Source organism: Psittacula echo (genome assembly GCF_963264785.1).
Source record: "Psittacula echo genome assembly, chromosome: 5".
Taxonomy (NCBI): domain Eukaryota; kingdom Metazoa; phylum Chordata; class Aves; order Psittaciformes; family Psittacidae; genus Psittacula; species Psittacula echo.
This window is the reverse complement of record NC_137739.1, coordinates 72,665,361-72,806,861: the sequence shown is the minus strand read 5'-3', so window position 1 is coordinate 72,806,861 and position 141,501 is coordinate 72,665,361. Positions and strand designations below refer to the sequence as shown.

The 141,501-nt window shown below is 48.0% G+C and overlaps 4 protein-coding genes across 4 annotated transcripts; 2 read left to right on the top strand and 2 right to left on the bottom strand.

Moving 5' to 3' along the window:
• The first annotated feature begins 25,874 nt into the window (after positions 1 to 25,874).
• On the top strand, positions 25,875 to 110,009 carry DAAM1 (dishevelled associated activator of morphogenesis 1). Its single transcript, XM_080618521.1, has 26 exons — positions 25,875 to 25,975; positions 50,361 to 50,584; positions 64,762 to 64,851; positions 74,879 to 74,950; positions 76,767 to 76,861; positions 78,687 to 79,020; positions 79,368 to 79,478; positions 79,597 to 79,700; positions 80,121 to 80,187; positions 80,521 to 80,638; positions 80,749 to 80,887; positions 81,360 to 81,418; positions 81,735 to 81,922; positions 82,244 to 82,552; positions 82,668 to 82,775; positions 86,828 to 86,857; positions 88,251 to 88,354; positions 93,673 to 93,757; positions 94,765 to 94,871; positions 100,034 to 100,122; positions 100,361 to 100,529; positions 101,117 to 101,224; positions 103,344 to 103,404; positions 104,043 to 104,174; positions 106,867 to 107,037; positions 107,483 to 110,009. The coding sequence occupies exons 2-26, from the start codon at positions 50,402 to 50,404 to the stop codon at positions 107,690 to 107,692; spliced, it is 3,243 nt and encodes a 1,080-aa protein (XP_080474647.1). The 5' UTR covers positions 25,875 to 25,975; positions 50,361 to 50,401; the 3' UTR covers positions 107,693 to 110,009.
• Positions 110,010 to 120,957: 10,948 nt separating this feature from the next.
• On the bottom strand, positions 120,958 to 122,223 carry GPR135 (G protein-coupled receptor 135; the record flags this gene model as incomplete). Its single annotated transcript, XM_080618811.1, has 1 exon — positions 120,958 to 122,223. The coding sequence occupies one exon, from the start codon at positions 122,221 to 122,223 to the stop codon at positions 120,958 to 120,960; it is 1,266 nt and encodes a 421-aa protein (XP_080474937.1).
• Positions 122,224 to 124,389: 2,166 nt separating this feature from the next.
• On the bottom strand, positions 124,390 to 127,722 carry L3HYPDH (trans-L-3-hydroxyproline dehydratase; the record flags this gene model as incomplete). Its single annotated transcript, XM_080618235.1, has 5 exons — positions 124,390 to 124,515; positions 125,264 to 125,401; positions 126,245 to 126,367; positions 126,693 to 126,862; positions 127,125 to 127,722. 5 exons carry the CDS (start codon positions 127,720 to 127,722, stop codon positions 124,390 to 124,392), a joined length of 1,155 nt encoding a protein of 384 aa, XP_080474361.1.
• Positions 127,723 to 127,827: 105 nt separating this feature from the next.
• JKAMP (JNK1/MAPK8 associated membrane protein) lies at positions 127,828 to 135,290 on the top strand. The gene is made up of 7 exons (XM_080619509.1): positions 127,828 to 127,925; positions 128,096 to 128,187; positions 128,924 to 129,078; positions 130,077 to 130,283; positions 130,737 to 130,918; positions 131,602 to 131,678; positions 131,991 to 135,290. The coding sequence occupies exons 1-7, from the start codon at positions 127,913 to 127,915 to the stop codon at positions 132,207 to 132,209; spliced, it is 945 nt and encodes a 314-aa protein (XP_080475635.1). The 5' UTR covers positions 127,828 to 127,912; the 3' UTR covers positions 132,210 to 135,290.
• The last annotated feature ends 6,211 nt before the right edge of the window (positions 135,291 to 141,501 follow it).

Sequence of the window (141,501 nt, the reverse complement as noted above, 5' to 3'; positions counted from 1 at the left end):
GCTGACCGTAACGTCATTGTTCAAGTCTTGTACCAGATCTGTCTCAAATTCTGTTTATTAGAAATGAATGCAGTGCCAGGACCTGCAAAAGCCACACGGATGCTTTAAAAGATACCAGCAGCATGTCTGTCCAGTTACATAGCCATCTGGGATGGGAAAAACTTTCCTCCCTTTGCTGGTCGCTGAGCCTTCACATTCCAGCCCTTTTACTGGGAGGAACAAAACCCCTTAGCTCTGCACTTACTGGAGACAGGAAGCACAAACTTGAAGTTATCTGGAGTCAGGAGCTGTAAAAATTTAATGATGCAGGACGAATCAGGGTGATCAAAATAGTGAGCAAGACAGAGACGGTCTTGTGATTTACTGTGCTTAGCCAGGACTTGGGGTGTCTGGGAGCTGTTCCCAGGTTGACCACAGGCTCCACGTGTGACCTTGGCTGAGTCACTAGGGACAAACACTGCCAATAAGGGACTTACGCATCTTGCAAATATAAGATAGGTACTTAGAAGACCGAACTGTATAAAAAAGAAAATTAAGCTATTTCAGGTGCTACTAGGCCCTTGATGAGGGTTCCTAATTCCCATCAGATAAGCTCCACTCCCTAATGGATGGCAGAGTTGGGCTGGGACCCAACTGGTGACCTGGGGGTTAACAGTTCTATGCTCCATTAAGAGGATGTAGGCTCAGCATGAACCTAAGGTGACTTGGCATTTCCTCACTATGTCTCTGCTACAGTTCTGGAGCAAAGGATGCTCTGCTGATAATGCAACAGCCTCACTTGGCTCTCTGGCCACCATGGTGAGACAGGCTTGTAGCTCACTCCTCCAAGCAATAGAACCAGAATCTTCCACCTCCCCATTTGTACCTCCTGCAAAGCCTTAATCTGGGGTTTTAAATGGCATTTAAGTGATGCCCCATTTTTTTGCTGGCCCCTCTGCAAAGGCAATAAATTCAGCCCCTGCTAGATGTGAAGAAACAAAAGCAGCTCTCCCTGTAGGCTGTGTATGCACACATCCCTGTTAAACCCTTCTCTGACAGCCCAAGCAACAGCTGGTGTAAATCTGCAGCAGTCTCTGGGCTTGAGAGGGAGGCACTGATTTACACTCCTCTCCCATCCCTTCTATCCTCTTCCTCCTGCTTCACTTCTTCCCTGGCCACTAACCCTCACTTTACCTTTTTCCCTGCTCTTGGGAGATGAATAACCATGGATGTGAAGAAGATAGTAATGGGACACTAAACTTTCATCCCTTTGAGAATTTGCTCCATCTGCTTTGAAATGGGTGGGAGGGGAAGGTGTTTGTCTGGTACCTTTGATAGCAATTCAGTGCAAGAAAAGTCATCTCCAGGAATAGTGGGAGAAAAAAGACATGGGCAAAGTTAGAGATCCCTAATCAGGAATGCTTTGGTTTCTAGCAGGCAGAAAGAGATAGTGCCCTGGGCCCTATCTGAGCTGCACAGTTTCCCCTTCCCGACCCACTCACCCACCCTGATGCTGGCAGTAAGTTGTGAGTGAAGCCTGGCACCATCAGGAGGATCTGGGAAGGAGGATTCCGCCTTGGCTTCACAAGCAGTCAGGAGCTGTGAGGCAGCAGTCTGCTGAAGACAGGCCAGCCACAAGTAAGATGATCCAAGGCACGGCCACATGCGCAGCATCTTGCAGGAGGCAGCCCGGAGGATGGATGGTGAGGGAAGCATGAGGTTCTTCTGGCAGCTGCAGAAAGCAGGCAAGAGAAGGAAGGCAACCACAGAACCTGCAGAGAGGCATGGGGTGACAGACCCTGGCCAAGGCACTAAGATTATTAATGGCTTTCTACACTCCCAGCATGCCTGCAAGTGCTTGATATCTTGCTGCCACTCACCAGAGTAATCTGTTTGTCACAGAGCATGGTGGTTTGCTCAGGGCAAGAGGCCAGCAGAGACTGCACTCTCCTAGCATCTCCCAGCAGCGAGTGGGCTTGGACAGGACAGGTCTGGAGGAAGATCTCAAGAGCCAGCAGCTGTTTGCAGGCAGTCTCAAAATGTGCTTTCTCATTATTTCTTACATTTTACTCTTCTCTGAACATGTTGGAAAAGAAGTTGGTTGCTTGGGCAAAATACCCCCACCAAAGTACAACTTCCTTGTGAAACATAGAGCATTTATGTGCATGTGATTAAATACCAATGAAGCGAACGGGAATCTGCTTACAAGCAAACTACAAATTCCTTACAAGCTTAAGGACTTTGCAGAACCAGGGCCTAAATCCACCAAGTCTCTGCTAACACTCCCAGCCAACACAGGCACTGCTGAGTCCTGCCTTGGGAATGCATTTATTTTCCCTTTTGAGGCTATGAAACACTACATAGAAGCTTCACCTCCCCCTGCCAGCTGCCAGGAGCTGATGTGAATCCCCAGGCGAGATTGGGCTCAGGGCTGTTGGAGATAAAACCAGCTTAGGGTGTGGTTTGTTTTGGAGCAGAACCTCCCAGATCACTTGCAGAGCTGCAAAAGGTCCTTCATATACTCTAAAAGCCTCATATCAAAGAAAGAGCAAAAAAGCAAAATGCTGTCTCCTGCCTTTGAGCTAAAGCCAACCCTGACTGCAGTTGATGGAAATCTTCCTGTAAGCTTCAGCAGAGCAGGATGGTAGTAGCAGCTTAGAGTGTGGTTTTGCTTGTTTAGTGCAAGTCTTTGGCTTAGACCAAAACAACAGTTAACTAAAAGCTTAGTCCATTTTTCTGCTGAGCAGATCATCTGTGCTACATGAAAGATTGTAACCTCATGAAGAGAGGGCTTTCTTCTTCCAAAATCAATTTTATTTAATTTTTGTAAGGGGATAGGTTCCATATTCCATTACTTTTCTCTGAATCAGGAGTGTCCTTTTAAGTTTCACTGGAGCAGACACAGAAAAACTCTCCCCCAGGGATAAGACAGTATTGATCTCACTCAGATTGAGCTCAGAGAACATTTAGGTCTAGTAAGCAGCTAATGATGAACAATACCCAGTATATTCTTACACATTTAGAACAAGAAACCCATTTTTTACCTCAGCTAAGAGAGAGTCCTGGTTTAGTTTTGCATCCAATGAACAAACCCTATCAAATCTCTCCTGTTACAAGGCATTATAGGGATTATTCTCCAGGCAGGCTTGGTACCCATGTTCTCCCCTTCTCAGGGCTTGATGCTCATCTGCTATAGAGAATGACTATTGCATGTGTCCTACTTAGCCAGAGAGGCTCTGGGCAGCTGGTTATTGGGCTTTCCTGTCTGAATGCAGGAGCTTAATTTAATAAGCAGCTGTTGGAAAAACAAGCAGGAAAGCAGCACAATGGGACTTGATAAGCAGCTTCCAAACAAACTCCAAGGAGGCAATTACAAGAAAATAGCTGAGCCGTTTCGATGAGGAAGATGCACTTCCAGGTGCCAACCGTAATGCAGCTGCTTGCCCAGGCTGGGAGCTTCTAGATCAAAACATCACCACCTGACGTCCTTGCTGAAGGAAGTGGGAAGGGGAATCCTGGGAAGACATTCTGTGGAATAAAAAAGATGAATGCAGGCATGTAAGTAAACTGTGCTAGGTTGGACACAGGGACCATCCCACCCAGCATCCTCTCTCTCTCACAGCTAATGGTGTGTGATAAGCCAAGGGTATGAGAAGTGTACAGGGATATTTTCCCGTAAGCTTTCCAAGCCTGCAGCTCCATGACTCCATGAGCTTGAGACCTGTATAGAAATACTGTATTAAACAGCCTAGGTGAAAAATGTTCCATATCTTTGATCATTAGTGTTTTGGTGAGAAGAGAGACCAGAACTGCTCACAGTATTAAAGAGGAGAGCAAACCACAAACTTGTACAGTAGTTTTTCCTTTTTCCTCATTAACTCTTATCCACCTATTTGCTTTCTTTACTGCTGCTCAGCAATGACTTGATGCTTTCATCAAATTTCTTGTTATACCCAGATCCTTTTCCTGTGGGTTGACAGTCAGTTCAGAGCCCATCACTGTGTGCATGACATTGGAAGTGCTTCCTCTGAGGCTCATCACTGACATTTATCTCCACTGAATTTCATCTGTCATTTTATCACTGAGCGTCCTGAGGTCCTTTTGCGGTTTGCTGCCATCGGCTTTTCCAAGCAGCTCAGTGTCACTAGCAACCAGCATCGCCTTCCCACCAGGCCCCGCTTCCACATCACTGATGAAGATGCTGAGCAACATAGCCCCCTCCACAAATTTCCACCATACTCCCCTGAGCACCCTTCTGCTGCAGAGACTGACTATCTCTATCTGGCCTTTGTGGTTTCTGTCCTCAAACCACTTAATTTTCACGTCTCTTCATTCTCCTCAGGAGCCTTTGATGAAGGATTTTGTCAGAGCCTTTAGGAAATCCGTATCTGTTATATCCATTAGGTCTCTGTTGTCCACCAAATCTTTGGCTCTGTCCAAGGACTGCAGTAGATTTTGTGAGTTACAGTTTCTCTCACCAAAAGCTGTGCTGGCACTTCCCCAGTACAGACATGCTTATCCTTGTTTCACTGGTTTCACAGCACCATCATTTGGCTTACTGCTCCTAACAACCTGCCCTTGCCACCTTTACCCCAAAACTGCCTCCATGATTGCCACCTCCAATTGCTCCAACACCAAGGAAACGTTAAGAGAGCACCTGTACACTGCAGTGAGTATGTTGCCATTTGCATCTTGGGTTCCTACAATACTCCTATGCAAAAAACAGCTGATTGTGGCAATTTGCAATTATTCCTTTTGCCACTATGATCCATGAGCCGTTTTCCTAGTACTTCATCTTGAGATGCAGCCTCCGTTGTGTTCCTTTGCAAAGAAGATATCCCAGCATGAGGAGCCTCCCAAGCTGCACCATGACCCAGAAGGAACACCTCATGAAACACATCATATTAGAACATGAATTACAGTGATGTATCTGTTGCTGTGGGCTGGCACAGACACAGAGACAGGTTCTGGGAACCTCAGGCAGTTTGCAACTTCTCATGCTTCTGGGGAACAGCAAGTCCTTGGCAAGACAAGTGACTACAGAAAGGTGTCAGTGGTTTCAGGGGGGGTTATTTCAGTTGTCAGACCATTGACTTGCTTCTAGGAAGGTGCAGGTTGGATTCCTTGCTGAAAGATTCATTCTCAGGATGACAGCTCAAGGGCTGGTGGTTGGTTGCCAAAGGCTAGGCTGTGAAGAGTGATTTATAAAAGTTTAGATATGAAGCTAGCCTGGTAACAGAGAATTGGGATGACTTTAAAATTCACAACCAATGAAGTGAAATAGGTTTATTCTCTGGCAAGTCACACTTATCCTGTGGAGTTTATTGCTGCAGGAGACCAGAAGAGGCTAGGAAAAGAACTGGACACAGTGAGAAGGGTGAGAAGGAGGAAATTCACTTTATGAAATTGTGGCTTTGTTGAGATAAAGCATACTTTCTTGCCTTAAAATCAAAAAAGTTCAGATTATGTTTTAATAGATTCCTCTAATGAACATATGATTCCTGAGACTCTTTTACATTTTCCTCCAGGGATGGCACAGACTGCTTGTTTGGAACCTGGATTTTGGTATGAAGCTGGAGGGTTGGGACTGAAACCATACAGAATGGGTTACAACTCTGTGGGCCCAATCCAGGTTTTATTTTGCAGATCAGAGCCTGTGGTGGAGCTTAAGTGGGCAGAAAAAGGCAGTGTCAGGCCTGTAAGTGTTTAACCTGTCTTATACTTGCATGGATTCTCTGCAAACATACATTTCTGTCTCCCTCATACAGAAGGCCACCCAGGAGTCTGGAATGCTGTGTATAACCTGTCCTAGTTCTCATGTTACGTTTTGTTCCATGCTTTGGTTATCAACTCCATTAAGGATGTTCTTTCTTTACTTTCCCATCATTGGCGCTTCGTTTTTCTCTGTATCAATTTGTACAGGCTCCGTATGAAAAACAATCCCTGTAAATCCTTTCCAGCCTTTCAGACCTTCCCATACAGTTGTTGCTGAGAAAAAAAAAATCATACAAGATGTGAATAGCTTGACCTCCCATCCAGAAAAAAAAAAAAAAAAAAAAGCTAAAATGTTACACACTATTAATTTTATCTGGAGCTTTGATTTGCACCAAAAGCAGTAACTGCTCCTTCTGCGTGAAGCCCACTGCCTTATCTTGTGCAACGAGGTTATTCCAGTGCACAGGGAAATTCAACCATGTATCAGGTTGCTGCTCTGATTTACATGAAAAGGGAACCCCTGGAAAATTGATTTCTTAAATCCGAGCTGACAAGCGGAGAATGTTGTCATTTGGTAGAACTCTGTCAGCCGGCTGGGACGCTGCGTGCCCGAGATCGCCCATGTCTCCAGTCGGATGAAACTCGATCTTCACTGCTCGCCGGGGTGGGAGCTGGACCCTCCCAGCCCGGCTCCCGTCCCCCTGCAGGAGCTGGCCTGCGGCTCCTCCGCGGCCCCGCGCCCTGCCTCCCCCTGTGCGCCCGCACCGCTCCTCCCGCACACTGGCGCAGCGGGCGCTACCCGCGCGTCACTACGGCTCCCGGCGGCGGCGGGAAGGGGCGTGGCGATGATGGTGACGTCAGCGCGCGGGGCTGGGCCGCGCGGGGCTGGGCGGGGCGGCCGCGGCCCATTGTGGGCAGGGGCCGGGCGGGCTCCGGGCCGCGCAGTGTAGCGCCGTCAGGTACGGCTGGTCCGCGGGTGAGTGCGCTGCGCCCGGGCGGCGGTTCTGCCGCCGCTTGCCCCTTCTTCCTTCCTCGGGCTGGGTGGGGTTTGGCGGGGGGGGGTTTTGGAGCTTTGCCCTTCTTCCGTGCCTTGCTGACGCTGGCCGTTGCCGGGGGGGTAGGGCGCGCCGGCAGCGGGGCGGGGGTCCGGGGCTTCTCCGCACTCGGGATTGCGTTTCCCCCGCCGTGGAGGAGGTGGGGAGGCCGGGAGCCGAGCCCACGCTCCACCCCGGGGCGCAGCGTGGGGTGGGGACGGGAGCGCCGGGGCCCCGCGATGTGGCCCCCCCACCTTGCCTTGTATTCTCCCTCCCGGCATCCCGGTCCGCGTCCTGGGGGGCCTGGCGTGCTCTGCGGCCCCGGTGTGGCTTGGCCGACGGGAGCCGGCCCGGGGCCCCGCCGTGCCCGGGCGGTGCCCGCCCTGTGGACGCCGGGCAGGGGGCGCCCACGCGCGGGCGTGGATGCGGGATGCTGCTGCTCCGCGTTCTCCATGGCAACGCCGCCCAGGGCGGCTTCGTCCCCGGCTCCTGCTGGCACGGCGGGTCCCTCCCCTGCGGCAGCTCCAAACGGGGCTTAGGCATGTGACCCCGTGCTTATCCCCAGAGCTCCAGGGATGGCGTTCCCTCCTCTGAGCAAAGCGGGTCTGGGGGAGTCTCTACCCCCTGCCCATGTCTCCTCATCAGGTACAGCCATTTGGGGCTGCCTGATGGTCTGTATGTGTGGAACCACCGGTGCTGGTGTAAAACACCTTGCTGTGGACACACCATGGTCCAGCCTGGTGCTCTGATGTGGGAGTAGATTTCAGAACATCTCGCTGGTGGGCTATGGCTATGCCAGTGGTGGAGGACGTTTGTGGAAAAGACACCTGCCAGTAAACTGCCAGATGGAGTGATCCAGTCTGTCACTGGCTGCACCAGGCTGGAAATTTCGGGAGATTCCGGTTAGGGGGCCTGCATGGAGTAAAGACTGTATGCAGGCTTTGGGGGTTGGCACCCATTGCCATTGGCATGCAGTGGCTGTGATCAGATCCTGCCTGATACTGACTTGCTTGGCACCTGTGATCAAAGTCATCAGTAGGACTTCATCCTTGGGGTCCTCCCCACTTGCTGATGGCCATCCTGGGTCTTGCGTTGGTGCACGTGTGAAACAGATTTTCTGCATCTTTAAGTGATCAAGGTTAATTTAAGGCAAAAATGGATGATAATTCTCCCCTGATAAAAGCCGTTGAGCCAAGGGGGGTGTACGCTGCCAAACCGGGGGCAAGGAGCTCCCTGCAGAAGTTGGAGGTGGGGGTAGATCAGAGGACACTGCTAAGCCCCTTTTGCCAGGTGCTGGTTTGAGGGGTGCCCATGGGCGCGAACTGCCCCGGTGGTTTTGGACAGGCCTGAGCGCTGCAGACCCTCGGCATTATACAACCAACCGCTTCTCCTGGCTGCAGTAAGGGATGGCACAACAAGGCTTCTTTAATGTATTTTTTTTTCCCTCTTCTTTAGAGGTTGATTCTAACACTATACAAAATCAAGTGGTGGTGTATATTCAGACCACCATGGTGAACAGCAGTGTAACCTCATTATCTTCCCTTGCTGAAAACAGCGTATGCCAAAGCCATAGGTGTTCTCTGCTTGCCCCTCTTTCGGTCCCCCCCTGAATAAATGGGTCCTGCAGCGTCCAGACATTTTTCTGTGGATGCTGGAGTTCGTTTTGGTGTGCACTGCCCCCCAGGCCCTATGGCCCCTATGGCTTGGGTATCCACCTTGCTGTTCCTTCATTAATGAGTGACTCGCCTTGCTTTTCCCGTGGCTGTGCACTGGGACCTGCCCCTGCTCCATTGAGAGCAGGAAGCACAAGACAAAGTCCACGATTTCCAACTGCCTGACAACGTGTGACACCAGGACAGCAGGAAGCACTGACGTTTCCTGGCTCCAGCCAGCTCGCCACTCGTGTGTGGCTCTGCGGTGGTGCCCCTGCCACGGCCCTTGAGCTTTTGGCTTCAGCCAGCCAGGCATGTGCACCAGTCTGCATCCTGGCCTCCACCCCGGGCAGGCAAACAGGATGGGTGAGGTGTAAAATCAGCACCGAATCTGCTCCCCTGGGCTTGAAACAGAGTCAAACCGGTCTTGACCTGAGCTTGCTCCTTATCTGACCCTTTGTTTGTGGGAGGGAGCAGGAAAGGGACAGCCACACCGGGCTGGCTCCTCCAGTCCCAGATGAGCCCTCCTGCTGAGGATGGGCAGGAGCTGGGGACAGCCGGTCTAACTGGGTCATGTTTATATCCCTTTGCTTCTGTGCTTTGTTTTGGTTTCTTCCTTCTGGTCTCCTGCACTGTCATTGTCACAGCTGAGGATCCCAGAACAGAGGAGTCATGGCGCTGTTGGGTGGCCGGGCTCCTTGCAAATATTGTCTAGCTGGACAGGAGCTTGGCTCCTCTTGCCTTCATCCTCTTGCTTTGCTGTTTGCATGTATTGACCACTGGCACAGATTCACTGCCTGAAGGTCTTTGGCTGATGCGCTTATACCAGCCCACCACATGCACATTTATAACCTGAACTGGTTAAAACCTGACTGGGGATGCCGGTAGATGTGCTGCCCAGAGCTGGTGGTCTTCCACTCCTCCTGCTGTACGGATAATGCACTGAGCAGCTCCTACATGGCCACTTTTATCTCTGAAGTATTAATAAATGAAGCTTGTCTATTTATGTGAGCCTTTTTAAGAGGCTGGCGGGGCTGCCTTGAAGGCTTGTAAGGCACTACAAGCATTCAGAGCTTTCCTGTGTGTGTGTTCTAGCAGTTGATAAGCCAGGGCATCCAGCTGTCAGCTTTGGAGATTGCCAAAGCCTGCTCAGCGACATTTCTGCAGGCTTTGCTCACGAAAGAGGATTTTGTTGGACGCTTTGGTTTCTGACTTGATGCTGGTAATTAAATTTCTTAACTTGGCTTTGGAAAGCTGTCACTGCCATGGAGTGACTGGTGAGGCCATGTGGAGCAGGATGCGCTTGTTCTGCTGGAATTGAGTGTGACCTAACTATGGTTCTGCAGCATGAGTCGTTGCTTTTTCTTAATACTTTAATTTTTTTAAAAAAATATATATAAGTAAAACTTTTTTAAAAGGGAAGAAAAATCTTGTGTTTTACTGCTGCGCTGTTAAGCTTGCATGGACCTGCTGGGACAGCTGTTTTATTTGCAACTTGTGGCAGTTGAATGCTGTAAAATTCAAATCATGTCCATATTGATTTTTTTTTCTTCCCCCTTTTAAGATGATTGTATGTCTACTTTTTGCTCTTGCTCCACAGCAGACATCATTGCTGTACTGAAAAAAGAGGTGATCTGAACAAAGGGCTGTAAATTGGGAAAGAAATATTGAATGTCTGATCCTAACTTCCGTGTTGGTTGATCTAGGGTTTAAGCTGTATAGATTTACTTACCCTAAGTGCTTACCATACTAGGGGATGAGAGAAATAACTAGTAAAGGGTTGGAAAGTAGGTAAATATGCCAGCAGAAGCTTTTCTGCATATTGCATTAGTTCCCTCACCCTTAATGAAAATCTTTAACTTTCTATGTAATGAATGAAGAAAAAGTAAAGGGTCCTCAGCCCCTGCCTTGCAAGATGCTGGTTGTGATCTGCTGTTTGCCTTTGATACTACTTTTTCCCCAGTGCTTCCTCAACCTGGGCTGGGTTGGGAGAAGAGCTGTGCTGGTGCCTTTTTACCCTCCTGCCCTTTCGGGAGATCATTTGCACTTGGTATCTCCTGTCCTAATGGTATGTGGTAACATTTTGGAATACACTGAAGCACCAGCAGTTCTGGGGTAGTGTGAAAAATCTCAGCTCAGTGAGTCATAAAGCTTTCAAATCTTTGTGGCTACTGAGGAGAAAACCAAGGAGGTGGAGATGGGAGAAGCAGCCTGGCGCACCATGAAGACGTGGTTAGTTGATTAGAGAGTTTCATGATCTGAGCCAACAGCTCTTTGTTTCATAAATGGTTAATTTGCTAGAATTCAGGTGCTTGGGCCACACCAAATTAACATGTGAAGTTGTCTGAACATCTGGTCCCTGTTTTCCTTGTGGTGAAGTTGGGTGGGGTCATTCCCAAGGGCATCCTGGCACATCCTGCACCCAGGTCTGAAGCAACCTCTGTGCACTCCATGTGAATCTCTCATCACCCCATCCTCTTTGTGCTGCCTCCTGCATTCACCCCCACTGGGGGCTTTTGTTGTGAATTTGCTAACTGGAAGAGGTTTGTGCTGCGTACAGCACCTGGGTGAGAAGGTTGCTCCTGGCCTCTTCCTAAATCAGCCAAATGAATGGTCTGGCCCAACCTGGTGACAGTCATTGATGAGTCAGTATTATCATGACTCACTAAACTCATGGGCTGAGTTGCCTTGAGAATATTTGTGTTCAAAACATTGTCCTGACCCACTGGAGGAGCTATGCTGCTGGATGGGCATGTTCTCACCCACCGCAGCACATGCCAGCTGGCTATCTTGGCAGTGCTGACTGGCACTGACATGTCAAGCCACCCAAATAGAGTTGTTCTTGCCTTGTCTCTTCCCAGAGGACATGCCAGTTGCTTTGCTTCTGATTGTATTTTTCTCGTATGTCGCTTTGGAGCTCTCTCGCTGACCTCTTCTGGACTTAGCAGTGAGGAAATACAGCAGCATGTCCACAGTGTGGTTCGTAAGAGATGGTGTGTTGCTGTTTGGAGGCATCCTTGTCTTTCACAACCCAAAGAACTGAGTTCACCGGTGCTTGCTGAGCCTGGCGCATGATTGAAGAGTTATTCGCCTTGCCAGACAAGTGGCTTCATGTTTCGCCCTCTGCATTCCTCCGGGTGAGCATTGCATAGAGATGCGCTTTCAGCTACGTGCTGCTTACCTGAATCATGTCTTCTCTATGCACGCAGCTTAAGCGCCTGGAAGTCAGGGCTGGCCCTCTCCAGGCTGCTCCACTGATGTGTGAGTGTTTTTACAAGAGGGTGAATGAAGTATGTGTGGAGGGTGTGGTGGAGGAGCAGCAGGAGTGTCCGGCTCTGGCTCTGGTGGTGAAGGCGACTGTTGCTGCTTTTACCACCACTCCTGAAGGAACAGTTTTCAGAAGCTGAACCCAGTGACCCACTTCCCAAGCTCTGGATTTGGGCTGTTGCCAGGAGTTTTGCCCTGAGGCTCTTCATCGCTTCTTGCACAGGCCCTGGGTGGAAAGCTAAAAGCAATGCAGCAGCAGCCAAACACCAGGAAGATAAAGAGAGAAGAAGGACTCAATTAATTCATCTAACCTGTGCCCATCCGCAGGAGAGTAGAGGAAAACACAGTGTGATCGCCAGGTGTTAGTTGTTCCCTGCTGCTTTGTTTTTCACATGGGGCTTTCATGCTGGTCTCCCCGTGGCAGTGAGGTAGGCTGCTGGTATATCCTGCTTCAGGGCACTGTGACAGGAGTGAGGCAATTCAAAACTGTCAAAATTGTGCCATTTGGAGGCTGATTCAGGTGGGAGAGAGTGCTGCAATGAAACACCAGCAGCTGGACTCTATAGCAATATGCAAAACTTAGCTAGGGAGCTTGGCAGCTTTTTGGGAAGGCTCTGTGGGGCGTTGGTTCCTTTGATGCTTTGTAGGAGTGAGGATCAGCATGGTCTTCCTGATGGAGGTCCTTCTAGCAAGCAGGGCATCCTCAGAGATGTTAAGGTTGAGCATTTGAGGGTAGAATGTCAACAAGCAGGAAAATGCATGTACCATTTTTGGACAGGAACAAACCCATACCCTGAGGCTGCAGAGCTGGGGCTGTGCTCTGTACCCAGGAAGCAGCTCTGCACTACTTGGGTGGGGAGAGAGGACAGTGCTTGTCCTGAGAATCAAAGAAAAACTGGAATATGAGAATGGGATACAGAAGGGCACTGTTCTGGGGAGGGACCTGCAGTTGTTTAGGTCTGGGTTGTGAGAGGGAAACTGCAATGGGGCAGGGTGGTGAAAAGAACCGTGGCATTTTATGCTGCTCAGGTGATGTCTTAGAAGCTTTGTGCCTGTTACAGGCAATATCTGCTAGCAGCAGATCTTGCTCCCAGCTCCAGCAGGGAGGAGAAGGATGGGGGAACAATCTGGAGACCATTTACTCTACCCCAAACAAGCAAGATGAATTGCTTGCTATGGCACGGCCATGAAGGCAGTGCAGCTGGGATGTTCTCTGGCTCAGCTGTGTTGCATGACATTTAGCTTAGGCTGTAATGGGTCTGCCCTGCTACTGTTCCTGAGTGTTTCCGTGGAGCCACATGTCCATCACCTGGTTCATGAGTTTTGTTTAGTTTTTTTTTTTTTTTTTCTGGGGTGCTTCTTCCTTGCTTGTCCTCAGCATCTTCTAAATGAGTGGTGCTAGAGGAGCTGTGGACTCTGGTGTGCCATCCTGGACAATCTGTGACAGCTGAATCCAGTGCAGCTGTTCTCTTCAAGGATGCTTGTGTGGATGTAAACAACTGTAAATCTGTGTGAAGCTTTCTGTCCTGTGGCTGCCAGGCACCCTTTGCACTCCCATTGCTTCATGGTGCTGCTCCTGGAAACCACAGCACCTTCTCGCCTGGGCCAAATCTGAAGATGAGGGAAATAGAGCTGGGAAGGTGTATACCCTCGCTGTGCCTGGCTTTCACAGAAATTGCATGCAAAGGACGCTTCATTTACTGTGGTTTTTCTTCCCTCCGCCCCCAAGGCACTAGGAGTGTCTGGGCTGCGGCTGCATGCCCAGCGCAGGGAAGAGAGGCTGCTCTCTGCCTTAATATCAGGTTAAGCTTTTCGGATGCATGATGATTTTCAGCTGCCCTATTTTGCTTGGCACTGTTCTCCTTGCATATCCCATGCATGACTTTCAGCTGTTGTGCCTCTGCCGAGGGACACTTGCTCAGCTTGCTCCTGGGCAGGCTGGTGTTGGATGTACCCCAGCTACAAGGGAGAAGAAGCCTCATGGTGCTGCTGCCTTGAGTTTTCCCTGCCAAGTATGGGGCTTCTCCCATCCCCATCCCAGTTTCTTAGCCTCCATGTGTGGGAGTCAGCAGGGGGTTAAGGGTGTTGGGAGTCTGGTGGTGCCAGGCGAGCATCAGCCAAAAGAAGAGCTGAACTTGCAGATCTGTAAGTCAGGCCAAGGACTGTTTGAACTGCACTAATCCCTGGTGCCTCCAAAGCAACCTTGTTTACAAGAGCGGGTGCTTCAAACAGGTATTCTGACAGATATTTTACATAAGCCATTCGCTTACCAAAGCTCTCTGGGTAAGAGAGGTTGTTTTTGAGACCTCAGCCCATGCGCTGCCTCCCTACTGCAGCATTTTGGAGGCATCCTGCAAAGAGGCTAGAGGCTTTCTGGGGACAGCTCAGATCCATTTATAAACTCCAGCTCCTTTTATCCTCTGTGGAGAGTGCCACTTGGCAAATTGCATGTGAAATAGCTGGTGGCTCTGGAGCTATGAGAAATCTCTACTCATCGCACAGAGCAAAAAGATGTCAAGGAAAATTTTTGGAGCGTGCTAAATATTGTAATCCCTACAGTCAGTTTGGTTTTGAGTATGGAGCTGGAAATGAGTCTTTATGCTCATCGTTTTCTCACATGTACTGTTGTATTAAAAGCTGCTGCTGCTCTTCCGCTCACCACATTCAACAAAATTTGCCATCTCAAGTGGTGCAGCAGTGGTCATAGTTATGTTCAAACCACAGGGATGTACAGGGGGGTGTGACTTGGGTTACGTAGTCATGAAATTGTGCCGTTCCTTTAGCTGGCATTCCTTTAGCTGGCATTCCTTTAGCCACCCTATAGCGTGACAGCTTTCAGCATGAGAAAGAGAGTAAAGAGGAACTTTAACCTCAAAATACTCAGCAGGTAGATTTCCAAAGTATCGCTCATGGTTGCATCAGAGGAAGTTCTGTTGACTTTGCACTGGGGATGAGGCTGAACTGGGTGAGAGATGTATGAGGCACTGGGTAAGGGATGTGTGGTGATGTGTCTCACAGCTGTAGCTCAGTTGCCTCATGTCCATATTTTTTCCTTAGCCTTGTGTTTTGGACTATGTGTTTCATTTTGATGGGAGTTAGGGTGAGACTGTGTCTTTGGGGTCTGGCATCCCCAGTATGCCATGAGGTGTTGGAGGAATTAAGGGGGGACCCATCCCTGAGGATGCCAAAGGCTGAGCTCCAGCTATGGCAACGGGCTGTTACCGTGTGTCCCGAGATGCATGTGGTGGGGGGGAAGCCAAACAAAACACCTCTTAACAGTCACCTTATCAGATAATGTCACTGGGATGTCCTTACCCAGCCCCTGGGCTGTGTTTGGTGCTGCTAATTACAACTTCCCTTGCTGCTGAAAGTGGGAGTTTCAATTTGCTCACTCTGGGGTTCCAGCTGCAGCTTTCTGGGACAGCACCAGCCCTACATATCCAAGCCTAGCAAGCCTTGGATTTGTGAGCACTAATTGTGGTTGAGGAAGGTCTTGGAAAAACACCTCTCTGGCCCTCTGCCATATAGTGAACCCTCCTGCTGCAAGAGGCTTTTGCAAAGATGCTCTGGAGCTTGAGGGATATTCCTCTAAAGGTCCAAAACACGACTGCTGCCATCCTTTCTGGTTATGGCCTTGCTCTGTCCTGCTGGAGTATCCACAGCTCTGCTCTCCCTTGGGTGCAGTGCTTCCTGCTGAGCCGAATTGGCTCAGGTTTGGGAAAATAAACAGACCTCCTATGCCAGAGCTGGGAGTCCCAGGCTGTTGCACAAGGAGGGAAGGTTGTAACCAAACAACCCTTTCATCGCCTCTTCTACCTAGCTCTGCAGCGCTGTAATTGCATTGCTGTTGGATTTATAATATGCTGCATTTGGAGGACAGCTTTTATGTTCTTGTTTCTAAGTTCTTGTGTAACTCCAAGAGGGGAAACTATCACTAACCTTTCCATTTTGTGCGTGGTTTTGTTTCTGTTTGGAGTTCTATATTCTGAAAGCTTGTGGGATACTGCTGTTGGGGATGTGGTGTTGCTGAGCTTGTGCCACACATCTGGGCAGAGGAGCAGGATGGTCTCTTACCTGAGATTGTGGGATGCGCAGTGATTTCCCAGCACAAGCTCCAGCTCATGCAGCACCCAGTGCAGGTGGATATTCACAGTTTGCCAGTGCTGATCTAACCCTAAGCCTATTAAAAGCCCATAGGATTGAGTCTTCCCCTTCCTCCTCCTGCTTCCTCCCCTCCCTTGCTTTTCAACACTGGGTTTGTGCATAAATCATCTAGGATGTGATCACACAGGAAATTTGCGACTTTTATTGTTTATTTATTTATTTATTACATCTAAGTTAGGAAGTGAATTCAGCTCTCTGGGGTTTCAGTCTTGTGCTCTTTAATCATGAGATTCTGCGTTTTTTCTACTCTGTTGCTTGTGACATGACGTCTCCTCGGCTGCATAAGCTTTTCCTCTGCTGCCTGCCCACAGAAACAATAGATTCTGGAAATGCTTTTGAGGGACCTGAAATGTATGGGGATTGCCTGTGGAAAATGCAGATTGGATCTATGTTAGGTCTTTTTGTTGTTCCTTTATTTACCACTTGGTTATCCTTTTCCTTTAAAGAAAAGCAAAGCCCTTGTTCTTGCAGAATTCATTGCTTCTGATGTGTTACTTGGTGGAAGTAACATGCTCAGAATACTGCATTCCTTTGTGCATCTTTTCTTTATTTTCATTTTCTTTGTTGATAGGAGCTTAAGGAGTATAATGGACAGATTAACAACTGTATTTGTGGAGCAACCCATCTTTGTGCAGGTCTGGCTAGAAACCAATTAAGCTTGTCTTGATCTCTAAATGAGATTTCTGTCCAACGCCTTACCCAACAGCCTTTTGCATCCATTAATAGCAGGGTGGGATGAAAATAGCTGAATGTGTAAAGATCGCATGTTGGATAGAGAGGTGTTGGTTGTGGGGAGGTTCCCCAGGATCCATGCAAACTGGTGCTTCTTTGTGTGGTTGTTTTATAGCTCTGGTACTTAAAACATGGGATTAGGTATATTTGGCTGCTAGCATGCAATCCCCTGCAACAGCAGCCGTGGGGTCCCAGGCAGAGCTGCTGTATAAAGAGGGAACATCCTGTGGACTTCATTGATGTGTCAGTCTCCATCCGTGGGGTGAGACCGGGCTGTGTTCCGGAGCTCCTTGAGACTCTCAGCTCTGGGTCTCCCAGAGCGGCTTGTCCTGGGTGTATTCCCCCTGGCCTCGGGTTGCTTTTTAGGCTGGGAAAGCCCTGTGTCTTTGTGGCACATTGCATCGCCAGGCTGGGGGACCCTGCCTGTGTGGTGGTTGCTGCTGCAATGGTGAAAACCAGTCCAGGAACGGCACTTCAGTGTGGCGGTTTTGAAGAGAACTGACTAAATAAAGATGACTTTAATAAACCGTGCCTCCAGGGAACCCTTATATCTCTGTCCCGGGCTGTTTCTGCGTCAAGATAAGGTTGCAGAGCAGCTGGATTTGTGCTCTGCTTTGGGAGGGGTTGGTGGGGGAAGGGCAGCGGTGCTGCTTTAAGGGTGCACACATTCATTATGATCACCTTCATTTGTAAAGTAACTACAGACAAGCCGTGCACAATGTAATAATACTTTCTTCCCTGAATGCCTGGCTTCTCTGTCACGACCGAACAGTGGGGAGAGTGATCTCAGGGGAAGAGGGGGAAGAAAACACCGGGTGAACTGTGCTCCCTTTGTTGGAAAGGATCCTGTTTTCCTCGTCCCAGCCCTCCCGGCTCCCACCCACTGCTGCCGCCCCGCGCCATGCCAGGAGTGTGGGCTTTGCCGGCGGTGGGTTACAGGACGTTGGTAGTGTGATCGCGTTGTTGTGCTCATGCAAGGGTGTAGCTGCTGCAGGTGCGCCGTAGCATACAGGAGACCTTGATCCTCTGCTGTGGGTGTACAAACCAGCCTCACCCTGCACGCCCCATGCTTTGCTCTCCATCGCTCTGCTTTTTAAAGTTCAAAAGCTCTTAGATTACTTGTGGAAGTGCTGCTTTTCTTAATTCTTCCAGTGTAAAAGTGCCCAGTGTAAGAGATGCTGGTCTAAAGAAATTCTGTGTCATGTTGAAGCCCATGTGCCACATCAGGGAGGATGGTCATCTTGTGGTCTTCAACATCTTGGCACAGTGAAACCCAGTGCCTCCTTTTAGAGGGGAAATTTGATTCAGTTTGGAAGTCCTGGGTCCACAGAGACTGGATCCAGATGAGGCAAGTGCCTTGTGGGGTGCCATGACAAAGGCAAAAACCTCAGAAAAACATTCAAAACTCATACGACTGGAAGAGGGTTTTGGTGCTTGGAAAGGGTGCTATTGAGAGAGGGGGTGGGATGACACATTTCTGCCTTTAAGGCTGGAGCTGTTTGCTTTGTGGGATAGCCTTGACTGAAAAGCCAGAGAGTTTTAATGCCACTGAGACAGAAAATGGGACTCCCTCAGGCTTCATCTTGTTGTGGGGCTGAACTGGCATGGTACAGTGATCTGATGTGGCGTGGTAGTAATGCTTCATGGAGATACCATCTCCTAGGAGGAAAATGTAAAAATAACCATGTTTTTGGCAATGTCTTTGATTTGCGTGAGACTGCAGCAAATGAGATGGGGGAAGAAGTGTTATTGATGGAAATCAGGCAGGAAAAATGAGTGCTTTCCTAGAAGGCAGATGTGAAGCGAAGGTCCTGAAGGTCATGAAGGAAACGTCGTCACCCTCCTCCCATACTATACGGGGCTGCAGGGGACACAATGGAGCTGGGTTCTGGAGCAGTTAGAGGGGAGACCCCGTTGTCCCCCATCCTCCTTTTCTTCACTTTAGGCTGAAGAGGTGCAGCACCATTCAGGCTACTGCACCTCATTCCTTGCCATAGCTCTTAGGGTTTAGATGGCTGATGTAAACCCTTGTGAGACTGTATCCTGGCTAAGGCTTTAGGAATGTATTGTATCTGCTCCGCTGCCTCTTTCTGTGTATTTTCACTTTCAGGTCTTTGATGGAGCAGGTCTGTCCTTCCTTGGTGGAACACTAAATTGTGGAGCTAGGAAGAATAAATCTGTGGGAGGTGTGCTTGTTGGCAAACAAGAGCTCCTGGTGCAAGTAGGCTTAGCTAATTTAATCTGCAGTGGACCCAGTCTCCTTTGTCTTCCAGTTGAGTTAAATATACCCTTTGAATTGGGGCTAGGGAGGCTAACTACCATTTTGATTATGCCAAACATGCTAGCACAAGACACAGCTAGCTTCCTTCAAACAGAGCTGTGAGGAGACTGATATAGGGCATCCCTTGTCCAAGACCCACATTGTTCTCTCCTGCTAGCATGTATCTGGACCACAGCCGAGGTGCAGGATGCTCAACAGGCAGCTTCGTGGAGGTCTCTAGCTCTGGGGTTTCAGGCAGTGCAGATTTTGGAAGCACTAGATCTTGCATCATAGTCATAAGTTTTCCATTGTCTGACAGGTTTTAAAGTTTAGTGGCCATGCTGAAGCTACCTGGGTATAGCTGATGGCTTCAGGATAAGGAAAAGGGCTCTTGTCATCTTCGCAGAATTCCCAGAGGCAGCACTTCAGTATATCTGGATGCAAAGGGATAAAAATCTGTTGGTCAGCTGCAGCAGCAATTGGAAGAAGTTTTAGTCTTGGAAGGCAAAAGGGAAATTAAATGCTAATGGGAAAATTCAATGAGGAAAGGCTGAGAGAGTTGGGGTTGTTTAGCCTGGAGAAGAGAAGGGTCTGCGGAGGCCTTTCAGTACTTAAAAGAAACATGGGGAGAGGCTTTTTAGCAGGGTTTATTGTGACAGGATGAGGGGTGATGGTTTTAAACAAAGAGGGGAGATTCAGGCTGGATGTGAGATAAAATTCCTTTACAATGAGGCTGGTAAAATACTGGCACAGGTTGCCCAGAGAGATTATGGATGCACCATCCCTGGAGATGTACAAGGCCAGGCTGGATGTGGTTCTAGGCAACCTGATCTAGTTGAGGATGTCAGTGCTCATCGCAAGAGTTTGGACTAGATGATCTTTGGAGGTCTCTTCCTACCCAAACTATTCTGTGGTCCTATGTATTAGTCCAGAGGTGCCACCTGGGAGCTTATGTACCAGGCATTAAGATCAGCAAGTTGTGGCTCTGTGTGTTGGGAGCCCCCAATCTCTGTGTTGGTGCTCTGCAGGAGCTGTTGGGTGGATCTCTGGGTGCTTTATCTCCTGAGGTTTGTCTTGGGTGGCAGCATCTCAGAGTCTTCTGTGTCTGACCCCGTGAGAGTCCTCAAGAGTCACAACAACAGCTAAGAAGCACTGCTGCATCTGCTCTGGGGTGCCACCCTCAAAGCCAAGAGTTGCTTTATCTTTTCAGCCTTCTCTATTGCAGGCTTCAAAATAGCCAAGAAAGCAGTTCGTTAGGAGAGCTGTAAGGAAATGTGGCTTTAGGCTCTCCAATATCAGCAACTTCCGAGTTAAATAACCAGTGAGAGTCATGCAGGTGACTTGTGCTGTTATTTGCTGTAAGCTGGTAAACCACTATATGCTGTTTGCTGATCTGCAGTATGTGACCAGCTTATCCCTGAGCTGCTGGATTTAACTCTCTTATCCACCTGCGTGCTGGCAGCCCTCCCTCTGATGATTGATTGCTTCTATTATTTTAAAAAATTTTAAAAAACCAACCAGAACTCTTGGAGAAGGGTAATTAAGCTGACCGAAGTGTTTAAGGGAATGAGTTTCTTGTTACTTTAAATAAATAAATAGATAAAAATCATGGTACCTGAAAGAATAAGCTGCTGACCTGCTTTATCCCGGGTTCAGTACACAGATGGAATGGGGAGGCAAATTTTAAATAAAGCTAAAGATAACTCCTCAGCTTTTGTGGCGATGCCTGAGTTCGTGACTTCAGAAAGGCAGAAAGTTGCTTTCCAGGCTGGTCTGTGCTTTCCTGGCATCTCAAGAGCAGAGCAGCATTCTACCATGGTGCCAGTTTTCAGCCCTGAGAGGTGTGGCATTGGTGAGATCTCATCTCCATGTCCTTACATGGGCTGTTCTGAAAGCAGAGATGTTTCCGCAAGTACAGTCAGAAGAAGGTCCCCTGGTAAAGATGAAAGCCACAGTGCGTCATGGCGTGTCCTCAGCCTTCTGCCCCTTCAGTGTTTGCTGGGCTTGGCTCCAGCCCCACACTCTGCCTTTCCTCTCTGCCATTTCCAGTGAGTGTGGAAGTAGGTATTTGCTGGCTTCATATTCCTGTATGACACCTTTGTGGTTCACTCTGGCATGACACTGACTTTAAGGGTGTAACTGTGCATGTGCTGTATTGCTTTGAGTGTACACAGGCAGCAGCTGAAGGGAAGTGTGTGATGCTCAGGGATAGTCAAGGGCTCATCCGCCTTGTCTGGGTACCTGCTGTGCCACAGTGAGAGCTTACAGGTTGTTTTAGGACTGCAGCAGGGAGTGATATTCTCTCAATGCTGCTGTGCCTGGCTTTAACGAGAGTCATGATAAGGGTGATTTCTGAGACTGAAACCAAAAAGTGCTTAGCCGCGGCAGCCAAGGGTGTAAGGACCTGCACAAAGCACATGCGCCAGCTCACTCTTCCTCTTGCCTGCACTGGGAAGGGCTGACAGGGCTTGCAGCCTTCCCAGCTCTGGGCTCCACAGTGTTATTTACTGTGCCCCCAAGAGCTGTGAGTGGTGGCTGGCATCCTCTGTTTCAATCTCCTGTGCCCTTGTGCCACACACAGCTCCTCTGCTGCAAGGGGACATTTGCGAACACTGCAGTGACACAAGTCCACTTATTGTTTTAGTTCTCACCATGTAGAGGAGCCATTTTCCCCCCTGCTACCTCCAAATAGTAGGGTGGATGCAGGTGGTCTGTCCAGAGTAGCACTTCCTCGTCCACGAGGCAGAAGGATGCTTTGGAGCTTGGAGCTGTGCCCTGGGGTTGGGAGGAGGCGAAGGACGGTGTCATACTGGGGATGTGAAACCCGTTAACGTTTTATTCTGCAAGGCCAATGCACGTGGGAATGGCAACCCCTCAACAGCGAGTTAAGTGGGTGGATGTGACGAGACATGCTTGTTCATCAAAATACTAATTGGCACAGGGGCATGGGTTGTGCTTTGGGGAGCAGGTGAGGCAGTGTGGTGTGGGTGACTGCCAGTGATGGGGACTGCAAACGCAGCTGTGTGTGCCTGCGTGCCCTCTTAACTTGAACTCATTGCTGCTGGGAGTCCCTGCCTCAGACTGCTGCCAGAGATGTGGTACCCTTTATGAATCGGCAGAGATAATTGTAGTTTTCATGTTAACAGTGGGGGAGTTCACATAAAGCGGGGGTGTTCCCAGAAGACCTCCGCAGGTACCTCCCAGGGGCATCCAACAATGTGACTCACTGTCTTCACTGGTGTTTTTTTAAGTAGTTCTCAAATTAGCACCGATTTTAAAAGGTAGGAGATGATCTGAAGATAGGGATGCTGGGAAGTGATCCCAGGAGGTGATTTGGAGCTGTGAAAGGTGGTTTGAGCCATGATCAGCTGCACCCGCTCCTACAAAAGGCAGTTTGCTGCTGAGCCTGCGGTGGAAGGGCAGTACCTGCCCCTGCCCTCAGTGTTGAAAGGGCTGATGGGACTGATGAGGGTGTGGGGAAGTGTCACGTGTGCATAAAAGCTGGGGAAATGCTTTGTGATGGGGAATGCCGGTGCTTCTCTTACCTTTTTGTCGAGAAACTACAAAATGCAAGAGTATATTGCTTTGTCAGGAGGGCGGTGGTGGGCATCCAGCCGTTCTTCAGTCCAGGAAGCAGTTTGTGTCTGGAAGCCAACACCAGATGTATGCTGTCCAGAATAAGGCACAGGTACATCGGGATATTTCTGAGCTGCATTTAACCACTGGAACAAAGCACTTGTAGTAAACAGCCTTAGCCTTGCCTCAGGGTGCTAGGTCCCAGGGTGGCCCTGGGAAGGAGTTTGAGCTTGATAAAAGCATGTTAAGCTATCAGTATCAAAAGAAGTGGATAAGATTAATGAGCTGCAATGCTTGGGAGTTTCATATTCCAGGAGAAATCACTCTTTCGAAACAGACACTTCTAATACGGCTTCACAAGGCTGGAGGAGGATGATGCAGAAGAGCATGGATCTGTGCCAGGTCTCACCAGGCAGTCAGCCTCACCTCCCTGCCCCATGGCAACTAGACCCTGGAAGGGTGGCCGGGGCAGCGCACAGGATGCTGTTGGTGGCAGCAGCCTCCGCGTGCCACCCTGCCTGGCAGCTGTAGCCCGACACAAGCCAACAAACAGGTGTGGATAGAGCTTCTGTGGATGTGAAGCTGATGCCAAGCAGCATTTTTTTACATGCTTGCTTGTGCCTCTGTATTGTCCTTCACCATCCCCACAAAGCCTGGTTAGAAGCGTCTGCTCTGAAAGAGTGATTTCTTCTGGAGTATGAGACTGAAATGATAGCGCTGCAACCTCCCACTGCCAAGGATAGTCCTCATTTTGTCTCGTCCTGTTGATCTGAATGAAGTAATTCATAAGGACGTTTTCCATGAATCAGTAAATCCATGCTTGCTGCTGTGCCTGGGAGGTTTAATTTGCTCTAGATACTGTACTGAGTAACTCTGTCCTGAACTGCACTGCAAAGACCTGCACTTTGGGTGAGGATGGGGATATGGCTGGATCCTGTGGGAGCATACTGCAGGTGCTTGATGGTACCTGGTCCCTCTTAATTGTGGGCTTCCACCTCCCAAAGTGGACTAAAGAGACCAGGGAGGGTGTAAGTACAATAGTTTTTCTATGTATGTGTGCAGAGCTTGAGGACTTTGTCCATTGTACCAGACAAGTCCTGATGTTACAGGTCTGGGGGAAACTGAAGCCAAAAATAAAGGAGGGGAAGGAATGCTGGCCTTCGGGTAGAGACCATAGTCTGGAAGTTTCAGTTACAGGTAGGTATCCCTTTCACACCTCCATGTGAGGTTTCCTGTCGAGAGGAATCGAAAAATTCCTGTTGTACTGCGCCACCTCCCTTTCCAAAACCTGCTTTTAAGAGCCTTTTGAAAGCGATGCACGTGTGTTTACAAAGCCTGAAAAAAGAGGCTTCAGAAATACAGCTCTGCTACACACAGAGAAGTTGGAGATGGTCCGAAGACCTCCAGTCCTGAGCTTGTTTCCCTTTCTTTGCCCAAGCACTGTGGTCTGGTGAGGCTGGAGCCATGGTCGTGGATGTGTTCATCCTATTGCCTAGACCCAGGAGGGAATCTTGCTTTCTGCATTGCACCATGGGCTTGGGGTAGTTGCTGACTTGTTCCTGTTGCACAGCAGATGTTTTGGGGACCTCTGAGCTGATGAAGCATGGACAGAGGTCAGCTGTATCTGTGAGCACCCAGAGCCTGGCTCTCCATCCCACTCTGCCTGCCTGGCTGAGCCCCTAGAGACCCCTCCACTTCTCTTTCAGATGGGCTTTGAGACTATTTCGCATCTCTTGGAGGTCAGAGCTCATTCTGGAGAATCCAAAAATGTTCCCAGAGCCAAACCATGCCACAGCAAGCGGGTGTGTGCCTCATCTCTGTTTCTCATTTCCTTTGTCGCTGTGGAGAGCAGTTGAGCTGCACATGGGGTTTCAGCAGGGTGTCCCTTCTTTTGTTCCTGTATATTAGAAAAATCTGTGCATGTGTTTATATTTAGAAAAAAATATGTATGTATTTTAACATAGCTGATGGTGAGTTATGCTGCTTGGGACTGGTCTGGTTGGGTGAAGGAAGGATGCTGCTCACAGCTGCCTACCTGTTGCATTGACAGCTGTGTGATGGTCTTGCTGGTCCAGCGATGCTAGTGCTTGGAAATACCAGGTGTTGGCAGGGAGCAATTGCAGACCTGGTCAAACCCAACTGGAAAGGCTCCTTCTGATGTGAAGAGGCTTTGCAGTAAGTCTTGCAGTACCAGCAGAGAGGCCTCATTGCTGGTATTTGTATCTCAGCCTGGCCCAAGCCTTTCCACGTGTGCTTATCTTGCATTTTCTGTCCTATTTTTCCTGCATGCTTGCTGCCATGCTGGGATAAAACTGGTGCAGCTTCCGATTGCTAGCCACTTGCCATGCTGCTGCCCATCCTTTGGGACACAACCGCAAGGTCAAAGCATTGTTGTGCCAATGGCAAACTGGAGCAGCTGTATAAAATCATCATTTTAAATAGTTGCCAGAATAGTTCTCCTCCCTTTCCTACCCCCTGTCCCCATGTTCCTCACTGGCACTGTGTCCTTCCCCATCCACAAGCTGGGGGCTGCCTGGATCTGTTCAGAGTTTATGTTAGAAGGGAAATGTTGTGTACATAATTAAAACGTTTTATTGCTGGGTAGAAATGGGATTTGATGCTTACTGCTGTGACTCTTTCTCATGCATGAGGGTGAGCTGATTGATTACTGAGGTTTGAGATTAAATATTCCCCTGAGCTCCGCTGGCATTTAATGTGGTATGGGGGAGGAGGAAGAACATCATTTTCCTCCAAGGCAAGGCGAGTAAGGGAATGTCTACTGAGCACATCCCCTTGTCTTTCTCTGTGCGCTGTCTGCTGTAACGGGCACCCAGCACTGGTGTCACGGAGCACAATAAAGCAGGTACCTTAGTCTGCATCCATGATGATGGCTGAGCTGCTGGTGGGCTTTGCCAGCTCTTCTCACCGCTAAGTTGAAAATCCCATTGCATCCCATCTCATTCCCATGGTGCAGTGGCATCCTCACCTTCCTGCACCCCAGTCCTGGCTCGGATCCCTGAGCCCAGCAGCAGGGTAGAGCTGCTGTCCTGTCCTTTCTCTCTAGAAGCAAAACTTATTTATTGTCCTTACTTTCTTTTAATTAAAAAAAAAAAAAAAAGTCTCTTTTTAGTTTCAGTGGGAGGGGAGGAAAACCCCTGACGCGTGCAGTGGGAGCCTTGCTGTGCAGGCACAGGTTGGAGACACCCGCCTTCACCTGCTTTCCTTGAAGTCTAATTTTAGCTGAAGGCGATGGGATCCCTCCAGGCTACGGCAGAGGTTTCCTGTCAGCCTAGAAACACGCATGCAGACAAAAACAACACAGAAGCACTTTGCTTTATTCCGGTGAATTCTTTTTAAACAGGGTGTGACTTATTTCTGTGAGCAGCCCCAGCACACACTGTGTTTTTTTTCTGCAGCAGTCGGGTATTTCAGGTCTTCCAAGATTTAATCAGAATAATTAGTTACTGTCTGTTTGTACCTTCTGTTTTTGTTGCAGGGTTTCCAAAGGGCGTATTTATCTTCCAGAGTGCTGCTGCCTAAGTGTCACTTAATCATTAGGCATCTGATTTCCTCAAGTTATCTGTCATGCTGCTTATGTAAGTAAATAAAATTAAAAAAATAAGAAAGACGAGGGTGGGGATGGTGTTGGTGGAATCTGCTTCAGGGGGTTTGTAAGGATTTTTCCTGATCGTCACGGGTTTAATTGCAAGTTCCCTTTGGTTCCCAGCCCATCATATGGTGATCAGAAGACTGCATGTTTGGATTGGCGCTGAAAAACCCAGCCAGTTTAATGAGGTTACGTACAGCCAAACCTTCATGTATACCCCACTAAACTGGCAAGAGTTGTGCTACTCTGTCATTTCAGGAGAGGGAATTAAAAAGCTTTGCAGAAATAAAGGGCTTTTGCTTTCACTTGTACAGTTGAGCCTCTGACTCCTTAACCCGGTGATATCCCTTATAAAAGTCTCACTTATAAAATCTCAGCTCTGCCTGAAAATAAGTTACCACTGTAAGTTTGCCAGGATTGGAGATTGGGTGTTTTTCAGCCAGCTTTTGCATGTATAGTTGGGAGGGGGAGGGACAGGAGTGGGGACACATGGGATAGGACCAGTGATGTACAAGTGTCCCATCTCTCTAAATGTGGGAGATGAGAAAGAGACAGAAAAACACTGCAGAAGAGGATGGGATGGCTGGAAAGCCTTGGAATGAGACACATGGTGCTGAACCCACCCCTGATTCATGTTCGGCACCTAAATGAATCACATGATGTTTTTTCTTCAGTATTTATCACCAAGAGCAGCTGAGGGTGGCCACTGTGCTGATGCCTGTGAGGCTGGAAGATTTGCTTCTTTTCCCTTGGTTTCCCAGTTTTCCTGAGCTCGGGTGGTAGGGATTGGGTGCCAGAGTACTGGCTTGTCATCTGCCCTTGCTACCCCATGTATTGTGTCTAGCATGCAAACTCTTGTGGTGCATGCTGCTTCTGTCTTTGGTTTAGATCCTTTTAAATTAGAAGCAGCCAGTGCCATCAGCTTCTCTGCTCTCCTGTGTGGTGGGAACCATAAATTCTTGAGGTCAGTAACTTTGTCTTAGCCCCTTTTCGGGGATTATGGGATGCACAGCAGGCTCTGCTCTCTTTTCCTAGGAGAAGCTCATTAGAGGTATGGGGCCAAGGTGAGGGCATCAGGATCTGCAGGGCTTTAGTGGGTTCAGTAGACCCAGTGAAACGTGCTTGCGTAGAGGCTAAGGTTGAAGTCCATCTCCTCTCTGCGTTTGTTGGGGAGGGTAAATACAAACCACTGTGATGGGGTATGTGTTGGACTCTGCCACAGCAGAGCTGAAGCTGAGCAGGTTTCCCACATCTTGTTCCTCTCAGCCAGCTCCCAAGCAACAGTTTAGGGAGATGCTGGAAAATCCTCTGTCCTCTCTGGAACCAACATCATGGCTATCACAGATGGCACCAGGTTGCTGATGGCCCTCGCTCTTTCTAGTGTGCATGGGAAAAGTCTGACTTGACACAAATATTCTTAAAGAAGGCTGTTGACCTGATTTTCTCCATGATGTTTACCCAGCTGGAAAGCTGGTGGAGGTTCAGACGACATCTCCTGAAGCACTGGGGATGTGTGATGTGCAGCACAGCTATTGCTCTGCCCAGCATGGCCCCTCCAACCTCCAGCAAGCAATGCTACAGAGGGTGGTGAATTACTAATCCCCATGCTACTGGTGTCTGTTTGTCTGCTTCACTCAATCTTTTGCAGATCTGCTTGGTTTTGGCTGAGGGAGAGGTGTGGAGGAGTAATAGAGCTGCTCAGAGTTGAGGATGGTGAAAGCATGGAGGGGAAATGAGATGGGCAGCGTCATGGAGGCAGATAGGAAAAGGAGATGATGCATTAGAAGCTGCTCAGTTAAATAAAGCATTCACTAGGGAGCTGCGTTTGGCTTTTAAATATGACTTTGAAGCATGGTAAGGCTCAGTGTTGCGCTCTGCTTTCTGTGGTGAGCATCACCTCCTGTCCCCACCTCCCTTTGAGGAGCCTTCCCTGGTTAGAAGTCCACCTTGAGGCACAGGAGGTGCAGCTTGGTGGCCATGTGCCTTCCAGTTCTCCCCAAGCTCCTTGTCACTCCAGACTGCCAGTCCCTTGGCTTCTCCCAGTCTGGCTGCTGTGAGCGTCAGCGATCAAGTCTGACCACGGGTGCCCTCTCTTGTGAAGGCCACTGCGTGCCAGGAGGTTTGGCACTCACTGGCTCATCTGGGGTGTGCTGACTGGTCTTCCATCACCTCTCTTCGAGCATCCCACTTAAGGCAGAGCTGATGCTCCTGTGGCTTTCCTGTGCTTTTGCAGGATTGTGTGTTCTTTCGGCCCCTTGAAACACTCCTCCAGGAGACTGGAAAATGAATTTTTTTTGTTTTTCCTTGGAATACCTTATTTCTCCAGTTGTCCCTTGGTGCAGAACTGAAAGTTCTTTGGGTACTTGGGCATCCAGCTACCTGGTAAGGGAAATTTGCAGCACTTAATTCCATTTTCTACAGGATTAACATAAAACTAGTTTGAGTTGTTTTCTCTCCTTGGGCCCCAGAATTACACACCCCTGTGATGGAGGATGACTGTCGTGGTTTAAGCCCTGTCGGCAAGTCAGCCATGCAGTTTCTACTCCCCCCTGCCCCTGGAGGGATGGAGAGGAGAATTGAAAGAATGTGACTCCCACGGGTTGAGATAAGAACAGTCCAGTAACTAAGGTATAACACAAATCACTACTGCTGCCACCAATAATAATTATGGTAAGAGAAATAACAAGGGAAGAGAATACGATACCACTCGCTGAAAACGAGTCCGACTGAGCAGCCAGTGCCCTTCCGGGTAACTCCCAGTTACATCCCCGGCATGACGTGCTGTGGTATGGAATACCTCTTTGGCTAGTTTGGGTCAGGTGTCCTGTGTCTGCTTCCTCCCTTCTTCCGCTCCTGCCTGGCAGAGCATGAGACTCACAAAGTCCTTGGTCAGAGCTAACATCGGTGTTATCAGCTCTGTTCCCAGACCAAAAGTCAAAAAACAGTGCTGCACCACCTACTAAGAAGGAGAAAAAGTGCCTGCTACTGCTGAACCCAGGACAGTATCCACCCCTTATTCCATGCCATTTACGTCATGTTCAGATCCCACATTTTCAATATACCATCACTCTTGCATATATATACATCCACATACACACAGACAGAGAGAAAGAGATAATTTCTTAGTGCATGGACCAATCTCTATAAAGCTGCTGAGTCCATTCAGTCCATGCAGAGGGTTGTGGTCGATGGCTTGATGTTCAGCTGGAGACCAGTAATGAGTGGTGTCCCTCAGGGATCGGTGTTGGGACCGGTCTGGTTCAACATCTTTGTCAGTGACATGGACAGTGGGATTGAGTGCGCCCTCAGCAAGTTTGCCGATGACACCAAGCTGTGTGGTTCGGTTGATACACCGGAGGGAAGGGATGCCATCCAGAGGGACCTCGACACGCTTGTGAGGTGGGCTGATGCCAACCTTATGAAATTTAACCATGACAAGTGCAAGGTCCTACACCTGGGTCACAGCAATCCCAGGCACGGCTGGTGGTTGGGCAAAGAAGAGATTCAGAGCAGCCCTGCAGAGAAGGACTTGCGGGTGTTGGTCAATGAGAAAATGAACATGAGCCGGCTTCAGTGTGCGCTCGCAGCCCAGAAAGCCAACCGTATCCTGGGCTGCATCAAGAGGAGCGTGACCAGCAGGTCGAAGGAGGTGATCTTGCCCCTCTACTCTGCTCTCGTGACCTCACTTGGAGTATTGTGTGCAGTTCTGGTGTCCTCAACATCAAAAAGACATGGAACTGTTGGAACAAGTCCAGAGGAGGGCCACGAGGATGATCAGGGGACTGGAGCACCTCCCGTATGAAGATAGGCTGAGAAAGTTGGGGCTGTTCAGCCTGGAGAAGAGAAGGCTGCGTGGAGACCTCATAGCAGTCTTCCAGTATCTGAAGGGGGCCTACAAGGATGCTGGGGATGGACTGTTCATCAGGGACTGTAGTGACAGGACAAGGGGTAACGGGTTCAAACTTAAACAGGGGAAGTTTAGATTGGATATAAGGAAGAAATTCTTTACTGAGAGGGTGGTGAGGCACTGGAATGGGTTGCCCAGGGAGGTTGTGAGTGCTCCATCCTTGGTGGTGTTAAAGGCCAGGTTGGATGAGGCCTTGGGTGGCATGGTTTAGTGTGAGGTGTCCCTGCCCATGGCAGTGGGGTTTGAACTAGATGATCTTAAGGTCCTTTCCAACCCTAACTATTCTATGATTCTATGATGTTGGGCTCCATCTCTTGTAACAGTCTTTCGGGGCAGGAGAGGCTGTGTGCAGTGTTGGATTGTTGCCTGCTGATGCTGATCGTTCCTTTACTGCAGAACTCGTCTGGTTCTATCAAAGTTCATTCTCTGTTGGGATGATGGTCAGAGGGAAGTCAGGGCCAGTCGCTGGTGACCTGAAGACATCTGGTTGATGGGCTATAAAAGTATTACGTAGCAGGCAACAGCATACAATTGAGTTCATTGGCTGTTTTCCCCTAAAATCAAATCCCCTTGAGGTATACATCAGACTTCCCCATCTTCGCCGCATTACCCACCAAGCATATCCAGGTCCCTGAGCAAAAGCAGTCCCACGAGTGGGTTTGCCTTTACCTGAACCAGGAATAACCCAGACTGTCTTCCCCAGCAAATTCTTCATGTGCACCACAGGAACTTTGTCCCCCTCTACAATATGTAAAAGTTCTGACTGGGCTGCGCCAGCCCTGTTGGCAGATCCTCTGGTGTTGACCAACCAGGTGGCTTTTGGTAAATGTGTATCCCAGTGTTTGAAAGTCCCACCACCCATTGCTCTCAGTGTAGTTTTTAACAGCCCATTGTACCGTTCGATTTTCCCAGAGGCTGGTGCATGGTAGGGGATGTGATATACCCACTCAATGCCATGCTCTTTGGCCCAAGTGTCTATAAGGCTGTTCTGGAAATGAGTCCCATTGTCTGACTCAGTTCTCTCTGGGGTGCCGTGTCGCCACAAAATCTGTTTCTCAAGGCCCAGGATAGTGTTCCGGGCAGTGGCATGGGGCACAGCGTATGTTTCCAGCCATCCGGTGATTGCTTCCACCATGGTGAGCACATGGCGCTTGCCTTGGCGGGTTGGTGGGAGTGTGATGTAATCAATCTGCCAGGCCTCTCCATATTTGTACTTCGGCCATCGTCCTCCATACCAAAAAGGCTTTAACCGTTTGGCTTGTTTAATTGCGGCACATGGTTCACACTCATGAATAACCTGGGCAGTAGTGTCCATTGTTAAGTCCACCCCTCGATCACGAGCCCGTCTGTATGCCACATCTCTGCCCTGATGGCCTGAAGTGTCACGGGCCCACCGGGCCAAAAATAGTTCACCCTTATGTTGCCAATCTAAGTCCATCTGAGCCACTTCAATCTTAGCAGCTTTATCCGTTTGTTGGTTGTTCTGGTGTTCCTCAGTGGCCTAACTCTTGGGTACATGAGCATCTACATGGTGTACTTTCACCACCAGGTTCTGCACCTGGGCAGCGATATCTTGCCACAGTGCAGCAGCCCAGATGGGTTTACCTCTGCGTTGCCAGTTGCTCTGCTTCCATTGCTGCAACCACCCCCACAGGGCATTTGCCACCATCCATGAGTCAATATAAAGTACTGGCCACTTTTCTCATTCAGCAATGTCCAGGGCCAGCTGGATGGCTTTCACCTCGGCAAACTGACTCAATTCACCCTCTCCTTCAGCAGTTTCTGCAACTTGTCGTTGAGGACTCCATACGGCTGCTTTCCATCTCCGATGCTTTCCCACGATACAGCAGGACCCATCAGTAAACAAGGCATACTGCTTTTCACTTTCTGACAGTTTATTATATGGTGGGGCCTCTTCAGCAGGCATCACCTCCTCCTCTGGTGACATTCCAAAATCTTTGCCCTCTGGCCAGTCCATGATGACTTCTAGAATGCCTGGATGACTGGGATTTCCTCTTCGAGCTCGTTGTGTAATTAATGCAGCCCATTTACTCCATGTAGCATCAGTCGCATGATGTGTAGAGGAGACCCTGCCTTTGAACATCCAGCCCAGCACGGGCAACCGGGGTGCCAGGAGGAGCTGTGCTTCAGTGCCAATCACCTCCGAAGCAGCTCGAACCCCTTCATAGGCTGCCAGTATCTCTTTCTCAGTTGGGGTATAGCTGGCCTCAGATCCTTTGTATCCCCGACTCCAAAAGCCAAGGGGTCGACCTCGAGTCTCCCCTGGAGCTTTCTGCCAGAGGCTCCAGGTAGGACCATTCTCCCCAGCTGCGGTGTACAGTACATTTTTTACATCTGGCCCGTTCCGGACTGGTCCAAGGGCTACTGCATGAACTATCTCACGTTTAATTTGCTCAAAGGCTTGTTGTTGCTCAGGGCCCCATTTAAAATCATTCTTTTTCTGGGTCACATGATAGAGAGGGCTTACAATCGAACTGTAATTTGGGATGTGCATTCTCCAGAACCCCACAGCACCCAAGAAAGTTTGTGTTTCTTTCTTATTAGTTGGTGGAGACATTGCTGTTATTTTGTTGATCACATCTGTAGGGATCTGGCGACGTCCATCTTGCCATTTTATTCCCAAAAATTGAATCTCCTGTGCAGGTCCCTTGACCTTACTCCGTTTTATGGCAAAACCAGCTTTCAGCAGGATTTGGATTATTTTCCTCCCTTTCTCAAAGATGACTTCTGCTGTATTGCCCCACACAATAATGTCATCAATGTATTGCAGGTGTTCTGGAGCTTGCCACTGTTCCAGTGCAGTCTGGATCAGTCCATGGCAGATGGTAGGGCTGTGTTTCCACCACTAGCCAAAGAGATATTCCATACCACAGCACGTCATGCCCGGGATGTACCTGGGAGTTACCCGGAAGGGCAGTCAAGCAGAGAGTGCTCTTCTAGGTAACTCCCAGTTATATCCTGGGCATGACGTGCTGTGGTATGGAATACCTCTTTGGCTAGTTTGGGTCAGGTGTCCTGTCTCTGCTTCCTCCCTTCTTCCACTCCTCCCTGGCAGAGCATGAGACTCATAAAGTCCTTGGTCAGAGCTAACATCGGTGTTATCAGCTCTGTTCCCAGGCCGAAAGTCAAAAAACAGTGCTGCACCAGCTACTAAGAAGGAGAAAAAATGACTGCTACTGCTGAACCCAGGACAATGACACATACAAATCCTAAGGATGGGGGTTTCAAATGATGCTTGCTGTCTGAATAGTTCATCTCAGTCCAGGATGGTGAATATTCCCTCACACCATAGCCACCCTGTGAGGACAGGCTGTGTCCCCCCCCTGCAAGCAGACTGTGACCACCGGGTGCCACTGAGGTGCCTCCAGGCATGGAGCTGACTCCCTGCTCTCACCCTCCACCATGTGCCCACCAACCACCTCCAGACATGGCGGGGGAAGGTTTGAGGGGAGCACACCCCCTTTGCCTCATAAAACTCCAAACAAGAGGCTTGGCCTGGTTTAGATTTAGATAGAAGCTAAAGTTTCAGAAGGGCTCTGAATGGGATAATGGCTTTGATTATGGCAGTCTGAGATCAAGGGAGGGCTTTTAGGTTTGCTGGATCAGCTGGAAAATATATTGTAGTGTCTAGACTTTATCATCCTCAAGCAAGGCTTTTTTTCCTACTCTACAAAAGGTCTAATCAAAAGCCCACATACAGTTGATAGGAGGGCTCCTTGGAAAGGAGCCTGCTCTGTGTTTTCTTTGTGTCAAGAAGCAAGTTGAAGGAGGTGAAGATCAGCTTTGGACTTTGAAGGACTTCTGAGACCCTGCCTTACAGGTGCTGCCACTTCTGATGGGTCCTTTGGTGTAAGTGGGAGCTGTTGTGTCAGCAGTGGGGTTAGGAGGGTTGGGGATAGGGATCTGCCATGTGACAGTTCCCAGAGCGGTTGGTTCTTCCAGCTGAGCACTGCTGAGACCTTTGGCTGCTGTGGTTTGGGTCAGCTGCTCAGATCAGCATCTCCCACAGCCATCTCAGTTTTGGCTGTGTAATAACAGCAAGCATTCATGTTTGTTGGTGTTTAAACAGAACTTAAGCATTTCTTGCTTCAGTGCAAAAAATATATGTTTTTCTCTCTTTCCATAAGTGTTTTTTAAATATTTCCTTTTCCTTTTATTTTATTTTCTGTTATTTTCCCTAATTCCAAAGGATTAGAGGCAGAGGAATGATTTCATAAAGTGCTTAAAATAAACTCAAAAGCCTGCCATGAAGGTGAGGACATCTGGCCATGTGCATTGACTGACTCTTCTTGAAAGCCCATGTAGCAATTGAGTTCCATCACATTTGAAGATGCCCCACTGAGAAAGCAGAGGCAGTTTTTTCGCTTTGAAATGCTGTTTTCTGCACAAGGGTCTTGGGTGTGTTTTGGCGTTTGTTGCAGAAGTCATCACCAGCCATCTCCTCAGTGCATGCTGCAATGCTCTGTGATGCTAACACTCAATGCCTAAGGCTTTGGTGGTGTTGCAGCCTAGCTGTGAAAACTTCGGCTAGAAGCTTTGGAAAACATTTGGAAATGTTTTGGAAAACATTTGGATTGAGGATGTCATAGTTCTGTGTCTGGTTGTTTTCCTTTGTTTTCTCCTTGAGCGAAGGAACTGCTGTTGAGTTTCTGGTTTTTCTTTCCATCAATTACTCTTTTAGATATACTTATTTCCAGGGATGAATCAGAGCAAATGCCAGCATGTAAACTGTTTAGCTTGAGAGGAGCGTTGTAAAACAGTATTAAAATTGGGCTGGAAAAGATCTTGAGGGGTTACCTTGTCTCCAAGGCAGAGTCAGTTGAATCAGTGCATCAGACTGGAAGGTGATCGTGTTTGCTGGGAGTTGTTTTCTCATAAATTACCTAAGGAGCAGAGGCAAAAATCTACCAAATAATGCTGTCAGTAAGTGTGTGCAAGCCTCCCTCAGTTTATTCAAATCGTTTGTTGAATAAGTGTTGAAAATTAATGCTGGGTTTGTTCCCAGAGCTATTCAAAGTAATATTCCAGAGTAACCTTTTCCGCTCTGGCATTTGCCAAAATACTGCAACTTTCATGGATGAGATGCATTTACCCATAGTCTGTATTTGATGTTGAGCCATCCCTGTTTTGCCCCATTTTGGAGACAAGACTCAAGAAGCCCCACTGGGACAAAGAGCAGTTTGTTGCTTGTGAATTAGACAAGAATTTTCAGTTCTCCAAGTGATCGCTGACTGAGTTTGGGGGGTAGCAACAGAAAGCCCCCAGTCCCACTCTGATAGCATGGGGTAATTTGGGATGCTGCAAAGCCAGCCCTGTGGAAATCAGCAGCAACCTCTCCCCTTGACATCTGCAGGTTTAGATAAAGCTGCAAGATCCTGGGCAATGGTGGGAGAGGACAAGTCTCACTAGGAATTCTTTTCCACTCTGAGATTGAAAGGGATGACTTCCAGTTGATTTCTCCTTCATCTTCCTCTGTCCCAGCTTTGTGTCTTGAGCAATACATGGAAAAAAGCTATACGCAAGAGCCCTAGGTTAATCCTCTCACCTTTTAAAGGCACTGCAGAGCTCCAGTGGGTCTTTATCCTTTGCTTTATAGCTCCTGATTTCAACAATGAAAGGTTTCGAAAGGGGTTCACCTGTATCCAGCTGAATACTGGCTTGCTCTCCAGCCAGCATTGTGTTGGTGTTAGCATCCACACAGCCCAGACGGTGACTGGTTTTCCTTCCCCAACCAATTAATAGTAAGTGATAGCAAAATTCATCCGCTTTGGCCATGCAGCAGGCCCCCTCCCCCGCCCATCTGTACGTTTAAAGTCAAGATGGCTGGCATTAGCATTATTGTTTGGCCAAATGTATGCAGAGATACCACGGCTTAGATTTGTTACAGATGGATTTCTGGATATAGTCTAAGGCACTCTGCCAGCCAATTTTATATCTGTGTAAAAGTGATTGGCACCCCTATAAATAAAACTGCTGTGGGGCTATAAATCTAAATATACTTACTCATTAAATTATTTTTACATCTCAAGTGGGTTGCTATCCTGGGTTATCATAAGCAAACCATGCTTTTTGCATGTGTGTTATCCACAGCTCCAGAAATGCAGCTTCTATGGCTTTAAAATATTTTTCTCCCTTGGAAATACTTCTGTGTGAACTATCCATGAGTTCTTATGCCATGGTAGGATGAAGGACCTCTTTATAATCACCAATTGAAATGACCCTGTCCTGGCAGCTGTTGTAGATAGAGCTCCAGAAGTGCTAGTGGCTATCATCATTACCCGGCTCCTGCTTCTTGTTTGCCAACTGTGTCCTGGGCTGCATCAAAGGGAGCGTGACCAGCAGGTCGAAGGAGGTGATCCTGCCCCTCTACTCTGCTCTCATGAGACCTCACTTGGAGTATTGTGTGCAGTTCTGGTGTCCTCAACATCAAAAGGACATGGAACTGTTGGAATAGGTCCAGAGGAGGGCCACGAGGATGATCAGGGGACTGGAGCACCTCCCGTATGGAGATAAGCTGAGAAAGTTGGGGCTGTTCAGCCTGGAGAAGAGAAGGCTGCGTGGAGACCTCATAGCAGTCTTCCAGTATCTGAAAGGGGCCTACAAGGATGCTGGGGATGGACTATTCATTAGGGACTGTAGTGACAGGACAAGGTGTAACAGGTTCAAACTTAAACAGGGGAAGTTTAGATTGGATATAAGGAAGAAATTCTTTACTGAGAGGGTGGTGAGGCACTGGAATGGGTTGCCCAGGGAGGTTGTGAGTGCTCCATTCTTGGTGGTGTTCAAGACCAGGTTGGATGAGGCCTTGGGTGGCATGGTTTAGTGTGGGGTGTCCCTGCCCATGGCAGTGGGGTTTGAACTAGATGATCTCAAGGTCCTTTCAAACCCTAACTATTCTATGATCATTATGGGAATGTGAACTCTTTCTTTTTTGGCTCACAAATGAGTATGACTTTGCTGGGGTATTTAGTCCCAGTGGCCAGGTAAATACTATTTGCATGGCTCCTTGGTGCTGGGATGGATTCCCTCAACAGCATCTCCATCTGTATCCTTGGGCGTGGAGTCTCACAAAGGGCTTCTTCCCTCTGTGCCGTGTGCTGGACTGCATGGGAAAAGGGGGCTTCCCACCTCGTTTAACCATCCCTGCTGTTGTTTTGGCTACAGAAGCCAGGAAAAATGTGTCCCAGTGGAGCTCCAGGCACTGTTGTGAGCTGGGGGGGTGCAGAGCAGAGGGAGAGCCTGGCCAGCCACCTACACGGCCAGGCAACAATGTAGATGCTGGTAAATCTGGCTTGGTCTTTGAACAGGCTTATGAAAACACTGGGAGCTGCAACCTCTGGTTTCTTTGGTTTTGTTTTCCGTCTTTCAGAGTATTTGCATATTCACTCAGTAAATGATGAAACATAGAGCCCATGTGCCTGAGAGGCAGAATATCAGCCACCTTAGTTTCCTCAGTAATAATATGCATCATTGCAAGTTAACCTGTGATTTTAGCTTAGTTTCCTAATGAAAGGAAGCTCTAAAGTCAGTCTGTTCATCTGCTCCTCATCCCCTGTCACTGACAATTCATCAAGTCCATTGGCTGGTTTTGTTGTCTCTTGCAGGTTTATTTTCATCTCAAATATGTGAAGCTGCTGCAAGTTTTGCCAAAGCAGGCATCAGGTTAGAAATGTGTTGTGAAGGTTTTTTATTAAGGGAAAGGATGCAATGAAAACTCAGTTTGTACTAGACACGAGGGAATACACACAAATGTTATGAACATCCAAGCTATAAAGAGTGCTTTAGTTGGATTTACCCCATTACAAGACACCAGAGAGCCCACACTGCAGGACTCTGCACAGACATTTAGGTGTTGCAGGGCGGGGTGAGGGTGGGGGGATATGATCTGTTTGCCTATGTGAATTCTCTGATGTCTAATAAATGTAAGTTCATCCTGCAGCCATAATATAAATATGGCTTATATTACTTAGGTTCACAGAGGAAAATCTCTTCGTTAGTGTGGTATTTCCAGCACTGCTTATGCCACCAAGTGTAGTTTCTGTGGTGCAGTAGGGTCAACGCAGTCTCGTAGGGTCTTCAGAGGTTGGTAGCAACATTTGCATATCTTGACCCTTTGCTGGAGCTGGTTGCAAGTCTGTGTAACATTCAGCATTGTGGATGAATGACATGCAGCAGGGGAGGCTGGTGGGATTCAGCATTCTGAAGGTGGGAGCTGGATGATGGTGTTGAAGCAGCAGATGGAGAGGAGAACCTTTCAAATCTGAGTGGTGGTGGGTCCCTGCCCCTGGATTGTTTCTAGTGCCCAGTGACTGAATTGTAGCTGCATGGTGGAGGTAAGAATTTGGCATCTGGGTTGTATCCTGGAGGTACCAGGCATGATGTATGGCTGGGACAGACCAACTGTATTTGACAAACATAGAAGCGAAACGAATCACCTTGGCTGGTGCAGGTAAGGGCAGAGATGACCTTGGCCATGATGTGAGCCCTGCTGTGTGGCTGGCGCCAGCAAACAGGGAGGTGGTGGCCTCCGGGAATGACATTCCCATGGTCTCTGTGTCCTGCTGCAGACTGGTGCAGTAAGGGAATCTCTTTCTCTCCAGCCAACAGACCCTGGTTGGCATATGTTACAGGCTCTGGAGGCCCTGGCATGGGTGCTCAGAGCATCCATAAGATAGTCTGGAGGTTATGTTGTGACAAGCTGTGCTCAGTGCTTCTGGGAGCTAGCTGCTGGTAGATGGGTCCTGCATGAGTGTGTATCCTTGCATCACCTTATGTCTCACAAGTGGGAAGGAAGAGACCCTGAAAGACAGCCACCTACTTCCCTGCAGGGATATGACAGGGTGCAGACAGGACTTAACATTCACTGTGTTCTTGGTGAGCTGCCAAATGTTTGCATGTCTGCCTGGCTTTTACTGGTAGGTGTCAATACTTTTTTCCATGCCTGGTTTTTGTTCTCTGCTTTCCAGCAGAGCTTGAATTCTTTGCTGTGTTGGGTTGTTTGGGGTTTTTTCTCCCTTTCCTTTCCCTAGTAGAACACAGCTGAATTACTGGGAGCCCAGACTAAACCTGTCTATTACGCATTACCCGATTAGACGCCATGGTAATAAGCACTTGAATCTAAAGCTAGATTAGACAGGGAGCAGTCTGGGGCTGGATTTGCATAGCACGCATTCCTTTTCCATATGACGTGTTGGTAAATCTACTGAAAGTGAATTTATAGAGCGCTGGCATGCTTCAAGTGCTCCTGTTGATGCGTGGGTTGCTCACCCCACAAGGCACTCAACTGGGCAAAAAATGCCTGTGATTGCCTGGAACTTGCTTTTTCTCCCTTTCTCCTGCTCTCTCAGCTCATGTTGCAGTTGATTGGGGCGGGTAGCTCTAGTCAGCCTCTAAAAACCTGCATTAATGGGGTTTTGAAAGGTTTTTGTCCATGGAGGAAGATAATTTCAGTGTGTTTTCTCTTCCTGTGGCATCTTTGATGGTAGTGGAGTGAATCTGAAGTTTTCAGGTACCTAAATCCAATTTGTAGCTTCTTCAAGCTTCTGCTGCAGTGGTACATGTCTTGTGCTGGAAAATGTTGTGAAGATCTGCGATGCAAAAGCCATTTAATTTCCTTCCCCTGTGGACAGTCATGAGATTGTGTATGATCTCAGGGTCACTTTCTCTTTCGAGATGCTTCATTAGCATGTGTTTAGGGTATCCAAACTGCAGTGTTAATATGAAGCAGTTGGCTACTGCGGTTAGACACAGAGAAAAATGCTTTTCAAGGTTTAGGGACAGTGGCTAGGCAGCAAACCTGCAGGCTCTCCATTGTAGGGAGGGGTTCTGGATGGTGGAGGTTCAGGACGTTCTTGTACCATTGTCGGGAGGATTGAGATGGAAGTGCTTGTGCTAAAAGCTAAGCAGAAAACAGCATGACCCAGCCTGTTCTTGTGGTGACCTCCATCTCACGGCAAAGCACAGAGCAATGATACCTTTGGGTGGCTCAGCAGAGATGCTCTTATGTTGTTGCAGCCTCTGAGACAGTGGCTTTGCTTTTCTGTTTTAAGGGCTCTGCTAGCCATTTCAGGAGCCTAATGAATATAGCTCATCCTGCTTGCAGACTTTGCTTGGCCAGCTTGAGAGTTGTAGCATGGACATGAGAAAGCATGAATCAAGGAATTAGCACTCAGCTCACTGGGTTTCAAACTAGGTTAGACCTGCTGGGCCCCACATCATTATCAGTGGCATTGTCTGGGCCGTGTTGAAAGATCTGGCAAGCTTGTTAATGGAAAGATGCAGCTGTGAGTGGCTCCTATTGGTGCTTGTGCTGGTAGAGGTGTTTTAGCTTCAAAGCTGCTAAAGGAATACGGGTGTGGTTTGGGGTGCTGGGGAAGCATTTCTCACTGGAGAGCTGAGCAGACCTGATGTCAGTCAAATACTTTGCCCTGCAGCCAGGAAAGGAGCTGAGCTTTGAAGGAATGTCAGGAAGGTGCTGATCACCAACAGTATGCTGAAGCCTTGCCCAGGTGGCAGGTGTAAAAACCTCTGCAAGGCCCTGCCACCACTCAGCAATAATGAAACCATCCCTGCGTTACCAACACTGTTTCCAGCACAGATCCAAACTACAGACCCATACTAACTACGATGAAGAAAATTACTGCAGCCAAAACCAGCACAGCTTGGAAAGGGCCAGGAACACTGAGGACTGGTTTACAGACTCGGGAAGCTGATAGAAGTGATGGTGTTGAACATCTCTGCAGAGGTAGCAGTGGGTGTGCAGAAGAGAGCTAGCAGACTGACAACTGAAGAGCACAGTGCTGTACCCCAAGAGCAACAGGTGACATTGTGGCTTTCTGAGCCTGTGTTGTGCCTGTGGTTGCTGCTCGGAAAGTATGCCTGTGCTTGTGGGTGCATATAGAGTGTGAGTAGTCCCCAGTATGTGAACACCCAGACTGCCCTCCTGCAGTAGATGGAATGAAACTAAAAAATTCAAGCACAGTTAACTTCTTTCAGAGTGTCTGAGCTGCTCAGGGTCCCCTTGGGTCATTTTTTCAAGTACTTCTTTGCAGTTGCAAGGCTGTTCTGGTTTTTTGTTTGGTTTGGTTTTCTTGGGGTTTTTTTTGTGGGCTTTTTTTCATGAAAAAGAGATCATTATATAAATATCTACAGGGATGGGAAGCTTATTTTGTAATTTGCAGCAGGTGCAGTGTGAAAACCTGCAAAGAAGAGAAATCCACTTGTGTATGTAGCCCTGGTCAGGAGGTGGCCACTGTCACTGCCATGTTGGACCTTCAAGGGGCAGTTTCCTCACTTTGCTGCAGGGGGAATGGATAGGCTGATTTTTTAAGTGGCATATAGAGATGGAGGCAGGCAGGATGCCTGAAGCATTAGGGATGTTACATATGCCCTGTTTAGACTTCGGAGTGTCTGGGGAAAACAGATTTGGTTAAATCATTGCGCAGAAGAAAAAATAAAAACCCTGTGCATGTACTCAGTGTGTTTAAATTTGGTTTGTATTGATGCTGCTGATGTTGTTACTTTTCTGGATTAAGCATTAAAATAGTCTCTATTGATTTTTAAATGCATCCCCTTGGGACCTACCTTCGGTCCATCCTAGCAGCGATGGGTTGGCTGACTCCAGAGTTAGCCCTTCCTTGCTCCCTGCCATCAGTGGCAATTAAAATTCAGCTCAATTAAGCTGGGTCCTCTGAATTGCAGGTGGTGGGTTTGAGCAGCTGTCCTGGAAAACCTGAGTCTCATTCCTCTGTGGCACAGGGTGGTGCAGCTCTGTCCCGGTCAAGGCAGCCCTTCTGCCATAAGCTGCATTGTGTAGCTTGTACCTAGCAATAATATAAGCAATATATGTATAATAGTACAATACATGTATAATACGTAGCAGAAATGTAAGCAAGCCTTCCAATAAACTCACTTGCTGTGCTCACCTCTTTTCTTTATCATGTTTAAATGCAAACAGGCTTTTAGTGTAATGTGATAAAAATTACTTCTTTTTCCCAGACTGGGTGGGAGCAGTCATCACGTTGGAGCTGTTGGGATCATGCTGTGCCTGATGCGAGCTCATATGTATTGTTTTTCAGCGTTCATCTGCTGAAGCATGGGGAAGTATTGGTGTTGTACTGTAAGGAAAGTGGCCAGCAGGCCATTTCTGCCATCAGACATATTTATCAAAGAGTTCTCAACTCCAGGTTTGTACTTTAGAGAGAGAGAAATCACTCTGGATTAATATCAGGATATAAAAATCTTTACAGGGAATCAGCATTGCAGATGAGTAGGCCAGCTGAGAGATCTGACAAATGTGTTTTGTTTGCTTTGGGCAGTTGTGGACTACAAGTTTAATGATATCCTGAAGTTTAATGATGTCTACCTGTCAGGGTCCCTGTTAGGAATGACTCCTATTTACAGCAGCCTCCACCCAGTTTCCATTTTGAAAGAGAAAAAACTGAGATTGCAACAGACCACAAGCTGCATGAACATCAGTGGTTCCAGTAGCCTCACCTTAAGCATGGATAATCCTAAAAATCTCCGAGCACAACCCAAAACTAGCCCATTGGGACTCAGCCAGTAGCTTCTCATTGCCTTGCTGTGATGGTGGCCCCACGGCAGACGTGGCTGTGCTGATGGACTGGAAGCATCTGCTGCTGAGCAACGTGGAAACTCCAGTTTGTAAAGCCAAATTAAGAGGTTTTACAAGAGGAAAAACCTGCCTAGCTTTGCCCTTGGTTTTACACTCGAAGAGCCTGTCTCACCCTGGAGATTACTGCTGAAATAGGGAGCAGTGAAATGGAAGGCTCAGCAGTGAGGCTTTGCATACGATAAATCAAAGTCACAGCCCAAATATTCATTGGAGGAGCAGGGCTTGAGGCTGGGGGGAGGGGGTAGGAGGAAAAATGGGGGAATTAAAATAAAAGAAGATTTTTATTGAGCTATTGTTCTCCAGGAAAAGGCTAATTGGCAAACAAATATCCTCTTCCAGTGGGGAATATCACTCCTCTCTCCCTGCCTGCCAGGTTGTTGAGCTTATATTGACAAAATTTGCATTGTCTAAGGGAGTAGTCAGAGCTGGGAGTGATCTCTGGAGCTGGGAGTGATCTTGGAAATGCAGCGACTTAAATCCACATCATTTCAGATGGAGAGGAAAATACCGAGAGGGGAGATCTGCTTCCAGCGGACAGACTGGGAGGTGGTCCCAGTGCCTTACATCTTAGGAAATTTCTGATCACTGAAGCTGCTTTTTCTGGCTAATTATATGTAAGATGTGGTGGGGTGGGCTTCGCAGCTCAGTATTATCAGCCTCCTGGAGGTGTTTCGTGCCTTGTGTGAGCATTTTCCTCCTGCTGGGGCCAAAACAAGCAATGGAAATGGAGTGGGGCTGGGTGTTGTCTTGTGCTTGTGCTGGGCGATGAGAATAGAGCTGGGATAGAGGAGAAGAATGCTTGCCTTGGAATGCTCAGTGAGGCGGTAAGAGCCCCCTGAGCTGCCCAGGGGGTCTTGCATCTCTCTCTTGACTTTTTTCAGCCTTGAGGACTGCCTGGCTAAGGCTTGGCATCACCCAGTCCGGGCACCTGCAAAGGCCCCCTGAGAGACCAGGTTCAAACAGCAAAGGACAGCTTTTGTGAGGGTCTTCTCTGCAAGGCTGCAGGTTTTCAACAGAGCCCCGTGTTGGTGCTAATCCCTCCCTGTGCTTGACCTCAGCTCTGAAAGGGCCATCTTTGCCTCTTTGAGCCCCACCACAGTGCAGCACCAGCAGCTGCCTCCCCAAAACAAGAGCGGGGTGATGGGAGCACTAGGAGGGATGCTCCCCTGCACCGCCTGTCCTTTCTGCTGGGTTTTTCTGGGCTGACTTCTGAAGCCTGTCTAAGGCAGGGGGATGCTCCAGCATCCTTCCTGGAGAGCCTCCAGCCACCTCCACCTCCCTCTGCCTTCTTGGGATGTCTCTTTGGCTTAACACATCTCTGACAAGTGTTGTGCCTGGGTTCCAGGGTATGAATTATTCAGGGCATTTAAGGGAGCAATATGTGACTTGAAAACTCTTTCTTCCTCCCACTGCCAAACCACCCCACTTTTTTGGTTTGCTTTTGCAAAAGAAGGACCACAAATCCACCTGGCTGCTGGAAAAAGGCACGTATGTGTTTGTAGAATTGGGTCGTTTAGCACCCTAGTGAGTATTAATAAATATATGTATATTTATATAGGTTCTCAAAATGGGTCTTTTCTGTGGTTCCACACTTGTCCTTGTTCCCAAAATAAATGGCATTTGCCTGAGCTGATCTGCTGGAGCTCCTGTAAGAAGCTGTCTGTAGTCGTTTAGAAGATCTGGTGCCTGCACTCAGCTCATCGCCGATTAAGTTTACCCTTTTAGTGGAGAACTTGTGACCTTCTTTGGTGTTACTGTCTAGCTAACTGGGAGACTTCCAGCAAGGTTTGCTTTCTAATCTCCCAGCAGCATCTTCTATGGTTGGATTCATCTGTGCACTGAGCTGTGCTGGTCTGTGCAACCACATGGGGGTAAAGGGCTGTATGGGAATCCCCAGAGCAGCTCTCAGTGGGGAGGATGGATGCTGCAAGACCTCAGCATCTTCTCCTTGTACCCGGGCTTATCTCCATGCCCTGGGGCAGATGTGGTCCTGCAACACACCAGCAGCCCTCCACTGCTGGATTTTTGCTGGCTTGCCAAACTAAGCAGCGCTGCTCCGAGGATCGATTTCAGTTGGAGAGAGTTAAGACAGATCCCATCTCGTCCTGCTGTGCACCACGCTCTTCCCCTCGAAAACTGGATTGCAAAGTCAACAGTATGTGTGCTTCCCTTGTTGGGGAGCTCACTTGTGCCCTGGAGAAACTGCTTGCAAGCTGGGCTATTGATATTCTTGCATCAACCTTCACCACACTGCTCTCTTCCCTGAGTAGCATCATCAACACTTCCGGATGGGAGCCCAATGCAGACACGCACAAAAATGTATCTTCTGGCACTTCAGCTGATTGCAGATGTGTGCAAAAAGGAGGGCTTTTCTTGGTGTGTTACAAATTCATGAAACTAGGTTTTTTTTTCCTCACTGGTGAACATACAAGTGTTTACTGGCTCTAAGAATAAACTGCTTTGATTTTTCTTGCTGCACCCTGAATTTCACCATCAAGCCTCTGAAGTTTATCTGCCCTTGAGCAGAGCAAAATGTTTTCTTGTGAGACAGCAGGCCCAGATGTATGCTTGAGGTTGTGATAAGTGCCACAATAAAAGGGAGGAATACAAAGAGAAGGTGACACATTTTAGGTGAGTGGTGAGCTTTTCACAACGGTGGCAGATGGGGTTTTCAGGGAGCAAGCTGTGAGCCTGTGACTGCAGCCAGCTCCTGCCGGCATCAGGGGTGATATGCTGGTGGCCTTCAGGTGCCAGGCAGCCCAGGCAAGGTTTGCAGATGCAAAATGATCTTTGTTGGGTTCAAGGAGTATAACAGGACTTCTGGGAAGTGGAAGGAGGATCGAGTGTAATTCAGGATTTGGCAGGGATATTTATAAATATGTGAAACCCAAGTCTCTGAGATTTGCTTACACTGAGAATTATGGCTTTTGTGATTTAGTGGTGAGTCAGGCTCCTCCTGGCAGCTGGCTTTCCTGCACCATCCCCATTTCTGGCTGCTTGTCACAGGTGGATGGAGGAGGAAAAAGCAATTGTCACATGCCTTTTAGCAGAGTATTTTGGGCTTTTTCCCCCTCCTGCCAATATGCACAGATATCCACTAAACACAAACGTTCCCCTCCTGTGCAGCCTGTGCCTGCAAACAGCTTTATGCTGGAGAAGGGGTTTTTGGAAATTGGCATGGAAGCGTGCAGCTGAAAAATCATCCTGGTTGCTTTAAATAGGAACACCTGTGCTGGGGATGCTGGCACCATGCTCATCCTGGGAACTATGCTGGTGATGGGCTCAGGTCCTCCACACTTCTTTGTTGGAGGAAAAGGGATCCTATTTCTGAACTTTTCATCCACACAAAGGCTCGATTTCAAAGCTTGTATTTTTAAAATTGAATAATGCTTGGATCCCTCTCATTAAAACATGTTTCTTTGCACCAGCTTTGGTGCAAAATGAACGAGAGCAGCGCTTGTTGCTCTTGAGAGGGGTGAGCCCAAATGCTGCCGCCTGCGGGCAGAACACTGTGCACACATTTCAGAGGGCTGATGGTTAGGACCGAACCTGAGAAGAAGTCAGGTTAGTGAACAGAGGCAAGGAGGTTGCCAGCTGTCTTGGGTCCGTAAGGTGAAAAATCAAAACATGCCCAGGGAAGGCTTTGATGCTTCTCAGGGGATGCCTCAAACGTACCGTTGATCTGAAAAATGCTGTGGGAGTGTCTAGTTTTTACTGCTGTGGAGGTCTGAAAGTGGCTTACAGTAGGATGAAAATAATCTAGAATTGTTTGTTTTAAAAAAGGATGCAAGGTATTTATGGGTTTGACATGCACCCCAGCATTGTGTCCTGAGTTGGATGTTATGTATTTGGGAAGAAGCAATGAGGGAGGGTGCACCATTGCTCCGTGGTGGGATGGAAGAAGTGTAGTGTACATGTGTGGGATGTCCAATTTCTGCCTTCTATGTGCTGTAGAAAGTGGTCCAGGCCACCTGGCTCGTGCACTTGGTGGAGGTGATGGTGTGTTCCAAAACTGCTGCTGAGGCCACTCGCCTCCCAGCCACCCGCAGCCAAAGAGGTCACTTTGCAGCGATGGAAGAGAGTCAGAAAATTTCCATCCACCAAGAGCATCCCAGGCTGTACCAAAATGCTGCAGGGTGAGGGGAAGCAAAGCTTGGCATGGTCCAAGATGCTTAAATTGGTCAGGGCTTGGCAGAGATGTCAGTGAGCATTACTGCACTTGCACAGAAATATTCTCTCCTTGTGCAATGCACTGAAATAAAGCTACCCATTGAGAAAAAGCTCGCTCAGGATTTTGCATCCTTGTTTTGGGAGGGGATGAGGGAAGAGCCAGAAAAATGACACGCTAATATTCATATTTGAGGATTTAGCTCCTAGCTTCTGGATGGGTTTGGAGGCAGGTGTGAAGGGGAACGTGCACACTCCTTTGCATGTGGTTGTACTCTTGCTGCGTATTTTTAGGCTGCAGACCGCAATGCTGCAATACTGGTGCTGGCTTTAAACCAGCTTATTGGGGCATTGGTCACAGACAGGCTTTGGCAGCATGTTGCTCCATGTGGGCTGATTTAGCTTGCCGAGGAGGCTGTTGAATATGCAAGTAGTAATTGCTGCTCTCCTTTCCTTAAAGCAAAGGCAGAAGCTACACTGGGGTCCAATTTTCTCCTAATGACTGATTTCATTTAAGCATTGCTCAGGGCAGTGTAGCCTTGATGTTTTTTTTTAAGGCTGGAGAAAACAGCAAAACTTGTCTCTCAAGCATCACTGAGCTGGAGCCCATGGCCTCTGTCCTGTGTGGCAACCGCAGTCAGTCCTGGTGGAATGCTCATCCTCTTCTCTCTTCCAGGGCTTCCACGCTGAGCCTGTCACACATTTCCACCCTTGTTTCTGTGAAAACAAAGTTGTTTGGGAATGATTCAGACCCATCAGTCCTGCTTTGAGATCTGGGGTTCGGCTAAAAGTTCCCTCAGTGACCATTCCTGTACTATCTTCCCTGGCTCTGTACATACAGGGACAATTAAACTTAATTTATTCTGGCTCGCTCAATACTAAAAGGCCAGAAGGCACCATTAGATCACAATCTGGCTTAAATTTATTGATCTAATTAGCACTCAAAGGTATAAATGGGAGGTGGGAGCAGGACACTTAACATACGATGCTGTGTGGAGCTGGTCCCTTCTGCTCTCCTTAGTGCAAGCCTCCAGGTTGCCAGGGGCTGTTTCTTCTCCTTGAATTACCGGTTTCTGTAGGATTTGAGGGAGACGAGAAGGCTGGACTTCATTCTGATGATGCAGTCTGCGCTGTCTGCATCTCCCGACGACCTGCCAGGGAGCCATGGTTTGATTTTGATCCATCATGTCAATGAATGTTCATCAGCTGTCTGAAGATTTAATGCTATCTGCCTGGTAGCTGACATTCTCTCTCTAACCTTTTTTAGTTTGTTGCAGATAACCTACAGCCCGCTCAGCCTACACTATAGGGTAGATTGTTTTGGTTTGTTTTCTTTTTCTTAATTGTTTATAAATGAAAATGAGGAACCTCAATAGCTCCAGAGCTGGAAGCAGCTCAAAAATACCTTGTTTTGGTTGCTACATGACTGTCTGCTTTGAAATCTAAAGTAAAATCTTGCCTTTTAGTCTGTCATTCAAACTCATTGTAAAGCGTTGTCAGGAGTGTGTACCTCTGGGTAGCAGGTGTTGTTCTGAGAAAAGCTTTTTCTACACTTCTGCAAGCCCAAGTCAGAGCTGGTATGTAGCAGCAGGTTGTGATGTTGAAAAGGGGATGGGAAATGCCCCATAAAAGAGGAGAATGGGTATGTTTGCTCCAGACCAGCTGCAGGAGTGGGATAAGGCCCTGCTCTGTGCATGGCATGGCTGTATGTGTGGGCTGGGAATGACCAAGCAACCAAACTTTGCACAGCTGGAGGATGTGCAGGTCAGGACCAAGCTCCCGCACCAGACACAAAGCACCTTGCAGCCACCAGCAGTTCTCTCTGTGTCCTGCTCCTCATGGCTCTTTAAAACCCAAACCTGCAATGTTTCTCCTCCATGTTAGAAGGAGCAGAGATCTGTGTACCTTTAGATTTTTGTTTCCCTCTCTCCTTTAGGAAAGAAAATCCCTAGCAAGTCCCTAAACCCTTCTAACACTGAAGGGATGCCAGCAGGCTGTTAATGGATTTGCCGTGGTGCTGGCCACTGGGAGCTGTGATGAGAGAGCTTTCATGGCAGCTGAAATTCCTCCAGCGGCTGCATTTTTCTACTTCCAAGATCTAAATGTGAAACCAGATTTGGGGCTCTTCGGGAAGGGGGACCCTCCAGACTGGGCATAGAGTTGCACAGCCTGGGATTATCCTGCATGAAGGCCGAGTAGCTGTTTCCATTCGTTCATGGTTCAGCAGATGATTACACCATGTGCTAAAAACATGCCGTCAAAGATAATTTCAAGAGTCAGATCATCTGTTAAAGTAATGTGGGTAGAGCCAAAGTTTTCTGCAAGGTCCCTGTTTTGGGAGGACAGCATTTGCCATGCATGCAGATGGTGGTGCAGGGTCCAACCCTGGGTCTGCCTGCCTCGAGTGCCGGGTCCCCACGGGCCACAGCAGCTGGCTGTTTGGGTGTATGAATCCGTAGCTGGAGGGTAATGGCTGGCGCCAGGCAGATCAGACACTTCTCTCCAAATGCTGACCTTTTTCCTAAGTCTCTTCATAGCTTTGTTAATAAATCTGAGTCATCCATATTTCAACTTTCTGCATTAACCTTGGCTGTTTGTGCTGTCTCTTAACATCTCAGCGTCTTGTTTCGCAGAGATAAAATGTGTGTGTGGGGGGCTTTCTAAGACAAATATTTAGACTTCTGGGTTTGTTTTTTTTTTTTTTGCTGGTTGATTTTCTCATTAGGGTGTTTCTCTGTTACCTCAAAGGTGACCCTCTTCTTCTATTGTTGATTTGCCATTCCCAGTTTTGGGGCAGTATTTGCCTGGTCTTTGCCATTACTGGTTGGGTTCGACACATCTCCTGCCCTGAGCTTTGCTCCCAGCTTGAGTTTCAGAAATCAGCAAAGCCTAAGCGACCCCTGGTGTGAGTGGTGCCTGACGTGAGCACTGCATAGGCAAGTCTGAGCTACTGGCAGTATGTGATTTTTATAAGTTGAAATTGCGTCCTGTAAATATTGACTGGAATTCCAAGGATTAATTAATTAAAGCCAACTAAAACTTTCCATGAAAAAAGAGCTGCCCATAGGCAGTTGTTGGTGGATGTTTAGGAACACGTTTAAGTGCTAGGGGGAGAATATAGGATATTTTCTCAGGTCTGCTGCCATTTGTGGCTCAGGCATCCTAAACCCTATGAGGTTTTCAAGCACCAAGTCATGCATGCTGGGGACCATGCACCTGATGGCCCCAAGCACATCCAGCTGTTCCTGTCAGCAGCCTCCCAGATTTGCTTTACCCCTGGCCAGACTTGAGATGGGGGCTGGCTTGGCTGCCACAGCACAGGGATGGCAGCAGGTATTTGCTGGGACATGCAGCAGTGATGGGGACCAGGACCCCTCTCCCCATGGGCATGGCAGCATGTTCCCCTGCTGCTGCCCACTTTGGCACAAGGCAAAGCCAATGCGTTTTTTTAAATTCACATGGTCATCAAGGTTGCCAGGACTGTAAAGTCAAATCTGAGGAGAAATATTTGGCATGTAAACATGTCTCCGCTCTTCCTATCCACGCCAAGCACGTGGGTGGCTTTGATTCCTCCTCCCCTCCATAGGAGGGGAGTGCAGCGCTGCGGGGCTGCTGCTCAAGCCTCCTATCTTCTTTTCCCCTCAGGATCTAGTGCCCAGGAGGGAGGGACGCAGAGGATTTTGGCCATGGCCCCAAGGAAGAGGAGCAGTCGGGGGATCTCCTTCATCTTCTGCTGCTTTCGCAGCAGCGACCACCCGGAGATCACGTACCGGCTGCGCAATGACAGCAGCTTTGCCCTGCAGACCATGGAGCCCGCACTGCCCATGCCACCGGTGGAGGAGCTGGATGTCATGTTCACTGAGCTGGTGGTAAGTAGGTTGCTTTTTATTTTACCACATCTTCCACTTCCCCCCCCCCCCCTTTCTAGTTTCCTCAGGTTTGGTTTTGAGTTTTTAAGCAAGCTTTGGTGTGAAGGGAGCATCAGGGGCTAAGGCTGGGAGTGATTCTGCACTGAACCTTGAGCTCTACTCGTCCCTGAAGTCCTGCCAGTTTGGGGTGGTTTCTCTTTCTCATTAGAAAGCCTTGATTTCTTAGAGCAACAGCTGGAGGCTGGTCTGGCTTTGTCTACCTCCGGAGGTGATACAGAGGTGTCCAAGCCAGTAAAGCAGGTTGTTCCCTGTAGGGACAAAGTAATTTCACTTGCTAGGCACTCTGCTTCACAGAAATTCTTGGGTGTGGGCTAAAACAAGATTTGGAGAGTCAGGATATTGTTTCTTTATTGCTCAATATCAAAACTCTGAAAAACTTGGATTAAAAAGAAAAAAGCCGAAAAAGCACTTTTATCTCCTCTAGGCAAAACCATTTTGGTGTGGTTTGTTGGATGGACCGAGAGTGCTTCAGTTTGAGCTGATTCAGCAGTGAAATGAGGTTTCTCTATGGAGCTTTGATATGTAAGGGAAGCTGCAAGTTGCGATGCTGGTTGGTCACACCTCATGTTATATATATATATATATATATATATATATATATATGTAGCATGTCCCATTAGATGCCAGGCAGCATGGGTTTGGTGAGTCAGGCCACTTGGAAGAGGAGAGCTCCAGATTGTATTTTGAGAGCCAGTTTTGTCCAGATATCCTTCTCCATGGGTGGGTGAGACATCCGGCAGAATGGAACACCTTATGCAGCATGGTGTGGATTAGATGTCCCTGCAGCAGGACTCTTCTCACAGCAGTCCTGCGAAATGCCACCGGGCAAGTTTGGTTTGTTCAGGTGGAGTGACTGCCTCTGCTCTACATTTGTCTCCACTGATAACTTGGCCAAATCAGATTTTCCCGGGGAAATTCTTTCCCATGGAAAACTCTCCCCATGCCTAGCCAAACGCAGCATAAGGGCATGTTGCGCTGCAGCTTGGTGTCACTAGCCAGGCTGAAAGAGGCATCTGTGAATGCTCACATGCTAGAGCCCCACCAAGCCTACGGCACCTCATTGCAGCCCAGTATTTTCAAAGCATCTCCCCAGAATTCAATCAGATGCTTTTTGCAGAGGCTGTGCCGCAGGGAACCGCTGTGTGCGCAGCAGGGCAGGAGCACAGCAGAGCCTGGGACCCGTCAGGTCTAGGGCGTGCTCCATATTGCTGCCAAGATTTTAGGGGATTTTGCCCAGCCAAGGGTGAGAATAAGACTCAAAGGCAGCTGCTGCACCAGGGCATATTGGCAGCAGGAACCATGCTGGCTCCCTGGAGACTGATGTTATACAGGGAGGGGGACAGCAGGTGCCCACTGTGCTGCTGTGCAAGCAGCTGCAACCCCCCCCAGGCTCCCCAAAACCCCATCAGATCTCAACCTGAGCCAGTGCCAAGTGGGAGGGAGGGGGGAGCCAAGCTCTGCCCTGTGGGTACAAGAAGGCAGATTCCCATTCAGGGAAGTGAAGTTGTGAACCCACACCCCCCCTTCCATTGCAACAGCTCCTTCGTGCTCCCAGTAACCTGTTGGTGTCAGGTATTAAATTTCAGCATTAGTTAAATGGCTTGGAAGGCGTCCCACTGTTTCTGTGTAAACCCACTGTGTAACACTTGGAAGAGAGACAGAGAAGGCACTTGGAGGTGCTGGGCTCATTTTTATGCCCGTGAGAGCCTGATGCCACCTGGCCTGTCACGCTCAACTGTCTGGAGAGGGATGGGTTGTTCCCAGTCTGTGGGGCCAAGGCTTCCTCCAGAATCCTTGGTTGTCCCAGTCTGCTGGGTTGAGGGATGTCAAAGGGGTTGGAGGGGATCTGCAGGCTTTTCTAGCGCTTCTCTTGCAGCTTAATAGTGATTTTTCTACCCCATTTGTTCCCGTTAGGAACTTTGAGTGTCAGGGTGCAAGATTCAGGCCTGGGATGGGTGGTATCTTTGAGGATGTTGCAAGGGTGGGTTTGGTCACCAGGATGGACAGTCCTCCTGTAGAGACCAACAATCCAGCAAGGTCCCTGCTCTGCAAATCACAGCCTGCTGCATACATCAGAGGGCAAAACTCTTTCTTTTTGGAGCCATCCTGCAAAATATTCTCTGTGCATTGGGTATTTTTAAGTGTGCCTGTTTGAGTCAGGAAACATCTGTAGCGTGAGAAACTGGTGATTGTCTCATGCCAGGGGCAGTGGACGAGGGCCTGAGCTGCAGAGGCACATGGAGCAGCTGTGAGTGAAAGGTCAGCTGAAGGCTCAATCTGCTCTCCCAGTGTCTGTTTTATGGGCTGCTGTATGTTAAATGGACACTTTGGATTTTGACTAGAATAGTTAAATAGAATAGATAAATAATTAGGGTTTTATTCTGTGGCCATGTAAGTGTTTCTCAGAAGAAACAACAGGGAAGTAGGGGATGGTGAATTTTTTTGCCTGGAGACAAACAGGAGCAATTAGCCTGGGAGAAATTCCTGATTTCCACCCTGATCTGCAGGGACGGTGCGCCCTGTCCCAGCCAGAGTACGCAGCAGGCAGGGACTTTTCCCTGGCTCAGGACAGATGCAGATGTTGTTACTGTGGTCAATGACTGATCACTGCTTCCTCCCAGAGGAGCCTTTTCCCTTCCGTTCCTTTCCCCCTAGCTGGGCTGAATGGGTTTTCATCAGGGTATTGTTGGGATGTCGCTCAAGCAGGCACCGGCCCCATCTGAAAGGCTTTTCTTTGTGTGCTGTCCTGCTGGGGCTCCAGCCAGGCTCAGCCACCCAGGGAGAGCAGGTGCTGGCAGAGAGGCACAAACAACAGTGAGATGTTTCAACGAGATTTACTGATTTGCAGCTCCCTTGGCTGGGACAAGGCTTTATCATTTCATGCAGCTCTCCTTGCATCGACACCAGTGCATCCTGCTGGCAGGGGCTGGCGGTGTTTGGTTGCTGGTGTTTGGTTGCTGGGGCTTGTGCAGTAGTGTGATATCTGCCAGGCAACATCCATTGGATTTACTGAGTTTCAGGAGCCATCAGTTCTCCCATAGGACACATCAGGAGGATCGCTGTATTGTGGGGGTGCTCAGCGCCAGCAAGGGGGAATATCTGGGGCTGCACAAGCTGCCTGCGAACCAGGAGAACAAAGCTGTGCCATCTGCCACAGCTTCTTTCAAGAGGCTCCTGCATATACAGGCTAACAATACGGTGTTTCTTCAAAGGCTGAAACCTTGCTTGCACGCTCAGAAGAAAGCACTTGCAAAGCTCCACATAATGGTGCCATATGGTGGATCTTGCCATAACAATCCTCTCTATTTTCTGCCAGCAACTAGACTTTCTACCAGATGGGTAAATGACTGATGTCCTTTATATCTGCTTAACACTCCTTGTCGCTCTGGGGTTTGTAATGAAACGCTCTGTGTTTGGTGGTGTGCATTGGCCCCATGGGATGTGTGCTGGGTTGGGGGGTGGAGGCACAGGGAGATTGAATGGTTTGGTCTGGAGAGGGCAGTGGGAGCCCCAGCATGACCCAGGACCCCTCTCTGGCTCTCTTCCCAGTGATGCAGGTTGCAATAGCATCTCCACCCTGGCAGTACGAGAGTGATATTCAGGTGACTCAGACCACCTGTATACTCAGAGGAGCTGCCTGGTCCGGTGTGGCTTTGCTGGCCCCTGGAGCGTTAGGTACTGCCTTTTCCTGGTCCTGCATCCTTGCTCCCAGCCTGCATTTCCACTAGCGGAGGGATGGGCTCAGATGACACGCTCCCCCAGCTGCCCCTCAAGGCTTGTCATAGAATCATAGAATGGTTTGGGTTGGAAGGTACCTTAAAGATCGTGTAGTTCCAAACCCCTCCCATGGGCAGGGGCACCTTACACTAGACCAGGTTGTTCGAGCTGCCCCATCCTTGTGCGAGTGCCTCCTCTCAAATACCTGGGCTTTGAGGAAATTCCAGTTACTGCTCCCGATGGGGCTGCTCAGACTTCTTACCTCTGACTTGGAAGAAATTAGAGCAGCATCTGTCTAGCTCTGCATCCCGCCTGTGATGTGCAGCAGCCCATTTTTAGGCTAGGAAACCAGAGCAGGTTTCCCTAGGTTCCTCTGCCCAGACTTTCAGCAGCTGGTAAGTTTTTTGAGACCTGGAGAGGTGACACGGGGGGGGTGAGTGGCTGTGCAGTGTCCCCAGGGCCCTGGGCTCAGGACAGGTGCAGACCCTTGCACCTGATGTTGTGTGGGGTTGATGACTGCCTTCACTGGGATTTGCTGGTGGGGAGATATTCACACAGAGTCTCTGAAGTGCTGGGCTTTATGCCTTCTCCTCCCACAGCCTGGAAGGCTGCTCCATCCCTCCCTGCTGCTTTATGAACCAGTGGAAACTCTGTAGCCTGAGGAACCATTAAAGGGTCTCTGACAGCTTACAAGATATATTACAGCATTTGGTTTTGCTGTATGTGGGGCAACTAATGCATTTCACCAGAGCTGCTGTTGGATGCTATCTGTTAGGAGATAGCATCTTCTGTCACACAGATTGATTCTGTGTCACCTTTGAAATGCTTCATGGTAGGTGCTCGGTCTGTGGCTCGCAATGTGCATGCTTGGGTAAGATGCTCCATGTGTAACTGTGCTGCAGAGCTATGCCCTCCTGCCCTCTTGGTGTGCTGGGATGATTGCTATTTTATATGCTGCTTGAACAGGAGCAGACAACCCTAATGTGAAGAAAAGAATGGTGGTGGGGTCAGTGTGAGCACCATTATGTGCTTGCTAATAGCAGTGCTGGATTGGGAGCTTGTTGCTAGCCATATCCAGTTTTACTTAGGGACTTGAATAATGTGCTTTTCCCCTGGTTTCTAATCCAATAAGGAGAAAGTATGAGGTTTTGGGGCTTGCAAAACAACATGGCTTTTAAGTAACAGCTGAGGAATCAGCTGCAAAGCCAGGCTTTGTATTTCATGCTTGCAGGTCAGCTGTCGTTTTTTTCCCCGCCTGGTTTTTTCAGCATTAAGGACTTCAGGATTTTGAGAACCACTGAATGGTGGCCAAAGCCATTTTCCCCTATACCTGCAAAGAAAAGCATGCAGTTGGTACCCAGAAAAAAAACCCAAACGATTGCAGTAGCCCTTGTGTCCTGGGCAGAACACCCCCTTCTGCAGAGTCTATCCTGGGCCAGACACTCAGCAAGGGGCTCCTGACCCCATCCCACCACTGTGTCCCAAAACCAAGATCCCTTGGCTTATGAATCGCTTTTAAGGAGGAAAACCAAATTATTTGGTAATATCTGATTTTGAATTGACTCTGCAGGGAACTGTGTGCTGTACAAAGGACACTTTCACTGGGATGGCCAGGTTCTGCTCATTGGACATGCCACGCTCCTATTCCAGCCTGCTGATCACGGTGCTTGTTTTTGTCACTTCGAGGCATTACACCCTCACAGATAATCTCTTAAACATGTTTTGATCGGTAGGCATCTGATAGAGAAGTTGCACACCTACTCAGTGAGAAAATAAGGATTTTCTGCCTACATGTGTTCCATGGAACTGAATGAAGTAATCCACCAAGGAATGCTATATTTCAGCTGAAGCATTCGTGTAATTGCAGTATCTGTTACAAGTACAAACTAGCGTGGGGACTTGCCCAAAAACCATGTTGTTTCCAACCTGCAGTTCTATAAAGGAGCCATGTTATAGCACAGTGTGAACCCCAGCTGGAGGCAGCAGGCACATAAGAAACCCTTTTGTTTCCAGAAGAAGTACAGCTGAAGTAGAAAAATTATATGGTACCTGCTAAATGCGTTCCACTTTGCACTTCATAAAAGAGGATGCCACATCCTTGGGAGATGCATGGGCAGCTCACTGTGTAGCACATCAGTGACCTTAATTAGGGCATTCAGGTTTTCGGCTAGCACTGATTCCAAGTGTTTCTGGCACAGGTCACCATGAAAGGTATCAGGCTCATTGAATGAGGAATCTGCCCCAGCAGTGGTCTTCCTGACTGCTTGGTCGCTGAGTGGTGTTGCTGGAGTTACGATCAGGATTGAGCATGTAGGTTGTGCTTCATCACCAGCCTCAGCAGGAAGTGTTCCTGCAGGCAATAGCCCATGCCTATTTCATGTCCATTTGCAGATACAAATAAAAGCTGTTCATTCTCATGTAGTGTCTGTCACCAGCAAAGTCTGGGCATTCCTTAGCATTCAAGCATCACTGAGACCAGCTTTTGGCAGCTTTGCACCTGATTGAGTTCTTAAAAGGGATGCCGGGTGTGACTAAAGCGAGAGTTGTGTGGAAATGAGGACCAATTGTCCCATACAAACTATGACTATGGAAGGAGTCCATTTCCATCTTATGTTGCCCATCAGCATTAGGATGTAGCTGGCTCCTGTGTCCCTCAGTTACATCCTTCAGGTCCTGTGAGCGGTTGAACACCTTGTGAAGCTTTCGGAATTGAGTTGGCATGAGGCTTTGCAGCCACTCTTTCCCATCCAGCCCCTTTTTGAAGCCCTTTCCATGTGTTATGTGTGATAACCTTGGAGCAGTTTAGCCCCAGACCAACCATGCACAGCTTTCGTACACAAGCGTCCCTGTCAGGCAGGGGACATCTGAAGCCACACTTGACTTGTTGGCTTAACTTCTAACTTCAGTAGCATTCAGGGATGCCAGCAGCAGAGGTGGTATCTAAAAACCAATTAAAAAGGGAGCTGCTTCTTTAGATCTGTAAATAGGTTGGAAATCCAGTCTGAAACCTTCGTATTTCTTCACCAGCTGTCTGTGGGTGCACCCACCAAAGGACAGGTCATATCCAGCTGTGGTTGGTTGGATTTAATCCATTTTAACTATCACAGTAGTAAATAATGAGCCAATACATCTTATCTTTCTGTTTTCAGAGTTTATATTCAGTTGTGTGGAAAAAGTGCACTGGCCATCCACATGCAGGGCTTCTAAATCAAGAGGGTGTTCTTCAGGGTAAAATAGCATAGATCAATAACTCAGGCTGAAAGAGTACCCTGTGTTAATTAAAATGGGGGAAAGGTTTTCCAGTGATGTTGGTGAAAAGGTCACAGAAGGCCAAGCTGAATAAATTGGAAAAAAAAAAGTCTATATGGAGTTATCGATATATACACATATGTACAACAACTGAAAAGACCTAGAAGCCTAAGTGCGTGCTTTCCTTTTTAAATGCACTACTATTGCAATATGAACAACTTTAAAACTTTTAGCCTATTAAAGTAATTAATTAAATGATATTAAAGCATGACATGCTGTCTGCCTCAGTCAGGTGTTTGAACTGATGGGAACATGAACCAGCTGCAGCTAGAGTTTATTGAAGAGCTAAATCAGCTATTGATGGCCATAATCTTTCTTGCAGAAGAAGAAAGGAATGTATGTTTTATTACATCTGTCCAATGTGCTCAGGTCAGTAACTGAGAACTGCAGAGCAGGGTGGATTGGGGTCTTTTCCAGTCTGGGACTAAAAATGTGGGAGGTGGTTGATTATGTGTAAGCACTTTGAAGTGCTATACATGTTATTCCTTGTTGCTGCTTCTCATTTCCTTGCTCTAGGGAATTTCCTTTATTAAAAATATTCATTAAATGATAAAGGCAAAATTAACAAAAATCTTCTATTACGATTATTCATTACGAGATATGAATAGTTGATTTTTTTTGTGTTCTGTAGTTCCAGCTGCAGGTTGTCGTGGGTAAATTAAAAATAAACAGTGATAATATTGGCTGGGGTCAGTTTGCCTGAGGGGTTGTTTTGAAGTTCTCAGGGTACTATGGCTGAAAAGATGTGTGCTAGGGAAGAGGTATTTTTGTTACTAATCCTAAAGCCAAAAGACTTCGTTCACCACTTTCCTATTAAAAAAAACCCCAAAAACCAAAACAAGCAAAGATAAATCTGTGTATGTTGAGAATTGTAATCGCCTAAATAAATGTTGCAGATAGAGGAGGTCCTCCAGTGGTGCAGGATGTGTGTGAAGGTGGTTAGTTGTTTGCACTGTAACAGCCACTGATTAATAAGCCTCCTTCTTCAGAAACGAGCTTTAAATAAAATAATGAGCAAAGCAGGATGGATTGTGAGGTGAAGGTTGTGGCACACCAGCAGGGCAGGCAGGCAGGGCAGGCAGGCAGCAGGGCGGGCAGGCAGGGCAGGCAGGCAGCAGGGCGGGCAGGCAGGCAGCAGAGCGGGCAGGCAGTCGGCTGTGTGGGCAGCACATTCGTGGAGCGGAAGATGATTAGATGAGGAACTGAGGGGAAAAATGCTGATTGCCATTTCCCTTGACACTGCAGCGTTCTGGGATAAAGCAAATTGATGAACTCGGAGAAGAATGCCTGGAAGAGAGTGAAAAAGCGATGTGACCCCTGAGAAAGGAAGCTGCTGCAGGCTTCAAGAGGCCATTTATTCAATTTTAAAATCCCATGCTGTGACAGTTAATCCAGATGTTGCCCAAAAGTTCCTGCTTGTTTGGGGTGTTTTTTTGTTGTTTTGTTTTTTTTGGGTTTTGGTATTTTTTGGTTGGTTGGTTGTGTTTTATTTGTTTTTTTTTTTTCTTTTTCTGAATAATCTTGGATCTCTCATGCTTTATTTGAGAATGCAGACCTTTGCCTTTACATACTGTGGTCTCACGGAAGTTTCTAAACTCTCTCCATCTGTCAGGAGTAAATTCACTTGCTCTTTATTATGTTTGTCATTTATTTATCTGGTTTCTGTATGTATGTATGTGTGTGTATATACATACACACACATATATATGAAACTAAGAACAAGCCAGCAAGTTTTAATTATTTTTTTTTTAATTTCAGTTATGGCAATGGATGACCTCTTTGCTTCTCCTCATCTCCTCTGTGTGTTACAGTTACACCGTTTATTAGCCAGGAAAGTGCATTAGACTCAGAAGTTTTCACCTTTTTTCGTACAATCTCTGAAGATATTTTGGGGGTGCAGACCTGTATAGGGAATTGTCCCTTACTTAGTCCCTATTCCCCAACTACTTCTTGCAGAATGTTTGGTGGCCTGTGGGATCTGTGGGATGTTTCCAACCCAAACCATTCTATGATTCTACGTAGAGGAGGAACCTGTGATGGTTGTGCTGAAGTGTTGCAGTGTGGGTGAGCAGCCCTTGGGCTTACCAATCTCTGAGAGTCTATTCTGGAAGTCATTTCTGAAGTCAAGCTATCCTGTTGGCCTCCTGCTGTTGCCCCCATTAAAGCCTGAGGCTATTGCCCTGTGGAAGATGCTCATTAAAACATCCACCGTGGCATGGGCGAAGTGTCAGGAGCTTACACTGAGTGCGCCCTCAGCAAGTTTGTGATGACACCAAGCTGTGTGGTTCTGTTGATACACCGGAGGGAAGGGATGCCATCCAGAGGGACCTTGACATGCTTGTGAGGTGGGCTGATGCCAACCTTATGAAGTTTAACCATGACAAGTGCAAGGTCCTACACCTGGGTCGCAGCAATTCCAGGCACAGCTACAGGTTGGGCACAGAAGAGATTCAGAGCAGCCCTGCAGAGGAGGACTTGGGGGTGTTGGTTGATGAGAAAATGAACATGAGCCGGCTTCAGTGTGCGCTCGCAGCCCAGAAAGCCAACCGTATCCTGGGCTGCATCAAGAGGAGCATGACCAGCAGGTTGAAGGAGGTGATCCTGCCCCTCTACTCTGCTCTCGTGAGACCTCACTTGGAGTATTGTGTGCAGTTCTGGTGTCCTCAACATCAAAAGGACATGGAACTGTTGGAACAAGTCCAGAGGAGGGCCACGAGGATGATCAGGGGACTGGAGCACCTCCCGTATGAAGATAGGCTGAGACAGTTGGGTCTGTTCAGCCTGGAGAAGAGAAGGCTGCGTGGAGACCTCATAGCAGTCTTCCAGTATCTGAAGGGGGCCTACAAGGATGCTGGGGAGGGACTGTTCATCAGGGACTGTAGTGACAGGACAAGGGGTAACGGGTTCAAACTTAAACAGGAGAAGTTTAGATTGGATATAAGGAAGAAATTCTTTACTGAGAGGGTGGTGAGGCACTGGAATGGGTTGCCCAGGGAGGTTGTGAGTGCTCCATCCTTGGTGGTGTTCAAGGCCAGGTTGGATGAGGCCTTGGGTAGCATGGTCTAGTGTGGGGTGTCCCTGCCCATGGCAGGGGGGTTGGAACTAGATGATCTTAAGGTCCTTTCCAACCCTAACTATTCTATGATTCTGTGATTCTGTGGTTCTGTGATATGCTGTCAATCTGGGGCTGGACTTGATGCCTTTTCTGCTGGAAGGATCAAGCATTTCTTCCAGGTTCAGTGCCTCGCTTTTCTGCTTGCTCTGGCTTTGCATTGAGAAGGTAGTTGGAGACTACAGTGGCTGAAAAAACAGAGAGGTGGTGGAGTCTCCCTCCTTGGAGATATTCAGAATCCATCTGGGCATTGTCTTGGGCAATGGCTCTAGATGGCCTTGTTGGATCAGGGGGTCGAACCAGAAGACCTCTGGTGGCCAGAGTTTCTCGTACTACTCAGTTGCCAGCCTGGGGAGGTACAGACCATGGGAACATCTGCCACTGTGTGTCCTCCAAGGGAAAGGTATAGATTACTTGATAAAAGCTTTGGCCCATGAAATTGTTCTCACAGCATGCTGAGCTGAGCCACTGGTTTCTAAGGTAGCTTTAGGAGAATGGTGTGGAATCACCTTCACTGAAGCTTGTGCTGTGTTCAGAGGGGGAGGTTTGCCTGGCTTGAACAGAGAGCCGTCAGCAAAGCAAGCTGCATGGAAGTATTTTACTTCCTAGAAATAACAAATACACACTGAGAATCAAATCTCCCTATGAGTTTGGTTTTGAATCATATTTAAATGAATATTTAATGTGAAAACATGTTTCCTGATCTAAAGGTGAATAGTTTAACTGTACGGGGCAAATATTTAAGAGTTGCATATCTCTTTCCAGTAAAAACACTCTGGGCAGAGACTTCCTTTTGGTAGCAAAATGAGGCTGTTATTTTATATGCCTTTGACCAGATTCCAAAAAAAAGTTTAAAATAGTGAAGTTGGCAGATTGCGTTAATGGGAGGCATCCAGGTGGAAGAGGCAGAGCTGTGAAAGGTGAGGCTACAGTGAGGAATGAGGGGTGCAGGGGTGATGGACCCCGAGCCACTGGTTATCTTCTCACTCTTCAACAGCTGCCAATATTGCGTGCTGTAGCAGGAGTGCATGGCATGCAGATGGCCTATAAAATTAATTGCCAGTTAGAATCACCTAATTATTAAGCTCATGATTATTAATTGAAGGCACATAGAGGTTTGAGGTTGTGCACAGCTTCTCTGCTGTACTATAACTCCACCCTGCATTTGCTGCTACAGGCTTTGTCAGAGCTGCATTTGTATGGTGGGCTGTGAGCCCCCAGGAAATGTCTGATGTTCCTGTCCTATCTCAGCCTTTTGAAGGGCAGTTTCTGAGCACTCTGCCTGGGGCCAAAGGGTACTGAGATACCCATCAGTAAGTGAATGGCTTGAGGTGGGTGTGGGAATCCCCATGCACATAAGACCAGTGAAGACCTGACTCCTCAGGGTTAAGTCACTGTTAGAGCGCAGAATAACAATCTGTTTGGTTATGGTGATTTTCTTATTCACTGGGTACCACGTAATATTTATATAAACACCTTTCCCAAGCGTCCTGTAAGATATCATTAAGTAGGGGTTGCTGAGTGATGCAGGTCTGCAATGGCTGAACATGTAAGAGCTCGGGCACAGTGAAACGTGCTGTGTGAGACTCAGAAGCAATTCTCCAACTTTTTGGATGTGTTTGCATGTTGTCATGTAACAGCACCTAATATAGTGTTCTGCTTTATCCCTCCTTGCTTCTGCTTAGGCTTCAGCTAAGTTTAGGGATTTTTTTCTCCATTAACAAATCTCCATGCGTGCACAAGTTGTATTTTTAAGATATTGGTATTTTGAAAGTTTCAGTGAACATTTTTCTAAGGACCTAAGTACAGATGTGTGTGGCTGGTGTTTTCATGCCTGAATCCCAGATTTACATGGCAGGGAAGCAGGGTCACAGAGGAAGCACTTTCCTGTGCTTACTCAAACCCTTACCATAGAGGTAAATACTCATCAGGAGATGCTAGTCCTCTCCCACATTCTGGGATGCACTTTTCCGATCAGCTGCATTTCATCTGGGTCCCTGTGTCAGGTGTTGTCCCATTTGCTGCCTTTAGACATGCAGAACTGGGGTGGAAGCAGAGCTTGGATGTCTGACCGGCTCATAGCCGGATGAGACAACAGCAAGGGACATTGAGTGCGGTTTCAGTTTTGAGGCATGGAAGGGTGGAAAGGCTTGCCTGAGGCTAAGGAGGTCAGTTGCTGGATATGAATCCCTGACCTCCCAAATTGTAAGGAGGTTTGAAAGCAGTGTTCATTGGAGGAGTCCTTAAGCCAGGTTATCCTCCCTGGGTGCAGGAGCAGGAAAGGTGTCTCAGATTGGGCTCAGGCTTTCTCAGTCCTCGCTTCTTCCCAAGTCTCTGTCGCAACAGCATGTTTATTTCTGTTGCAAGGGTGTCTTGCAAGTCTGCTTCCAGAGCTCCACTGATGTCAGTTCTGTGCAGCACTGTGGTTTGTAGAGTCAGTTGATATGTGGGGAAGATGTCAAGGGAGAAGCAAAGCTCCTCCATGCATACATAATGGTAAAAGCTCCACAACACCTGTCCTTTTGAGGAGTAATTTCATTGAGAAGTTAAATCAATACCTGAAATGGATGTATAAGCCTTTCTGAGATGTTCAGGACCGCTGGTAGCCCTCCATCACTGCATGTTGTGCTGGAGGGCCCTTGGGTTTGGGTTATAAGATAGCTGAAGGCTCCGTTGGCTACTGGATGCAATATGAGCTTTAATTAGATCAGCTGAATTTCTTTGTGGCCTGCAGGCTTGCTGATGCAGGGACCCATCTTTCCCCATAGGCGTCTTGCTCAGCCTTTAGCAAATGGGGCTTTTACCTTTGATTGGTACCCCCTGGAGTACCAGGGGCCACCAGCTTTAGTTGGTTAGCATTATTTTTCAGGCAGGGAAACTTTAATGGGTCTTCATGCGGTATCCTTACTTTTTTTTTCTTTCTTTTAGCTGCTGGAATTGTGTAATTTTTAATGGGGATCCTCTTACTTAAATCCGCTGGCTGGGTGGGATGAGTTGGCAGGGCTCCCCTGTGACCTTCTGCAGCATCTCCAGCACTCCCACTGCTGAACCAATACCCCTCCAGCATGAGGGTTGTCACTGGTGGTGGTGATTTTAAGAGACATCCATGGTTGTAAGATTGTTGTTGGCTTTAGCAATGAGCCTCCCAGCCCTGACTGAATGTTTTATTTAGTTCACTGATAAAAGCTTTGACCTACATCTAGCACCAGAAAGCGATGAGGTTTTGATAATACTGACGGAGGGCACACTGCTAACTGAGCCTCCAAGTTGCAAATGGATGTGTCCTTTAAAATAACGTCACATAAACTAATAAAGGTTCCAGCCAGTAAACACCTTTATCTCTGCTAGCCAATATATAGTCCGGTTTTCATGGAGAGGATGTCCCTCTTCATGAACTATAGATATTAGGAAAAGAGCTTTCTATTTTTAGTTCTAGAAAAACAAACCAAAAGCCAGAAAAACTCCCACAGTTTTTGATGATATGAGGGTGTCAGCAATGGAAATGGGCTGGACCACTCAGGATGCTCAGTGAGCAGTTATCTGTGGTGGTAAAAAAGAAAGATCCTATTTGAATTGTTCTTCACTGTACGTGTCTTAGGTGCAGTCTGGAGCTCTTGGTCCTCTGTGCAAGGTTATCTTGTGGGCAGCTCTAACGGCTTGATGGAAATCCATTCTAAAGCGCTTGCTGCCTTTAAAAGCAGTGAAGGTGATGTCCCAGAGGAAGGAGGCAGGGAGGTTTGCAGCCCCATCCTTGCAGCAGCTGGCTGCAGCTCAGGAGTCAAGGGGAGGTCAGCAACAGCAGGATGATAATTAGCATCATTGTCCTGACAAATTGATAGTCACGGGGAGCTGCTGCAGGGCCACTGCTGTTGTGTGGCACCACATTGATTTACACTGCCTACTGGGGGGGTTGTGTCTGTGCTGTTGCCCATTTGTGTACTCATGTTACATGTTCTGTGGGTTTTTTTCCCCCCTCCAGGATGAACTTGACCTCACGGACAAGCATAGAGAGGCCATGTTCGCGCTGCCAGCAGAGAAGAAGTGGCAGATCTACTGCAGCAAGAAGAAAGTAAGAGACCCATCTGCTCTGTGTTTGGGGGCTGAGCCCTCTTCCTCCCATTCAGGGTGGAGAGGAGATGTTCTTCTCTGCTGATGTCTGGGGAACTGATTATAGTCTGCCTGAAAGCCTTCCCCTCTGCTGGGTTTCCAGTTTGCTGCCATGAAACAGGCTTGGGCATGGTTTTTGTCCTCCTACCAGCTCTTCCTGGAGGAATGCTCAAATGTAAAGTGCACTGGGGAAGCTGTGCCACCGCAGGTGATTTGACCTGGTGGTGCTTGCTTTTAGGGTAAGATGTGTCACCCTTGGGGCAATGAAGGGCTCTAGGCTCACGGGTGTAACTGAGATACCACTGATAAGAAATGGGTTGATGCGAGTCACTGATCTGTGGGCCCATCTCCCAGCATGATGCATCCACTCTGAGATGTTGCCCCGTGGCTGTGTTTCTTAAGCTGAAACCATGCACAGACATCTTCCCAGTGCAGAGATATGTTGATGTTTGAGCTTGGTTGCATCACAATTTAGATAAAGTTCAAGAACTAAGGTTTGTTTGTATTCCTGCCAGTAAATCAGTGCCTGGGTGGCCAAAGTCTGGTGCCTCTGGACAGGTTCACAGTTGTGGCATGCAGCGATGCTGTTGCCAGCTCTCATGGTCCATCCAGGATAGAGCAGACTGCCTCACAACCTTTCTCCCTCAGTTTGTTTGGGATAATTGTAAAGACGTTCCTGCTCATTGCAGAGGGAGTGGACTAAATGACCTTTAAAGGTCCTTTTCAACTCAAAGCATTCTGTGATTCAGTTCGCAAATTCACCACTGCATCCCCTAACCTGGCTGCAGGAGTTGGCTCGGCAGTGCTGGCAGTCGCCTGGCCCTGCTCAAAGAGCACTCGCTGCCATTAATGCCTCTTTTCTCCTGCTGTAGCAATGGCACCAGATTTTCCAGCCGTGTTTTGGGCCAAGAGCAGGCTTACCTTGCTCATGTAGGATTAAGTTTTAAGCCTCTCATAAATACCCCTGAAATCCCTGTATTATTGTTAGACAGAGGCCTGCCATGCCCGAGATTTAAATCAGAGGGGAGGAGAGATGTTAACAAATTACAGGCACTGGTCTGAATCAACAAGAAAATGGGCAGAGGATGCTTGCTCGTCACTGCCTGTCAGATAAGCAGAGCTGTGCCCTGGTGCATCTGGATAAGGGGAGACAACAGAGACTTAAATCAGGCAAAGCCACGCAATTATTATTTTGAGTGGAGATTACATGCTATCTAATCTCCTGAGGAAGGGTTTAGATGGGGCTGATGGTGCCTCTTTCCTGTTCCAGCACCTCCTGGCCCTTGTGTTTTTTTAAAAGCTGTGCTGCAAAACTCATGCTTGCAGAGGGAACCACAAAAGCGCCCTGTGGCATCCTCAGAGGTCCCTGAAACAGGCACCCATCCAAGGCTTCATCCTGGCTGCCATAATGCTCTGGTCCTCGTTCCTCTCCTTCCCTATTTGTGATGCCATTTCTGTGAGCTGCAGAGCATATATGCCACTGCTTGCTGTGAAGGAGATGTACTGCTGGAGACTAATGCTTTTCTCCTGCTTTTTAATTAAAAATAAGCAAGACTGTACCAAAAGAGGCTCCTGCAGTGGAAGAAACCAGGAATCACATGGGCTGGAGGTCGTGTCTCTAGACATGGCAGGCTCTAGGCAGTCCTGCTTCTGTGTGATGAGGCTACCCCAGCAGCCTATGGTATCCTACTGTGTACATATGTTTTTATGAGGACAAATCACTTACATGGTATCTTGGCATCAACAAGAGGGGCTGGGGTTCTCCAGCTGTGAGCAGTGGCTGGGTTTTGGCTGGGGTAGTGAAGCTGGAGACAGGACAGTAGTCCTACTTCCCTGCCTTGGCTACAGTCTCTGTGGTGATTTGAAAGGCTCAGGATATACCCAAACCTTTTGGCCTGCCTGTACTTAATAGCATGTTGTTGTTTGAGATGCTGGTAACACCCAGTTTCACCTGGGGAGTCCCAAGGGGCTGGCAAAGGTCATCCATCGCAGACAGCTGCCTGACTTACCAAGCATCCAAAATTGTCCCCTGAGCAATTTCTTTCCTATTTCCTCTGCTGCCAGTTTTGGATTCTGTTGGAAAAAGACTGTAAAGAATGAGCTGACTTCAGTCAGAGTCTCAAAGCCTCCAGTTTTTGGTATTCCTAATTTTTAGCATTTTCCTGCTGGTTGCTGTGCTCCCCCTGCAATGGCTGAGACCAGTAGCAATGAGCCATGCCTCAAAAGAGCAGCATGAGGCTGGACAGAAACACTGCCCAGCCTATTGCTGGTTCCTCAAAAACCAGCTCTGCTGGGCTCCAAAATATCTTATGCAATGGCCATAGCCCATGCAACCAGGGTACTCTCCTGCATCCATTGATGGCAAAGGGGTGTGCAGCACAGAAAGCATCTGAATATCTGTCCTTTGAGCACATTCCCTGCTGTCGTGTGCTGTGTTTGATGCTTCTGCTTTGCCTTCGGTGTCATGCACCATATTCTGCTCTTCAGAGCACATGCCAGTTGTGGTATGTTTTATATATTCCCATGGTGGGCAAGATGTGGTAAAAGGTGACCAAAATGAGACATTTTGTTGTGGTGGGTTGTCCTGGAAAGGGACCTGGCAGCAGCTGGCCTTGGCAGTGCTCGTTGAAAGGATATAAGGGAAAACGGGCTATTCCCCAGGCATGTTTTCTTCTCTGGAGTATTTCACACTGGCCTGCAGCCCCATATCCTGGTTTCTCTGCCCTGCAAGCAGCTGTTTTTATCCCAGCCCACAGTATCAGCTTGGTAGTGTGAAGGTTTTATCCTCCCTGATTCTCCATCCATGGAGACACTGGGTCTGGCCTTAACTCTGCCCCTGTTTGGAGCGGGAGGTTTCACTAGATGAGCTCTTCATGGTCCTGCCTTACTTACATCAGCCTGTGATGCTTGGGGTAGGGCAGAGAGATCAAAAGCATCTCATGATGGGGGCTGGCAAGCTAGTTGGCAGCAACCCAAATGGGAACTGAAGTCAGTCCAGCAGCCGTGCGGTGTGTTGGTCAGGAGTGAGATTTAAGGATTATTAGAGACCTTCTTTGAAGTCGACAGCCCCATCTACAGCTGTAATAAAGCAGGAAAATGCAAAGGTGGGGATGCATTAATGGTGGGATTAAATCTGTTTTTAGAAGTGGTATTTCTGGACCATGACTCTTTTCATACCTCATCCTGAAATATTTCACTCCCTGCTGGTCCTGCTCTCCAGGAGAGGATATTGGTCAGAAGCGCAGGGAGGAAGCAGGAGGGTTTCCAGCTTTACTGTTTTTTTGGCTGTGGGTTTGCTTCAGTGGAAGAGGATGATTCAGGATGGCCTTTGTCAGAAAGCCATGCTCCAAAGGGAGTTAATAATTAACACTTTGCACTTAGTCTGTAGCAGGAGGTTTGGTTACTGCCAGCCGTATGTTAACATCAAGCTATTAAAGCAGCTTGATGGGTGATTTTTTGAGCCTCAAAATCTGGGTAGATAGAGGGGTGTTCAGGTTCAGCATAAATAACTGGGTGGAAGGGTTTGGTAGCGAAAACCAGCTCATGCGAATGCAGAGTCTGGCTCTCTCCCCCTCCCTTTTGCTTTGTCCAAGCTCTCTGAGCATCTGTAAAGCCGGGGTAGGGAAAAAATGACCTGCGGGGATGTGAAGTGATGCTGTACTCATTAAGCTTGTGTTGAAAACCTGCTGGCGTAGCTGACGCTGGCTGCATACCTCTCAGCAGTGTTAAGCTGTCCCCTGCAAGCAAAACTTGCATCTAAAATTTGCCACACATGAGATAGAAAACCAGGATCCCTTTGCATTAGGAGAACTCAGTGGTTGTGGTGCTTTTGCAGAGAATGAGGAATAATGTGATAAATAGGGAAATGAATGATGGCTCCCCAGTAGTACTGTATTTCCCAGCCAGACAGCCTCTTTCCTCTCCAACTGTGACTTTTCACCTTCTCCTTCCAGAGACCTTCTCTTTCCACATTGCTCTTCCACTTGTCCTGCTCAGTCCTGCAGCTCATTCATGGGACTTGTGTTGCTATTTCCTTCATTTAAAAACCATACCTTTTAATTTTATTTCTTTTTCCTGCAGTAACAGAACTAAGAGCAAAAGCCAACAAAGATGGCATGCAAGGGGAGGAGGAAAAAATATCTTGGCATTTTGCCATGCTCCTGGGTCACCTGGGATGGATGAGAAGTGTTTCATAGCCCCTGGGAATCCAGATATACCTGCTGTTATTGCAGCAGCAGGTTGAAATATCATCTCAGGTGTCATTTGCTCAGGCTGACCAAGAGAAACAGGCTCTTTGCATGGCTGGGGGTATTTTTCAATAGGAAATATTTATAGTTTGTGTCTTTAAAGGTAATTACCTTTTTAGTTCCAATCACAACACACTTTTGTTTAAGCAAGGTTTTTCTCCCTCTCCAGCCAAAAAATGCATCTGTTAGCAATCTTTGTGGATTTTAAAGCAAAGCTTTTCAAACAATGAACCAGCTGACTATGAAAGGCATCTGGTCATGCTACATATGCTTATTGGAAGCATAATTTTTAAACACTAGGAGAAGTGTAAGGGGGCATTTCTGTATTTGTAGAGAGGGTATAGGAAGTGTTAGCATACGGAAAACTGGAGTGGTCTGGGATGGGACAGTTCGGACCCTGAGATCCCGACTTGGAGAAAATCTGATGAAGTTACAGCCCTTTGCAGCATTGCTCCATGGAGAAGCAGCTTTAGTTGCATCATTGAGGCTTTGTTTCAAGGAAACCTGGGTGAGCCAAGCAGCTGGATGGACAAGAAAGAACCAAGGACTGCTTCGGGCCAAAACCTCCGCTGAGACACAACTGGCAAAGCATTGGCTGTGTTGGTAGGGATGGGTTGGGTTTAAACTTCTCGTGCAGGGTGCAGATCAGTTGGCTTTCAAGCTCATCCGCACCACTGTCTGCTTCTTTTTTGACCTTGCAAACAGCATCCAGGTGGATCAGTGGCAGCAGGCAGGGAGGGGAGGCTTGCCAAAACGTGCTGGGCTAGCAGCTGCCACCAGTTTTCCCTTGCTCTGCCGTCATGGAGCAGCAAGGGACGGGGAACACTGCAAAATTCCCTTCTGACTTGGTTTCACCTTTAAGAACCTAGCCTGGTGTGTTGGACATCAGGTGGGGGGGGAAGCTGGCTAGCTGCCCTCCATGGCTCAGTTGGAACAGCTCCAGATCCATCACCACCCCAATGGGCCATGAGTGTGGGAAGGAGGCTGCTGGATGAGATGGAGATGTCACTTGCAGGCTAGGCATCTAAAAGGTGTCTCTAGAAGCTTGATTTGGAGCTAAAGCAGCCATAAGTAAGCATTAAGGAGCTTCATAGGTGTCTTTCTCCTCACCGCTATGGGGACATACTGCGAGCGGGAAGGTGCTCCCTGCAGCTGTGTTCTTGCAGGTCAAAATGGCAGGAGCTCATGGAGATGCACCTTCCAGCATAAATAACAAAGTGCCTAAATGGAGCCAAGACTGGCCTGCAAACTGCTTTCAAGCCACCGCTGGCTGAGCCACCCACCACCTCCTCTATTCTGCTGCCCAGTATCCCAAGGACACTTCCCATCAGAAAGAGCAAGGGCATTCTAGCTGTGGGAGCTGCCGACACCCTAAGGTGTGGAAGCCATACTCCACAGGCTGTGGAAGCATCGGGCTTGTAGCCAAGATGTGGAAGGTCTGGGGAGAATGAAATCTCCCTGAGAAGAGCAAAGAAATGGCTGGAGCTGGCAGATCGGTGACCTTCACTTGGAGAAGCTCTGGCTTATGAGGCGTCTTGACTGGCTGCTTCTTTCCCTGCGGCACCTGGCACCAGTGGAGGGGATGGAGCTCCTTCATCAGGTTCACACCACAGCACACCCCCCTCTGCCACCACAGCGTGAAACAGCTGAGGAGCAGCAGCCTCCGTCAGCCCTGTGCACAGAGCCCAGGGCGAGTGGGCAGCAAAGGCGAGGAGAGGGCACTGTGATGCTAGGGCTGCGGTGATGTGATGTGTGGTTTTGCCAGTCCCTGGAAAGAAGAAATGGGTGTTGTGGAGAGTAGGTGCGAATGAGGAGGCGGACAGGGCAAAGATTGCCCTGAGTGCACGACTTTGGCATTTCCTGATTTTTGCAGCAGAGCAGTCTGTGGTGGTATGTTGGGGCTACTTCCCCAAGGACAGCAAGAGATGTTCATACAAATGTTACAGATGAGAAGGGATACCCGTCCCTGCATTGTGCAATTACAGCCATGAGCCTGCCTCTAAAAGAACAGCTCGTAGTAAGCTGCAGCATGGCACTAGGCTGTCAGCAGGGTTCCGATCAGCTCTCACTTGAGAGCCAATACAACAAAGACCTAAACACAGTGCAGAGAGGAAGGAATTGGGAGATGTTCATTTCCCTAGTGCCAGTTGGACAGGATGCAGTGGAGCACCCTGGAGAGCAGATAGTGGTGGTACTCAGCTCTGCATCTGGGCATCCATCCCTTGTTGAAGGCAGGCTGCAGAACTCACATCCCTAAAACCCATCCTGGGTACTGGGAAGCCATCTTACAAATACATCCTTTCAAACCATTATGCCTGGAGAGGTTCCTTCTTCCTCCTGACTCTAAGCAAATCCTTGTGAGTCACTTCCCTCCAGGCTCCTCGCTTTGTCAGGAGATTTCTTTACCACCACCGAAATGCACTAAAGGACACTTACCAGTGTGCTGTAGATCATTAGCCACTATAATTACCACTGAGCATGTCCTGCAGTGAGCTGGGAGAAGCCCATGCCCTGATCTTTGCCTGCTTTATTGTGCAGTCCCCTTTTGCTTGGGAAGCTGCTTTCCAGTGAGCCTGGCTGGCTGCTCATCTGAATTAATGAGGTTCTGCTGCACTTAATTGAGAGAGCTCTGTAAATTGGGGGTTTCAGGGAGGAAATGCAAGAGCCCGAGGGAGCCGAGCAAAGGGAAATATTTATAATGCAGCATGTTAATTATAAATGAGCAGTTTAGCCAATTTTGTTGTTCAGCCTCCCCCTTCGCCCCCTGGAGACCTTTATTTTTTTGCTCCACTGCTTCTTTTCAGCCCTAAATGAGCAGCAGGTCCAGACCCCTTCCTGCTTCACAGGTGTTCACACCATGCTGGAAGGTCCATTCCACAGCATGGATCTCTTTCCCTGCCTAAATCTCCTGACTGGGTGCATCTGGACACGTCTTGATGCTGTGCTGTGGTGGGGACCTTGCCACCCTTCCCAGTTGGTGTCACTGCTTGAATCATATTATAAGGAATGCTCTTTATAAAAGGATTATAAAAGAGTTGTGGTCAATGGCTCGATGTCCGGCTGGAGACCAGTAATGAGTGGTGTCCCTCAGGGATCGGTGTTGGGACCGGTCTTGTTCAACATCTTTGTCGGTGACATGGACAGTGGGATTGAGTGCGCCCTCAGCAAGTTTGCCGATGACACCAAGCTGTGTGGTTCGGTTGATACACCGGAGGGAAGGGATGCCATCCAGAGGGACCTTGACATGCTTGTGAGGTGGGCTGATGCCAACCTTATGTAGTTTAACCATGCCAAGTGCAAGGTCCTACACCTGGGTCGGAGCAATCCCAGGCACAGCTACAGGTTGGGCAGAGAAGAGATTCAGAGCAGCCCTGCGGAGAAGGACTTGGGGGTGTTGGTTGATGAGAAAATGAACATGAGCCGGCTTCAGTGTGCGCTCGCAGCCCAGAAAGCCAACTGTATCCTGGGCTGCATCAAGAGGAGCGTGACCAGCAGGTCGAAGGAGGTGATCCTGCCTCTCTACTCTGCTCTCGTGAGACCTCACTTGGAGTATTGTGTGCAGTTCTGGTGTCCTCAACATACAAAGGACATGGAACTGTTGGAACAAGTCCAGAGGAGGGCCACGAGGATGATCAGGGGACTGGAGCACCTCCCGTATGAAGATAGGCTGAGACAGTTGGGGCTGTTCAGCCTGGAGAAGAGAAGGCTGCGTGGAGACCTCATAGCAGTCTTCCAGTATCTGAAGGGGGCCTACAAGGATGCTGGGGAGGGACTGTTCATCAGGGACTGTAGTGACAGGACAAGGGGTAACGGGTTCAAACTTAAACAGGGGAAGTTTAGATTGGATATAAGGAAGAAATTCTTTACTGAGAGGGTGGTGAGGCACTGGAATGGGTTGCCCAGGGAGGTTGTGAATGCTCCATCCTTGGTGGTGTTCAAGGCCAGGTTGGATGAGGCCTTGGGTGTCATGGTTTAGTGTGAGGTGTCCCTGCCCATGGCAGGGGGTTTGGAACTAGATGATCTTAAGGTCCTTTCCAACCCTAACTATTCTATGATTCTATGATTCTATGCTGATGGTACCCTGGGGTGATGGAGAGGACCTCCAGTGACATCTCCAGGAGGTGACAGGAGCTGGTCCCTTTTTGAACCATATTCAAGGTACACATGGGTGCCCCAGCTCTGCCATCACCCAGGGCACTGTTTGCATGCCAGCCTCTAAAGTAGGGCAGGACAGCTGGGAAAATCAGAATCTTTGCCTTCAGGCTTTGTGCAGAGCCTTCTCATGGCAGAGCATAGGAAGGCTTGGAGGGGTGGGTGTGGAGGGCAGGTGAATCAACTATTTCGTACAGAACCTCAGTTCTTGACAAGAGAAGGAAGGGAGAACAACCCACAGTATTAAAGCAGGGGGCAGGGGTTGTCAGGTCCCTTGTTGCTCTCAAGCTTCTTTTGTCGCGGTCCCAGAACCAGGCACAGCAAAGGGTCACGTCTGTGGGGACAGGCTGCACTGTCTGTGGGGGAGCTGAGTCCTGTCCAGATTACCTATCGCTGACTTGGTGTGTTCTCATCTTGGCAAGCTGCAGCTTGGGAAGTTCGGATGCACAAACATTTCCCACATATGCTTTTGAACCACAGTAAATATTTGGGATTTGCTTCTTGGGCTTGTGGAAATTAGCTGGGGTATTGGTAGCTGTCTGCATGCACAGACGTGTGGGAAGAAGAGTAGGGTGTCCAGCTCCCACCATCTCAGGCAATTGCGGTATAGGATGACCTTTGCAAACATCTCTTAAAGTTAGGGAGAGGGCAAAACTGTGCAGTGAGTCAGGCTGTGAAGTGAAGGTCTTCCCATCTACCAAGAGAAGATGTGCAGGATTTGTGTAGTATCAATTGACTCCAGCCTAAACCTGTGTGGCATTTCTGCTGTGACTCTTTTTCTTCTTTTGATACAAGTTTTTAAGAAAATACAATGGGGGGAAAAGGGTTGATTTTGAAGTATTCCCTCAAAATCTGCCTACTTGCTCCAAGCAGTCCCTGGGAACATGCAGTGTTGCTTATCTAAGCCAGACTTAGAAGTCCTTCAGTCATGTCCTGCAAGAACACAATAGAACCTAAAAACCCTTTGTGGGTCCCACCAAATGCAGGGCATTGTAGACCAGGATAACCAAATGAGACTGCATCATTCAGTTCCATAGATCATGGGTCCAGGGCTGGCATCCTTTAATAAGAGACATTTCCAGGTATGTGTTCCCTCCTAACAACTAATGAAGCCCCCAGAAGAGTTGTCTGTTGTGCCTGGAGTCACTCATGGTCCTTCTCCAAGAGCCTAATTCGAATCACATACATTCTTCATTAGTTGTAAGAGACTCTTTTTTTGATCACAAAGCACATTCATTGAGGCTGTGCAGCCAGAACTTTAAGGATACTGTAGAGTTGGTACGAGAGAAATGTGAAAGTAAAAATTTCAGTGTGATTTCTCCAAAACTGATAACTGCAAGACTGATGCAGTATCACTAGGGCAGAGTTTGGTCACAGGCAGATGGTGTAACTTAGATTGTATATAAAGTATGCTAGTTCAGTAAATCAGGCAATGTTCCCATTTGTGAGCTCAGAATGTAGAAAGGCATGCTTATATAAAGTAATGAAAGAACTCAAGGGCACTGCAGACGTGGTTGGTCATGTCTTGGGGATTTTAATGCTATTTCTATTGATCTGCTGTCTTTGTTTCACTTTTCCCCTCTCCTGCAGGACCAGGAAGAAAATAAAGGAGCCACTAGCTGGCCGGAATTTTATATCGATCAGCTGAATTCAATGGCTGCTGTAAGTAATTCCCCAATGCTTCGGTGCTTGTGAACCCCATATGGGGCAGCAGCTTAGTGGTGGCATCTGTGGCATGGCCAGCATTGTGCCCAAGAGGGCGACAAGTATTGTTTGTAGCAGCAATATCACCTGTTAGACCAACTGATGCAGCTGCAAAGTAGAGGTATTCCCTACAGCACACAGGGCATTTCATCTCACCCCAGGCTAGGAGGCTGTGAGATGGATGGCAGACAGTGGTTTTCAGTATCAAGCCACCAGGCTGTAAAGACCCCTTTGATTACACAGTGCTACCATCTTGTACCTGAGACACAGGTACATTGCTGCTCTGGGCAGCAATGCCAAAACACAGTGCTGCAGGTTGTCCGTCTCACAAAGGCCAATGGAGCTGCTGTGGCTTCAAGTGTCCCCCCTCAACATGCCAGTGTGGTTAGATGTAATTTTATGAATTACTTTCTTGTTGACATTGTGCCAGGTGAGACACAAATAGCACTCTCTTCTGTAGGAAATAGTTTATTTCCTGCAAGGCTGCACAGTTCAGAGTCCCTCCATCTTCACTTCTGCTTTCAGAGGCTGAAGGAGTTGAGGTTTGTGGCCACTGCGCTAGGGTTGGGAGCAGCATGGAAAAGAAAAAAGAAAAGCATCATTTTTCTTCTTCCTTTTTCCCCTGTTTGCCATGTTGTCACAGGGATGGGGCAACAGAGAAGGTAGGGCTAGTTTGGCGAGTGGGAATGAGGGGTGAGCAGTGGGCTGCAAGGCAGGATGGAGCATGTTCCTCCTCGCAGGGAAGGTAGGGATACCCAGGGCTGGCCATAGGCTGGCAGCCAGGCAAAGCCCTGAGCCTGAGCACAGCTTGTGATCAAAGCTAGCCAGATGCCTGGAAGGGTGGCTTTGATCTCCCTGACACACTGCCGAAGAGGAGCTGGATTAAATGCGGGGGTCAGCGCCGCTGTGTATATCTGCTGGGACCATTTCTCTCTCCTTTGGCTTAGCCTCAGCCTGTGCTGGCAGGGCTCAGCCTGACAGCTCTGAGGTGTGCACTGTTGTATGGTGCAGGAACCATCCAAGGCATTGCTTTAGCTGCAGCCTTGGTTGCATGAGTTGGCGTGAGTACACTATACCCCCATGCATGTCCAGGGCTGCTGGTAGCCATGTTACCCAGGTGCAGCTGCAGGAGTCAGGATCCCATCCCGAGCAGTGGCTGGATAGTGAAATCTTGTGTGGGAGATACAGCCACTGTCCCCAGCCCAGGTGCACACTGGTGGGTTGCACTGGGAGACCTGGGAGCAACAGGACCAGCTGGCTGACCCCGAGCATGCATGCAGTATCCTGTCCCCTGCATACTGGAGGCCATACTCTGATCCTCCCATCTCCTCTGCAGGGGCACGTGGGTACCTATTGGCATGCAATGAGTACCAGGGGAACCTAAACGGTCCCTCCTTCTCCACTGTCCCACTTCAGTACCTTTCCTCTGTGAACCCCAAGTAGTATTGTCTTAGCCTCTCCTGCATCCTCATAGCCTCCTCCATCCTCTCAAAATACATGTGCTAGTGAGTTGTGTGGATGCTTGCAGGCAGCATCTGCAGGCTAAAGCAACAGATCCATCCCACTGTCCAGGCTGTCTCCTTGCTGACCACTGCTCCTTTTCCTGAGTCCTGTGATTGCCATGAGGATCTCGTCTTTCAGACTTCCAGAATCAGTTTAGAGTCCCAGCTTCATTTCTATGGCTTGGCATGGTGGGTGGCAAGTGCTCCAACTCCTCAGGCACATGTTTCACATGGAGACCTCCTCTCTCACATCTGCCTTTCTCCTTTTGCAGAGAAAATCACTGATCGCCTTGGAAAAAGAAGATGAGGAGGAGAGAAATAAAACCATTGAAAGTTTGAAGACTGCACTGCGGACAAAACCAATGAGGCAATTCCCTTCCATTTCCTGGCTTTATTGCTGCGGTCGTGGCTTTGGATTTGAGTTCTCTGGCAGAGTAGGGGGTTAAATAGAAATATAAATGGGGGCTGCAGAGGATGAGGAAGGCAAGGATCCTGAAATGCCATTCGCTTTTTTCCATTCAGTTCTTGTCATTTTGTTCCTTTTCCTCTGTCCTTTTAATGGCCAAGAGCCACCAGGACCTTCACATCTGCTCAGGCAAATTTGCTTTTTTTCCCATTGGAACAGAACGTAAAAAATCCTTTCAAATTGAATTTAAAACAAAATAAAAATGTTGGTCAACCAGGCCCATTGTTTCAGCTTCAACTTCTCCTGCACTTTTTAAAGCAATAAGATCACATGAATCTGATTCAGGCTTTTATGAACTGCAGAAAAAAATGTTGCTAGGAGGTTTTGATGGGGAGGATAAAAAAAAGTGTGGGACTCCTTGAATGTCTGTAGTTTTTCCTAAACTCAGCTTCTCTGGAGCCTGCATGCACACGTCTGCTAAAGTTTTAAGATGCCTCAGGTCAACATTTCTGATGGTAATATGTTTCATTAAGAAATTCCTGACCTGTTCTGGTTATGGAAGAAACAAATCTGTTATTGCTTGCAAATATCTTCCCCTCTTCCATTTCTTTTTTGCAATGGTTCTTGTGATGGTACTTGGTAAGAAACCCCCAGGGTCGAGGATGAGCACCCAGTTTCTGTGAAACATGGACCTCTTGGGTACTGGCTCCCCGAAGCGCCCTGGGAGCAGGGCTTGTACGCAGTCAGGAAACTTTGCAAAGTCCTTAGGAGTCCTTCGTGAATCTGTCTCACTGGAATTCAGAGGGATGCAGCAGGCTCTCTAGAAAATTTTACCTGTTAGACCTGCTTTTGCTCCCAAGGAAGTGAACATCAAATTTCCTATTGACTTTGGCTGAAAGAGGAGCAGGCTTTGAAGCAGAGAAATCAGTTTCCCCTGAGCCTGCAATTACCCCTTTTATTGCTGCACATCAGCATGGCTTGTTTTGAATTAAAATCATCCCAGTGCTGGGACATTCTTGGCTCATTTCCTTTCTGAACCCATGTCTTTTGCTAAACCAGAATACACCCAGCCTGGACGGCATCAGGCAGGGCTGTTCTAAAATGCCTGAGTGGCATGGAGTGTTGTCTGCCTGCTCTAGTGAATCTGCCTAGGGCACTGCCATGAGTTTGCTGTCTGCTTTCTATTTAGTTGTGTTAAAAGTCATCATAAAAATCAGGAATCCCTTAAAATTGGTGAGATGTGCCTAAGGAAGGAGAAGGATATGGATGGTGAGGCAGGAGAGGTAGCAGTAAGCAGAAAGTCTTAACAGGCATCATGGTCATGGGCTCAGCTGACACTGGAGTGTCTATGGCTGATGAGGAGGCAGTTCCAGGGCTTGGGAGTTTCTTACAGTCCTCTGCAAAGCTGGTCCTAAGAGAGTAGGATTTATGGCTCAGGTTGGAGGCTGGGAAGGTTTCGCATCAGCTTGACTGCAAACTCCTCACCTCCATCCGGGGGCTTATACTGAGGGCTGAGTTAGCTGCTGTTCTTCCAAATATCCTAGCTCTGAATAACTTTGTGCGGAGATGATACCTGGTTGCTTATGCTACTGGGCACTGGTTAATTTGATTTTTGCATCCCCATCCCTGTCTCTGGGCCACAGGAGTCCTGCAGGCTTTCTGCTGTCCAAAGTCCAGGAAAAATTATATAAGAAGGTTTGCAACAGCCCTGTTTGAGGGTAAAGGGTTCTTTAGCATTTGTTTTTAAAGTTAACACTAAAACCCTTCTTTCTGCTCTTTCTGACAGGTTTGTAACCCGGTTCATCGATCTGGATGGCTTATCATGTATTCTGAACTTTCTCAAAAGCATGGACTATGAGACGGCAGAGTCTCGAATACATACCTCGCTCATTGGATGTATAAAAGCACTAATGAACAACTCCCTGGGCCGGGCTCACGTCCTGGCTCATTCAGAGAGTATTAATGTAATTGCTCAGAGTCTGAGCACAGAGAATATTAAGACAAAGGTGGCAGTGCTGGAAATCATGGGCGCTGTGTGCCTGGTTCCCGGGGGCCACAAAAAGGTACTGGAGGCGATGCTGCACTACCAGAAATACGCCAGCGAACGGACTCGTTTTCAGGTAGGTGGGCCTTGACTCTCCCCTTGGTTACTGAAATTTGGCATTCTTGTCCCTTCTTCCTCCTGGATATCTGAATGCTGCTTGCATATAATTTTTTATGTCTGTTTGCAACTTAGATACTCTGGGAATTACCCCAGATGCAGCACATCTGGATGGGCCCATGTTAGCTGAAGTGGGTGCTGGGGTGAGCTGCGTTACAGCAAGCAGCAGCTGGTGATCCATGAGCAGCAGGTTGCTACAGGGGCTGAAGGAGCACCATGCAGAGTTGTTCCTTCATGCATCCCCTGGCCATTTGTTCAGCACTGGGGCTGTCACTGGGTGTTTAACTGACGTTGTTTGTTTGGCAGACGCTGATCAATGACTTGGACAAGAGCACAGGGCGGTATCGAGATGAAGTGAGCCTCAAGACAGCCATTATGTCCTTCATCAATGCAGTCCTGAGCCAGGGGGCAGGCGTGGTGAGCACCAGGGCCCTTGGAGAGGGAGGTGCTTTGGTGGGTTTGGGGCAGCTTTGTTTCAATAAGCTTTCTGAGAATATGCACCTTGCTATGTTGATCCCACGATTGTCCCTTGCAGGAAAGTCTTGATTTCAGACTGCACCTGAGATATGAATTTCTCATGCTTGGGATCCAGCCAGTCATTGATAAACTAAGAGAGCACGAAAATTCAACCCTTGACCGGTGAGTAGTGACTCCTGGCACAGTGGTTATTTTTGCCCTTTCCTTGTGCCGTTGCTTTCTGGTTTCTGAGCATGGTCTTTGGGAAAAGCATTTGGTCTAGACTTACCCCTCTTGAGGAAATCCTTTGCTGTCACCAGAGAAGAAGGAGAAAACCCTACTGTGGGTTTGCTGCATTCTAATGTAGGATTGAGCTGGGAAGGATATGCCACTGGGGGCCTGGGAGATGCTGCCAGCCCTCCTCCTCCTCTTCTCGTCCCCAGAGGCTCCTTGGACAGCTGTAATGACTGGGAGCTTGAGACTGAAGATCCAGTTTATGTTTCAAGTCTCTGGGCCGCTGCCAGGCTGGCTGCCTGCAATTTATTAATTGTCACATTTGAATCTGCTTTTAACAGTCTTTTTCTTCTTCCTTTCTTTCCTCAGGCACTTAGATTTTTTTGAAATGCTTAGAAATGAAGATGAGCTGGAATTTGCCAAAAGATTTGAGCTGGTGAGTATGAACATTACTGATGTTGCTGATGCAGACACCGGCACTCGATGTCACAGTTCCTTCTAAAAGCATCTACGTGGCCTGCAACAAAGTGTGGTCTTTTGGATAAAATCTGGAGGCTGGAAATCTATCTTCTGTTGCAACCTCCATCCTAGAGCCTCCTTCATCTCTCTTCTCCTGTGGCTGCCAACCAGTGCTTTTTGCCCCTTGCAGGGCAGTGTGGCTTGTCTGTGCATCAGGCATGGGGTGGATATGGCTTGTGGGATTTGGACCTAAAACAAGCTGTGCCGTTACCTGTTTGATGGCCTGACCTTGCTTCACTCGTGTCTGCAGGTCCACATTGACACCAAAAGCGCTACTCAGATGTTCGAGCTGACGAGGAAAAGGCTGACACACACTGAGGCGTACCCGCACTTTATGTCTATCCTGCACCACTGTCTCCAAATGCCTTGTGAGTCCTGGGGAAGGCAAGGAAACCCGCAGCTGAGAGGGGCTTGGCAGCCCTCATCTCCTACCCAGGGGCGGCAGCGACCTCCCTGTTCTCCCCTTCTTCCCCTCCAGATAAAAGAAGTGGCAACACTGTCCAGTACTGGCTGCTGCTCGACAGGATCGTGCAGCAAATCGTCATCCAGAGTGACAAAGGGCAGGACCCTGACGCCACTCCCCTGGAAAACTTCAATATTAAAAACGTTGTCCGAATGTAAGTGCTCACCTGCCTTTCCCGGCACTGGCTGCTGAGCAGCACCAGCACAGGCTGCCGTGGCTTTGCCACCTCCTGCTCCAGCAGCAAGAAGGCCAGGGCTTGGGGTTATCTCTGCTGGGTTGGCATCACTTTGGCTTCTTAAGCATGATGTGCAGGTGAATTAAGCTCAGCCTGTGTCCTCAGTGAGCTATGTCCTCTGACTGCAGCTGTCACTGTTCCTTATTCATCACTTGCTGTCACTCCGTGATGTTTCTGCTCCTCGGTTGGACAAGCCAGCATCCCTGGAGACAGCACTGTATCCCAGACTGCAAAACCCTGCCGGGGGGCAGGTGCCGAACAGAGTTGTTATGTCAGTTTAAGAGCCTTAAATCCCACTACCCAGGCTTCCTCAATCATGTTTCTTGCTGATGATGGTTGCTTGTTTACTACAGTAGAATTGTCTCATGTGCGATATACCTTTCCCTTTTAGGTTAGTCAATGAAAATGAAGTGAAACAGTGGAAAGAACAAGCAGAAAAAATGCGAAAAGGTGAGTATGGAGAGGTATGCAGCATTAGCTTTAACCATAGCGTGCACAGTAAGCTGAACAGATAATGTATGCGTGTATTTAGCTGGGTGGACTCTGAAGGCTTTATTGAGTGACTGAGGTAATATCACACTATGGGGCTTACAAGGGAAATAGCAAAGCAGATAATTTTTTCATAGGGAGGCACTGGCTGGAGTATTAAGGCACAGAACACGCTCCTTTTCCTTAACTGCACAGCTTCTCTACTGTCCCATGCATGCTGCTGTTTGCCTAAAGGGAATGTTTGTCACCCAGAAGTGGTCTCATGGGGCTGTTTCAGAGCACACAGAGCTTCAGCAGAAGCTGGAAAAGAAGGAGCGGGAGTGTGATGCCAAGGCCCAAGAGAAGGAAGAAATGATGCAGACACTGAACAAGATGAAGGAGAAGCTGGAGAAGGAGTCCAGCGAGCACAAGCAGGTCAAGCAGCAAGTGGCAGATCTCACGGTGCAACTCCACGAGATGAGCAGGGTGAGGCCCCAAACCTCCTCCCCATTGTGGCCCAGTCCCAACCTCCCTGCAAACACCATGGAGTGATTTCTGCAGGCTGAGCAGCACAGGAGGCTGAGAGCAATGCTTGCTGGGAGGGCCACCAAGATGTCCATCTGTGTTGATGGGGTGATTTTGCCTCTCAGCCTCGTCGTACTTCAGTCAGGCAGGCTAAAGCTTTTGAGTGCTTCCTATGCTGATTAAACTTTTTGGCAAAAACAATTAAAAATCAGCATGGGGGCATTTCTTGGGTGGTGTCCCCTGGCTCCACATTACCAGTCCCCTCTTCTCTTTCTCTCCCAGAGGGCAATCTGTGCTGCCAGCCCTGGAGGGCCTCCATTGCCACCAGGAGCTCCTGGTGGCCCTTTACCTTGTCCAGCTCCTGGATCCCTTCTTCCCCCTCCTCCACCACCTCCGCCCCCAGGGGGATGTCCCCCACCACCTCCACCCCCACCACCCCCTCCAGGTGGTCCCCCACCCCCTCCTGGTCCCCCACCCCTGGATGGGGTGATGCCTCCCCCTGGAGCACCTCTGGGCTTTGCCCTCAAGAAGAAGAGCATCCCACAGCCGACAAACGCCCTCAAGTCCTTCAACTGGTCCAAGCTGCCAGAGGTAAGCTGGGCAATAATTTGGGCAGTGAAACCAGAGGTGCCGGATGGCCACCCTGTTGGTGTAAGATCAGGTGGGCAGGGGACCACCAACCTGCAGTGCTCCTGCTGTCTTGCAGAACAAGCTGGCAGGCACTGTGTGGACCGATATAGATGATGCAAGAGTGTTCAAAATCCTGGACCTCGAAGACCTGGAAAGGACGTTCTCTGCCTACCAAAGACAGCAGGTAACGGCTGGCACAGAGTGCACGTGGGGGTATGGGCAAGGTGTCACCATTGCGAGATCATGCAGTTTCACTTGTGGTCTCAAGACACATCTCCCATCATTACTTCATACCAACACTGTGTTCGCCAGATTGACTCAATCTGCTTCATCCTGTCATCCACATGCCAGTGCCTTTGTGTTAAAGTGGCCATTCATGGCTCAGTGTGTCTGATTTTGCCCCTGACCATGCACCTGACCACATGTGAAATGAAGATGGATCAGCAAAAAACTAAACAAAAGAAGAGACAGGGAATATATGAAAATAGCCCCCAGATGTGGCCACAGTTGGGTAATATTTTTGGATTGCTCTTCACAGCAACTGTTTCCTGCCTGTATTGGGTGGAAAATTTCTATCCCTCTCTGGCCAAGAAGGACTAAGTTTTGCCCACATCTACCATGGGTGGATCTCTTCTTTTATTTTTGTAGTGAGCCCATAGCAAAATGTGAGCTTTGAACAAAAAGGCAAATCCCAAACCAAAATAATGACGCTACAGGCAAAAGTCTCTGCTTTTTAATCTCCTGCTCAAGCAATATGGCCCCAGTTTGGAAGGCATCAAAGCACATGAAGAAAATTAGACACTTTCTTTACCCCAGGCAGGACCACAATGAGCAAAAACAATGAGTTTTTCAAGAAGGCAGGAGAAAAAGCAAGGAGTAAGGCTGAAAAGACATGTTCACCTGCTGAACGTCTGCCTGCATCGCTGGGAGGAGAGAACAGCTTGTCCTGCTCTTGCCAGGCTCAGGCAGGGGGACAGTGCTGGGAAGCAATGGATGCAACATATAAGCTCCTTAGGCAGCGTGAGAGTTTAATCTCTTCCACAGGCTAATTGAGGGAAAGATCAGGATGGATTACAGCAGGGCAGGTATCAGGAGTGACCCACCAGAAGTACATGCTGCCCTGGTGTGTTTTGGGAATAGGTGACCATGGTGCTGGATCTTTCCTCCAGCATTTTTGGAGCTTAACTCAGGATGGGCATGTCTGAAGATAAGAAATGGAAATGGAAGGGGAGCAAGAATAGAAAGGTGGTGTGTCAGCAGGATGTTTTGCCCTCTGGCTTGCCTGCCTGAGCTCTGAATCACCTGGTGTGCTGTGGATTAGTGCCAGGTAGGAATTTAAAAATAATATGGCTTGGCCGAGGTCCTGCTGGGTGGAACGGCTGGTGAGGTTTGGGCCAGCAAGAAGGGGAAGATGCTGGGGGAAATGCTGTGAGGAAAGCTGTGATGCAGGCTTTTGGCCCAAATGGGGTGAGGACTAAAGAGGAGTTGAACAAGGGAGGCAGGGACTGGGGTGGAACTGGCAGAAGATGCTGCAAGAGCATCTGGAAGGGAAATTGGGGAAGAAGAAGTAAAATCCCACCTATGAGATGCTGCTGGGGCTGAAGCCACTCTTGAGAGTATGATGCACAAGTTCCTTTTGGCTCACCCAAGCGTCACGGGTAGCACAGTTTTATGTGAGTCAAGTGATGGGATACTTCCCCCTGGACCTGAGGTCATGGGATTGCTCCCCTGTGGGTCCCCAGGGTGCCCCCACTTGCAGTCCCAGCATGGGTAGAGGGTGCCTGGCTGTGTGCCCCGGTGTTGCCAGCAGCATGGCTCTGCGTTCAGTTGCCATGCACACACCAGCATGCGGGTTAGATATGCTCCTTAAGATAACACATGTGAGCCATGGGGCATTTCGCACTCAGTGGGGGGCTGGAGGAGCTCCATGTGAATAGCGTTTTCTTTCAGGGAAGGACAATGAACTAATGCCTTATTAACTTGCAGCATTTTGGAGCTCTAGGGAAAGCTGGTGTCTGTCCAGAATAAGCAGAGGAGGAGCAGAAATTTCTCCTCCCTGCTCCCTGTCTTGAGTGCATGGCCAAAAATCACTTGCTCAGTGATTGCACCTCTCACTTGTCTTAAGACGCAACATCCACAGGACCTAGGCCATTGGGTGCTGTCTGTCTGTCCGTGCCCCGAGCAAACCAGGGCTCTGAAACTGCATGGCTGAGTGGTACATCACTGTGGCCAGTACCCCAGCAGGGTTTGAGAGCAGCAAGTAGAGGCATGTGTGGTGCAGAGAGCTCTCTGAGCACCCCACCAGTGACTCTTATGGAGCTGTTGTTGATGGGATTTGGCAGGTTTTATGGCCACAGTGCCTGGGAATCCCTAAGTAGTGCACAGACGTGAGACTTAATAAGGCACTTAATTTTAAGCATCTCTTTGAATGCTTTTCCCACGCTGCAGGCTGGGGTGTAAACACATTCTATGAAGTGAGCTCTGGAGCTCTCAGGAAAGGTCCTTTCCACATATGGAGAAGAAGAGCCCTCAGGGCTTCCTGTGGCTCAGTCTGGGAGCATCCCTGCCCCATGCTGGACAAAGCACTGGTACTTGCCCTGAGCTGTCAGGAGAGCCTGTATCCTCCCCATCCTGCCTGCTGAGGCTCTGCAAATGTGGTGATCCCAAGAGAAGGGCTCAGCCCCACAGCTATACATAATACCAACATTTACCAGTCTTTCTAGATATAACAGAAAAACAACAGGAAGTCCAAGTTTCAGGCTGTGGTGTGAGGACCCGGCAGGACTGGGGTTAGCTGCCTAAGGATGTGCATATGATGATGGAGAAAAGCAAGTCTAGGGCTGTCAGGGCTTACATGTGCTGCACAGGAGTCTGCACCTCTGTCAGAGATGTTTTGAGAGTCTGAAAAGGGGGAGGAGGCTGGGAACAATGCTGATAAGTGGCAGTGACGCAGCCAGGGCAGTCCTGGCAGGTCCTGCAGCAGTGAGTGATGTAAAAGAGCCAGTGCCAAGTGGAAAACACATGTGTTGATGAAGCAGGGGCTTAGCAGTGAGCTGCGAAAGAATTCATCTCCCAAAAAAGGATGAAAGGAGAAAAGCCTCAAGCTCCGCTGTGCAAGTGAGATTGACCTGCACAGGGGCCAGGGACAGCAGGGGTGGGGAACACTTGTACGAAATGTGACAGCAGATTTAAAGCTTACTCCACTCCTTCTTACAACACCATCCTGCAGCAGAGGCTGGATCACAGTTCGTGCAAGGGAAAGGTGCGAAGATGAGGCTGGTTTGAGGGCTGGAGGGAAGCACTCTTGTAAACCAAGTGTGTCTGGACCCACGTGCCACCTCTGGTCATTGCCTGCCTTCTGTTGAAAACAAACAAAATAAATAAAATGAACCATTCTTGCACCTTTGAAACCTCCCTCCCCGCACAGAGGTGCTGGGTGGTCTCTTGAGCCAAACAGACACGTAAAAAAAGATGCAGCCCAGGGAATGAGGAAGGAAAACCATAGTGTGTGCATGCAAGTGTGTGTGGTGCCGGCTTTGCTGCACATGCTTCCCAGTCTAGGGGGGTAGCCCAGCAGGAGAACGAGGTCTTTGGAAAAGTGTGGTGTCACTGGGGCATCAGGGTTGCATTTGGCCAGGCTGCCAAGCCCTGGAGAAGGGTGGTTGTCCCTGTCAGAGAAGTCAAGGCAAAACTTGTTGCCATGGCAAATGGTAAAGTTTTGCTGCGGCCACATTTGCTCCGGGATGAACCTCTTGTAATTTCCACTTGAAAGCCTGTTTTTCCTGGCAGTCACGTTGGCATTTCAGTCCTCTAGATTTGCAAAATGCAGCAATTTTCTTCCCCAGCACGGCGGGCTGAGCAGTGCTGTGCCTGTGGGTCAGTGCTCACTGACTCTTGCACAGAGTGGTTGCAGGGCTTCGCCAGCATCTTCCCACCTCATCCCATGTTCCCTCCTCAACAACTTGCACACCAGCACCTTGGCCTGATCCATTCAGGGAGCCACCTCTCCCTCTCCCATCAGCCCTCCCCTTCTGTGCATCTTTTAATCCTCATCACATTTTCACATGCATCTCTCCTATCTTGGTGCTGGTAGACCCTGAGTGCCTCCCCATGCTGCCAAGCCACCCTATGTTGCACCCTCCCCTTGTCTGTGATTCAGTTCCTTTTGGTTTTGCTGAGATCACTGAACTGCATGTGTTTTTACTGCCTTTTTCCATGCTTCTGCTATGGCTGTAGGACTTCTTTGTGAATGGTAACTCCAGACAGGTAAGCAAGCATCCTCAGGAGTTTGGCACCCGTGAGTGGTGAGGGCAGGAAGAGCATGGGGCTGGGCATGTGGGGAACACGTGTGCTGCTGGGGGGGTTAACATGCTGCAAAGTGGGGATTAAATCAGTGCAGTACAAAGATGACCAGGAGTAGCAGCTTGAAAGTTGATGCTGGGGAGGCTGGTAAGTAAGAGGCTTCCCTCTCTGCTCTCTGGACTGATATCAAAGGCAATGTCTGAGTCCAGGGCTTAACTTTCCAAATGTAGCTTAACACAGAGAAGCTCTTACCCCTGGGCATTTTCTCTATTTAAAAGATGGAAATAAGTCATACCTGTGGTTGAAGCTCTGTTTCATCATGGAGCAGGCAAGGCACACAAGAGGGGCATCTGGTGGTAGGTGACTTGGGGCTCACCTGCCACTGCCTTTGCTCTGTGCTTCTCCTAGAGGAGTTGTTGGGTTTTGTTTGTTTGTTTTGTTTTTAATTCAAACAAGAAAAAGAGTAAAAAATGGAAACTTCTGTGCTCACTATCAACCTGTGCAGTGGCTGCATGCCAGGTCTGCTATGCTTAGAGACATGTAGTGTGGATCTGTAGAATGTGGAACCTTGCAGCTCCCAGTTATGTTCCATCCAGAAGGATTAAATAGCTGTCTTTTAATTGATTAACCTGGTTGAAACATGCAATATGGTAAATTAAAACTGGGGGCAATATGAACCCTTCGGGCAACCCTGCAAAACTGGTGTTGTGTAGATCTGTCCGTTCACCCACAAACTATTATGTATTGTTACTGGTTTGAAGGAAACGTATTTAAGCTGCTTAGGAGATGTAGGTGTTTATGCCACACCAATTGCTGCTTTCAAGTCCCTTATTTTGGGAGAATTTCACTCAAAGAGCAGCAAATGCTGCAGGTTCCATTTGCAAGTCTTGTAGCTTGCACTGGTTAGCTTGCTTGAGAGGACTGATGCGTGAAGGGCGATTGCAGATGTTTGGAGCAGGGGTGGAGAATGAGAGTGATGCCGAGTGTGTGCAGCAGCCTGTAATGAAATATTTCATGCAGGGGTTTAATGAAGTATCACAAATATGTATGCTAAGAAAGTCTGGCTTTATTTATTCAGCAGTGCCTGTGTGTTTGCAGATATTTAAATCTTCCCTGTCTGAGAAAATATTTACATTTCTAACCAGTGGCTTCAAAGCCAGCTCTGGTTTATGAAATGACTTACTGTGTTTCAGTTACAGGCGATGGGTTTTACCCGTAACCCATGGTGACACTCCTGATTAATGGGGGCCGGCTGTGTATCATGCTGCTATGTGCTGAGAGTACTAAATGTCTTTGCTTCTCCACTGCTTTTCTCCAGGCATTTCTTTCTTTCTTTTTTTCCTTTATTTTGTTGTAGAAGGAAGATGCTATCGATGACACTTTGAGCTCCCGGCATAAAGTCAAGGAGCTTTCAGTCATAGATGGTCGGAGAGCTCAGAATTGCAATATCCTCCTCTCCAGGTACAGTTAATGCCTTCTCACCCTTCGGGAAGTGGGGGAATGCTTAATACCTGCCTTGGGTGGGGGAGTGCTGCTTATCCCTGAGGAGGGGTTTAATGACAGGAGCCAGCACAGGAGGAGAGCCAGTGACACCTGAACCCAGCTATAGCTTTACACCATGCGTGGTGAGGTGGCACGGGAAGGAAATGCGATTAACTGGGTACTTGGCAATTCGCTCTCCCTAGAAAGGCCCAGGGGGGCTGGGGTACCTGGTGAGCCTTTGCAAGGGCTGGGAGGAGGGTTGGTTTCACCTTTTATCTTCCTCGGCCTGGGTTTTGTTTGCTCTTTGATGGTGGTTGAAGAGCGTTTCTGTTAGCTTGACAAAAGCACTGGGTATCAAGAGGGTGCAGGGAGCAGCAGCATAACTCACCCAGGGCCTGGCTGCCCACACAAGTGTCCTGTACCACATCTGGACTTTTGGATGTCTCCCTTTTACAACTGCCCAGCCCTGCTGGGATACAGTGTCCTGCGTGCCCCTCGCCAGATGAGCTCAGCACTGTTACCAGCAATTTAGTCCAATCCCCATATTGCTGCCAAGGGGATAAAAGGAACCTTTTTTGGCAAGATAACTACTCCAATAAAACTGACTCTTGAGAAAGGAGAAGCTAGACTACAGTGGTCTGAAAGGATGAACCATCAGCACAGCTGCTTGAAAACAAAACAACAAAACCCAAACAGTAGCAGAAAATGCCTCTTCTTCCTGACTCACTCAGAAAGAAGAAAAAAAGATCATCCCAACAGCAGTAAAATATAGCTCCATTCAGAAATATTCACTTTGCTTCCTGGAAGCACAGAAGCTTTTGTGCTGCCCAGGACCAGGCAGGATGGAATACCATCACTGGCAGGTTGGGCTTGCAGCCACAGCTCCAAAATACTGTGTTTTCCCACTTCATGGGTTGGCAAGAGCTGGTGCCTTGCCCGGGCAGCCCGGCTGGTTTTCTTCCCTAGGAAACATGTAGAGGCTGGTGTTTGAAAATAAAAACCCTCTGGATAGGTAACTCACAGTCCCTGGTGCTTCTTCAAGCTCTCCCAGAGGTGGTGTGCATGCCCTGGGCAGCAGGAGCGATGAATGCAGCGAGCCATGTGCCACAGTGTTTGGTGGTAAAACTGCTGTGTTTGTGGCTGCCTCTGCTCTGGGTTGCTTCTGGGGATTTTCGTAGTTCCTAGCAGTCCAAATAAAAAGCATGATGATGAAAGCAGAGTTTAAAGCAGCAGGCAAATGAGTATGTCTGAGGCAGCCAGCTATTAGCAAGTAAAGCCATGGGATTCAGAGCACTGGCTGGGCTGCTCCCTGCCATACTTAGGCTGAGCATAGTCGGACTGGGTTTAGGTGTAATTCAGCCAGAGGTTTAAGTGTCTAATTGAAAGTTAAGCACAAAAATAGCCCCTTTGGTGGGAAGGGGGGCTACATCAGCACCTAACTTCAAAGTCATGTTGTGTGCATTACTGGTTAAAGGTCTTCATTTCATTCACCAGCACACCTTTCTCTTCCAAGAAAGCAATGGCTGGAAATGAGTCAATCCTACAAAAAGGGCATGACGGAGGCTACTGCCTGTCTGCCCTCCCCTTTGTGTCATTTCAAAGGGGAGAGGCAGCATCAGACCTGCCCTGCAGGACAGTCCCCAGGACTCTCATGCAGCTTTTCCCAGACATCTCCCATAGCACTGGGGCCCTGTGCAGACAAGTGGCTCTGGGGAAGCAGCAGCTTATGTGAGCCACTTTGGGGGTGCTTCTGGGGTTTGTCCCGTGTTGCTCCTGGGGATGAGTGGGAAAAGGAGACAGCTAGGCAGGGCATTTCTCTAGCACTGCAGCAGCAGCCAAGTCTACTCCTTCTTCCTCTTCTGCAAGGGACCACCATCCAGTTTCTGTCACCGAAATCCCTTTGGGTGATTTAATCTTGATGCTAAGCATCTAAAAGGAAGGGCAGTGTGGGGATGAAGCCCAAGCATCCTGCTGGTGGGCTCAGGTCCAGTCCCTGCGTCTCCAGCAGACTGCATGTGCCCTTGGGCAAACTTTCATCTCTGCCTGCCCGGCTGCCCACCCCTAAGCTGGGCAGAGCAGGGAGTCCCTGGTCCCACTGTTGCTGAGGGACTAGTTTTGCAGAGCAGCTTGCTGCAGCTGGGCTGCTGCTCCCCAGCCTCTGTTGTGCAGCCACCGTGGGGATGAGCAGACTTTCACATGTGAAAGGACCTGGAAGCTCGGCCCCTGATTTAGCCCAGACGTTTGTAAGCTCACCAGGCATTGTTTGGCTTGCAGCGTGGAAAGATTACGGCCAGTGAAATACTTTATCTCTCTCTGTAGATTTATTTTTTTGCCCGTTTCCCTTGCTTTGGGAGAAATTACTGCGCAGTGAGATCACTGGATTTTCCTCCGGCTTGTAATGCAGCACAAGAATATTTTTAACACTTTTTTCTTCCTGTTTCTGGAGAATGCTCTGGCAATGTCACTGCATTATTGGGTCTTCCTCTATGAACCCACCATATCTTTGATTTCACTTCCTGAGTACATGGGTCTGTTTTAAGTGTTGTGTCCTGCAATGCAAATCAAGCCCTTGCTCCATCGCTTTCTGCCTGTGCTAGCAGTGAATGGCTCGTTTGATTCCTCTCTCTGGCGAGGCGGCATGAAGCATTTTTCTCAAATGAATGTGGCTTTTCAAGAGGGCGCGTCCCTTTCCCGGCGGAATCCATTTTTTCCCTTCACACTTATTACGTCCTCTGCGGGATTCTACAAAAGCCACGCAAAATAGCCTTGCGCTTGTCAGGCTGGCGAGCTGTCACTTCGCATCAGCGGGCTGCTGGCTTTAAATCCCTGTGACAGCAAGTCCTGCGACCCCGTTCCTCTCAGACGGCTCACGTTCAACAGCTGCTGCCAACAATGATAATTATTGTGGTTATAGATAAGCTTCTAGCTTTCACTGGCCCCTTTCCCATCAAATTGTCTGAGAAGTTGTTTTCTTCTGGCGCCCTGCGCTTGCTCTCTGTGGATGCAGGGGCAGGCTCTTGTTCTTGGCACTGGGTTGTAATGATTCCTGGGAAAAGTTTTTTCAGCCTCTCTTTTTAAATGCGTTTTATTGCTGACTTTACTTTTAATGAGCAGGGCTTACAAAAGTCACCTTCATCTTTCACCACCTTTCTGAAGACGATCACAGTAAAGCATCTGCTTTAGGTGTTCACTTTGGATGAGGGGTAGCTGCCCACCCACCCCCTTCTCCCAAGAGCATCTGTGCCTCCTAGGGATCCCCCAAAATGCCCGAACACAGGCAGTGTCTGCTTTTCGCCGGCATGGTGACTGGTGTGACATTTATTGGCAGTCTGTGCTCTCATGTCACTGCTTGGGTGTCAAAAGAGTCCTCTTGCAGCTTCATATCCCACCGCAGGTCATATCCATCCTTGGCCACTGCCTTTGTACGTGACCGGTAGGGTGTCATCGTGGCAAGCAGCAAAGGGGACATTTTCCACAGATCCTGGTTTTCCTCCTTATAAAGCGACCATAGTGGTTGTCCTGGCTGCTGCTCAGCACAATCTGTGAGCTTCCTGCCTGAGGTGAAAGTTTAACTCCTCATTTTGCAAACCATCTCTTGGGATCTTCCTCAAGCAGGAGGTGAGAGAGGACAACGTACAGGATGAGAAACATGGACTTCAAAGAGCAAATGTTTACTTGCCAGGTCTGTAAGATCCACCTGCCTTGATAGAGCTAATCCTTCACTTCCAGTCTGGAACAAAAGGTTTCAAAACAAACCAAGCCCTGACTGTCCTGGTCTTAAAGACCAGCACCCTTCCTGCCTTAGCTTCATCTTCCAAAAGCTAGCTTGGTGGTCTCAGTCTGCTCCCTGAAAAGAAGCCAGAGTGAAAAATACCTCCCTTGTTTAATTACTTAGTGATCAAGTCAGCTCCCAGTCTTCTTTCTGATCTGCTGATCAGGTTGACTTCCAAGGTCTCACATCCCACCGTAGGGTGTGTTTCTGGTTTCAGCTCATTCCTTTGAGCCACATCCAGTGTTTCAATATCTCTTGGCAGCACTGATTGCCAAGGCTGGGGCTATGGGTTTCCTCAAAGCCCACAGACAGGTCTTTTCAACTGTGCAACTCTTCCCTGGCTGCAAGTACAGGGGATTTTGTTCTTAAACTGTATCTGTTGCAATGGCTTTAACCATCACTGCAAGCTGGGCAACGAATAGGATGTTGGCAGCAGTTTCTGGGCTTTCCCTCTTTTGCATTTAGATTATTTTATGAACCTCAATGCATTCATAAAATGTGAATTAAAATATGTGTGGTTTTACAATCAAAGTCTTTGCAGGAAGCAGTCACAGGGAGTGCTGCAGACATATTAAACTGTAATTAACTGCTTTTCTAGCCCAAGAATTGCTGAGGGCATCTTCCTATCTATCTATTGCCTCAGCTTGGTTCAGGCAGCTGTCAAATAAACTGCTGCCAGGGAAGACCAGGCTTGCTGGGATACAGTGGTCTGTGGTTTTAGAAACCTCAAATTTGAGGCTACATCTTCAATTCCTGTTACATCAAGTAGAGGAAGAACAAGGTAGAGGGGAGGCTGGTTTCTAGCCTCTTAACACTTCCAAGCACATTGAATCCCCGCCCCTCAAAAAAATAAATAAATAATCTGGAGGGTTTCCTGGGATGCTGAGCATCTGCTTCCCCAGATTTTGGATTTCTTTCCCTGTTTTCCTAGATGGAGACTCCGGTCAAAGGTGGCTGGGAGGGGTGGGAGAAGCAATGTGTTCAATCCAAGAAAAGCATCAGAAATTTGCCATATTTTCTTTAGGGGTTGTGGCAGTGGGTTGAGGGGCAGTGCTGAGCTGCTCTCCTGAGCCCAGGCTGTGCTGCGCTGCTGACAGGGAGTGTGACCCTTGCTGGCCCTGTGGCCTTTGGGGATGCTGGCACTGCAGGAGCAGCATCATTGGGCGAGAGTTACATATAAGTTAGGTATTTTTAATATGCGATAATATACTACTTACAATACTTACAAGAAAGTAGAAAACAGGAGATGGCAGCTGTGGTGTGGGGAGAGGGAATTGGCCAGTGGCATTTGACACACACCCCCCACCCCGTTTACAGCATGGCCAGGGCTGTTCTGTGCTGTGCCTTGCACAGTCTTACCACATTTCTCACATGTCCTTCTTCATAAGACACTGTATAGTGTTATTGTGTTCTCCTTCTGGCTGGGAATTAAGCTGTTCATGCTGCATGGGTGTGTCATGAAATGCTCCTGAATGTTGACCAATTGCTGTGCTGGGAATAACTCTCCTTCTCCTCCATCTCTCAGGCTGAAACTCTCAAATGAGGAGATCAAACGAGCGATTTTGACAATGGACGAGCAGGAGGACCTCCCAAAAGACATGCTGGAGCAGGTGGGCAGTGTGTCTTGTGATCCTCCATAGTTGCTTCATGCTAAGACCACACTGTGCAAGGCTCTCGGGACCAGACCATGGCTTTAAGAAGTCTGTCAAGGCCACAGATTGTCTAACAACTGCATGTTGAAAAAACACCCAAGAGGGCTGAAGCAGCAGAAAAGCAGTTTGTTTGTAGCATTGGCATTGGGAGCAGCATGGCCTCCATGTGCCATGGCTGTACCCTGGATCCATCCTGGGACCCCAAGCCTGGGCCAGTTGCCCATTTTGTGGCTGCAGCTTGAAGTTTGTGCTCAGTGGGGGATAATTTTTGAAAGCTTATTCAGCATTCGTGCAGTCCTCAAAAAGCAAATCCCGTTGTTCACCCCCTCTGAATCCCTTTGGAAGCATATTATGCACTGGTCCTTAAAGCTGAACTGATAATTGCACTTTCAACAAAGAAGTAGGAAGATTCATTGCACAAAATTGTCATCTGCAAACAGGTAGAATTGCAGCCAATCAAAGCCGTCTGGCAGAGCTGATGTCAAAACCTCCTTGGAACAGATGTAGTACATGAGATTTAGATTGGATATTAAGAAAAATTTCTTCACAGAGAGAGTGCTCAGGCATTGGAACAGGCTGCCCAGGGCAGTGGTGGAATCACCATCCCTGGAAGTGTTCAAGACCATGTAGGTGAGCCCCTTAGTGATGTGGTTTAGTGGTGGACTTGACAGTCCTGGGTTGAAGGTCGGACTTGATGATCTTAAAGGTCTTTTCCAACCTAGTTGATTCCATGATTCCATGTTGTAAAACCAGAACGATGGAAGGGCAGAAGCAAGAGACACTAATGTGATGGAGTAGTGGGAGGAAAGTCACAGGGACAGCAAAAACACTTATTTCACAGATGCCTTGGGTTCTCTGTCTATACATGCTGAAAAGGCAGTAAATTCAAGCATAAAAATTACCATTTTGCTCCTGAAAATCTCTGCCCAGACCTCTTGTCCACCAGTGTGCTTTTCCTTGTTTAGCTCCTGAAATTTGTTCCTGAAAAGGGTGATGTTGACCTGCTGGAAGAGCATAAGCACGAGCTGGACCGCATGGCCAAGGCTGACCGGTTCCTCTTCGAAATGAGCAGGTTAGTGGCCCAGGGAACGTGTGTTTTAGGCAGTGGCTGCACAGACTGGTTATGAGGTGGCTGTTTCATGGAGCTTGGTTGGGAAAGTAAGTAAGCTGACTGTTTTTCACATCAAGGAATGAGTAGGCCAAATGGACAAGAGAGCAAGCAAGCTGCTCCCACCCATAAGGATCGCTCATGATTCTCCTAAATGAGGGTTGTGCATCCCAGACAAGCATCAGCTGGACAGAGCAGGATGGAGGGATGGGAACAAGGATCCTCTGAGAGAGGTGTTGGCTCCCCAGGTTATGTCCCAATACATGGGGACCAAAGCTTGATCTGGCACAACTCTGTGAAAGACTGCATCATACGCATCATGACCCAGGTGGAAAGTGCTGTTTGAATGATAACACGATGCTCCTTTCCCCTTCATATCCTAATTAATACTCAAGAATGATATATGTAAATTTTGCCCTGCTGTATAGATGAGTCCCACTCCTCATCTCAGGAACGTCTCATCCCTGGGGCTCCTGAGGATATATGAGTTGGAAAGGAAGTGTCATTTCTTCCTGCTCCTGGCAGCAATCATTTAAGGCTTAGAAGTCTTCAGGGATGAATAACCTTATCTTTTGCATGCACATCCTCTAGAGGTGCTGGTTTAAAATCTTGAAGCTCCTTATTTAAATCCAAATGAGTATTGAGCTCTTTGAGTTGCTTAGCTGAACTTCAAGCAAGTCAATTGTTCACAAAGTCAGTGAGTTTTATGATCCAAGACTGTACGGGGAGATCAAAAATAGAAACGCTCCTGTCTTTTCTGAGAAACGCACCAATGAACACTGGGGCTATGCACCGTGTAGTTGCTGAGTGTCAAAGACAGGCAGGATGGAGCTGTGAAGTTCAGACCTGAGCCCTCGGGGCTGGAAGATGCTCAGAATTAGCTTTCCTGTCACAGGTCACCTTTCTTCTTCACAGTCTCTTGCCCAAATGTTGCTCCCATGCCTTCATCCTTTGGAAAGCACAATGTGCTAATGCAAATATTTTCCTTGATTTTCAGCATGGCTTTTCAGTTTGCCCTGTGGCCTGTAACTAAGTGTGATGTCTTTGTCACCTCTGATTAGTACAGTGACAGTGTAAGCCCATGGCCTTGTCTGTGAGCATGTTTCCTGTGGGTCCTTGGTCTAAATGACTTAAATCAGACTGTCATATGTGTACAAGTGAGATCTTGTTCAGCCAAAATACAGCTGGTGTGAGCAGAGCCATCCCTGACTTGCCCAGGAAGGGGCTGGACTGGACTATGTTGGTGGCTTTCCGGCCCAGGACATCATTCTGAGGATGTGAAGGTCCGGTTTCATTAGTGTTGTTAGTTGGGAGAGAGAGAGATTATGGAATCACACCCTGCCTTCCTTGAAATGGGCCCAGCAGGCACAGGACACATGTGCCCTTGGTTGACTGGTATAAGGCTCTTTAAGTGGAGCCCCGCAACTCTAGGTTAGAGGTGTTGCAAAGGTTAAGTCAACCTACACCCTGCTTCAAAACCACTTCCCTAAATTAAAAAAAGACATATCATTGTCATAGAAAACTCTCTTCTGTTGGGAATGGAAGGTCCAGTACGCCAACCTGGTCCACTTCTTAGGGAAGTCTGCTGCCTCCCTGGGACCCAGGTTAAAGATGTGAAGAAGAAGATTGCTACCCTGGCACAGTGCTTGGATTATTATCCACTATTGCTTTTTTGTGTAGGCAGTGATGAAGTTGCAACAAGAAGTCTAAGGGCAATCGAGAGAAACTTTGGGGCCGTGGGACAGCTGGTTAAGGGATCAGGAGCACAAGTAGTACTTTCCTCTATCCTTCCAGTTACAGGGAATGATGAGGGAAGAAACAGAGACAGCAGATCAATACCTGAATCCAAGCCTGGTGTCACCAGCAGAATTTTGGGGGTTTTGATCATGATCATGTTTACGCAACACCAGGCCTGCTGATGACAGGCAGGGTACACCTGTCCCAAAGGGTAAAAGGATCTTTGCACAGGAGTTACCAGAGCTCATTGAAAGAGCTATAAACTAGATTTGAAGGGGGAGAGGGATAAAACCCAGCTCACTAGACATAAGCCTTAATGCAGCACATGGATGTTTGAGGGACAGTGTGCTAATGAGGTCCTTCAGTCTACCGACTTAGTGGAGGTAGGGGATGGAGATCCATGTGGCAGCAAAGATGTGAGAGTTGCTGATGTGTTAGAAACAACTTTAGCACCTGAGAACTGTTGTGTAGGAATTAGGGCTTATCCCCCCAAAAAGGTGGCAGGATAAATAGCCCAACTGAAATGCATCTACACTAATGCACACAGCGTGAACAACATACAGGAGGAGCTGGAAGCCATTGTGCAGCAGAAAACCTATGACATAGTTGCCATCATGGTAACATGGTGGGATGATTTGCACAACTGGAGTGCTGCAGTGGTTGGCTGTACAGCCTTCAGAAGGGACAGGCAAGGGAAGAGGGGAGGTGGGGTAGCCCTGTATGTTAGGGAGTGTTTTGACTGTCTAGAACTTAATGTTGATGGTGACAGGGTTGAGGTTTTGTGGGTGAGAATCAGGGTGAAGGCCAACAAGGCAGATATCATGCCGGGATTCTGTTATAGACCACCCAGCCAGAATGAAGAGTCTGACAAAATATTGTATAACCAGCTGGGAGAAGTCTCACAATCACTGGCCCTTGTCTCCTGAGGGACTTCAACTTACTAGCTGTCTGCTGGAAATACAATGCAGCAGAGAGAAAAACAGTCTCAGAGGTTCCTGGAGTGCGTAGAAGATAACCTCCTGACCCAGCTGGTCAGCGAGCCCACTAGGGAAGGCACTTCACTGGACCTGTGAGAAGGACGTGTGGGTGATGTGATGGTTGGAGGCTGTCTTGATCACAGTGATCAAGAAATGGTAGAATTTTCAATTCTCAGAGAAGTAAGGAGACAGGGTCAGCAGAACTGCTACCTTTGACTTCTGAGGGGCAGACTTTGGCCTGTTTAGGAGCCTAATTGACAAAATCCCTTGGGATGCAGTCCTGAAGGGCAAAGGAGTCCAGGAAGGCTGGACATTCTTCAAGAAGAAAATCAGGCCATCCCCATGTGCTAAAAGACAAGCCAGTGGGGGAGAAGACTGGCCTGGCTGAGGGCAGCTTTGGCTGGAACTTGGGAAAAAAAGAATTGTTTATGACCTTTGGAAGAAGGGGCAGGCAACTTAGGAGCGCTACAGGGATGTAGTGAGGTTATACTGGGAGAAAATCATAAGGGCCAGAGCCCAGCTAGAACTTAATCTAGCTACTGCTGTAAAAGACAGTAAAAAATGTTTCTATAAATATACAAGGAACAAAAGGAGGACTAAGGAGAATCTCCATGTTTATTTAATGTGGTGGGAACATAGTGACAAAGGATTAGGAAAAGGCTCAGGTACTTAATGCTTTTTTTGCCTCAGTCTTTGGTAGTAAGGCCAGTTGTTCTCAGGGAGCACTGCCCCAGAGCTTGAAGACAAGGGCAGGGAGCAGAATGAAGTTTCCATAATCCAAGGGGAAATAGTCAGCAGCCTGCTACACCACTTAGACACACACAAGTCTATGGGTTTGGGTGGGATCCATCCAGGGTACTGAGGGAGCTGGTGGAAGTGCTCACTGAGCCACTTTCAATCATTTATCAGAAGTCCTGGCTGACAGGGGAGATCACAGTTGACTGGAAATGAGAAAATGTGATGCCCCTCTACAAGAAGGGCTGGAAGGAGTATCTGGGGAACTACAGGCCTGTCAGCCTGATGTCGGTGCTGAGGAATGTTCTGGAGCAGATCATCCTGAGTGCCATCATGTGACATGTACAGGGCAACCAAGCAATCAGGCCCAGTCAGCATGGGTTTATAAAGCCAGATCCAGCCTGACTAACCTGATCTCCTTCTATGACAATGTGACCTGCTTAGTGGATAAGGGAAAGGCTGTGCATGTTTTATACCTCGACTTTGACACCGTTTCCCACAGCATTCTCCTGGAGAAACTGAGTGTTCAGGGCTTGAACAGGTGTATTATTCAGTGGGTAGAAAACTGGCTGGATGGCCAAGCCCAAAGAGTGGTGGTGAATGAAGTTAAATCCTGTTGTCAGCTGATCACAAGTGATGTTCCTCAGGGCTCTGGACTGGTGCCAGTTCTGTTTAATGTTGTTATCAACGAGCTGCATGAGAGGATCTAGAGCAGCCTTGGCAAGTTTGCAGATGACACCAACTTGGGTGGGAGTGTTGATCTGCCTGTGGGTGAACAGGCTGGATTGATGGGCTGTGGCCAGTGGAAGGGGTTCAACAAGGCAAAGTGCCGGGTCCTGAACATGGGTCACAACAAGTCCATGCAAAGTTACAGGCTTGGAGAAGAGTGGCTGGAAAGCTGCTTGGCAGAAAAGGACCTGAGGGTGCTGACTGACGGAGCTGAACATGAACCAGCTTGTGCCCAGGCCAAGGCCAATGGGTTGCTGGTCTGTATCAGAAATAGCCAGCAGGGTCAGGGCAGTGATCATCCCCCTGTACTTGGCACTGGTGCGGCTGCACCTTGAATCCTGTGTTCCGGTCTGGGCCCCTCACTACATGAGAGACATTGAGGTGCTGGAGCAGGTCCAAAGAAGAAGAGCAAAGCTGACAAAAAGTCTAGAGCACAAGTGTTATAAGGAGCAGCTGAGGGAATGCTTAGGTGTATGGTTTAGTGGTGAACTTGGCAGTGTTTGGTTAACGGTTGATGATCTTAAAGGTCTTTTCCAAGCTAAACAATTCTATGATTCTATACTAGGCCTGTGTCCAGCTGCATCACAAAGCCATTGGGAGACCAGACTTCATCAGCATCTTTGCTAGGGAGTGGTTGTAAAAGAACTGTTTGTTTTATATATGTTTGTATTTTATAGCAGTAGGGTGTAAAAATGCACTTGTTGAACCTGTTGAATTAAGGATAAATTTAAGGATATGCTTAAGAGCCCACCTCAGTCCACCCCAAGACAGCTGCAACTTCAGCTTTCATTTTTTCACATCCCAGCATAGTTTCAGGGAGAATTACGGTAATCGTTTTTTAATCGCTGTGGTTCAAGCGTGCTTTGTAAGCACAGCTGTCAGAAGCAGAGCAACTGAGTTGTGCCTGGAGCAAGCAAAGCTCAACCTGCACCTCTTTTCTTTTTCCAGGATAAACCATTATCAGCAAAGGCTGCAGTCGCTCTACTTCAAGAAGAAATTTGCAGAGAGAGTTGCAGAAGTGAAACCCAAGGTGGAAGGCAAGTGGCCAGACCTGCTGATGGGCTCTTTTGCCAGCACAGGGAATGCTCATCTCATAGAAAGAGCAATCCTCGATGCAAGGGCAAGCCTGGTCTGTGTGGAGGTTGCAGTGACACAGGGGAAGGGAGGGAATTGGTGGTCACTCTTTGGCCATGAGGACACTGAAGGGGTTGCTGCAAGACAAGGGGGGCAATGTGCTTTCATGGCAGGGGCTAATGTCCCACACTTCTCTTTCAGCCATCCGTGCCGGCTCCAAGGCAGTGCTGCAGAGCAGCAGCCTCCAGCAGCTGCTGGAGGTGGTTCTGGCCTTTGGGAACTATATGAACAAGGGCCAGAGGGGCAACGCCTTCGGGTTCAAGATCTCCAGCCTCAACAAGATTGCAGATACCAAGTCCAGCATTGACAAGTGAGCAGCTCCTGCCCATGTCTTTGGTAGCATCTGTGGGACCCAGGGATGTTGAGGGGACAGAAAGGCCATCAGTGTTGCCTCTGGGATGTGGGAGGTAGGAGTGTTCCCCTCCTTCCTCCTGCCCTATCTGGCACGTCCAATGGTGCAAGCGTCCATTTTTTGAGCAGGACAGATTCAGAGGGAAGCTGAGCTGCAGATCAGCATGCGGATTGATGGGGCTTTCCCTCCTGAGCTGGCTAAATGGCAGCCAAGGCTGATTAGGAGGATCATCCTCTAAATGCTTTTTTCCCCCTTTGAGAAGCCAAGAGCCATCATGCTGTGGTGCAGTGGATGCAGGAGGAGTACCAGGGGCTCCTCCCCATGGGAATCCCCTCTGCAGCACCCCCACCCCCCAAGCTGTCACAGCCATGGCCTGGTTTGCATGGGGCAGACCCATTCCATGTCTCCAGACAGGCAGCAAGCAGTATCCTTGCAGAAATTCCAGAATAGTTCATTACCAGTGTTGGGATTTATCCAGCATATTTGACTGAGCTCTCAACTCCCTGTGGTGCTGCCATGCTGACCTCACCACTCCTCTCTCCTAGGAACATCACACTTCTGCACTATCTCATCACTATCGTTGAAAAGAAGTATCCCAAAGTTCTCCGCCTGCATGAGGAGCTGCGAGACATCCCACAGGCAGCCAAAGTCAAGTAAGCAGAGATTTAAGTGGTGCTTCGGGAGTGCTGGGAACACCTCTCCTCTCTTTTCAGCCTGCTTTTCCATGTACCCTCCCCTGCTTGCGCTCCTGTCAGATTCTGGCCAGCAGGCTGGATTGTGTGCTTGCAGCCACATTGGTCTGAGAGCAGCCCCGGACACAGAAGCAAACATCACCTGGTGGCTTTAAATCTCAGCCCTTGCAGCAAGGGTCTGTGAGCCTCCTTCCACAAGGGAGGAGAGCTGCTTGGAACAGCCATTTCCTGTTGTTATCTCACCACAGAAGCATTTAATTAATTTCTAATGGTACGTTAAGTAATCCAGGAGGAAGCGGTTGTGGTGTGACTGCAGATAAAGGGCAGCTGTTTATCTGTGTGCGGTGGGGAGGCTTTGCCGGCAGTGCAGGCAGGGCCAGGCAGTGCTGTAAGAAGCTCACCTGCCACTGGGTCCTGCCTGGCCCTTGTTTCACCACCAACATGGAGCTTCTGGTGTTTGCAACGAGCTTTTAAACCCTGCCTGCTGCCTCGTGACCTGTGTGGAGCAAGTCTCTTTGCCAGCAGAGGCTCACGTTCAGCAAAGCCCTTAAACACACACTGAATTTTTAAAAGCAGGAGGAATCTGTTGTTGTGCTGCAAAGCCCTCAATTATGTGCTGAAGTCCCTCTGAAATCAGTGAGTCTCTGTTTTGGTTTTAAAGTTCAGGGGGACCATACAGGCTTTGCTGCTTCAGGGACCTGAGCAGCAAAGATCACACGTTTCTGCAGTCAGCACCTGTGTATGTTAGTTGTGGACATGAAAAGGGCCTTGAAACTGCACCTTTGTAGAGAGGGGATGGCAAATACGCACAGAGTTTATGGCAGCTCAAGGGTCTTTCAAGTTTCGAAGTGCTCTTGTAGCAATAGTGAATTCCCTGTGGAAGATGTGTAATGTGCAAAGCAAACATCCTTGCATTTAAAATGTAAAATAATTGTCAGCTATAGGGATTAAATGAAGTGACAGGACAAATCTTGGCGTGCAAGGAGGAGTGTGTGGCGGCTGCACATGTAGGCATTGGCTGAGAACATGTTTGAGCAGGGCATGCTCCTTGCCGGGGGAGGCTCCAGCTTTCTTATGCTCTGCATCTGTTGTACAGATACATGTATGGGAAGGAAAACGTCTGCATAGAGGGGTTTTTCCTCCCCCTTAAACTTTATCATTGTGCTCTAAACTGGACACCATATGTAATACTTGGGTTTGGTCCAATCTAGAGTGTAACCAAGAAGTTCCTAAAGCTCTGGAAAACCCTGAATTCCCCCCAGCCCTGCAGCTGTGAAGCAAAATTGCCGCCTCTGTCAATCCCACTGCTAATAATGAACTGCTGGAGCACAGGGCTCCCAAAACTGCATTTTCCCAGACTAAACCTGCCAGGAATGCTTGCCCTGTGACCTGACGTCAGCATTTCCAGAGACCCCAGCCCTAGGACAGACACCCCTGGAAGGACGTCAAGCTTGTGGTCATCAAGTCTTTGTGAGAAAGCTTCTCCTCAAATGCAGTGGTAGAAACCCGTAATCACTTGAACTTGAAGCTCATTAGGGGCTTGAGCTTTGTGTAAACAAAGTCAGCGCCAGATGTGATGATTTATTTTTGTTTCTCTATATTTGGGTTGTCTCCCTTTATGCAAGGCTCACTGCTAGGAAGGATGCTTTACATGGCATTCACCTAACCTTGGTACCCTGAAAAACTGTCTGCTGTGTGCTGTGACAACAAGCCTATTTTCTGCTGGCTCTCAAGAGGGGAAGAGAAATCCGTGCCCAGCAGAGCCCTCTCCTGAGCTGTCTTTTTGCTTGGAGAGGTCTGGAGGCTGCTGAGTTTGCTAAGCCTGCACAGTCCCCTTGATTCAAAATACACAAAAGTGCTTTGCTTTAAAGCAAGCAACTGCAGCCACTTTCAGATAGGCAGCTGTGCTAACTTAAGCGGCTGTCAGCCCAATTTGCTGCTCGAGACACCCTGCTCTACAAACACAAGGTGATGTATGCAGTGTTGGGTCTTTTCAGTAGAAAAACATGGTTTAGTTGGTTGGAAAGCGGTAGAATTTGCTGGGGAAGGCTGAAAATTAACATCCTGCCATTTCCAACAGCATGACTGAGCTGGAGAAAGAAATAAACACTCTGAGGAGCGGCCTGAGAGCTGTGGAGACTGTAAGTATTACTTTAATCAAATATAGTCCAGCCTGGCTCTGAGCACCTGAGCATCCCTCCTCAGGGAGATAGGCAGGGGAGCTCCCAGCAAAGCTGCTTTTATCTCACATGCTAGAGATCTCTTTGTCTTTCCTCCCTGCCCTGCACATGTGCTTGTCCTCCTAGGTCTGTTTTGGCACCAAAGTAACAACCGTGTGTGGTTAGGCACATGCATGGTTTAAACTAATATGCCGAGAGAGATTAAGTAAGTCTAGTGATGATGCCCATAGAGGACCTGTGAGGTACAGAGGTCTCCCTTTGGCTGTCAAGCTGCAGAGGGCTGAGGCTGGGGAGCACTCTTGCAACCCAGATGGAGTGATGGTGAAATGGTGAGGTATACCGAAGGATTCACTGTCTTCCTAAATTATGCTGCTTCCACATCTCTCTTTCAGGAGTTGGACTTAAAAACATACTGTGGGCATGATATTGTAAAATGCTGATCTGTAGTCTCATGCATGACAGGAGGGAGCTGCGGTGGCAATGCAGCCAGTACCCATTGCACTGATGCAGGCACACCCAACGCCACTATCAGAGGCCAATGGTATTTGTGTCATTCGTCACCCAGGGCCTGACCAGATTTATGTTTTATTTCCCCAAAGGAGCTGGACTTCCAGAAGTCTCAGGTTCAGCAAACAGGTGACAAGTTTGTGTCTGTCGTCAGCCAGTTCATCACATTAGCCAGCTTCAGCTTCTCGGATGTCGAAGATCTTCTGATGGAAGCAAAAGAGCTGGTAAGGTCACCACTGTCCTTAAGATCTGGGTAGCATCTGAGCCTTTCCTCCAGCCAACAGGGGAGGGATGGTCCCAGCCTCCTCAGAGCACATGCTATGTGTTAAAATCTCAGATATCTCCCCCATGAGATCATGTGAGTGTCCTGCTGAGGCCCTGACATGAAAAAGGTGCCAGGCTGCTCTTCATGGTTGGTTTGGAGTGGGTGGGTAGGTTCATCCCTGTCTGTCCCCAAGGCCTTTTTCCTGTTACACAACACAACATGCTAGGGGATTGCAGGTTAGGCCAACAGACTGCTTCTGGGGCACAAGATGTGGTGTAGAAAGACATGAGATACCTGTCTATCTTTTGGAAGTGCAAGGCAGGGGATAGCCGTGGTAGAGTTCCATCCATCAGAGGAGGAGATAGTAGGTTGTTTGCAAGGATCTGAGTTTTGGTGAAGAGCTTTCACTCAAGGGCTTGCTTTCCTTTCCATGTCTTAAAATGGAAGTATACCAATTCTGTTGGCTTTAGAGTTAGGAGTGTGGCAGCTGGGGAATCTTGGCCAATGAAGGCTGAAGGTGGCAAGAAAGCAGGCTTTTCTGTCTGGTATTGGTGGAAGCTAAAAATGTAACCAGGGCTTCAGGCTGGATATGAGGTCAGCCAGAGGCTGACATCAGAAACAACCCAGGCTGCCCAAGTGACCTCACTTCCATAGGACAAAATAATATCCGATGCATAACTTAATTCTGAGACCAACCCAGCTCTTCTCTCAAGAGAAGAGGGAGAGGAGCTCAGTGGCATGAATTGAGGCCGACTGCAGACCTGGTTAGAGTAGCTACTTAAAAGGTTCACCTTCCCCAGAGTAATGCCTTTGTGAGTGCTTTGCAGCCGTATGCAGTGGCCTATTGCCATGTTGTACTTTTCTCCCTACCACGCTGATTTAAATCATGGCACAGAGGTTGCTGTTGGCTGACATTTGTGAGTTCCAAGCACCTTTTCCTTCCCCGCATTCAGCAAGGAGGCACACAGATGGTTTCTATTTCCTCCAAGAACAGTCCTCCAGTTTCTCCTCCCTGGCCTGGTCTTCATCTTGATTGAAGTGGCAAGGAGATAGTCCAGCACAGGCCTTTAAAAGACGTCCCATCCTTGTCCCACTGCATGGGCTACCTCTCCAAAGGTAGAAGTAACCAAGTGTCACCACCTCTTTTACCTGGTTGTACCAATGTCCAGTTGGCACTGTCCTTCAGACCATCCACCCATGCTTAGGCATTATGATTGACCATTGCCTTCCTGAGGCCATGGCTAACCCTAGCCACCCTTTTAGACCGTTGATGGTAACCTGGCAGATCTTCCCTGCAGTGAGTTAGGACTGTGGAGATGGTGACAAATGCTCTTCAAACTATTGTTTTCTGCTGGTTTGGCTGGATCTGGAGAAGGTTGTGGTCCCCAGTGCCCATTGAAGTCCACGGTGAAGTAATGTACAGCTGTACCCATGGTTATTGGACATGACAGGCTGTGCAAAGTGTACCAGCTCTTCACTTTTTAAACACATATCCAGATTCAAATTGTGTTACTGCTTTCTCTTGGGAAAGAAGAAATATCATTGTTTCATAAACTTCATATCCTGTGAGGGTAACATTTGCAGCCTTCCCCATCTCCCCCGAATCTGCTGTAATGTGGTAGAGAATATATTGATGAAAATCAACAAGAATAACCTCAATTCTTTTGACTTATATGGTGGTACCTCTTGGATTCCTCCCTGCATCTTGAAGTGCTAAGTCTCTTAAGTAAACAAAGAAATAAAAATGCCATAAATGTCTTTTGAAGAGCCTGGGGCACCCGTGCAAATGAAACTAAATCGTACAGGCAGGCTTTAAAAATGTTTCTCTTGGTCTATGCAGCAAAATCAAAGCAACTAATAAATCTGTTTGTCCTTTGATTTTGTTTTCTTTTCTTTTAAGGATGCTTATCATCAGAACTTGCCATCACAATTTTAACAAACTTTCTGTGCACAAAGAGTCTCCTTCAAATTGGAAGTGAGAACAAAGGATGTAAGTCCCAAGGACAACTCATGGGCTCCTTGGGGACTGGGACACATTGGCAGATTGTGGATGTCCTGTCCTGACCTTTGCTACAGGCTCATTTGACTCCCTTACATTTATGGTGTGCAAACAGCACTAAAGGCCGGAAAACTCCTTATTTCCCTACCCAGGATTGTGCCTGAGCCCAGGCAGAAATGTCTTTTAGAAGTTTCACCAACACATTTGGTTTCAATAGCAGAGCATGTGGCAATGATAAATAATACCCCAAAAATACTTCAAAGAAAAACTTAAAAGTGCGAGTTTCCCTTCCCCTGCCATGTTTACTATTAGTTTTATGTCTTCAGGCCCACAATATTTTGCTTCCTTGTTTTTACTGCTGCTTAGTTAATAAAGTTGAGCTGTGGCAGAGGGAGGCTCAGCAATGCCAGAGGCAAGAAGGGGAGAGGGAGCTCAGGAACGATCCAGGTTGCTCTTACAGGGCCAGCAGGTAAAACATCAGATGATTTATTTCATGTTTAAGTCAAGGTTTGATGAAGCAAAGCCCTGCTCTCTGCCGTGGCTGCTGGAAGTGTTTCTTTATGGTCTGTCAGGTCAAAGGCTTCTCATGGGAGGTTTCACCAGTGTGATGGGTATCTCCAAGGCTGATGGACCCCTGTTTTCTCTCTCACAGTTTTCCAAGGCTGTGAAGCACTTTGGAGAAGACACAGACAAAATGCAGCCTGATGAGTTCTTCGGCATCTTTGACCAGTTCCTTCAAGCTGTGACTGAGGCCAAGCAAGAGAATGAAAACATGAGGAGGAGGAAGGAAGAGGAGGAGCGCCGGGCACGCATGGAGGCACAGGTGAGCAGACACCATTGAATTCAGCAGCACCCCTGGGGCACCTGGAGATGGCAACCATACTGCATTGTACCCGTGGTGGCCATTGTGGCACAGGAAGCACTGAAGGCTCAGCAAGGAGCTTTTGTGCTTTAGACCCACTGGCTTTTCACTGTTGATTGCTTAATTAATTAATGACCTTGGGTTTGTGAGATGTTGGAGCTAAAACATGCAACAGAGCTGGTGCTGCCTGTGTGCTGTTGTGACCCATCAGCAGCAGCCATGGTGCTGTGGACCTCAGCCTATGGGTTGTATCAATAACCCTTACCAGCTCTTCCATGCTAAGCACTGGGGTGGGATACCGTTCTTGTTTCATGAGTTTGGGGGTCACCATGCATGTGTTGGGCGCTCCCACAACCGCATCCATGAGAGTGAGATGTCTCCTTTCCATCCCTGCCATGGCACATAGCTGAAGGAGCAGCGGGAGCGGGAGCGCAAGGCGAGGAAGGCAAAGGAGAGTGGGGAGGAAGGTGGTGAGTTCGATGACCTCGTCTCGGCCCTGCGCTCAGGCGAAGTGTTTGACAAGGACCTGTCCAAACTGAAGCGCAACCGCAAGCGCATCGCCAACCAGCTGGCCGACAGCGGCCGTGAGAGGCCTGTCACCAAGCTCAACTTCTGAACAGCAAACTGCAACAACAAAACCCAACAGAAAAATGTGGGTTAGTCTTTTTGAAGTGGCATGGGGGGTGTTCTTCCCATTATACTGCCTTGCGATAGAAAGCGAAACAGTGGCACGCTCTTTCTCCCCACGGGCGAGTGTGTATTTGTGTATATACTGTGTATATAGTCGGATCGGGAGCATGGATGGAGGTGTGTCGGCAGCCCACCTTGATGAGCGTCAGCGCTGCCTCCTCCCCTCCAACCCGCTCTGAAAAGTAGTTCTCCCCATGCACAAGCACAATGCCGCATCTGCGGACAAGAGAGGACCCAACCCAGAGACACCGGCTGTCCCCATGGACGCCAAAGGCAATGGGAAGCTGCTCTCCTGCCTGGAACGCCGCAGGCCGTTTGCAGGGGACGCCTTGCACACAATCCGAGTGGTTTAAAGAAGAAAAGAAAAAAATACAAAGTTGACTGAACTTTGATCCATTGTTTTTTCTTTTCTCATTGTTGTGATTATTCCAAAAAATTCACAGATCCGTGCTTTTGCGCTGGTTCCTGAGCTCGGCGCCGCGGGTGCTCCCAGCGATGCTCTTTTCGTCATCCTTGGGAAATGCTCTTTTTCCTCTTACCGCCACCTTGCTAAAGGAAAAGTTTACCCCAAAGTGCTTATTGCTCTAATGCCGCACAGATGTATTTATACTTTTACAATGTTTTCTGGCCCAGGACGGTGGGAAAGGTCGGTTCTCAGAGGAGACAAAGAGCATAAACTTTTGTGTTGTAATTTTTATTCTTCCTTTCTGTTCAATGGGACAAACTGTATCCTCTGTATAGGTGGGTCAGGACCAAAGGTCTCTGATACACAAAAGGGCTGGTGCAAAACCCACCAGCTTTCAACAGCCTTCTTGTCTCTTTTCTTTATTAGACACACAGAAGCAGTGATGCCAAGAAACGCTCATCTCTTAGCCAGGTCCTTTTTTTGACTGGTTTGCTGTTCATTGTCATTGCAAATTTGTAAGCAGAACTACCTGTCAAATGTCAGTCCAAAAAAACGATAAAAAAAATAATAAAAATAATTCAAAGCTCTCAGGGAGTAATAATTTAAGGGTTTAGAAAATTAAGAATTGGAGAATAAAAAGTAACCACCATTAACATATTAACATTTCTATTCTTAAATTATGCTGAGTATATAGAGGACTGTTACTTTTTACTTTTATTTATTTGTGGTGTGTTTTTTAAGAAAACAAAACGAAACCTTTTTATACCACCAATACTTTTGTGATCCTTTTTTTTTTGTTTGTTTGTTCTTTTTCCTGTGGAGAGATGAGTTTGTCCCTGTTGCACTAGATAGTAACACTATTTGAAATAAGGTTGGGTTGGTTGTTTTTTTGTCAGATAATCGGTATTACTGGTGGGGTATGGGATGTCAGTTAACTATATGTACTGTATAGCGAAAGTGCTGTTTAAACTAATTTGTATAAAAAGAAATATGGTTCTAAGCACCTGAAGGCCACAGGGTCTGTGTGCTGAGTGAAAGCTGTGAAATCTCTGTCTAACCAGAGTTGTCAAGAGCTGTGGTTTTACCATTTTGTTCTCTTCTTCATTGCAACTTCTGACGCACTGTAGATTAAAAAAAAAAAAAGACAAAAAAAAAGACTTTCTGAGTAGCATTTAAAGCAGTAATAAATATAATAAATAAAGCAGGTAAGCGCAAAACCAGCGTCCAGCACCTCGTATCCAAGCAGCTGCAAAACCTGCAGATTATGTTCAAAGGTGGAGTTAAGCACTTTGCTTTAAGAAGGAGGGGGAAATAAAAACAAAAGGCAATGATAATACTATTCCTTAACTAAAGTGCCTCTATTTATATTTTTTATTTATGGCTGAAAAAAAAATGGGGCTGATACGATTGAGGGAATGGACTTGGGGGGGAATTTAAAATATATATAAAAAGAAGAAGGTTAAAAACCAGCAGTCTGGCCTTTGATGGTTTAAGGAATGGTTGGTCACACATGTTGTAATTTGAAAGGCTGTGGGAGTTGAAAAAGGCAATCTCCCCCCGGGGCCCTGGGTGCAGGGCTTGGCCACCAGCACTCAACCCCGGCTCCTGCCTCCACGACCCCAATGCCACATCAAGACCTTTCCTGACAGATTTCTTCTTGCCCTTCCAAACCTGTTTGTTGTTTTGGGGTTTTTTAATATTGTTTTACAACAGCCTCGTTACCGGGCTGAGTTTGCCATTTCTTTGTTTTCTTTCAAAAAAATAGAAAAAAGAAAAAAATATTCTCTCTATAAATAAACACGAAGGCTGTGTGCAGGTAATTCCATGTGCCATTGTCGAAAACTACTTTTAGATTGGTGCTGGTGTAAGTAGCCATTCTTTCCTCTTGGGTGTGTATTTTAAAGATGATTTTTTTTTTTTTAATAATGCCAAAAAAAAAAAAATCCATAATAATTTGTAAACTGAAGTATATGTCTTGGACCTGATTAGCTTTGTAGTGACCAAGGTAGTCTGTTAGGTGCAAGGATGTTAGTAGTCTTAGCTAGTGGGAAATGCTGTGTAATGTTATGAGACTGTACATTTTCTAAGATGGCAATATGCAATAAAGAAAAACAATTTTGGTGAGTGTATGTGGCAGAGCCGGAAGTTAATTTTTTGGGGGAGGAAAAAATAGGATATTTGGGGATTGAGGCAGGTGTTGAAGAAAAAGATGTCTGCAAGTTGCTCTTTTTTGGGGTATTTGTAGTCATTGCTGGTGTTGGCTGGTAACCCTGCTTTACCACTTTCCTGTGTGCTGGGGTTTAGGTGGTCAGGCATTTTTCCACTCTCCTGGCTTGCAGCACGGTCCCCCACTTGTGGGCTCTGAAACACCTCCCACTTAGCAACCCCGTTCAGTTCTCCCACAGCGTTGTTGCTGATGCCTGTTCCAGCCTTCGTGATAAGCTTTTCTAGGAGCGTGCTACTGAAGCAGACACCTGGTTTGAATCGTGGGGTCAAATATGTCCCTTTCTGCAGCTGGCGGCACCAGACCAGTGCTGCCTGGGCTGGCTGGCATGTCTGTAACAAGCCTATCTAGACATGTCAGAGATGTTGTCTTGGCAGTAGCCCAAACCCTTCTTGGCCTGTTCACACTCACCATTCCCACACACCTTCCCATCTGGGCTCTGTGTTATTTTCTTCTTTTTCCAATGCTTTTCGCATGAGTGATCTTTACAGCACTCGACGCCCCCAGACCTCACTGTTTGTAGCGATGGGAGCATTGTGCTCAGACCCATATGCTTTCCAATTTGTTCAGGGCTTTTCCCAGTATAACCAGTAAGCTGGCACTGAGCCAGCACAGATGGGATGTCTAACACATCCCTGGGCTTGGGGCTTCCTTTGGTGTGATCCTGACCAGCGCTGGGGGAACATACATGGCAGCACTCTCCTATCTATATCCCATGGCCGGTGTTGCCAGCCACAGAGTGTATTTATGGCCTGGTGTTGGGTCAGATTTGGGCTGGCAGGGAGCACAGGGCAGTGGTGAAGAGCACAGCTACCACCACAGCACCCGGCAGTTGGGTGGGCTGGTGATGCCCTGCGAAAGCAGCCCCAGGCTGTGTAGCAAGAGGATTCAAGCAAAAGGGGAATGACTTCAGATGCTCTTCCCTTCATAAATCCCCATGTTCCCAGCACAGGGACACTCTGGGGTGCATCCATAAATGCAATAATGCCCAAGCCCTACAACTCCATGAGGACCTGAAATTCTGGTTCATGGCAGATAGCAGGTATCCTGGGCCACACCTGTGTGTGACACAGGATGGGCCCCAGGACAGGGATAGGGTGGAAGTGGGAGATGTGAGCAAGGACAGGGCATAGCTTTTTATTCAACCAAGATATCTGAAGGGGAAAAAAGCCCAGCAGCATGCAAGCTTCCTAGCCTGCAAATCCTTCCTCAAGGCTGAAATAGCAGCATCTATGGCTTGAGAACATAAATTGGAGATACAAAGTTGGCCAGCCCACAGGTAAGAGGACTGGGGTAGCTCATGCTACACTGGTGCTTAGGGAACCCATGTTGCCAGGAGCTCATATCTACTGATGGCCTGGCTATCTGGGATTACATCTGAAAAAGGGCTTCTTTGCCCCAAATCCTGGCTGCTCTCTCCAGTTAAAGCCATGAGGAGGGTGTGCTGGATGGGACAAACCTTCCCAGACCCAATGGTGCCAGGGGAGCTGCTGGGCATGGCGCTGCTGGAGGTCTTGCCCCATGGGGCCACCTGGGTTGGTGGCACCAAACCTGCTGAGCCAGCTTTGTCTATGCTCTGCTCCAGCCTCACAGCTTTCTCCACTGTGAAGGCTGGGGTGGCTGGGAGTCCTGCCAGAGCCAGTGTCAGGTGTCACTTCCCGCACCCAACCTGTAATCCTTGACATCATGCTACAGCTTGGAAAAGATGAGTCAAGATATTGGGGCGATGACCTGATGCAGACACAGCACTGCATGCAAAACTCAGCTCAACAAGTAGGGCAGACATGGCTTTTTTATTTATTTTATATTTTTTTTTATTTATTTTATATTTTATTTATTTTTTTTTTTATTTATTCCCAAGGGAGGGTACAGCGGGACCAATGGGTCTGTCAGGCTTTGACGTGCTTCCAGGAGACCCTCAGGAAAGAGTAAGCAAAGCGGAGATGTTGCCAGTCCTGCATTGCAGCTGGACCTGGCTCTGTCCCCAGTGCCTATGTCACAGCTCAAGCAGCTGCTCTGGGGTAAAATTGCACTTCGCCAACCAAAATCATGCTCTTGCACAGCCTGCTCACCATATGTGTGGCCTTTGTGCAGGGCTGGCACTGCTGAGGCATCCCAGGAACAGGCTCATCCCTCAATGCAGAAACCGGCGTAGCAGTAAAACCCCATAAACACACCTGGGTATTTCTGTACCAACCTGTGCTATGGAGTGAACATGCCCTTTGATCTGTGCTTCTGGGAGACAGGGGGGGCAGAGAGGCCAAGCTGACACAAAGGCTGATGGGTGCAGGAGGGAGGCTATGAGCCATCACCATCCCCTCTCCTGCAGCCAATCCCGCAGATACCTCTTCTGTGGGATCTCTTCCTGGCATTGCTCAGGGTCCTGCAATATATCCATGTGAAACAAAGAGTTCTCCATTTTAATCAGATGTGCCCTGACCTGAAACCTCTGAGCATTTTATATTATTTTTAGCCTTAAACCAGGCTTGGTGAATGTGCGCAGGTGAAGCAGAGAGCCGGGAGCTCTGTGCTGCCGGGCCCCAGCAGAGCCTCGGGAAAGGCAGCACCACCACCATCTGCTGGCCCTTTCCAGACTTCGGAGCTGTCAAGTGCTTAGGGGTACCAGGAGCTTTTCCATCTGCTTGAATTCGTGCTTGTGTACATTCACACAGCTTGTCTACTTTCCCAAGCTCTGCGCAAAGCATCCCCTGGGCTCAAGAAAAGATGAGGGAGCCTCAGACTTGTGCTTTGCTTAGGTCCCGACCTCCGCCTGAAACCCTTTTTACTGTGAAATCAGAGTGTGAAGCACTCGGGAAAGACAATTTCTATGGCAAACCTTTCCAATTTAATAGCAGGGGGAGATCACCATTTGAGTTACATTTTCTGGAAAGAATCCACAACTCAGATGCTGTATTAAAAACTTGACGTGACCTCAGGGACTGGATATTACCAAATGTTCTGTAAAATGCACCAGACTGAGCACAGAAGCCACAGGCACAGGTCAGGAAAGAGCACAAGTGCCATGGCACATTAGATTTCACTGAAGAAATAACTGACCTGGTTATTCAGAGCATTTTTCCCCTTGATGCTGAGATCAGTTCACAGGATGTTGCTAGGTCAGGTGAGCAAATTACATTTACATGGTTGTGAGGGTATTGCTGGGTGAGCAGTTTAGGAGAAATCTATCTTGCCGCTGTTGTCCACATCTGTGACCCTGAGGGATTTTGATTTGTAGGACCCATTCAAAGGGTTTCGTTCCTCACCAGCTGCAGCACCAGCATCTCCTCAGCTGCCTTTCACTGTGGTGGGTGTGCTAGCCCAGTGCTACCTGTCAGCTTCAACAAGCAGCCAGCACAGTGCCCATGAACAGCCCCAAACGGGGGACAATTTCCACGTTTCAGTGAAGCCCTCTGGCCAAGCCACCAAGCATAAACCCAAGCGTTTAAGCCTGCACATCAGTAATGCTAGCAGAAGCAGGTGGAGGGATTCCTGCTGCCTTCAGCCAGACTTGCCCTGGGAGAAACAGGGGTGTTCCTGCAGATGAGGAAGGGCAGGCAGCCCTTCACCCTTAGAGGAGTGCTATTTTTCTAAGTGACTTCCCCAAAATCACCCTGCTGCAATTTTCTTCTTACAGTGGCAAGGAGGAGAGGGTGTTCGCATGTCTGAAGGGAAAGCAGACAAGCTGTGAAGCACTGAGGTTTGCAAATGCCTTTACCTCTTCGGCGCACACAACGATAAAAACCCCTCTGAGAAAAGGTGGAATCCTCTCTTCACACCAAAGCTTAAAAAAACCTTTTTTTTTTTTTTTTAGTTTGTGAATCCCTTTAGATGCTCTCTAGTTTCTGAGCTGACTATGGAATAGATAAGGCTGAAAATAGTTTACAAAGGCAAGAATGATAAATACATATTAATCCTTATTAATTAAATTAATTAAATTAATCCTTAATTAAGGATCCCAAATATTCAGAAATTCCTCCCCAGTCAGTTTTGTGCGCTCCTGGCAGTGCTTGTCTTTTTGAAACCAGCTGAATCTGGAGGAGCTAAGTGCCAGCAACTCAAGAAAGAGCACAAATAGCAAGCTGCCCCTTTTGGAGTGCATTACTTCCTCTGCTGAACCATAGCTGGATCCAGCTCATCTTTCATGATCACCCTAGAAGGCAGTGGGCACACAGGTGTGCTGTTTCACCCAATATAAACAGCCCAAACAAGGCTCCAGGGCTTGACTGCTGCCTGAGTAGCGAGCACCAGCAGGGCCCCTCCAGTTGGGGTGGCGAGATGAGCACAATGATCTCTGCAGAAAATACATGGATTGTTCTTCGGTTGTGGCTATTACAGACTGTGCTAGAAGAGCCTGGGCTTAAAGCTCAGCCAAAAACCCACTTCTGAGATGTGTGGAGCTGAGCAGAGTGGTGATGCCAGGAGTAACAGAGACAGGAGCAGGTCAGGCCTCATACAGACACATCAGCCTGGCCCAGGACCTGCTTGGACAGTGCTGGCAGCTACAGACCCCTAGGACAGAAATGTTGGAGGATGTCATCACCTGCCTTCTTTCTGGCACAGCCGCCTCGTGAAGAGGGATACTTTGCAAATGAATCCCGTGCAGGATCTGACCCTCAGCACATATCAATCTGTGCATATCAAAGGCATATCCTTTGCCTTTGAGCCCCGCTTACTAAATCTCCTCTGGCTTCAGCCACAGCCTCCTGGGGTCGTCTTGGCTAAGCAGATCATCCATCACTGCCCAGCTAGACTAATGCAGGTCCTGGTGTTGCTCCTTGGGGTTCCTGCAACTTTCACTTTGATTTCCCCAGTGACTCATCCATTTTATGCCACTGAGAGGGATTTACAGTCTGCCTCTCCATGTTGCTCTTCCTCCTTCTCACAGTGATGATTTCCTAGGAAAAAAAAAAGTATCTAGAAACACAGAGCTGTTCCCCAAGTACTTCATCTGGTGTTACTGTAGATGCTTCAAGCCTCAAGCAGTGTTCTGCCAGCAGCATGGGATTAAGCACCCATTGCTCTTTTGCAAATTGGGACCAGTAAGAAGGCTGGCCATGGTATGGAGAGTGCCTCGCCCTCTCACATCCAGCCCCAGTGAACCCAACGGGACTCACCCCAAGGGTCCTGGCAAGCTCAGGGCTTGCAGCAGCAAAGCACCACAGTGTAGCTGGGCATGGAGACACTCTAGCCAGGATCCCATTGTAGGTTACTCCTCCTGCAGGATTTGGGGCCGTTTTATTCTTCTGGCACTTAGTTACTACCTTGCGGCTCTGTAATTCTTTGCAAGCAGCTCTTGAGGTGCACCCATTTATTATTAATAATAAGAGTCACCATACAAAAAATACAAATGCAGTTAGAGTGAGGACACAGCTCTGCTGCTGAACTAAGCACCCTGCCAGCACCAGGACTGATCTCACCAAGCATCTGGGCTGGAGCTTTTGCAGCTCTGGAGAACATGCAGCACAGATGCTAGCCAGCTAGAGAGTACAAAGTACCACTTTTCTGATGTGCTTTCCAAATTATCTGTTTCAGTCTCAACAAAAAACCTTCCAAAGAGCAGCATGTGTAGAGCTTAATAATTGCCATCTTTGAAACTAGGTTTCAAAGAGATATGCTTAGGGCTTGCACTGCATTGGTTGCAACTTGGAATACAGCAGTGTTGAGTTGACTGGTTGGTCTCATTACACAAGGAGGCCTTTCTTAGGATCATTAGCTGTGCTGGCTGCTTAGATCTCTGCTGGCATCTACTGGATATACAAACCAACACCAGGGCTGAAATACAAGCCGGAAAGGGGGATCCCATTCACATGAGATATTCTGGTTCAGGTGATTACTGTCAGCTATTACAGCCTGTCACACTGTCACTTATAAATTGCTAATTGTTAGCAGGTTTTAAGCGATGCACAAAGCGTTTGCTCTGAACCAAGACTTCATCCAGAGAGTAGGTAGTGAGTGGAAAATAATGACTTGAATTAATTTGATGATTAAATCAACAGCAAAACTACCACTGACTCCAGCTGGAACAGTACCTTCTAAAATGCTTGTCATTCATCAAGACTTAATGTTTTCGTTCTAAGATACAATGCATCAGTTGTATCATTGCCAGGCAGTATGGAACTCTTAGACTGAAGGTAAGTATGCTGGGAAGTCAACGAGGGACTAAAGAGCCCAAGGACCAATTTTTAATTTGGCTTTGACTAACGTCACTGCTATCCGAGGCTGACCTGATCTTCATATCACGTGAACTGCTCTCATGCCAAATATCCTGCACTGAATAAATGACATGATTTTTGAATTGGGGTGTTAACAAGTGTCCCAACATCCTTTGCAGAGCCCTTTCCAAATGAGATTGTGGTTTGCCTTGTATTCAGGCTCACGTCAATGGAGGAAGAAGGAAAGATTGCAGAGCTATGGCTGGAGGGTTGGAGCCTTAGAGCTACTTTTGCAGTGTCTAAAACCTTGATGTCTTGCTGCCTTCTGAGTTATTCTTCAGCCTAAAGAAAGGGGATCTCTGAGTGGGGTCACACCAGCATGAGCAGATGTGGAGCTAATGCCCCCATTAGTGGCTTGGCCAGGAGCTGCTTGCTGTGATATTTTCTTACCAGGAAACAAGTAGCTGCAACCATGGACAGTTTTCAGAGCTACAGTAAAACAGTGAGGTTAAACCTCAGGTCTCCTTCTGGAAGAACACATGGACACTTTTACCTGTATTGTAACGTACAAGGACAGACTCACACACTGACTTGTGTGCTAGCACGGCCAAGACCTTCTCGCCTGCTCCGCACTGTTGGTAAGAGGCAGCAACCTTCAGCACAGCTGGGACATAGCGGCATTCCAAGTACTGTTTCAGCAGGCAGCCTGCAGCCTTTGGTGTGGTTTATGTGTGTGTGTACTTGCATTTCTCTCTCTGCTGTTTGTGATTTAAGACACTTCACTGTTTGGTTGTGTTTTTTAAAACATAGTTTTTAAAATGTGGGTGTAGAGACCTGTGTAGTCTGTAGACCTGCAATGTTACCTGACTTGTTCAACGGTGCTGTGATATGAGGAGCGGCTGAGGGATCTGGGTTTGTTTCACCTGGAGAAAAGGAAGCTGAGGGGAGATTGTATCACTCTCTACACTACCAGAGATGAGATTATAATGAGGTGAGGGTTAATCCCTTCTCCCAAGTAACAAGTGACAGGACAAGAGTAAATGCCCTCCAGTTGCACCAGGGGAGGTTTAGATTGGATATTAGAAAAATGTTCTTCACCAAAAGGGTTGTCAAGCATTGGAACAGGCTACCCAGGGAAGTGGTTGAGACAACATTTCTGGTGGTACTAAAAAGATGTGCAGATGTAGCGCTTAGCGACATGGTTTGGTGGTGGGGTTGGCAGTGCTAGGTTGACGGTTGGACTTAAAGGTCTTTTCCAATCAAAACGATTCTATGGAATCATTATAACCTATAATCTTAGAATCACAGAGTGATTCTATGATTATGAGGAGTGCAGAACAAGCACAGCTTTAAAACACAGGCTGGCTCTCTATTAGAGCTGCAGCAGGTCCACGTCAAAAAGAATCTGGTCAAGAATCTCCCCTCCTACAGCCCAAGTTAGTGTTTAACAGAAATGTGCTGCTTTGTGATGGCTCAAAGACTGCAGCCAGCTGCCCTCATTCAGCTCTTCACATACAAGATTAATTATGAGCACCAGGCAGTGCTTGTTAAAAATATGTGAAAATCTGTGTTGTTCCAGCTTCACTACCACCTTCCTAGAAAGCGGTGTTGGTTCACTCCTGATGCAGCTCCCATAATGCTTTATGGTCGACCTCAGCCCTGGCATCCCCAATCCTGCCCCTGCCAGAAGCAACTGCCAGAAAAATGAAACCAGCATGCAAAAGAGGGAATGAATGGTTTCTGTTGTTTAGTGCCTGAGCTGGCTACTGAGAGTCAGTTGTGGTGGTATGTACAGAAGGGACTGGGCAGTTGGTCAGAACCAAGCACTGAGGGGAGCAGGACCACCCTTTTCACGGGCTTTTAGCCATATGTTAGCCAGTATGCTTAGCCAATGCAGCCATAGCACTCGATGGCATGCCACGAGTCAGGCATAGCAGTGCTGGGCCTTCATCTTCCTCATTTCCTTAACCCACTAACTATACCTTAGCTCATCTACTCTGACCAAGTTCGTTCCAGTTGGCAGATAAAGCCCTTCTTGCATGCAAAAAGTGCAAAAGAACCCTGTAAGTCTGTGTGGTGCTAAAGACAGGAAGGCTCTAAATGATCACTTCTGGTCAAAGTGCAGGTTCTGCTTCAGAGCTGCAGAGGGGCCAGGCTAAAACCAGCAACATCCTTTTCCACATAAACTTCACATTGCAGTACACACCAACATGCTAGCTCTACCATGGCCAGAGGATCAGTTACTGTGCAGCTGCTCTGCAGGTGATATATGAACTACAAGTGGTCTGCCTTTGCCCGCTGTCTGTATTACACAAGGCTATGAGTATTGAGTTAGACAGTTTTCCTTGCTTCTGTCTTCCCTGCGTTACAGAGCGCTGGAATTTATTCTAAGGACTTTTGCTACAACTCATGGAGCAATAACCCTTCTGGGAAGGCAGAACCCTATGGGTTTTCTTTGCTACCTCCTGGATCATAGCTAAAGTTTTCTATAGGTAAGAGTTAATGACTAGTGGAACTCAGGCAAATGCTCTTTAAGCTGTCTAAACACCAGAGTGCTCTGTCTGGCAAATTAGCCTGCACCAATCTCCTTGTTACCACCTGCCAGCTACCTAGGTAAGAGTTAAATCTAATCTCATCATTCACAACCACCTCTTTCACTTTACACTGGCCATACTTAGCTGTGGAAGGGCAGGTATGCAAGAAAATTCCTGTCCTACCCTTCTAACAAGTCACTAGTGTTCACCTGCTGTCAAACAGCTGCTGTGAAAAGCTGTAGTTTTCTGTACAGCTTCTCTCTGAAACAGTATGAATATACCATACAACTTGCAAAACCCAGGACCTGCAGGGCAAAGTATCAGTGCTCAGCAGTTGTCAAGGGTCAAATCTTCTCCTCCTGGACTTCAGGAGCTTCCCAGAAGAAAATTACAGTAATGCTCACAGCATGGACAACAGCTGCATTAAAATTTCACAAGCGATTAGGTCTCTCTCTACTACCATTCATCTGCCAATATTTTACAGAAGTTTCTTTCTCAAGTCTGAGTTGAGAATGGTACCAGGCTGAGACACCTTCATCGCCTGCAAAAAAGACAATTTATTTCTTGTCTCACTTACAAAACAATGATAATATGGTCACTTGGGTCACAAACAGTTGCAAAATCCAGTAAAACAGTAACATTGTATTTTTAAAGCTTGTACGAGGAAAAACACTTGCCTGTCTCTCACATTTAACAGCAAAAAAAAAAAAAAAAAAGAAGGCCCAATCTTAGTTTCTGATTTGAAATACTAATTTTAGGCTTTAGGCCTTCGGACAAAAATAATATACTGATAAATTCAAATTAATTTATGCCACAATTGCACTTCCATTATATTATTTTCCTTTCCTAAAATGGATTTTAAATATTATACTCCAGATGGATTGCTGCCATCAATACAATATCTGCTCTCTGCATATACACACTTTCACATGCTTAAGAGTACATAAAGAGCACATGATATTGCTTTATCTCTCCTTTCAGATACTCACCTCTCACATCACTCTTAGAGATGTGAGACACTTCCCACAGATGGGAGATGAGCTCAAAAAGAAAGTGCACCCCCTGTGCACAAGCTCAGCGATACCATAGTCTACACCCACACCCTTTTACTCAGTGTCTGAAGAACTCTAATTTCCTGTATTCACAATATTTTAAGTTGACTGTTCCAGCAAAAAAAGGACTGCTGCAATTTTGACAACTAAGGTTTCATCTTCCTCTCCTTCTCTCCCAGTGTCATACATCCTCCCTTTCACACCAATTACTGTTGTTATGCTTGGGAGTTTTAAAACAAACAAAACCAAAACAATAATACATCGCTTTTTTACCCTGTCCCACAGTCCATGACTTTCTGTCCATCACCACATATAATGGGTTAAAGCAACATTTTCCTGCCATGATACGGCTTTCACAGTGTGGTGTTTTCAGAGTGTTTTCCAGCTGCCAGTGCTCAGTTTTCAATGGCTTTTTGGCACTTAAGAAACAGCTCAAACAGTCAGTCCATTTGGGCTGTATTTGTGTGCCTGTCTCTTAGCTTCACTGTGGCACTTTTTGCAGGCCTGGAGCAAACACTGTTTTGTTCTTGCAGTCAAGCTCTTGTGCTGGCTCAGCTTGGCAGCTATCACTAGTGCATCAGGCCTGCTGAAAGGGAAGGAGGACTTTTCTCACTGTGGAGCTCTTGCTGCTTGCAGACTGAGCTGCCAAACCAGAGCTCACACAATGAAGAACAAAGCACACAGTGTCTCACACAGTCCCATCGCTCCAATTTCCAATTTCCTGGTAGTCTGCCAGCAAAGGACTCCAAGCACTGGCACTCCCTGCAGTTCTTCAGGGAGATGGCATTGAGGCCCAATGCCTCCATCCTGGTCCCCCATCACTTCAGAGGCTGGTGTCAACAGTGCCCGCTTTGGCCTGCAAGGTGGCCTCAGAGATGGTGTCTGGCTGCCCATCCCGGCAGAAGAGTACAGCAGGATTCTTGCAGGCCCACATGGCCATCTCTCCTCCACTTGCTGGGCTGGAGGAAGACGGGGCACTGCCCGGGGGGCCGCTGTGCCGATTGATGTAGCGCTCCCGGACATGGTCAGCCCTGCTCCGGGGCTCCGGCTGGCGTCCCGGGACCAAGAGGTAGGCTGCCATGCTGTTCCTAGTCCTGTAGCCACCCTCACGGCTGCGCCGCAGCAGCACAGAGATGTTGGGGTTGCGGACGGCATAGATGAGGGGGTTGATGGCACCATTGGCCCAGGCCATCCCGCTGGCTACAGCATCCATGGTGGGTGAGAAAGGCAGGTGGCCAGCAGCTGCAGCCAGCCCCAGGATGCAGTAGGGCCCCCAGCAGCAAATGATGGAGACGATCATGATGAGGACGGTGGTGGCTGTGCGCATCTCCCCGTAGGCCCGCAGCAGGTGCCCGTATGTGGTGAGGGGCCGCACGCGGCTCTCGGCCAGCCGCACGGCACGGCAGATGTTGTAGTGGCAGAAGCACATGAGGGCGAAGGGCAGGAGGTAGCAGAGCACAATGAGGGCTGCACCGTAGGGTGGCCCCAGGCGGGATGAGCCCCAGGGAAGCACGTAGAAACAGTGATAGGCCCCGGGACGGGCCTCCCGCTGCCCCTCGCCCCCCAGCCCGTACCAGGGTCCGGCCAGGGCCAGGGCGGCCAGCCAGACGGCAGCCAGGAGCTGCGCGGCGCGGCGGCGGCCCATCTTGTGCCGGGGCTGGCGGACGATGGCGCAGTAGCGGTCGAAGGAGAGGAGAGCCATGGTGAGGGTGGCGGCGATGCCCAGCCCAGCATGCAGGGCGGCGCTGGCCAGGCAGAGGCGCTGCCCGAAGAGCCAGGCGCCGGGCGGGCGGCTGAGCAGGCTGAAGAAGGCCAGGGGCAGGCAGAGCAGGGCGCCCAGCAGCTCCGACAGCGACAGCGACAGCACGAAGGCGTTGGTGACCGTGCGGAGCTGCCGGTGCCGGGCGATCACCAGCACCACCGCCCCGTTGCCCAGCGCCGAGAGGGCGAAGATGAGCAGCAGCGCCAGCGCCTGCGAGGCCAGCGCCGCCGCTGACCACCCGGCCGCCGCTCCCCCGCCGCTCTCGTTCCCGCCGCCGCGGGACAGGTTTCCCGGCACAGCCGCGGCCGGTTCCATGCGCAGCCCCATGCCCCCCCCGCGCCGCGGCTGCAGAGGCGCTCCCCGCCCGCGCAGGGCCGCCGGCCCCGCCAGCCGCTGACGTCGCGCGGCCGCCGTTGCCCGGGGAACTGGCCCGGCCCGGCTCGCTCCGCGGTCCCGGGGGCGGGGAACGGAGTGTCCGCAGGCGAGCAGCGGGGCGCGGGAAGCCCGGGCACAGGGACTCCCTCACCCCACACCGGCCTCACCCCAACCCAGAGCCGGGGACGGGTCCCCACAGCCTCTTTCCTTACATGGCCTCTTTCCTCTCAGAGCCCTCTTCCCTCATGGCCCCTCTCCCCTACTGCCCCTTTTCCCGCACAGCCCTGCAGCCCATCACGAAGGGGCAGGGATCAGCTACCCCCAGACACTCTGGCGGAGGCCGGCTCTGCTCTCCAGGTTGGAGTCTCGCAAGCTGAGGGGTTGACGGGTCAGGACGGGGACTCTCACACTGGCAGCAGGACCTTGTCCCACCACTCTCAGCCATGCTGGAGCTGCTGCCCCTACAAGAAAAACTTCTTAGGGGTATCACCATGAATACATAATGAGGGATATGACCCAATTCATCACAGATTCACAGAATCAGCTAGGTTGGAAAAGACCTTTCAGATCATTAAGTCCAACCTTTACCCCAGGACTGCCAAGTCCAACACTAAACCATGTAACTAAGAGCCACATTTACATGGTTTTTGGATGCTTCCAGGGATGGTGATTCCACCACTTCCCTGGACAGCCTGTTCTAATACCCGAAGAGCTTCCAACCTTTCTATGCTGGGCTTCAGGACTTGCTGCCTCACCTCTTCTCCGGGAGCCAGGCTGCGGGGCTGATTGCAGGAGAGATGCCCAGTAGCTAAAAACACACAGCGGAGTTCACTCCTGCAAGCACGAAGGATGTGTCTGTTAATTCTTGCTCCTGGGACCAGAGCCTGTAAGTGATGTATCAGGGAGTTACTAGAAAGCTGAAGCAAGAGCTCTAGCTTCCAGGCTAAAAAACCTCTGTTGGTAGCACAGGCAAAGTTATAATTTTCCATGTTGACAGAAGAAATCAATCCCAGGCTTTTCCATGCCAGCCTTTTCCAAGCTCTCCAGTATGACTTGCTCCTTTCTGCTGCATGAGCTACTGGGAGATGATAATTCTCATTTTCATGTCTCATTTCAACAAAACACACTCCCATGAACGTCTTCAATAAACAAACAGCATTTTGTCCAGAGACACAGTGGAAATTACAGGCCACAGGTGTTTTGAAGCTCTGCTTCCGCCACTGCAAATGCTTGCCTACAGCCCAGGGCTTGCTTTAGTCTTTCCACCATCAATCCTCCCTCAAGAAACTCTAGCAAAGCAAGTACGGACTGCACACTGCTGCACAAACTACCCCACAGGGCTGAGGCAAAATCACCAATAAATAATTAGCAATCAAGGGTCATAATGGGTCAGACCTCTGAATACAGCTGCTCCTGTTAAAAGTTAGCCACAGAGTATTTGCAGCCAATGGTCCAGGATAAGCAAGAGAGGAAGGTTTAGGGGACCCACAGCAGGGACTGTAGAAGGTTCTGAGGAAATACCTGGGATGCAGGAGGGCTCTAGCAGGGGTGAAGTGAGTGCAGTGAGGAACAGGGTGTTTGGACAGGCCTGAGGTGGGCAGACCTGGGAAGCTGGGGCACGAGTCACAGCAGCATGGGCAGCTGAGCTGAGGCATGAGGGAGAACAGGCAATTCAAACCAACAGCTGTGACACACTCAGCAGAGCCCTGGAAATGAGTTCCGGGAGTGAAACAAGAGGAGAAAAGCAGTGTTTTCAGCTGGCATTTAATAGGAATCTGGCTTTGAAATTAGTAATTTACAGACATAGAGAAGGCACATTAATTTGAAGACAGGTCTCCAAGATCAGCTACATTTTCTGCAAATAATTATTGAGAAAAAAGTATGACGGCTTCTCAGAGCAGCCCATAAATGCTAATCTCACTGCATCCAATATGCTAATCACAACAGGGGAACATGGCCTGTTAGCTTGAAACACAGCAGATGCTGTCACACCACCAAGGGCTATTCCTGTTGCTCTGGCATATTGCAATGAGCAGTGCGGGGAAGCAGAACAGAAATGCATGGGCAGGAGAAGTGCAGAACCATCAGTGAGACTTTGCCACCAGGCCATGGCTTGGGTCACTTGAAGAAGAAGCCATATTTCAATGGGTCCTCCTCTTCCACAGTGAAGGTGGTCGTACCGATGTAAAAGGCTTCTCCTGAGACTTCCACGACAACAGCATTGCAGTCACCCAACTTGGCTTCCTGCAGAGGGATCTGGATCAGCACAGAGGTGATGGGGGGTTCTCCACTCTCCCAAGCCCATGAAACACCAGCGCTACCTGGCACTTGTGCAGACACCCCTCAGTGAGCACGCTGCCCTGCCCAGGTACATCCCAAAGTGTGCAGCCGCTCATTCACCACCTCACCTTGCCTGCATGAGCTCCACACCTGCACAACTGCTGCTGCTGCTGGTCTGAGCTTGCAAGCCACGGCACTGCCACAGGATGCCAACAAGCCAGTGGCCACTCACACCCAAAGACATCTCCCTGGGGCATGTTGAGACCTTCATGGCCACATGCTGTCAGATGTCTCGGGGCCAAGGCTGGGCCTGGAAACCCAGATGCACAGACCCAGCTATTACATCTCTGAACAACACAGTCAGCCTTCGATCAGGGAAGAGGGGAAGAAACCAGGAATCTACCCTCAGCTGTCACTGAGAATGGACCAGGCTAATTTATCTACATAAGCACTTCTCAACCCAGTCCGTTCTTGATAGCCAAGAGAGGACTTGCAGGGAAGCCATGCAACAGAACAGAGTCTTACTGTTCCTTGCTTCTATAACTAAAAACCTTGAAAGACTGTGGTAAGACAAACCCCCCAGGCACCTCCTTCCTTCCATATGCCCTTCCCCAGGCACAGAAAGGCTTCTCTGCTTCTCCACTGAGCTAAGGCCACAGCACTTTTTCCGCAGTCTTCCAGACAGAGGGAAAGTCCAGCACAAGCCACTTGCCTTCACTGCCTTCCCTGTGAACAAGGATCCTGTGGTGCTGCTCCGAAAGGTTCTGGTCTGATTAAGCTGGATGAGTCCCTTATGGTACTGCAAGGCGATGCGAGCTGTCACACCCGATCCTGTTGGACTTCGGTCAACCTATATTCAGAAGAGAAGATGAACCAGCTCTGCTGTTTTGGGGTTTAACAGAAAACAGTATCACTCCCCTCAGTTCTCTTGGCCACCACACTTGAGGGAGACCCCTCTATCCTAGGGTTTCGTACAGAATTCAGATGCATCACAAAGGAAAGGACAAAATAAACAGGTTTGGGGTAACTTCTGAGTTGTGATCAGCTTTGTCAAACTGTAGGGATGAATGATCTGATAAATATTGAGGCTATTTAGGGAGCACTTGAAAGCTTCCCAGCATCATCTGATTCTTACACATCAAGGCAGGATCAGTTCTCCTTACACTAAGAGCACAGCTGGCCAGCCTGGATTTTAAAACTTTCAAAACCACAATATTGGCCAGGTTCTGAAGTGATCTGTCCCAATGCTCCACACGCCTCACTGCTAAGCAGTCCAGTCACAACTTCCCCTGCTATTTATGTGATGCCTCATCCACTGCAGACAAGGATAGAAGTTTACACCCCTTCTTTCCTCTCTTGCTCTCTTCATCCCCAGCAGCTATTCCCTAGATGAGGACTTTAAGGACATGCACTATGTTGGGACCCCACCTCAGCCCCTGAACTCCTGGGAAATTCCTACCCATGGAACACGGATATGAACCCTTTTAAAATGCCCCCATCTAAGATGTGCAGAAGTATTTCTGTCATAAGGAACTAAATCAACACGTGTTAAGTGACAGCTCTTCAGAGGAAAACTGCTGCAGAAGCAATCATCACTATCCAAAGCAAGAAGCAGCAGAACTGTCCTCTGGAGTGGATGTAAGAAAGAATAAAGGTGATGCCTTGTGTGTCTGAGAAGAGCCCATTCCTGTACCTGTTCATCTGCAAACACACAGATGTTGGTGGTGGGCTCCTCACTAAAGACATCTTTCCCATCAGTCAGTATGGTGCCATAGAGAAAAGCCAGGTCTTCGCTTTCAGGGTGATGAAGCTTGAACTGGGAACAGCAAAGACAGCTTCAGCAATGCATGCTGCAGCTGGGCAGCCAGCAGTACAGCTTCCTCAAGAGACCAGAGGAAGGGGACAAGGCCACAGTGCTGCATTTCCACCTCTGCTTTTCCAGGCACAGAGAAAGACGCAGCAGCAGGAAAGTGAGCTCCTTCTCACATCCTTGTGAACCTGGAGGAGAACTTCTAAAGTCAACATAGGGCTAGAAGGACGGGACTCCCTCCCATACTGAGTGCTTCAGGGGAATAAAGGGCCTTCATCTAGTGCAGTCACCCAAAGGGAGCACGTGGGGATACCACAGCGCTCCACCGTACCTGTTTCTTCACTGCTTCTGTCACTGCACTTGCCGCATTGACAAGGTCTCTGGTCTTCGAAGAGCACACATCAAGGCCCAGCTGCTCAGCGCTGAGAAAGGCATAGAAAGTACCACCATAGCCAATGTCAACCACCACCTTTCCGTAACCGGGGACGTCGATGGCCAAGTCTGGGCAGAGAAAAAGACAGCTCTGAAGATGGGAAACTGTACTGGGCCATTGGCTTGCACGCAGAGTAGAGGAACCCAGTCACGTGCAAGGGGGGCATAGAGACAATGACTTGGGTGCTCCCATGCCAGAGAGCAGTTCACAACACCTTGTGCTGTCCCTGATGGCCTTTGAGGAACGTCAGAACTGGGGAGGGATTTGCCAGATGCCCCTCAGCCAGACCACCAGCCCCCCCAGCCCCAGTGCAGCAGGCCCAGTTCCCACCTGTGGTGACAGCAAAGGCAGGCACACTGTGGAAGCGGACAGGGTTGCCGCTGCGGTGGCCATCCCAGGGCACAAAGGCAGTGACGGGCCCGCAGGGGCAGCGCAGGTGGACAGCGGTCTCGGGGCAGCTGGGCGCCGCCACCAGCCCATAGTCGAGGGCGAAGCGGCCGAGGGCCATGACAGCATGGCCGCACATAGCACTGTAGCCGGCACCGTGCAGGAAGAGTGCTGCCAGGTGGGCGCCGGCAGCGGCAGCCGCTCCTCGCACCACCACCGCCCCGTACATGCCGCCGTGCCCCCGCGGCTCGTGCATCAGCGCCCGCCGCACGTGGTCCTGTGTGGCTGCCACCTGCCTCCGCAGCGACAGCAGCGATAGTCCTCCCACCGCCGCTGCCTCCTCTGCCGCCTCTAGGTGCGGGATGATGCGCAGCGGCTCGCCGCCCGTGTGCATCTCCACCGTCTGCAGCACCAGGCCCGAAGGTGAGTGCGGCGGCAGCCATCGTCCTGCACCGGCACCGGTACTGGCATCGCTACCCTCCGCCGCCGCCGCCATCGCCGCCGCCGCCGCCGCCGCCGCCATCGCCATCGCCATCGCCATCGCCATCTCCACCGCCGCCGCGGAACAGGACCCACCCGGACCACGGCCCCGGGGCGGAGCAGTACCCGCCCCCTGCTTGACCACTCCCACACGGCTGCGGGGGGTGGAGCTTGTCCTCGCGTCGGAAGCGGAAGTGTCGAGTGCGGAAGTAGCTGTGTGGTGTTTGAGGGGCGGTTGATGGGTTGTCGGGATGTTTCGTGCCGGTAGGACGGGCTGGGGCTGGCATTGGCACTGGCACTGGCGGGGTTGTCGGCGGCTGGAGCGTGCCACGGGCGGCGCTCGGTGCCTCTCGGGTGCGGGGGAGCCGCGGGGTGTGAGACGCTCCGGGCCGGGTAGGGGCGTCGTGGTAACGCGGGCTGCGTTCTCCCCGCAGCTGTGGACATCCAGCCCGCCTGCCTCGGGCTGTACTGCGGCAGGACCGTCCTGTCAGTCAACGGCTCCGTGGAGACTTACGGGGACTGCGGGGTAAGTTCGGAGCGGGCGAGGTAAGGGCTGGGGAGCAGGGGTGGCCCTGCGCGGGGCCAGGCCGTGGCTGCTCAGGCAGGACCGCTCCAGCCACTAGTGCTGGGAGGCTGGTGTGGATCCCGCTGTGAGCAGCATCGCGGCCCACAGCTCAGCCCCGAGGTGCCTTGGGGACCAGGGGGACCCGAGGGCTGGAGAGGACAGACAGAGTTTCCTTACCGAAAGCAGCAGCTGCTCAATGAGACGTTCCCTGAAGTGAGGTGCTAAACCGGAGCTGAGCCGAGGAGCTGTGAAAACTGGAACAGAACGGAGTGGAATGGAACGGAGAGCTGTGCTGAAATCATTCTGCCTGCTGATTTTTTGCAGTACTGAGGGAGAGCAAGATCTGGGGGTGGGTGCAATGAAAGGGGAGCAGGAAAGCGGAGGGGAGGTTGGCAGCGGTTGTGAGTGGCCTGATGGCTGCATGAGCTTATCGGTGAAAGGGAGATGTTGTAACAGTGGGAGAGGGAAATGGAAACTTTGAAGCATGTTAAACATGCTTCGTCTTTGTTTATGTTGAGAAGGAAGAGCCACAGAGGGTGAGGCCAGTGTAACTTGAGAAATTGCTAAGTTTAACATTTATCTCTTTAGAAGTCTATATGTATCTCGCCCCAGCACTAGTTCAAGCTATTTTTCCAGGAACTGCAATGATTCATTATTGGTACTCGAATGCTGTGTAAACAGTATCTGCTTTTTGTAGGTATGCCCTAGAGGTCAAAGAACTGATGACAACAAAATCTGCCGGGAATGTGTGGGATCTCCAGACCGCTATGACTGGTTGTACCTTGGCTTCATGGCCATGCTTCCTCTGGTTTTACACTGGTTCTTTATTGAATGGTATTCAGGAAAAAAAAGGTTTGTATACTCCTTCTTCAGATAAGTTATTTAAAAATGGAAATCTTGTATCCACAAGTGATTGATTGAAGATGCTGAATTGAACTGTCCAGCTCATGCTGTTGATTGAGCTGATAAGCTTTGGGCATCTGGACAGGGGGTTATTTACAAGTGTAAAAGTCCTGCAGGTCCTTCTTACCAGTCACCACCCTCGGAGCATGGTCTGTATTTCTTCAGTGTGGTGGTACTCAGTCCATGTGTCAGTTTGGCCTGGCCTGGGTTTCTGAGTAGCGAGCAGAAGTGGCACAATGTGTGAACCCCTCTCTCCTGGGCCAGACCTACCACCTGCAGAGGCCCCTATCAGCAGTGCTGCACACATTGAGAGAATCGGTTTGAGTTTCCTCTGTAGGAATATATATGCTGGGCTTTGGTCCTGGTAGCATAGCTGGCATAACTTTTACATCAGCATGGTGCATCAGGGAAGTTCTGTGAAAAAGGGGTTTAAAACCACAGCTGCATGCAGCCATTAGGTGCTAGGCTGGAACTTTTAAGAAGTAACGACTCTGAGGCATACTAAACACCAAAAACTGGGAGAGTTTAATATATGAATATATACCATCCTTAACAAGGACTTGCAGCTTTGAAAGTTTGCTTATATCATACATGACAATGTTACCCCTTCTGAGATGTCTGGTGTCTTATCCCCAGTGTTGCTTTCTTTGAAACCACAACAGCTGAGAGGTGCTATTCCTCACCTGACAGGATGCTTTTGCTACAGCAAGCTTTCATTTAAGAGGCTGGAATGTTGTTCAGTCACATTTTACATGCTAAATCATCTGAGATTGTGAGTTTTCACAGTCAGCTTCAAATACTTTTTATTCAAGCAGAGTTGTCCTAACCTTGATCACAGTGAGTATTAACTCTGTAGAAGGTTCTATACTGCATAGGAACTTTCCAGTCAGCATTTAGGTTTCCTGTTGTGTTAGCCAGATAGTAAATCTCTCTCTCTACTTCCACAGTTCCCGTGCACTGTTGCAGCATGTAACTGCCTTGTTCGAGTGCAGTGTTGCAGCAATTGTTACGCTGCTCGTCAGTGACCCCGTTGGGTCAGTGCATATCCGCTCCTGCAAGGTGAAGAAGCTTTCAGACTGGTACACGATGCTTTACAACCCAAGCCCCGACTACATCACCACGGTGCACTGCACTCACGAAGCAGTCTATCCACTGTAAGCTTAAAGGCTTTTATGCTCCTTTCTTTTGTGTCCCTTTTATACAAGTGTGTTTCTATCTGTGCCTCTTCTCGAAGAGGCAAAAAGTGTTCAGGTGTAACTGGGACCAATGAGTATCAATCCCCAGAAGTGTTTCATGCATTGAGCTGGTTTGTGTGTGAAAGACTCAGCAACACCTAGTGACTTTCCGAGTCGTCAAAGAAGGCAGTGTAGTTCAGGCTGTTTAGCTATGAAGCATAAGACTCTGGGGTTTTTTTTTCTATCTTTTCTGCATCTTGACCATTTTGCTTAGTAAAAGTGAGTGCATCATTCTGTGTTTATACCCTTTGATTATAAATTCTTTGGACTCACTGACTATCCCGAAATTCCTTGGTTCTGAGTTGAGTCTGCAGGATAGAACCACACATTTTAAGGAATTAATCTTTTTTTTTTTTTTTTTTCTCTTCCTAGGTACACCATTGTGTTTATATATTACGCTTTCTGTCTCGTGTTAATGATGCTACTTCGGCCTCTTCTGGTTAAGAAAATTGCCTGTGGTTTAGGAAAGTCTGATCGATTTAAAAGCATTTATGCAGCACTGTACTTCTTCCCTATCCTCACTGTGCTTCAGGCTGTTGGAGGAGGCCTGCTTTGTGAGTTCTCTCTTAATAATACTAATAAACATACCTATAAACACACACTAATAGGTGACTTATGAGAGGGAGGGACATGACACTCTTTTTGCTTCAAAAATAAGGATGTTGTTTAAGGTTATTGTGAGGAGTTTTGCCTGAAAAAGGTGCTCATCAGTAGCCCTGTCCTAATCAGGATCCTGACCAACACTGCTTTGTCTCTGCTGGTGCTGGTAGAGACTTTGCCGTTCTCAAAAAGGGAATAGAAGGGGTGTGAGAGAAAATTACATCAGAGGGAGCTCATTCCACTTTCTGCTAAGGTAGATTTTGTCGGATTTCAGAGGTGGATCAAAGTGCTATTTTTAGGTTTGCTTCCTGCCAACTTGTCACATGAAGGGGACAGGTGCCACAAAATCCCCGCTCAGCCTGATTCCTTTTCTCATTATCTGCCTTTTTCAGTTAGTGATTTAAATGTACAGTAACTCCACCTTGAAATAACAGAAAAAGTTTGAAAACCCAAAACTGAAGTGTTGAATAGTTGTGCCAGGCTGAGCCTTACCACTGTGTGTGTTTGATGGGATGATAAGAGGTGGGCTACAGTAGCTTAGTTTATTTCACACCCATGGTTTTATGTGGAAAAATTACCTCTGCTGAAATGTGTATGGAGTATTCTTTCTCCTGATGTGTTTGATGTTTGCCTTTAGATTATGCCTTCCCATACATCATACTGGTGTTGTCTTTGGTTACACTGGCTGTATATATGTCTGCATCTGAAGTGGAGGTAGGTAAACATGTTTCCTGTGTTTAATACTTGTTTAATACTTTAAAATACTTGAATTTGAGGAGAGACCACTTTGTCTCTTGCCTTTTTTCAGCTGTGTATTCTGTGTTTAAGCCTCTTTAAGACTTCTCTGAGCTGGAGGAAGCTCCTGCGAGACTTCCCTCTTGTGGTGCTCTGAGGAACTTCCTTCTGTGCTGGAAGGGCTCAAACCCAAGAGGCTTCATGCAGTTTCTCTGTGCTACCTATAATACTGTTAATCAGGTACTAGGTAAGAGGATGAATGCTAACAAGGTACTGTGTTTATTTTGCAAGTCTTTCAAGGATCTTCTTGTGAGGAAGAAAAGGCTTGTTGTTCTCTTCAGCCACTGGTTACTTCATGCCTATGGAATCATCTCCATTTCCAAACTGGATAAGCTTGAGCAGGACCTACCATTGCTTGCCTTGGTACCTGCACCTGCCCTCTTCTACTTGCTGACAGCAAAGTACACCGAACCATCACGCATACTCTCAGAAGGTGGAAATGGACATTGAAAGGAGCCTGTGCCAAAAACACTGTCCAGATGATCTGAATTAAGCAATGCTTAATTAATTAATTAAGCAAGCTTAATTAAGCTTGTTATGTTTTGGAAACTTCTTTTTTAGAAGAAGTTATTTATGAACCAGACTTCTAGGTGAAACACCTGAATGAGACTGGAGAATACAAAAAAGGCTGCACTTTTTGGTCTTAAGTATCTGGTATAGATGGAAGGGAATGTCCTTGTATCTATTTATCACTGTGAATCTGTATAAAAAGCTTGTGACACTTTCTAGTATAGGGGTTTGCTTGTATGTGTTTGTTTCTTAATACAGTATTTTAGGTCGTGTTTGAATAAAATGTTAGAGTTGGGGTTTCGGTAGACTTTCAATGAAACAAATAGAGTCTTTTCTCTGTATTGTACAGGAAGATAACCAAAGCACGTATCCTGTTTGTAAGTCACCAGTAACGTAGTGCTATAGAGGGTCTAGAAGAAGATGCAGAGCAGTACTGAGGGTCTAAACACAGAAGGAAGAGCAATAGGAAACAATAGTGCTCTGTGTTCTCAGCATCTGCTCCACCAGTGGAAATACTTTTCCTTCCATCAAAAATTAGAACACATTGAGCATGATTCCTTATGATGGAAGGTAGAAGGAGAGGAAATGCATTTTTAAATTCGCTATAAAAGTATAGTTTATGCTCTGTGTACTTCATGGAAATGATTAAACAGCAATATCCTTCCCACTAACTCCATTTTCATTTACCTTGACTATAAATTTCCTTCTAAGATCGGACTAAAGATTTATTTGCTGATAATTACCAGGAAAACTTGTGATGCATCTGTTAACTATGTATGGGTAGGTCTCTTCTGCCCCTTTCAACAGACCCCCACTAGCTTCCTCCTGTGAGTGTGCGTCATGCCTGTTTCATCATTTATTGGTGGTGCCAACAGCTCACATCTTTTGTTGTGTGGTGCAGCTGTACCCACACTATGGCAACAGCAGTGGTTGGAGAGGAGTGGAGATCAGCAGCTGAGAAAAGAACGGCTCTTTACGCTGTATCACGGCTGCAGCAACAGAAACTGTTGGGATGGCTAAAGTACAAAACCAGCAGATTTAATAAAAAGAATTGCGGATTCCTTATCTCCTTCAAGTGATACCATTATATCTGCTCTACATTCATCAAAATCTTTATGTGAACACCTTGGTAAGAATTGCTACAGCTTCTGAGGCTGTTCAGAAATGAGCTTTTGGCTTTGCTGAAGCCAAGTTTCCACTGATAGATTCCAGACTTTTCTTTGTATTGTACAGGAAGATACCCAGAGCATATATCCTGTATATTAGTCACCAGTGACATAGTGCCATAAAGGGTCTAAAGGAAGATGCAAAACAGTACTGAAGGTCTAAACACAGAAGAAAAAGCAATAGGAAGATCTTCTCAAACTCTTCCGACTGTATAGATGATTTGCAAATAACTATTTGTTTCTATATTTAAGCATGATCGGAATGCCTTTTTTATTCTATTGCCTGTCAACACTGCTAATGACAGATCCTGCCACCAGCTCAGGGGCATTGAGGTGTGTCATCTTGGCCAGGCTGCCTCGAGATGTCGCTCTCCTCTTTCTCCGCAGGAGGTTTTGATTCTATTACAGTGGATACGCCTTTCCTGATGGCTTTTTTCCTGTGAAATAACAATTGATGGGTTCATTGCTTCTAAGAACTAGGTCTTGCATGCACAAATAAGGTTGTATTTAGGGATTAAGGAAGTAATTGATCTCCTTAAGGAAATTGAATGCTGTCTATACTGCTACTTACAATAATTTATTTTTTTTTTGCATAACGTATTAGACACACTATAAGACAGTTCTAAAAGTATGGTTTTCAAACTTGTGTTAAAATACCATTTCCGTAACTGACAGACTCATAGGCATATTTTCCTTTAAAATATCCTAGCCAATTTTGTGCCTACATTTGCACAGCTCTTCCATCAGTACAGGCACAGTAGGCATGTGAACAGGCAGTGCAGCACCATGCAGGAAAAAACATTTGCAAAGGTGCAGCACTAAGGACTGTACACTTTTATGTGCAATATGTGGGGTTAAATGTTGGGCTATATCTTGCTTTTAAAAATAAAAGTAAGAACTCATCCCAGGTAACATTAGCTGTAGCAAGGAGTACATATTTTGCTATGTCTAGAGAATCCCATGTTAATTTTGAAGGCTGCAAAATGAGGGACTCATAAAAGCAGAGCTTACGGGCAGTGCACCCCATGGAGCTTGCATAGCATACCCAAACACTGACCCTCCTGCCAGGCTCCAGCATTTTGGCATTGAGCAAAACATGCAGTGTGGAATACTAATTAATAAACTCTTTTATCAGCTTCTCTCACTAACATTAAGAAAAAAAAAAAAAAAAGGAAAATAAAAAGGTAATGGCAGCCAAAGGCAGACACAGATGGATAAATGCATGCTGTTTGGAATAACCAAGCAATGGTTTTGTGCAGGCTTCTTATGAAGAAACCTGCCCTGCCCTTTTCACACAGAAAATAATACTGGGGCTTCAGCCGAAGCAGGATTCTTCTTTGCTGTATGTTCACCATCCTTCCCCTCTCTGCTTGAATTCCTTCCAGAGCATTCCCTTCCTCTATAAATTTATCATTCCTCTCCCTGATTTCCTGTCACATTACCCAGACCCAATGATTTTGAAGTAGCCTGTATGCCATGGCCTTTCAGCTGTAATAGGTATAAAAAACACATCCTGTAACAAGACAATGGTCATATTGTGACCAAACCTGTGGCTCGTTGCAAGTAAGACCTCTGTGAATCAACAGTTAAAGGAGATATCTATAGCATTTGAGTTAGAAGCAGGCTCTGAAGCAGATGATTTATATGTGCCTAGGGCCCCTGTGTAGTATCACTCTTCTCTAAGACCAGAGAATAGAATACTGTTCATTTAAATGGAAACTTCAGTCCAAGTCGCCTACATGGAGGAAACCTAATTGCAACCTTCCAGTTCTTAAAAGGGCCATATAAGAAAGATGGGGAGAGGCTTTTTAGCAGGGCCTGTTCTGATAGGATGAGGGGTGATGGTTTTAAACTAAAAGATGGGGGATTCAGGCTGGATGCAAGGAAGAAATTCTTTACAATGAGGGTGGTAAAATCCTGGCACAGGTTGCCCAGAGAGATGGTGGATGCACCATCCCTGGAGACATATAAGACCAGGCTGTATATGGTTCTGGGAACCCTGATCTAGATGAAGATGTCCCTGATCATTGCAGGAGGGTTGGACTAGATGACCTTTGTGGATCCCTTCCAACCCAAGCTATTCTATGATTGTGTAAAATTCTAGAGAACATAAACATTAATTAGCCATATAGTCCTACAACGATAACCATGCAACCACAAGCTGTGGAAGTTGAGGGTCTGTTAGTTTCATTTATCCTTTGTGGAAAAGCAAACACAGTTCTGGAAAGATCAGTGATGCGCAGACTGTTTTACAGCCCCCTCACTGTTATTATCACAACCCGTTACAAAGTGGAGATAAAAGATGGTAATATCCAGGCTGTTATAAAGCATGCCTAGTTCTGCTTAAGAAATGTACCACTAGATCTCAATCTGTAGCACGGTGATTGGCTACAATGTGCTGTGTTACAGGGGCTCTATCACAAAGTGGTGAGAATTAACATGTTCTATGATTAAAAAAAAAAAAAGGAAAAAAAAAAGAAAGAAAAAGAAAAGAGAGTGGAAAAGAAAAAGTTTAGTCTGTTTTACTGTGATCATCCAGTTCAGATATTCGGACAAGCAGAGAATCCAGTCCTTCCAGCTTATTTTGCAGCCTGCTATTAATATCACCAATCTTTTCATCTCGTTGCTGAATTTCTGTTGTTAGAGCTGTCACTGTGTTCAGTAGTTCCTGCTCATCCTCCAGAAATTCCTCTAATGACACAGAGCAGAATGTTTCTTTTTTCATAAAGGAACCCCCCCCCTCACCATCACCACCACCAAAAAAACCCTCCCAAACCAAACAAAAAACACCCCACCAGAACCTCACAAAATGTCAAGAAACCTGTTTTGGTTTCCCACAGCTTGACTGGCCACCAGACCTGTAGCTCTGCAAGGGGTTTTTCATCAGCTACTCAATTCTTGCATGAAAAACAAAGTTTGCCTTTCTAACTGGTGAAAAACTTCCTTACATGTTAGTTTGCTTTAATTCCTGTTCAAAATGAAGGCCATTCTTGGCCATCCCCAATCGGAAAAATATTACGAGGCCAATGAACAATGTAATTATTTACAAGTTCATTACAAATATTACAAAATTACAAATATTACAAGGCCAATGAACTCTACAGCAAGCAATACACTTGCTGTAGAGCAGCAAGAGTGTTACTAGGTACAGGTTTCGGAAAGGCTTGAATATAAGACCAGCAAAAGAAATAATACCAGGAAAAATTATTTTTATAGCCAGGACTTTCAGACAATGCTGGAAAGCATAGGTTTAGTACCTTGTCCTGTATGACTTCAAAGACTGTAATGGCTTAGTTGCAAAATGCAATTTCATTTTTTTAATATGGCATGCAAAATATATTTAAGCAATCCAGCACAATAGAAAACTGAAATTCACCTTCTGAGTAAAGCTCTCGTCTGACTACCCCTTCTGAAGATGATCTACAACAGAGTTAGGAGTTAAAATGTGGTAAATCACTGTGCCAAAAATAAAAGGACTGAAAGATATTCTTCAAATCATGTAACTTTTTTGTTTCAGAATAATTGTTGATATGTTACCATGAAGCACTGGTATGTCTTTCAGGATTTTGCCTATTGCTGACTTGTGTTTTTCTGCTTCAGAATTCATTGCAAAAACATCTTCTTTCATCTGTGCAGTCTGCTGGGAAAAAAAATAATTATTACTGAATACTTGCCAATCATTTCCAAACAGTTTTACTGTTTCTAGAAAGATCAGGAAGAATAAGCTGCGTATTAGCTTATGGAAATACAAGGTTAATGTATTCCTCTGCACACTTTTTCTTTCAACAACAGCATTCATTTCATCTTTAACAAATTTTAACAGCTGCCAAATTCAACACAAGCCAGCGATGTTTGTGGTACCAAACAGAATGCATGAGGATGCTGGGAACAGCCAGAGCAGTACAGGGTGTGTGCCAAGAGGGAAACTCTTCCTTACTCATTCCCCCAGAATAGGATGGACTCATTCACATTGGATCAGCTCTGCAAGTACCCAGCTGGTCGTGTCCCAGGCTTAGCTGATGTCAGATGGCCTGTGTCAGGCACAGTAAAGAGCATTCCCTGGTGCAATATAGGTGTTGGGAAAATCAGAGCTCCTCAGCTTCTCTTAGTGAATTGAACATGAGGAGAGGGGTGCTTGTAGCATAACCAAGAGTTTTCTTCCTGGAGGGAAGCCTTTGTTTTTATAAGGATATAATCCGATAGAGTTGCAGAGTAGCTGGTATGTAGCACCTGCAGTGCTAGCAGGCACAGACTTTGGCAGCTGCTCTTGCAGTAGTAGAGCTCTGTGCTTGAGGGAGCAAACAGTGCACAGGGTTCAGATAATCTCAGAAATATAGTCCACATGGCTGCACAAACGTGGGTTTGGGTCTCGATTGCAGCCTAGTAACAGCGGGCAATAAGACCGTTTTTGCTTCATGTGTTTTACAGGGAAGGAGATTCTACTACTCTGATAGCCTAGGACCCAAAAGGTATACAGAATATTTTCAAAAGCATATATATTCCAAACTGCAGAGGCCTATTCTACATCTCTTGCTCATCTTGGGCCTCTTCACACAAGGAGGGCCTTTTCCTACAATCCCTGCCTCAATGCAGCATATCGATTATGCCTCAGGGAGATGCCTTGCCCTTGGATATTCCTCTTTGCTTCCTTACAAATTAAACATCCTCACATTCATTTAAAAGGCCAGGTTTGCCTTGCGATGGTTATGTTTTATCATCTTCCATGGCAAGTTCTCTGTGAAATGAAAAATGAATACACTGAGAAGGAGCACTGTCAAGCTTGAATATACTCACTAATTTGAATCTGCAGTTCTCGGTGTACACAATGTCAATTTTCCTGTTGATCTCATAGATGTCTCATTCTAGGAGCTTCATAGTCTCTGTGTGATTTTTCAACTGGCTAACTGCAGCATCACACTTCATTCACAATTTATTCTTCAGCTCCAGCTGTTAATAATAAACTCTTCACTGATAACAGATTTTTATATAGGATTTTTGTAATTAAATAAAGTGAAAAGAGTTTTTGTTATGTGGTAGATTTCATTTTAAGATTTCAAAGTACCATCTGAGACAGCCCTCTTACCAGTGAGGAGAAAGAGACACAGAGTGGGGAATCAATTGCTTATGATCCGCAAGAAATGAATCAGCTCTGACATGAAGTGACCTTTCCGCTGCAGGGTCAACCAATGGCAGTAGCATAATTTTTCTGTCACCTGAGGCTCAGGTGTACACAACTGTTTTGTTGTGCTATTTCTATTCTAATATGGTTGGAGAAACAGGTCTCCCTTCTCTAAACAGACCACTGGGGCATGAATCCTGCATCTGACCAGCCTCATAAGATCCCTTTATGTAGTTTATTGATCTTGTGCTATGCTTCTCAGTAACTAGAGACACTTTAATTCTTCCTAGTAGCAGCAGAAGGTGTGAATATGTTCCTTTCCCACCTAAAATTTTTTTTCTGGCAAAGAAACAGAAAGAAAAAGCAATCTGATTGATAGCCTGGGATGTAGAGCCCAGCTTCTGACATTCTGAACCGTTCTAACTACCCCTACAGCTATACCAATTTTGCTCTCTTCACACTGGTGCTGATTGAATGCCCCAAGTCAGAAATGAGAAATACAGGTAAAGAGGCAATGCTACAGAAAAGTTTTTCAAATATGAACTACTAAAGTAGCAGAAATTCCTGCCCTTGCAGTAGCAAGAACCTGAACAGAAACAGGTTTACAAATGCCCTCAGTTCACCAGCTTCTTTTTGACTTGCTCATGCGCCTAAGGAAAGCAAAATCAAGCAGAAGGGCAGCTTGATATAAACTCTGGCTTATAGGCTGAGCTGAAGTCTCAGCCACCCCCCAGATGTGAGCACAGCAACAGAGAGGAAGGTAAAGTCCCAGCCTGTCTTCCCTAGTCCCAGTCTCCATGGGTGCCTGGTCTTTACCAGGAGGGAATAAATCTGGTGGTAGAAACCCTGCAGAAGTAGTACAGTAAGTTATTACCATGTCCTTCTTGAGCTTCCCAGTAGTTTTAATTGACTGCTGAATGGCTCTTGTGGCTCGTACCTCTTCATCTTTCTTTTCTAGAAAGCAGAGAAAGGGTTGCCCAGAGAAGCTGTGGCTGCCCACTCCCTGGCAGTGCCCAAGGCCAGGTTGGATGGGGCTTTGAGCAACCTGGTTTAGTGGAAGGCATCCCTCCCTGTGGCAGGGGGGTTGGAACAAAATGATCTTTAAGGTCCCTTCCCACCCAAACTATTCTATGGTTTTTAGATGGTGTTATGACTAAATATTAAAGTGTTACAAATAAAACTAGGTTCTATTAGTGACTTGTTTAAGTCACTGTTATTTTTTTTCTTAAATGCTTTATTTTCCTGTTATGGCCAGGTCTACAGATTCCAGTTGTTGGTAAGAACTCAATTTATATGTGTTTCATGGTTCACCTGAGCCACAGGCAGACATAGGGTTATGGCACACTGTTTTTGGAAACAACAACAGAAAGCTCCACAATGTAGAGGAGCTACTTAATACTTACCTAAAAAGGATTTGTTCAGGTCTTCATATTTTGTGTGCTTCTCTTCTGTTTCTCTCTGGGCTTCTTCCAAGGTTAGCTTGCTTCTGTTTAATTCCTGTTCTTTTTTAAGTAGATTTTCAGTTGCATTTTTTATGTCATTCTTTAATGAAACTAAATATTAATCAACAATCTATCTAAGCAACATTTAATGCATTAATATTTTAATGTATCTGGGGGGTGCGTGGGGGAACAAAACAAACAAAACAGAGAAAAAAATCTGAAAGTGATCCCAAGAGATCATCTTAGTCCATCTCTCTGCTCTACAGCGGAATCAATTAGACCTAAGTGTCCACACAGATGTTCAATTTGTCCTTAAAAACCCTAGTGGTAGAGATACCATGACTCAGACAGCTGATTCCATGGGTTTATTATTTGTGCTGTCAGTGCTTTCTTAAAGCCTTCTTCTTAAGTTAAATCTATTCTTTTCCCTGTTATTTGTCTCAACAAGTGGACAGGGAGAAAGGCTTGTATCTTGCCACAAAGTTTTATTTATTTGGTACTTACTGACACGTCTTCTCTTAGGTTTATCTATTTTAATGGAAAAGCTGTACATTTCTTCAACTGTTTTTTGATCATCTTTACTGAACTCCTCTTGGGTCTCAGAATAATCTATATCCTCCTTTAAATGAGGTGATCAATACCAGACACTGTACTCCAGCTGTGTCCTACCAAAACCAGCTAGAGTAGAGAACATACACCATAAACCTTGCCAGGGTATCGGCCTTTTTGCACAGACTGGTTTGACAGTTGCCTTTTTCAGTACAACAAATCTTTGTTGACTTATGTTCAGCTTTTCAGTTTTAGTTCTATTTATCATTGCCTAAATCATAGAATCATAGACTAGTTAGGGTTGGAAAGGACCTTAAGATCATCTAGTTCCAACCCCCCTGCCATGGGCAGGGACACCCCACGCTAAACCATGTCACCCAAGGCCTCATCCAACCTGGCCTTGAACACTGCCAGGGATGGAGCATTCACAACCTCCCTGGGCAACCCATTCCAGTGCCTCACCACCCTCTCAGTAAAGAATTTCTTCCTTATATCCAATCTAAACTTCCCCTGTTTAAGTTTGAACTCGTTACCCCTTGTCCTGTCACTACAGTCCCTGATGAATAGCCCTTCCCCAGCATCCTTGTAGGCCCCCTTCAGATACTGGAAGGCTGCTATGAGGTCTCCACGCAGCCTTCTCTTCTCCAGGCTGAACAGCCCCAACTTTCTCAGCCTATCTTCATACGAGAGGTGCTCCGGTCCCCTGATCATCCTCGTGGCCCTCCTCTGGACTTGTTCCAACAGTTCCATGTCCTTTTTATGTTGAGGACACCAGAACTGCACACAATACTCCAAGGGAGGCCTCACGAGAGCAGAGTAGAGGGGCAGGATCACCTCCTTCAACCTGCTGGTCACGCTCCTTTTGATGCAGTCCAGGATACAGTTGGCTTTCTGGGCTGCGAGCGCACACTGAAGCCAGCTCATGTTCATTTTTTCATCAACCAACACCCCCAAGT

Excerpts from the sequence above, each read along its gene's own strand:
- JKAMP (XM_080619509.1), top strand. Across the intron at positions 129,079-130,076 it reads TGGTATTCAGGAAAAAAAAG|TTCCCGTGCACTGTTGCAGC; the intron begins GTTTGTATACTC and ends CTACTTCCACAG. Across the intron at positions 130,284-130,736 it reads CACGAAGCAGTCTATCCACT|GTACACCATTGTGTTTATAT; the intron begins GTAAGCTTAAAG and ends TTCTCTTCCTAG.
- DAAM1 (XM_080618521.1), top strand. The coding sequence starts at position 50,402 with ATGGCCCCAAGGAAGAGGAGCAGTCGGGGGATCTCCTTCATCTTCTGC. Across the intron at positions 100,123-100,360 it reads AGTGAAACCCAAGGTGGAAG|CCATCCGTGCCGGCTCCAAG; the intron begins GCAAGTGGCCAG and ends CTTCTCTTTCAG. Across the intron at positions 103,405-104,042 it reads GCCTGAGAGCTGTGGAGACT|GAGCTGGACTTCCAGAAGTC; the intron begins GTAAGTATTACT and ends ATTTCCCCAAAG.